The sequence below is a fragment of the Oculina patagonica genome, chromosome 8, assembly GCF_052425735.1.
Source record: "Oculina patagonica isolate OP01 chromosome 8, crgOcupat, whole genome shotgun sequence".
Taxonomy (NCBI): domain Eukaryota; kingdom Metazoa; phylum Cnidaria; class Anthozoa; order Scleractinia; family Oculinidae; genus Oculina; species Oculina patagonica.
Window position 1 is genome coordinate 12,201,391 of NC_135765.1, and position 117,171 is coordinate 12,318,561.

Below are 117,171 nucleotides of genomic sequence, written 5' to 3' on the forward strand. Positions count from 1 at the left end.
GTGAAAACTTACGCCGATTTGGGTGCAAATTCAGTCAATCCGACCAAAGTGAACTCCAGTCATTGCAAGTTAACGCAGATGCACGGAAGCCCTCAGCAGAACCTGCGTCTACTTGCGACTCCGTTTTGCCAGTAGAGAAAGGCTTAACTTATTTGACACGCATTTATAAAAATATATGTTCCATCTTTTTTGTAAATGTTTGATAAAAAAATGTTAAAATGTGTTGATCACGATGACTTATTTCTGCCTGGAATTATCTACTGTACGATGATTTAACATTTTTCGCCTTTCAGTCCACATAAATCTACAAAGAGTTCCTTATAAACTATCGACGGAAGCGATGGATAAAGGATTTCGTATACTTGATATTTCAATTCCTCTGAACCGCAAACACTACTTTCCTTGTCAAAAGCAGGATGTGGTTTGGTAAAATGACAGAATGTGTATGGCTACCACAATTTTTAAGAGCGGGGAAAACAGCACACGAACATAACTCCGCTCGAGGGGAAATAAAATGTATCGGTATTATAACTGACTGTAACCAAATATGGAACACTAATATTAAACAGCAACACCTTTGGTATAATTTACGCAAAACTATGAAATTTCGTTTCTACAAACACTTTGCCTAAAATATATCGATAAAACTATGTTAACTACAAAAATATTTAGTTGGAGTCAATTTCTAAGTTAATGCACGATGTAATTTGTCAAAAACACGCCAAAATATCTTGCATCTAGTTCTAGATGATTTATACGTCTAATATCAAAGCTTTCTTCTCTTTGCAGTTTCAATAAAAGAGGATGCGCATATTGAAATACCTTAGATAACAGAACTGTCTGAACTGCCCCTTTCAGTAACAGTGTGCCCAGTAAGTGCATCTCAATAACAGGCAAAGAACAGCAAATAAATACCAAGTAAAACATTAAACCACAACTATAAAGATACGGTGTTTAAAACCTATCACCACATTTTTATAAACTCTCCTTTAGTCACTAAGCTAGCTGGAGGATTTTTTAAAGGTTATGAATAAACTTGCTGCAGTGGTTTTATATCAGGACAAAACAATGGACTCTCTCTAACTTGCGTTTTAAACTGAACCATAAGCTACTGTCCGACAATTTACGAAGTTCTCATCACGCTAAAGTACCAACCACAAGTAAAACGAATACCAATCGCGTCCTTTTCACAGAAGGTCAGCTAGTACTGGATACCCACTTTTGCACAACAAGTCGTACAGCTCGCCAACAGTTACTAAGCGCTGCTTGGCAATGAAAGCCAGCGCAGCATCAATTGGGTTCAGGGTTCTCTTGTCAAGGAAACGAATCTCTCGTGGGGACAAGCCCAGTCCCTCGGCAACCACCTTCCACTCGTCACCACCTAAGACAAATCGTCCTTTTTAGTGCAGAATATATTGCACTATTGTGATGGTTTGTTGGGGCTTTCGGGCGCCCCGCCCTAACGCGCTAAGGTGTAAACTTTAATAGTCAATTAATTAATTATTCCTTGTGGAGGGGGTAGGGGGTGGAGAGCACCTGACCGTACGCCCCAGAACAATCACGCCCCAGGTAAAACGTGGAACGTATCTACGTAACTTTTATATGAAGATTTCAAAGGTATATATTTGTTTCAGAAAACCCTTTGCTCTCCTTGTGGTACTGTTCTTTCTAGAGCACTTTGTGCCAAACGCATGCGCAGATTAGTCTACGTTAAATTCCCAGCAACATTGCGTGTATTGCGTATTTTGCGGTAGGTTTTATGCAGGCTCCGTGGAGCCAAGTAAAAATCGCAAGCTAAGTAAAGCCTAACGTGGAATGCTTTTCGCCGAGAGTTTCGCACGAGTGATCTTGAAGTTTAGCCGACGATCAGTTACGTACATCCGTCACTTGCTTTCCATTGATTTGTTCTTCATCGGTTGAACTAACTGCCGTATTATTTTGTAAAACCTCTGCCTGAGAGTGACTTTGTGTGGAAAAAGCGAATAAAAACTATTTAGTGTTCAAACATGCTTTCGTGACAGTTCCGACATTTCTTGAAAGAAATCTTCACACTACGTCCTTCTTGGCTTCATGCTTTTTAGACAAAAACAAAAGAATCATGTTACATGTTTTTGACATCTCGTTTGCTGTTTCAATATCAAACTGAAATTCAAAGTAATGAAAATTAAAAAAACAGGGACGTGTTTAGAAATTTTGTATAAAAGCCTAACGTGGTGTGCTTTTCAATGCGGTAGAATTCTTGTAGAATCCGTGGCGTTAATTTCATTAGACTTTACCACCGTTTGCAATGATACGCGATTTTTCAAATCAAATCGCCCGCGGAGACGTTTCCAAAATTTCCGTCAATCAAAGTTTAAAATGACGCCGTGAGTTTCGCACGAGTGATCTTGAAGTTTAACCGACGATCAGTAAATTTTATGCCTACAGAAGACTACAGAAATTTGGTCAAATTCAACTTTATAACACAGCAAAGAAATTTTTTCGAGACTTGACCTTCAATTTCAAGGCTTTTGAGTTTGGGAACCGAAATTAAGTAAACGGTTCACAGATCTTTACGAAAAATTAATCTTATACGAAGTCGACGGTTGAGACAGTGGCAGACAGAATGTCGCGATACGTTCACGGCTTGCTGAACATGAAAGTTCTGTGCCTTTTATGTTTATTCCGATGGTTAAGCAAGAAAAAGCCCTTTTTGACAACTTAGCTACTGAAATGGTTTAATCTGCACCTGTTTAAAACAGTTTAAAGAGGTTTTCGCCGCGGGAGAAAATTTATTTATCGCCAGTTCGTGATCGCTCGCGAGAAATGTTGTCAGAAACCCTTTTAAACTTTGATTGACGAAAATTTTGGAAAACGTTTCCGCGGGCGATTCGATTTGAAAAATCGCGTATCAATGCAAACGGTGGTAAAGGCATCACAGCGATCTAAGAGAAAAACAAGAATATCATGTTACATCCGACACTTCCTTTCCTTTGATTTGTTCTTCATCAGTTGACTAACTTCCGTATTATTTTGTAAAACCTCTGCCTAAGGGACTGGTCAATAAGTACAGGGGGGGGGGGGGGGGGCCGGAGCAGAAAGGGGGTGGGTCATCAGTTTTTGAGCCCTCAAAAAGGGGTGGGTTATATAATTTTGATCTACACGTAGGGGGTGGGTCATCTTATTTATTCACTTACTTTTAACTGTTATAGTTCCAAGAAAAGTTGTATTCATCAGTATATAAAATTGATAAATTTCTCCATGTATAAAGCAGTTTTAAATGAATTTCTAGCGATTTCAAAAGGCCCAAATATAAAATTTTCCCGGGGGAGCATACCCCCTGACCCCCTAGATGGCTTGTAATCATATCATTAGTTTTACCTGACTCTCTTCAACCTGCATAGATTCACGCTGGGCTTTAGGCCTTTAAATACCAGTAAACTCTTTTATTACACAACTAAGGTGGTCCGAGGGCTAATAACTAAATCAGTCAATCAGATTACTTAATTTCCGGTCCCGCGAGGGCCGATATTTTCCAAGTATCAGACCGGGTTTTGTCCCGGATGATCCCGCGCTAATTCCCTCGCGATTTAGCGCAAGATTTTTGCTAGATTTTTTTGCAATATTTTTTCGGAGTTTTTATTGCTTTGAAAATGAAATGACCTTAAACACAGAAATAAATAGCGAGCGTAAAAGTTCTGCCGCACATTGTTTTCCACGACATCTACCGGGTAGCAATTCCCACTACACAAAGTTTCTAGTCGTGTAATAAATCTCTTATTAACCAAGCTTGCTTGGGACCGTACTGTCAAGACCTCGGGCTAATATTCGCCCAGTACGGCCCTCGCGCATGGTTAATAAGATATATTTCTCAAACAATTTGCAAATATGAATGATGGACAGTGGTTGTATTTTATTTATGTTATTAATTTCTGTATAAAAATATGAACTCTTCAATATATAATTGATTATGAATTAATATCATATACTGATTCAGTTTTTTTGCATATGTTTGTGTCTAAATTTGCCCATGGACTTTACACACAAATATGTGGAAAACTTACAAAAGGCTAGTATGAGAAGTGATAAATTCATCCTTCTTTGGTGTGTCAAGAAACGGAAAAAAGACGTACATGGAACAGCAGTGTTCATCAGGGAAAATGTCTATGTAGGGAATTTTACTTAAAAAGCTGAAGTCAAATAAAAAATCTCCAACCCCTAACAGATGATAAAGAAATGATAGGTCCCTTGATTTTTTTTCAGCAAAGGGGGTGGGTCATGTAATTTTCAACCCCCTGTCAGGGGTGGGTTAGTCGGTTTTGAGCCAGACGGAAGGGGTGGGTCACAAATTTTTGAGCCACCACTTTTCCAATTGCTCCGGCCCACCCCCCCTGATACTTATTGACCAGTCCCTAAGAGGGGCTTCGGGTGGAAGCGAAACTCTTTAGTGTACGAACATGCTTTAAAGAAAGAAATCTTCACACTACGTGCTTCTCGGCTTCATGCTTGAGTGAGCGTGTGACGTGTCCACCAGACCGTGGCAAGAGCATGACCTGGAAAAAGCCAGCTTCCTTGACTAAACATCTGCATTTTAACGTCGATTGATCGGCCATGTGTGTGACCTTTTATTAAAGGAAATCCTCCTGTATATGGGATGTCACATGATTTTGTGATTTGCTTCATGTCAAAATCGAAATGTATCACGATCGGTCGTTCAACATCTTACAAGTAAACATTAAACAGCGCTTTAAACTGAAAAGTGAACTCATTGTATGTACTCTCAATCGAAGTTATTATAACAATGTCAATTGATTGGCCATATTGCATTCTGCACTACCCTTTGAGTCTCTGAGTTTTTAGATAGCATTATCAAAAAAATGTGAATGTCAAGCTACATGTATTTTTACCAAAAGTACCAAAAAATATTTAATAATACTATAAGCCATCAAAAGCCCCCACTAAATGGTCTTTTAGTTTTAATTTAATAACTTATGCAATAACTGTCACTGATACTTTGTTTAACCAGCCCCTCATTAAAATAAACTAAGGTGTCGTCGAAATGTCTTGGTATGGGCCAACCAGGATTCAACGAAAGTCAACCACTATTTGTATTTTGGGCCTCGCATTTTTACGATGCGAGATAAACATCTGCAGGATATTTGTACACGTACACCCTGCATGAAAACTTTTAAACTTTTAAATTTAAAAACTTCGCCGTGTTAAAATCAAAATGCGTTTGGAAGCAGGGTGAGATGGCGCTCGCAAAAAAAATTTAAGAAGTACATTAATTTACTAGCAGGAGCTGCCGTCCCTTTGTTACGCAGACGAGGACGTTTTCGTATCGTCGCTTTCATTTTGTAAACATTCCATACATTTGCAATAGCCGATTCCCTCTATAGCGCGCGCCTGCAGGGAATCACGGTAGTTGTATTCATCAAACCATGCGCGAGCCTCAGCAATGATGCACGTTGCTGAGTCTCGCGCATGGTTTGATGAATACAACTACCGTGATTCCCTGCAGGCGCGCGCTATAGAGGGAATCGGCTATTGCTTGGTACATTCAACTTTTCCCGAAAGCCGTTGAGAAAACCGCAAAACCATCTTCACGTAAACAAATTACGCATCGTAAACACGCTATCTGCTCTGCCCTCAGAGAATTATACTTGAAATTTATAAGGGCTTCAGCTAATGCTAACTATAATTATCATGCCCTCCTTCTCCAGGGATGGTGAGTTAGGCGGGAGGGAATGATTGAAGGTTATCGAGTCCACGTGATTCAAAACAAATAATATTGCACAAGTCATTATCAGACACCTGTTATAAACTGGCCTGCGTTGCAGACGAACAAAATCCTGGTATAGTGCATCTGCGAATTAACGCACAAAAGCTTGTTCCGGCCCCCCGCGTGTTACCAGGGACTTCTATAATAACCTCTGATTGGCTCTTGAATAGGGCCGTTCTTTCATGCGCCGTGATTGGTCGAATGGATCTCGTAACATCATAGTTACGCTATTGATGGAAAACAGATACAAAATAAACTTGATGGCAATCACGACAGATCGGCGAGAATAAGCGTTTGAAGCGGTAAAAAAGCAGCCGGTTTGAACTATCTGATAAAAAAAAATAAAACAACAATAACGACAAGAAGCAAACACAACTGACAAGCAAAAAGGTCATGGTAGAAATGTTAAATAATCTACATTTGTCTTGTCAGTGTGTCTTGTGGTGAAAGAATGTCACACAACGAACATCCGTCATCCGTGAAGAGAAGCAACACACCTTGCAACACAATAAACAGCCGAACCCGGCATTACAAATGCAGAATGCAAGTGGCCGACATCTCCACGGAAAATTTAGGACCAGAATGTTTCAAGACTAACCGCAATAGTAATTACATATGACAAATTTAAAAGAGAGGTGTCAAAATATACAAACGGAAAGCCGTGCAGACTATGACCTCTACACATTTGCTATTAAAGCGACAGTCTTATGGCTCTACTCAACTTAAAACGCCTCCAAATAATACAGCTGACAGTATATAGTGTCCTTTCTAAACAAGTTAAAAGCGAAATAAATTGGATGACCAATTCCACAGAACGGCAAATGTACAAATTATATGACAAGAACGTTTTACTGTAATTGGTATCTGGTATTCATCGAACGCGTAACTATGGTTTCACAAGATCCACTCGACCAATTAGCCATGTTCGAAACGAGCAGGGGACTGGGTACGAATATTTAATATCGATTGAATTGAAAAATGAACCCTGTCATCTGAAAGAGCATCCAAAAATTAGTAACTTAGCCAAATTTGAGAGTTATTGGTTTAAACGCAAAGGCATGGTACTCTTTTAAAAATCGAAAAAATAAGAGAGCGTTCATTCGCAGACGCACTATACCGGGTTTTGTTCGTCTGCGGCGCAGGCTAGTTATAAACAAGAAATGAAACATACCACTCAAGTCAATTGTAAGTTCTCTTCCCTTGGAAAAAGGAATATTTCCGACATCAAGGTGTTCAGGCAACAGAGGACCTAAGGAAAAGCAAAAGGTGTGATGCTCGTTAGAGGTATAAATAACAGTCACTGTTTCCAGATGCGCAGATGCAAGACCCTGGTGCAAACCACAACATGCAATCCATCCCAGGAAGGGATGGGAATCAGGAAGGAATAGTTGAAGGCGGTACTGCATACCATGACGAAAACAATGCTGAACAAGCAACCTCTTGATACGTTGTCAGATAACAATGCCATTGGTTATTGGAAAACGTTTAATAAATGTGAATTTCGCCCTTCAGATTCTACTCCATTTAAAATTCTTAAGCACAGTTTATAGAAAATGTATTACTAAAAACGTTCACTCAGATCCCCGTTGCTTAGTGATGAACTGTGCAATCTTGACGTTTGGATAAGTGTTATATTCCTTAGCTAGGTCAATATTAAACAACAACAACAACACTTACATTATTTTCAAATCGAGGCAGAAAAAATTTGGTAATTTTTTTTCTCTATACTTTGCAGACCAATCATTGAAACAAGAAAATGATGCCCATTTCGATGAGCATTTTACATGGAAACCTCCTACATGTATAAGCTTTGTATTTAAAAAAAATATCAAAGTCAGTTCGTATATATAATATTCAGGTCTAGATCGAGATACTATTCACCTTTTAATACAAAGCTAACTTTGTACTACACATTCATGTATATACAGTCAACTCTCTGTTAACGGACACCTCTATAAGACGGACACCTGCATGGTGCTGGTCCCTGCCGTTCTTCAGTCATTTCACTGTAAAAAAAACTCTCTGTAAGACGGACACCTCTCTAAGATGGACAACGGACACTTTGAAATCGCCAACGGACACGCACAAAAAGTTATTTTCTTAGTGAATAATTCTTCAAAACTTGGTATCGACATATGGCATATTAAGTCAACGCCTTTAGAATACCAAACTTATCAAAAACAATCCGCTATAACGTGTTACTTCTCTGCGTAAGTGTATGGGCACCAAAGAGGTAGTTTTGTACTTACAGTATTACCGTTTGTATTGAACAAACGAGTTGAATTTCTGATATTATTTTGTTTCACTTTATAGATTTTGTTAAAGTAAGCGACTAAAACAGACGTGTATTCGTTGTGCATAGCTGTTTAGCTTCATCATCTCAAAATTTCTGGTGTCACATTACCTTGACTCTCTATAAGGCGGACACCTTTCTAAGACGGACAGTTGGGGCCGGTCCCGACGGTGTCCGTCTTAGAGAGAGTTGACTGTATATCCTTATATCACTTACTGTTATTCTGCCTGGTCGTCTACATAATTATGTGACTAACTTAAATAGAATGTTTTATTTACAAAAGAGTGCTGTGAGGGCTATTACCAACTCAGACTATCGAGAACTTTCTGCTCCCTTATTTGCTAAATTGGGCATCTTAGTCCAGGTCAATTCATTGCAAATAGCTAAATTCATATTTTATTGTCATAACCAATTGTTGCCTCCAATGTTGCGCAATTTGTTTCCAGTCAAGTACATAGTTATGACACAAGAATAGCCAGTTGTTACTGTCGACCACATCACTGTCGTACAAATCTTAAGTAGTTTACAATACTCTACCAAGGTCCTAAAATTTGCAATTCTCTTTTAATATCTATCACTTGTTCAACAAGCTTCCCTACTTTTAAGAAAAAGATGATTGATACCGAATTAACCAAGCCGCACATTTGCAGCTTATATTAAATATAAAACATATTGATAACCGAGGGGGTTTCCTGGAGGTCTCCTCGCCCTACCAAACTGTTCAATAAATAATTCGTCTTATGTGGCAAATAAAATAATGATGATGAAAGAAAAAAAAACCTTCACTTTGAATTAACAAACGTCTAAGTAGCAGACACTGCAACTCATGAAATGTTAATTATAAAAGCAATATGTTTATTTACGTTGTGTGAAACTGACGTGGTTGTTTAGTACTTAGTGATAGCTTTCTTTTCTCAATTCAGACTACAAACAATTATAAAAGGAAAAGATGGGCAAATGGCTGACTCACCCGTCGTTCCAGCTGGTGTAATCTCTCTCAAATGTTCGAACACATCAAGCCTGTTTAAATCTTTCGCTTTCCTTGCTAAGCAACGGATCAATGTCTTGGTCTCAGGCTTTGGCTGCTCCAGGGAGACTTGGACTGGCTGCAGACTCTCTTTAAATTGAAGAACAACCTCTTTGGCATCACACGACTGCGATAAAAGGGATTCCACGACCTCGCCAGGAAGAGCAATTTCTTGACGTGCTACGAATAAAGGATAATTCATAAAAGCTACATCAGTACATAATTTTTTTGGGAGAGAACATCCAGAGTTTGTTGTGGCATTATTGTACGCCCGGCGTATCCAATCGAACAAAATCGAACCATAAATCAATCGAACCCAATCGTTCGATTGGGTTCGGTAATCGAACAAAATCGAACATTTATTTTGCTGTGAGTTCGATTTTCGAACCAATCCAACCAATCGAACTTAATCGAACACAATCGAACTCAATCCGATTACATTTTGTTCGGAATCCGTCTCTTGATAAGAAAATCACGCAGGACTAATCAGGGGGACAGTGCACTGTACAAAATGTCCGCAATATAAACAAACAGGAGTTCGGTAATCAAACGCTCGATTGAGTTCGAATGCCGACTGTTCGGTAATCGAACGTTCGATTTTGTTCGATTGTCGACTGTTCGGTAACTTGAATGGAACGTCCGATTTTGTTCGATTGACTAAATTTTATTGTGAGTTTGATTATGTTCGATTACCGAACCCAATCGAACGATTAGTGTTCGATTGGGTTCGATTTCCGAACGTTCGATTGGATACGCCGGGTGTACGTATTTTTTTCTTTTCTCACAATCTTCAAGCTTACTAAACGAAAAAGAAAAGAGCCTTGCTCCTCTTTCTTTCGACAACATCTGATTTGCAGGGTTGCTAGGCTACAAAATACTGTACTAAGAAAATAATAAACAAATATTACAAAACAGGTGAATGAGTACATAAGAAAAAGTTCTTGCTAGGCAGGAGAAAAAATCTACGTTTTCAGTGTTTGCTTGGTTCACTGGAAGTGCACACGACACGTTTTCACTTGTATCACAACGGATCACGGATGCTTTTACTGTTCTGGAGAGAAAAAGTGGTGCATGACTTCGTCTTTATATTAGCCATTAAGAAATTTAAGGGTTTGTATGAATTGTTGCTCATTTAACTAGCTAGGCACAAAATACTATCGAACTATGTTACCTTCCACATTAGCCAAAAATCTTCCATTATGTTCATCAGCTGTTAGCTATAGAAGCAATATAAATAACAAAGGATTGTATCTCTCATCACAGGCACAGAGGAGTCAAGTTTGTCCGCGATTTAAAATCTCTACTGTGCAAAACGACCTTCAAAGCGATCGTGTAAGCGTACGTGATACAAACACCGTCATGCGATACTTGTTTGCAGATCGTCTGGTGATATCGTATTCTGACAATGGTCGCCTGGGGCGAAAAAATCGGCGACGATTTTTTTTCGATGAGGCACGAAGTGCCGAGAAGAAAAAAAGACAAGGGACGAAACATTATACCACGTGATCGGCTCGATGTCACCCGAAGCATACTGGTGGCGGAAACGGAAGTCGTGTGTAGATCCATGCTGTGACAGATGAAATCAACCGTTACTTATCCGAAATTCAAAACAACAGCTGATCCTTCGACCGGCGGTAAGATTCAAAATATGAATAGTGCTCTCCGGGAAAAGCGAAATTTACCAGACGAGGAACAACGCAATCCGAAGAAATTGAAAGTGGAAAACAAGGTTTTCTCTTCAAAGTGCTAAGTTACTTGTGAAACACATTACGGTATTGCAACATCACATGTCTCGTGACGCATTTCCGCCACCAGAAAATACAGCTTAAACGACTTGTTTGAAGATTTTCTTACAGCGTATGGGGAGAGAATACTAGTCTTAAACCACATGTCAAAAATGAGATCGTTTCGTTTGATTTTGAGCGAGGAACGTGGGATCGGAATTTCGCCTCAAATCGCTTTCGTCCCTTGCTCTCTTTCTTACAGCTGGTCTGTCTGGTAACGCCCACAAACATTGCTGTCTGCGGATGTCGCATGAGGGTACGAATACGATATCACCAGACCAGACCATCTGTAAACAAGTCTCGCATGACGGCGCTGTATCACATACGGCTTACACGATCGCTTTGAAAGGCATTTGAAGGTCGTTTTGCACGGTAGAGATTTTGAACTGCGGACAAACTTGACTCCTCTGTGCCCTGTGCTCTCATTAGAATCAATTATAACAAACAAATACCGGATAAAGAGCCAATCACTTATTCACAAATCTTTGAGGGATAAAATTGTTTGGCAGGTAACGACAACATAAAACTCAATGCACAAGTTAAAAGTTACATGTGCCTAGAGCAGTCTATAAATTAACACAGACACTGGATGTATTATGTATAGAAAGAGAAATCATTTATTCAAAAATCGACACTTGGCAGTCTTTGTGACTGTTCACCACAATAAAAACATTACATATAAACGTTGAACATTAAGGTTACAGATAACCTTTTCGGGGTGGAATTTTAAAAAATTGTAAAAAGATACCAGAAGATGGCCCACTCTACTGGCTTTCTTCTAGGAAAAAAAATTAAAACGTATTTTTCTTTCAGAGTTATTGCAAATTCTCTGTTTTGCCACAGGTAGCCCAAGCTCCTAAAGGAGCCGTCAACATATAGACCACATATGACATTGCGTAATAACGTTATTATAAGGGTTTGTATGGGAATTTACCGATCGTGAAAAATAATTCAAAATAGAGGAAAAATATCCAATAAAATCGACTTACCTATCCTCTTCTATGCATATGTTGTGTTTCTATGCCGTTTGGGGGCGATTTGAAGCCATTTCAGCGGGTTTTAGGTTCGCTGGTTTCCTCTCTATATACTAGTTGTACCTATCGGTAAGTGCCAACGAGCGAAATACTCATGTTTGTTCATAAGAACAGATATTGAATGGTTTTTGATAGAACTATATTTGAAATGTCCAAAATATGGTAAATTGTATTTTAGGTAATATGCGAAAAAAGTGCTATTTCTCTGGTGTTCATAAACGACACAGGCTTGATAGCCTGCGTAGCAGGCGCCGTAGTTTCCAGCGCGTGTATTCTAGCGATCGCGCACTCTTTTAAACACACTAAAAAACGTACACATATGTCTGCTACGCAGGCTACGGGTTTGACAGATTGATAACTCTTGACAAATCTTTAAATTCTTTTCAACATTAAAATGTCACAAAATGAAGGCAATAATTAACTATTAAATGAGGTTCACTGTTTGTTAAATACAACACGCGATGGTTAAAATGTTTCCGTCCACAATATTGATAGTTGCATTTCAAGAACTTCTTATAAATCAAATCCCAAAATCAAAACTGCTAAGATGCTTTTTTAAAAATAATTTTCAGTAATCAGAGACAGTAATGCACGGGTCAGATTTCAGTCTCGCATGCGAAGTGTCATGTTCAGTTACGCAAAACTTGAAAAATTTGAACAGAAAACAAAACTTGAACGGTCAGGATTATTTGGAGACAAAATTTTTATTCAAGTTAACATTACATTTGCCGTTAGAAGCAAAAAACTTTTGACTTTCTTGTGTGTATGACATGCAGTAATTTTAGTGAGCGTCGCTTTGTATTGATGTTATTCCTACGCGGAGCGAAAATGCGTGCCAAATAAAATATAAACGGTATTTGATTTGGAATGAATCATCGGTCAAACAATTACTATAAACACAACCAACACTAAAAGGAAGCATTTACCCGACTTCAGCATTCTCATAAGTCAAGAAAACTCTATTTGAAGTCAACAGTCCGCTTTTGATTTTCATGTCTCTCTTCGATCGTAAATCAAAGGACTCCAAAGTCGAAAGATTATTTCATCGCTTTGAAGACCTTGATGTTCATTTTTCGGCGGTCGAATATTCTGTAGGGTATTCTCTTTCGATTTATAATTCCCTAAAGGTGTATTTATCGGTAAAGGGATGACTGACCACATTGAAAATTTTAACAGCGAGCCGCGTGGACGCCATTTTGGTCATTTGCTCTCTAGCAAGGAGTGAGAGACTGGGAACCAGTTGGGAAGAACAATACAACCCAAATATGGGGTTTACTTACACCCAAATATGGTCAAAAAAAAAGTCCCTTACGCAGAACTTAAGATTTTTTCTGCCTATACACTCATACGCACACGGCTCTATGATTCTGCCGCCTCGACAGCCTCGCCTCTTGGCTCGGCTGTCTCGTTGGCAATAATATATAGAGAGGAAACCAGCGAACCTAAAACCCGCTGAAATGGCTTCAAATCGCCCCCAAACGGCATAGAAACACAACATATGCATAGAAGAGGATAGGTAAGTCGATTTTATTGGATATTTTTCCTCTATTTTGAATTATTTTTCACGATCGGTAAATTCCCATACAAACCCTTATAATAACGTTATTACGCAATGTCATATGTGGTCTATATGTTGACGGCTCCTTTAGGAGCTTGGGCTACCTGTGGTTTTGCGTGACTACAAAGTTAATCACCAAAGGCGTTATAAGATGTCAACACTTCGGAACGCCTGTGCGGTTTGACGGTGAAATACATGCAGGAATGCTCACATTACGTAATTTATTCACGAAGAGTTTGCGTTTTATTTGTGGTCCATGCGAGAAGATATGCGAGGCAAAATTTCTTAGAAAACGACCATCAAACGAGCAGAGAAGTCTGTAATCAGTCGATAGTAATCCTATCCGTGTGAATTCATAGCATTGATAAACATGCGCTTCAAGTTTTCTACAGTAGAAAACGCTCAGGCTAGTTGTGGTTTCCTGTCTTTACCCCTTTGCCTCACGCACGACTTTGTTTTTCCCATTAAAACCAGGTAAACAAATGCGATGGCTGCAGATCGAGCGGCGATCGCGAATATCTTTTCCAGTGAATTTGAGACTGTTTTGTAACAAGCAGCTTCAGGGGGCTGTATGTTAAATTTTTATTGGTCGGCAGCATAGCCGCACTCACAACCGCATTGACAAGGTGTGAAAACTTGTAAAAAATTTTCGGCCCGAAAACTTGGGTTTTATTTTCCACGAATAACCTCTCTTCAAATGAATTAATAGGGTATGTAGATTTGTGGGATTTTTACTTTTTACGAAATTGGCCAAAATGATCGTAGGATATTGGTACACAAAAGGGTGTCGGCCTTTAAAAATATGTAAAATATTTTTACTGTGACACCTTTTTGCGTGACGCAAAATGAAAAATTTCCTATTGGCCAACTTCAGAGCCTTTTTTTTCCGAAACCAATAGAAAGATCCTTAATGCCCGACACACTTTGATAGCCTATCAAGTGCTGATTGATATAGTGCAGTTTGTTTTGATGTAAGAGATAACGCGGATGCGGCCGGTAATTTAGACTGTCCACAGCCCTCTATTTTTTCGTGTTTTTTTTTTTTTTTGATCGATGAGCGCGCGGTGAGAACTGCAAGAGAACTGGACGCTCCTCCCCCCGCACGATCGCGCTCCCTTCGTTTGCTTTTTTGCGTTGAAAAAACGAGAGGCTGTGGACAGTCCACCGGTAATTCAGCTTTAGAAGTGAACATCGACAGTTTCAATGTTGAAGGCTCGCGCGCCCAAACCGAAGCTAAAAAATTCCAAGGTTTTTATATATTTGACTTCAACATTTCATAACCCTTTCAATATATATATCTTATTAACCACGCGCGAGGGCCGTACTGGGCGAATATTGGCCCGAGGTCTTGACAGTACGGATCGAGCGCAGCGAGGTCCGTACAAAAAAGACCGAGGGCCAATATTCGCCCACTACGGTCCCGAGCAAGCTTGGTTAATAAGAGATTTATTACACGACTGGAAACTTTGTGTAGTGAGAATTGCTACCCGGTAGATGTCCTGTAAAACAATGTTCGGCAAAACATTTCCGCGCGCTATTAAAAAGAAGTTATAATTATTTCTGTGTTTAAGGTCATTTCATTTTCAAAGCAATAAAAACTCCAAAAAACTCTTGCAAAAAACTTGCGCTAAATCGCGCTGGAATTAGCGCGGGATCATTCGGGACAAAACCCGGTCCGATACTTGGAAAATATCGGCCCTCGGGGGACCGGAAATTAAGTAATCTGATTGGCTGATTCAGTTATTGGCCCTCGGACCGCCTTAGTCGTGTAATAAATATATAGTTAGCCATGGTTTCACCGAAAATGACGCGCGTACGAAACATTTTCCGAGAGGCACCCGAAAAGGTTATCAGTCACCTTAAAAGTTTTGAACTTTGAATTAATTTCTCATTAAACAAACTCAGTGTAGTTTATTATATGTGCAAGTTATGTCATTGAGATATAAAGATGAAAATAGGTCCTTACAAACGTTGTTCAGCAGAAGATAATGTTTTAAGTTTCGATAAGGCCATATACTATCGCTATGCGCATGTCTTAATTATTGTTCGCACTTTCACATATACAATTGTTATACACTTGATAACTTCCAAATCTGCTAAAGAAGCAGGTATGGCCGACATGGGACCACCACATCCTGAAAAGATGCCAATTTCTATTTTCTTTCTTGCATGTCGCCAATAGGAACTAGCCTGGGACCCGGCTTTTTGAATGAAATTACGTTATTCTTTAAATCGAAACAAGAAACAAAACACCAAAAAACTGTCTATAAAATACTCATTTAATACAAATTTTCCTGCATTTTGTCCTTAGATGGAGTGAAAAACGTTTCGAGTCATTTACCTGATTTCCTAGAGGTGCAAACCATGGTGCAAACTGCTTGATCTGAACTTTGCTGCTCTGTGCAATACCAGGCTCGGTGCAAGAGGGAATCTTCTTGACATTGCAGAATTGAGACTCAGACCAGAAGTGCAGGCATTCCTCTTGCTTGCAACCTTGTGCCATATGTGTGCTACACCTGTTAACTCCACCTCCTTGACAACAGACAGGGCAGAGGAAACTTACTTCATACTTCATGTTCTTTAGCCAGCAGAACTCCTTGCGCATGGACTCAAGTATCAATTCCAGGCACCTACGCACTGCACGAGCACAGGTCACATCAAAGTTGACTTCTGAAGACAAAGTCATTCTTTCTGATTGTAACCTTTCTGCCAATTCATTAATGGAATTCCCGCTATGCACAACAACTTCAATGGACGATGAATGGCACAGAAGTATCACAGAGCAGTCTTCCTCTTCATGGCTGTGAAATCTGGCGAAATTGTGATAAAACTGAGGTTTCCCGAGTCTCCAAAATTCTTCTTTGCTCCACTGAAAGAACTGCAGCACCAGTCGGGGAAACAAGCCAGCCGGAACCTGACCAGATTCAAATTTAAGAAACAGAGGGGGAATTCGTGCAGATGTAACCAAGTTCATTAAGTCCTCTGGTGGAAAAGACATCAACATGGATGGCACCAGGTACTGTATACCACATGAAGCATCAGATGATGGCCAAGGACAAAGCAAGCTAAATTTCTCCATGATTGCAATAAGACTGTCTGAAGTTTCTTTGTCATCGAAGAAAGGAGCCCAAACATGTTTCAAAAGTTTCTCATCCAGGATCCCTTCTTTCTGAAGCTTACCCCACAGATTTTTAAATTCCTTTTCTTCACGACGGTAAGGCTTAATTGTTATCACCGCCTTGAACACGTCAATCAACCACTGAAGATTCAAGACCACCAATTTACTCAGCTCTGGGGTGTCATCAAAATGAATCAAAATTCTTTGGTCGTGCAAAAAGTCCAGTACTGTTTGGAATTCTTTATCCTCGACAATACCACATACCTCAGATGCGATTTTTTGTGCTCTCTCAAGGGTGATCCTCTTGTGACCATCTTCCTTCATGACTTGAAGGGCTTTCTCATATTTCAACCACTTGATCGGAATGGGCTGTTTCATCTGTGGTAGTTCCTTGCTAACAGCAAGCACTTCCTCACGTAAGCGCTTAACTTCTGAACACTCAGGTTTATGACCTGACTTTGTGTTATCCACCACAAAAACATCTCCATATAAATGGATCTCATATGGCTTGGTCTGTAGAAAGCCAAATACCTCTTGGGCTAGTGAAGTAGGATCACGTCCACCATAAGGCACGTCAGCATGAGTGCACACCAAAAAAACTGCGGGAAGTTTCTCTGGGAACACTTCAGATTTCCGAAGAGATTTCCAATACTCTTGTTGACGTTCATCTTGAATGGTTTGGGAAGCAACAGATGACATCCAGAAATCTAGATAATCCAAATTGGTTTTGAAACCAATGAAGTCTTCAAATTTACCGAACATCCCTTGCTTCACAACAGATTTTGCTCTTTCAAGTGGATTTTGGCTGAGGTCATAAATCAAAAGATAGCTCGCTCTTGAAGTAAGAAAAAGTGGGTGTGTCGTATTGTAAACCCATTGCCCAGCAAAATCCCACAAAATTGAGTATATGTCTTCTTCGTCTTCCATTTCATCAACTCCTTTTAGTCTCATTTCAATCAAAGTTGCTATATCTTCTGGCATGTCGGGTATGATGCCACCAGGTTGTGGATCTCTGGTAAAATCTTTAGTGACAACTTGAGATAAATCATGGTTACTTGCATTAGTCACATCTGAAGCAGAAGATGCTGAAATGGAATCACTGCTTACACTTCCAGGGACTGTCTCAACCAGAGGAATGTTGCCAGATTGTATAGACTCTTGGGAAACTCGCTCCTTGGGAATGCTTTTTTCTTGCCTCAGATTTTCGACAGTCAATCGTGCTGCATGGTGCTCATAGGAAATAGCTGTTTCAGAATTTGTTTCTTGGTCCTTCTCCCTTATCTTCCAAAACTCAGTTGTCACTTTGAAATGAGAAGGATCAACATCTATCCCTACAGTGCTGCCTTCGTTTCGGTTGAAAGGTTCTCCCCTGAGTGACTTCTTTACACTGGTCTTTCCTGATCGCTCCTGGCCAATCAACATGACTGGAACCCTCTTGTGACAAGTCATCCCTTCAGCAAGGGCCTTGTTGTAAGCTTGCAAAGCCAAAGGCCCTCGTGCAAGAATCTCTGGAGGTACTAAGGTGAAAGAAAACGCATCATGTAAATGAACCTACCAAAAAGGAAACGATTGTCGAATACGTAATTGAGAATATCCAAATGAAATATATTGTCTTCCACGGACTGACACGCATGTTTTAGAGTTTAAGGTTTTTTGTGTCAGCACCGCTTCCAACGGATGCGTTGTCAAATCATGTCTGCTACGTTTCAGACATGGGGCTTGACTCAAAGCTACAGGCATTCTGTTCAAGCTAAAGTCTAAAGGAATCCATTTTCATTGATTTAAGTTTTACTGATTTCGAGCTTTTCTGTTTATGATTGTCATGGCAATATCGATTTCCCTAACAAATACCTTATACGAAACTTCAGTCTAAGAGTAACAACTGATGTAATTTTCATACCATTCCGATTAAGGGGAGATTACTAAAAAGCTGATTGCAAATTTTAGCTATGGTCGGGAAAAACTGTTACTTTAGCATCATGAAAATAAAGTAATGTAAAGTCTGCATACGAGCCTAGTGGCCCATTAGGTCGGTGCTTATCTTGGTTTCGGTAGCATGAAGTGACTAGGAAAATTTCTAGTGCCCTCTGGATGGGATGCTAGTCCATTGCAGAGTTACCCCCAGCATTAAATTCGCAGGTACCCAATTTTAAACATGGGTGAAGAGATTAGCACTATGGGAGTAAAGTGCCTTGCCCAAGAACACAATGCACTGTGCCCCAGCCAGGGCTCGACTCCCGGACCGCTCAATCTGGAGTCCGGCACACTAACTATAAGGCCACCACACCTCATAATGAAAATAAAATTGATTGTATTTTATTGTATCATCCAGTCGATTGATCGATCGATCGATTCAAACATATATTATACCTGCATTTATTGTAATGAGATTGAGATCATGTTGCGATTCCTGCAAGAAAAGCAAGCATAATGGTTTTCAGTAATAGCCAGTGGCTGGTGATGTTTGCCGTCTACTTATGAAAATTTACACGAGTCTGTCGCCTGTTGTCTTTTTTAAAAAAATGATAAAAAGTATTTAGCTTCATAAGCAAAAGAATATTAGCCAAACATCTTGGATATAACGAACATCATTAACAAAAGGGAGTATTGTATAATGCATTCCCGGAGTTCTGATTGGCATACCAGAGTACTCCATTATACCGTGACCAACGTGGTCGACAAAAATCGTCTGCTTGTCATATTGTTAATACAATTAGCAGGATAACACGCATCTTTGGCTAACTTCATGTACCATCTCATACCCAATACGCGCTTCTTGAATAATTATTATCTAAGTTACCCGTAAAACACAAATGACAACGAAGCATACGGGGTTGCACTGTATATGTATAAATATAACTACTTGCCTGTTGGTTGGTAGTAAATACGTCAGGAACTGTTGACCTTACAGGCATGTTTAACAGTTTGCTTAAAGTTAGTGTCATTATTGCAAAGTTTCTCTGGGGATCTTATCACAGAGTTTTCAGTGTTTTGGCCTGAATACAGAATCCGCCGAATAACATTTAAGACAATCTCGTACCTCGAGTCTTCGTTTCTTACTGCACAACGTGACGAATTGAGTGACTCTCGAAAGTTCCGTTGCAGAATCAATTTTGATTGGTTTTGAAAACAATAAAAATGGCCGGAAGTAAAAAAACCAAGAAGTTCGTTGAATCATGCTTTTGAAAGCTAGGCGTGCACAATTCAACTAGGAATCGGATATTGTAGGCAGCCTGGTTCCTTTGTTTCCCTTGACCAGCGGTCAGGAAACGAGCGACCTGCTGGAAAGTTCTGATTGGAAGTCTGAAAATATCGTTCTATAAGAGTTTGTATGGATTTAAAATTGAGCGTACTATTGAGCGAACTAATATCTCCTTTTTCCTTTGAAAAGCTACAACAAAGCTTGAAATCTTACCCAGTTTCCTTATTAATTTTTGTCTTTTCCAGTGCTTCGGAAAGCCATACACGCAATTTTCGTTTCAACGGTCCATCATAATCCTGCGCATGGCTTTCCAGAGCACTAAAAAGACAAAATAAGAGGACCAGGTAAGGTTTCAATTTATTTTCAAATCCATGCACGTTCAATTTTAAATCCATACAAACTCTCATAGTACGCTTTAGTCACCTGTGACGAAATTTGCTGCAGAAATTGGCCTTGATGACATTATCCAAAAGCCATTTTTGTTTTGTTTTCTTTTACTTTAAAAGTTCTAGGGGTGGTCCCATACGGAGTTTCCAGTTCATAGAAAATTGAAGGGTTAAGTTATGCCGTGATTTAAGTATAAAGTCTCTTTCCTTTTATATGTGCAGATTAGTCAGAGGGTTCTGAGCTGGCAGTGTGAGGCCTGGCATTAAAATTGGCCAAAATTTGATGAGAAACCACTGCCCAAAATTGCCAAAATTTTAGATGTTAACTGCTTAACTGGCTAAAATTGATACTTATAACAAAAGTCATCCCACTGTTAGTAGAATGAAAATCAATTTAGAAAAAAATGGCCCATGCTAGTTTTTGATGCTTCAATGACCCAGTATGAAGAACACCCTAACAAAATTTGCATATTGTCAAAACCAATACCTACGGGGCGATATAATGAACAAACCATTTCAGTGCTACTGGTTAAAAAAGAAAAAAAAAAGGAAAAAAAAAAATTGTCTCCTCTGGGATTCGAACTCGGGACCTATAGCGACCTCTCGTTCCCCAGTCAGAAGCCTACCCAAGTGTGCTACTCAGACAAACTTAATAATGTGAGGCGAAAATATCTTATATCAATGTAATAGAAAGTTTATTTTACAACAAAACAATGAATAATAATAAAACGTAAAGATTTACCAAAGCAGAATTTTAACTTTTCATTTAAAATTTCTTTAAAATACTAACAAAAACTCGGTCTTCGGGGAAGTCTCTTTGTAGTACTTAGTCAATTTCAATAATAACCAAAGTACTCCCCTTGTACTCTTCAGTATTTTTTTGAAGGGGGGTGGAGGTGGGCGCTTATTCGAGGCTGGGCGCCTATTAACTTTTCCTACCTTCAGGGTGGGCGCTTATTCGAGGTTGGGCAGTTAATCGAATAAATACAGTAAATTTAAAGGGAGCCAGTCATGTAAGTCATTTTAAGGCAGTCTTTTGCGTAAGAGAATTTGAAGAATGGATATTTTGGCAGTTTGTTATTTACAAAGTGGCTAGCCCTAATCTAATAGTTTGACACGTCTTAGTTTGGTTGATTAACTATTCTGCTTTATGGTACGCATTGCTAAAAACTACTACAAAGATTAATTTTATATAGACAACTGAATGAATTCCCTTCATTTCTGATAAGTAGGAAAAGTCTGAACTTCGCTCCCCGCCTCCCACCCCCTTGCTTCTTCCGTTTTGCGCTGGCGTCCAGTTCTCTCGTCATTCTCACCGCGCGCTCATCGATCGAAAAAACACAAAAATTAGAGGGCTGTGAACAGTCTAGAACTCAGATAACTCGTAAGGAAACAGGCGTTAATGGTCGTTTACGAATCTAAATTCACGCGTACCAGATTTCAACACACTCACTGATAAAAAAATTTCAAGCGAGTAAAATGAGCACTTGGATAGTAAATTGCTTACAACATATTTTGAAGTGCATTATCTCTTTTTGCTTTGACTTGTCTGGGGGATTTTTTTGCAGGCGTAACTTCGTTTTTGATCTGTGTAGCTGAATAATTTAAAATTCTTTTTATCAAACGTTAAAAATCATTTGCTCGTCAAAATCAAACAAAATGTCAAAATAAACTCCACTAACTAAAACACAAAGTTTGAAAAGAAACATTTAATAGAATTTAATGACTGCATGTATAAAACGAACAACAAATGAAAGCGATAAAAGCCAAGAGCTTATAGTTGAAAGCAGCATTAATGGCATTCACAGGAAGAGTTGAAAACCAACATAACAATGACAACTTTGAATTCGTTCATAGAGTATAAACAGATTATCCCAATAAAATTAAACTTAAGTTTGGTGTACTCAGTTATGTTTGTTACCTCATATTTGGAGAACGCTTTGCAATTCGGCAGGGCAAAGCTTATACAAACCAGTTCAATAAATATCGGAGACGAAACAGCAATTTCGTTACAAGCATACTCCAACACCACCAACATAATTATGACTTATCAGCGAAGATCAACTCCTTGGTGTAGCTTTTGACAGTCTTTTGTCCTTCACTTCAGTGAACTTGATAAGCTTTGAGCTTACTTTCTTTCCAGCTCAAATCATTTCAGATCTTTCCATGAACATAAATCATTTGACATAAGTTTCCATGATGTACAAAAAAAACTTTAGATGAGAAAAATCAACGAAGAAATATTTTCTCCTGCTCCCTTTCTTTTCGTCTTACAATCAGCTTATAGAACAACGCACCAACTTTTCCGTGGGCACGTACGGGTGTACGTACCAACGTATGGAGCAACCAAAAATTTAATGTTTTCAGCTTGACAGGCTTACCAATTAATTTTCTGTTAGGTATGGTGCTCCGCTTGCGAGCGCCAAAAAATTGAATCATTTGCGATTGCACTGTAATGCAGGAGGGTCGAACTTACATATCTGAATTCATGATGTGTTTTCCTCACCTTTGCTGTCCTAGCTATGGCCGTAAATTGCCCAGATTCATTCTTGAAACTCGTCTGGCTGGAATCCACAAAGAAACATGCCAAAGCACACAGATATGAACACACAATGTAGAGTCAAATCTAGCTGTATCCATAAATTATATAACTGTTATCATTTTACGGCATAATTGTGGCCCCGGTTGTTTATAGGGGAGATAACGCTATCTACCTGATAAATCACTACCCAGTGCATAAGTGTTAACAAAACAATCCGCGCTATCCACTGGACAGTATTTATCCAGTGGATAGCATTATTCATAGACTACGAGCAGTCCCTATTTTTTCGCAGCGTCTGTCGAGCTTGAAGCGGAATTTTTTCGAAGAGTTTGTCGGTTGTTAGTAATCAGCGTAACGGCGGAACGCGGAACGGCGTAACGGCGGAACGAGAAACGGCGGAACGAGATTTTTTTTTATTTTTCTTCTTTTTTTTTTTAACAAGAAACCAACCAACAAGCAGTAAATATATCTCACAAAATAAAGGGCATGTACAGTCGAAGCTCTCTTAACGGACACTCTCATAAGCGGACAGCTCTACTTACGGCCGCCTTGTTTCCCGGGCTTGTTTTAAACCCCGTTTTAACTCCCATACAAACTCTGTATTTTTACATTCTCGTAAGCGGACATTCCCGTAAGCAGCCGCGGACACTTTCAGAGATTACGACTTAGACATTTTCTTTGTTTTTAAGCTCCCGTAAGCGGACATCCCAAGGAAATCTTTTTACGACCTCTGTATCGAGTTTTTATCAATCAACTTCACATCGCCGTTCGTCGCAATGATTTTACAGTAATTACAGTACCATATTTCAGTGTTTGTTTTGTCGTCATCCACGTCCGGTTACATTTCGAAACACTACTTACACGCATAATAGCATTATGTTAATCCCGTAAGCGGCCATCTATCCCCTACGCCTCTAGTGGCCGCTTACGAGAACTATTCTCGTATTAAAGCGACCACAGGCTTCCCAAGCTCAAAAGTCGTCTTTTTGATGTGTTTTTAGAGCCCTTCGGGCGGCCGACTCTACATACGTGGTGTATGCGACAGCTTGTGTATATAGAGAAATGTATGGGAAAATCACGGATTCTCTAAAATCGGGTAAATAACTATCTATTTTGAAATAAAGTTTACCTACCTCAAATGCTGAAAGAAATATCGGAGGAAATCTATATCAAATCTTTCGCGAGCCTAGTAGCACCTATAGATGATCATAGATGCGTATTGCTGGATTCATAAAGGCGATATTTTACGGCGGAACAACTCATATTTTGGATTCGAAACATCGCGGTTCGTCGACTATTGGAAATATTATTCGATTCTAGCACGTTTGTGATCGAAGTAAACGGGCTAAAATTGAACTTATCTTTGGCGCTTTGCTTTTCAGAAATGTTGAGTAATGAATGAAGTACGTCGATGTACTGCTGGCCAACGCAGTTCGCCCTATCGTGGTTTTTGATGGATTTTCGCTGAGTTGTTTTACTTGGAGGGCCCAACGGCCGTTTTGATATATATGCCGAGTATCGGCCAAACAAAATGATGATATAAACACTTAATATTCGTCTTCTTGAATAGATAGGTGGAACAAATGCATATTTCTAGTTCTTCGAGCGAGTTGCGCGAAGGATAAGTGGAAAACATGTATATTTATCGTTCTATTAAAGCGGGCTGCGCGAAGGATAAGTGGAGTACAGTGTACAAGCATATTTTTCATTGTTTATGTTGCGCGAAGGATAAGTGGAATACGTGTATATTTTTCGTTCTTAATTAAAGCGGGTGCGCGAAGTATAAGTGGAGTACATGCAAATTTCTCGTTCTTACTAAAGCGTGTTGCGCGAAGCCGATAAGTGTAATACATGTGTAAAGCATGTTGAACGAAGGATAATTATTCGTCGACTGCGGGACTGCGGGAGCATTATAGTTCAACTGCCTGTGGCTGGGCAATCGCTCCGACATGCGGAATATCGGCCAAACAAAAGGATGATATAAACACTACAATAACAAAAAATGCAAGTGAACATTAAAATATAAATACACATGAACGCGAGTACCAAATTAAGCCCTTGTCCTGTAAGAACATCGACAGAAATCACACCATCAACTCCCGCAGAATGCCGCGAAATGGAAGAGAACTGAGTGACATATCATGGAAAAAACCCCAACTTCAAGTCCAAATTTGACCGTTAAAACGGCGGGGCCCGCCCAGGCCCACCGTACTTTTCTTAAAGTTCAAATATCGAACTTAAGTTCTATGCAAAAATAATCTACAGTACTGATCCTTGTTTGTCAAGAAATGAGCAAATGTTCATCGACGTCGAACGCTTGCGCCAAACAACCCTTTACCATATAGCATGATTTCAATCGACTAGTTTTGAGAGAAAAATCGCTTCCCTTAATTCAGAACTTGACAGATGACTGGCCAAGGTATTATTCTTCCAGCTCCAATAAAATAATTCGTAACAACCGTTAAAGTTTCGCCGGAATCGCACGAAAAAGATGAGACCTTCTTAAAATCCCGCGACAAAATTGTCCGCCATTGCTTCCACCAAGGTGACAAATGATTGGTCGAAAAATGTCACGTGAACCGTGTCCAACACCGCCTGACCGTGAAAGGTCAAACACTGTGGCTTTGCGGGTAGTCCCTATTTTTTTCGCTTCTCGCCTCGCCCCGCCTCCTCCCCCCGCGCGTAATTTTTTTTTCGCTTCAAGCTCGACGGACTCTGCGAAAAAATAGGGACTGCTCGTAGTCTACATTATTCACCCTTTGAACCACTGGGCCCTGTTATTGCAGTTGTTGCCGTCGTCACTGAACAAATATTGGTATCATTAACAAAATTCTCGATATTGATTGGCTTTGCGTGCGCCAATTTGTCGCATAATTGGTGCGAGATCACGCGGATGTCCAATTTACAAGTGTCAAATTTGAACATCTTCAAATTAGATACCTGTCATTGGACACCTACACCATTCGCGCGTCAATCATATGCACTTTGATGGAATTTCTCTTGCTGTTTTGACCTACCGTTTGACGTTGGTGTGATATCCGTATGGACTTTTTACCAACATATTAAATGTAGATGAAAACTTCATACCATTAATTAGTAATTGGACCTTGTGTCGTACAACTGGTATTGGAAAACAGTCTGTTCGAGAAACAATTAGGAATTAATTGTTCGAGTGAACAGATCAGACTTTTTTTTTAATTTCCACGAGTGGCACAGCCACGAGTGAAAATTATAAAAAAGTTCAATCTGTTCACTAGTGCAATAAATCTCTAATTATTTCGAGAAAAAAGACAGATTACCTTTTAATAATAATGCAATCATAAATATGATCTTCTGTCAAATCGAGCAAGTTTTTTTGGATTTAAAATCAGTAAAGGCTAGCTTCTTATTGAAAAGACTACTTAAAATCTTACGTTGATGCTTTCTTGTTCCTTCATTTCTGTTCCAGGTTAAATTTGTTGATAAGGACCGTCGACGGTCGACGATCATCTTTTTCAGATCGATTTTTGCCAATTTCTCAGAAGCAGACTGGAAACGAGTTGTAACAGTGGTGCTGCCGTGTTTTTTCGGCGCAAAACTCTGAGCGATACAATTAATTTTTAATTGTTCAGCTCGCGATGCAATTTGAGATAAATTGTTCTGCTCTCAACCAATCAGATGTGAGTATTTAATTACGGGAGTAGTATTATTAAGAGAGTACCTGTATAATCATGCTTGAAATTTCAAATCTGCCTCGCACTGCACGCTCAGCCAATTTTGAAATTACTCGCCCAATACTCCCTCTACTGTACTCCACTCAGTCCAATTTTTTTATTACTATAACATACTCCCATCTGGTCTCGTGAATTCGAATCCCACCAAGGTCAAAGAAGTTTTCTTTGCTTCGGGTGGACATTCCCGGGTTATTGTCGTTTTTTTAAATTCTTTTACTTTCAGTTTGATTTATAATAATAGTGCTGCGACATTGCATACAATTGTAGCCCATTTCTGTTCTTACCTCGAAAAGCCGTCATCCTCTGCAGGCGCTTGTGGTTTTCTTGGCAAACTGCTTGTTTGGTGGACCTGTGGTGGGGGGTTTAATACTACCGTTGGTTTCTCATCCTTAGGAGGAGATGGTGGGGGAGGTGGACCTGCCATGAAATGTACATGTACATTGGTCATTTGTAATTCTTGTCCACATTACTGTTTACAAAGCTTAGTTGCAGACCACACATTCTATAATTGGATAGCTACATGTATGATGTCAAGTTACCTTTCTAGCGTTATATTTTATATAACAAATAGACAACTGCTCATTTATTTCAACACAAACTCAAAAAAAAAACACCCAGAGTGAGTTTAAGAAAACTTAAAATCTCTTGTATAAATCAGACTTGCATCTGCACAAATTGTCTATTTCTTAAACATGTGATTCTTTCACTCCCAAGATTGCAATATTATTTCTCCTTACTGTCTGTACATTTCTTATAGTGTTAGTTCTGAGAATTCAGTTGTTACAATAACTGTACTTGCTTTTAACAGATTTCCAGGACTTTCCAGGACCAGGAAGTCCTGGAAAGTGCCACAATAAAATTCCAGGACTTTCCAGGTTTTCCAGTACCCGTACTAACCCTGTGTATAACTTTCATTACACATGTTTCAAAATCACTGTTTAACCAGTTTAATAATGCAGTGCCCGTTGCAGGTAACCATAAAGCAAGATTATGACTGTAACTGAAGATTCTTGCTACCACAATCTAACCTCCTGTAAACTGACAACCTTTGGAACAATCTTTGTACATAGTTGTATGGGACCATGACAAAAAGTGTTTGCTTATGGGAGGCGAGTGTTGGCGAATGTTCAACTGTATGGCCGTACATTGGTGTAACACTTACTGGACTTGACTGCTTCTTGATATAGAAGAGGAGGTGTCCCTGAGTCAGCATACATCATACCCACTCTGGTTACGATGATCACTACTTCATTCTCAGTTTTCTTTATAGTGGCAAAAGCATCTTCAAGGGTGACACCTTCTAATGATGTATCATTAACCTGCAGTGAATTGGAGAAACTAATGATTAAGTCTGTTTCAAACGTAGTGATAGAGGAAGTAATGAGATGGTGAATCTGTAACACGTCCAATTTCTGTACAATGAAGCGACTAGGAGTACTTTTCTCCCTTCTGGATGGGATGCTAGTCCATCGCAAGTTACTCCCCAACATTCTGTCAGGTTGTCCTAACAATTAATGCCACTGTGAGTAACCATTTATACACCTGGGTGGAGAGAGGCACTGTGAGAGTAAAGCTTCTTGCCCTAGAACACGACGCAGTGACCCTGGCCATGTTTTAATCGCAGACCCCTGAGTCCGAAATGGAGTGTGTTAGCCATTAGGCTTACGCCTCCCACTATAGAAAACACAAATACATTGTAATTTTTCTTCTGAGAAACTGACAGTAAACTAGCAAATCTTTGTACCAGAAAGTCTCATAGAGCTTGTCACTGTAATTGTTCCAAAAAATGACAGTAGAAATCTCAAAGGAAATAGAATGAACCACTCACCCTGATGATCTTATCACCCACTTGTAACCTGCCGTCCTGCTGAGCTACTCCATCATATATCTCGGTGATGTAAATGCTGTCATCATTGGGCACATGATGATTTTTCTTGCCGCCGGCAATAAGAAAACCAAGGCCTACAAAAAGATAAACATGCAGCACAGTACTCTGATACACTAAAATTAACAAACCTAGTAGCCTGTTCAAGGCGTTCAGTTCGTTTGGGAGTGGCAAAAAGAGCGGTGAGTGAAAAAAAGACAAGGTTTTTCCATTGTCATTCTTTGCACTAATCCTGTCTTTCGCACTGTGCCCCAATTAACCAAATGCTTGGAACAGGCTATTAGCCCAGATGTTGGTGGAAATTCCTCGTTTTCATCGAATTCGCCACTTTTGCGGTACCCTCCTCTCCAGCTAAGTCTCTCAAATGTTTGACTTTGGCGAAATTTCGCCAAATTTGTCATTTTCGTCAAATTCATCATTTTCATTAAATTCGCTGTTCTTGCGGTACCCTCCTCTCGAACTTGGTCCCTCAAATGTTCAACTTTGGTGAAATGTCGCCAAATTCGTCAATTTCATCGTTTTCATCTAATTCCCCACTGTCGTGGTACCCTCCTCTCGAGCTAAGTCTCTCAAATGTTTGATTTTGGCGAAATTTTGCCAAATTTGTCATTTTCATTGTTGCAAGCATTCCTGGGCATTTCTCACACACTGGAGAAAAAGTTTAAATCAAGCATTATTGCAAGCTATTAACTGAACTGTATTTATAACTCTAATTTTCAATTCCTTTCACTGCACGAAAAAACGGATTTACAACCATAGCAAAATCGTAGCAAATATGAAGTAAATACCATATTTGAACGTCACTGCTCATATTTGCTCAGATACAAATACCATGATTGCATTATATTTGCACACAAGGCAAAGAAGGTAAATACCGCATTTACTCTATGTTTTCATACCGGTAGCAAATGTAAAGATAAATTAAACATTTGCGACAGCTTTTCTGTTGTAGTAAAGGTGAAGTAAATAGTTAAATTTACTAGACGAGAAGTTGGATTTACACGTGTAGCAAATATGTTGCAAAATATCACATTTGCTTTGCTTTGATCATATTTGCACGCAAGTCAAACTTTGTGTTTACTGTAATATTACAAGTAAAGCAAATATCCAGTAAATATCGTCTTTGCTCCGCATTTACATTGATAGCAAATTCTTACAAAAATGATGTTTACTTCGCTTTGATGATATTTGGACATGAAATAAACTTGATGTTTGCACACATTTACCATAGCGTGACAAATACGAACAAAATTCAATTTTACTTTCGCAGTAAATAGCAGGCAAATATATAAATTTGCCTCATATTTGCTTTCGTTTGGTTATGTTTGCTATATAGTCAAATGCCATATTTGGCCAGTATTTGCAAGAAAAGAAGGGAGGACAAAATAGTAAATTTGCCTAGTCTTTACATGCTCTTTACAAAAAAAAGTGCCAGTGAACATTCACTGATCATGAAAGCCTTTGTTTGAACAAGCATTTAAAACGTTGTGCCAAACAAGCAAATTTCCCCTCTTCCCAATTACTTGTATAATGAAAAATGAAAATGGAAAACAGAGGAGGAATAAAATAAACAAAACAAAATGCATGCACACATTTCAAGCTCTATGTAATTATTTATTTCAACATTGTCCCATGGCACCATGTAATCAAAAGAAATATAATAAATATCTTGAAATAGAAGTAAAAGAAAAAAAAAAAAAACAGCTAAGCACTTTGAAAGTCTTAAAAAGGGCATATAAAATGCTTTCTATTTCTTTACAGGTCATCACTAACTTAAAATCAATAACTATTCTCACATGGTAAGCAGCTTAAAACTTTTTTAGAACAGTAAGCATGAGTATGCCTACCATACTGAATGTTCTTGATTGACTGTTCATAACTGTCAAATGAATAAAATATTGTACTTGTACATGTGAGTATCTTTAAATCTTGTCAGAAGGCAAACAACTAAACATTTAAAGCAATAACTATAAAACTACCGCAAACATCTACATAAGAAATATTATAATTATGATCAGTAAACTGTTTTAGTGTATGTCCGGAACATTTGGTTAACATAAATCAGCCAATGTCACAGACAGTTCAATGCACATTTGAAAGATCAATGACAGCATGAAGAGCCTAACTTACAGTAGCTTGTTCACAAAAATGAGGTTTTTGCATAAAAAGACAACTAAACATTAAAAAAAGAAAGCATTCTGAAATCAAGTACATGCAGCTTTTAGGAATACATTACTGTAATAATCACCACTCAATAGTTGAAATTTCCATTTCAAACAAATTAAAGTTCTCCAAAAGCTTAAAACAAAATAGTATGAGATTTTATTTTTTTTCCTTTAGAAATGCAGTGATGCACCCCATTATTAAACAAAAGGAGGGCATAAGGCACCAGTCATGAATTTCTGGTAGTGATCTTTTTCCTTTACTGTTACAATGTGGACTGCTCTAAATCCTTTACTCTTTGCCTCTTTTTCTGTGTATGAAAAATAAAGAAAAAATTATTTATCATTGACATCACTTAAATTGAGTCACAAATTGGCAATAAAATGTGTGCTTAAAAGAATAGTTATACAGTACCAAAGTAAACACCACTACTACTCAAAGGACCATATTCAGCCACAACTTTTTTTTTTTGTTTACATACGGGAGTTTCGGAATTACATGTATATCTTACATGGAGCACGACTATATAAAAAATATCACTCTGAAACTGCCCAGATAATTAAAAAGACTTCAAGCAACACAAAATACAGTCTGTAATACAATAAACAACAATTCCCCATATAGTTTTCATAATTTGATTGCATCGAAAATGGCAGAGGCTGACTAGGGTCCTTTTAAGTCTATTTATAAACAGAAATGTTTAAGAATCTATTTAGAGACAGTAAACATGTGAATGCACACAAAATATTATGCATGCTGTTGTTGTAGCAGCTAGAATTTGAACAGCTACAATGTATTTTTATAAATAACGTAACCAAAATACATGTACATTGTACATGCACACAGTGTTGTGTGTAATCTTCTTGTTGATTTTTTTTGTGTTTTCATGTAAGAACCTTCTGCCTGCATCCATATCTAAATAGACTCTGAATATTAAAATTACATTTTGTATTCACATACACTAATTGCATTTAATAATACAAAATTCTAGAAAACTGTTGAATGGTAAAAAAAAAAAAAACATTTACCATATTAAGACGGCTTCGGACCCTCTGCTACTTTGAGAGATTTTGACTGCATTTCCTGAGTTAATGACACTTTGCCTATACTTTGTATGGAAATTGTCACCCATGATAGCAGCTACAAAATAATAATAATCAAAAAATATTAAGTCTTGTTCAAACATTGCAAAGAGACATATTCTTAGATTAAATTAACACTATATACTATTCAAAAGATGTATGAGTGTTTGTAATAAACTATTCTAAACAAAAATTGGAAGGAGAAAGACTTAGGAAGAAGGTTACGGAAAAAGTACATGTACAGTTGTGCACAACATTTATGTCAAAAAATAAATAGCAGGTGAGGGTTATCTACGGAGACATCTGTGGTTGGAGTTCTCAAGAGCTTAATCCATGTTCATAAAACTTTTAGGATGTCACTGAATAAACACCACAAACTGTTGTTTCAGATTTCAAATTTATCAGTGTGTTCAGTAATCATGCCTACTCAACAAAGGCAATTAAAATTATACTGGTTAAATTAAAATTTTTAAACCAAAGAATTAGACTATGTTCTGCAACTACTTTTTGAATACTTCAAACCAAACAATTGATAATGTACATTATTTTGTGAGTAAGAAGAAAGAATTAGGGGTTTACCTTTTACATGTGTATGGTGCTAACTGGCATTTCCTTCGTCGGTTCTTTGTACACCAGCTGAAATTTGCTGGTTGAAAATCTTGTTTTCAGGTTCCTTGAATCTAGCAGAATAAATATATTAAATGTTTAAGCATATTGATTTGTGTACCTGCCCAGGCAAAAAAAGCAATAGTCTTTGTATTGCAAAAGGAATACCGGTAAATGAGCTTTCAGGATTATTTAGGTTAAGAGTGACCAAAAAACCTGTTTTCTCTCCTCTGAAAAGCCTCAGTATGCAATTTGTGGTTCCAGCAATATCCATACCCTCCCCTCTAAGGGATTCTTGACAGATATGACCCCCCTCCCATAGCCTGCGTTGCAGACAAATAAAACCCTGGTAGAGTCCATCTGCGAAACGCAGCCGAAAAGCTTGCTCCGATATACCCCAGGTTTGCAAGGATCTGTGTATTCACTTCTGATTGGCTAGTTTCATATTACTTTCAAACATGCTTTTTCATTGGACAAAATCAAACTTACAACTGGTCTCGCAAGACTTTCTAAGCAAAAAAAAAAAATTATTTCAAAAGACGGGATGAAAACAGTTCAACGTACTCGCCTAAATCAAGAGTCTGAGATGGACAGTAGACAGTATTAAAAGACGTTATTGTAATTATCAATCGGAAAAAGTGGAAAATCAATGATTTGCCATAGCCTGTTGGCAATTCAAGAATGCATTGTGACCTCCAAAAAATTCCTGCAGCAAGCTTCTTGTTTATTTCGAAGATGATTAATTTCAAACCGCTTCTTTTACAGCTTTGACTGAAGTCTTCCTAGCAGTCAAGGTGCACACCTTCGCTAGCAGTCTCCTTAGCTTGCTTTGTGCGCTTGGAGAGAAATTGTCTGTTACGTCAATCAGAAATGAATACACAGATCCTTGCACACCTGCGGGATATCGAAACAAGCTTTTCAGTTGCGTTTAATCACAAACAGACTATACTGAGGTTTTGTGACACGTCCTGCAGGCTTCCCTCCCAGGGTTTTCATCAAAAATTGTTTAATAGCAGGTGAACAGTGTAAAGTAACTGGAAAATGATTTTTTAAAGGCTCTGCATTTGAATAAAAAAAATAAGTACAGGCCTTTGAAATTTAGCTGGAGAATTCTCTGATCTGCGATGCCTTTGAACACCTTTGCCCTCCTGAAAGTTTCATTGCTGTAATCCATTACCCGCTGATAGTTTTACATGTACGAAATAGAGGATAAATGTAAAACCAAGCAAACACATTGTGTCTACAATAGAGGAATAAAATGCAATAAATGGTTGATGTTATAAAAATATTTTGAGTTAATTCTATTTCATCTTCTGCCTGAGGTGACAAACAGGCAGCTCAGTTTAGACTTCTGAAGGATGGTACATTTGCACATGAAAATAACCAAAAAACAAAGATGAAACTGTCATGGGAGTAGGCATAGATCCCTGCTAGCTTTCAGGCAGTCTTTCAAAGATGGTGCTAAACACTTGATAAGTTAGGCTTCTTTGCAAACTAATAGATTCCAATGGCCGATCTCTCTATGATGCGCGCCTGCAGGGAATCACAGTAGATGTATTCATTGTTGCTATAAAGTCACGTGTTTCGATGAATACAGGTACAATGATTCCCTGCAGGCGTGTGCCATAGAGGGAATTGGGCATTGTCATGATTGCTGTTCATTATATTTGTGTTAGCAGGCCTGGTTTGGGTGAGAAACTCTCCATTCATTGCATTAGCAGGTAGGTTGTTATTATTGATAAAAATGCCCAGTAGATTGTTTAAACTATATTTGTTTTGTATTTTTCATGTGACAGTGCATGTAAATGCTAATGCACCATCCTTCAGTATTAAATTCTTAACTGTTTGTCATCTCAGTCTAAAGATGAAATAGAATTATATTGGAATATTACACCGAAGATACATCGTTATGTATGTAAATTTCTCTTCTGTTCACGTTAGTATTAGTAAATTCTGACTTATTTGTATATACATGTACTAGTTCTAAATTTATAAATGTAAAATTTTTACAAATGTAATTCTTAATTTTTAGTATAGTAGGTCCACATCAGCCCTTTGGCTGTCTTTTACCCAACCTACTTATCAAATAAAGTATGTATGCATGTATGTATCTATGCTTGCTATACTGATAAGCTATATGAAGCGAAAAGCAAACAAGGCTTCTGCTTCATTATACCTGACTTTTGCAATCACATGTCTGAATGATTACAGACCTACAGTCTAAACTCAAGTTTATATTTACCAGGATAAATTACAACCAATTAGCAAAGTTAAAAGCTCTATTTCAGAAGAATGTAAGAATGTTTGTTAGGCAGATTGACCCTACTTACAATTTTATGCCTCGATAACAGCTTATACCAGCCTGTCAGTGAAAGATGGGCTAGCTCTTGTTCGTGACTCACTCGCTATGGCGGTTGGTCTGTTCGCGCTGGAATTAGAGATCGCGAAGCTCGAGGCGTACTTGTTCGACTACCGTTTTCATCCCTCAAGTTCAAAGTCCCGTCTACTCTTCTATTGGCTGTTTGGTTTGATGTTTTTCTAGCCATAATTTTAAGGAGGAACTAGTAAAAAGCGACGAACTGCTGGATAAATTACAGTAACTGGCGTTCCGCTCGAAGTTTGAATGGGTTAATACTCACCAGGTGACAACCATTGACACTTTCATTGGCTTAAACAGCATAATGACGTAGCAAAACGGGAGAACCTGGTGACGAACTGGTACATCTCGTGTTCTATAAGTGAAGTAGTCAATTATCGTGAAGCCGTACCACTGACTCGATTTTGCCGGGAAGACTTGGATGCATCGATGCGCGGGAATTTTTAACGCTAGTCAACGCGAAAAATTATTTCGGCATCCAGCGGAAAAAAATCGGAATAAACGTGAATCTTTTTGGAGAAAGAATACACCCGAGGAAAGGGTGAGGATGTAAGACGAAAGGAGAAAACGAAAAGAGAGGCTAGGTCTTCGAAAAAAGAAGAAAAGCACTTGATGACGATCAAGCGACGACCTCGGAAGATTTGACAGCAAAAACCGGATGATTGCTCTATCTTGTGAGAAAGTACTACGCAAAATGGCTAACTTAACATCGTCATGAACAGGCAAGTCTTATAGAAATCATCTAAATGTTTTTTTATGACGCCTTTTATACAATCTCTTCAGAATGTGCACCGGTTGCAAAGGTTGACAACAATTGGCTCATGATTGACTTACCACTGGCTATTTCAGTGCCGTACCTAGAACTTTGTGTCTGCGGGAGCAAATTCCGCTTAACTCCGTTGCGGGGGCAAACTCCAACATAGCTTAAAAATAGCCCAGCAAAATCATACACTATGTTAGAAATTTAGTTTCCTGTCGGGGGGGGGGGAACTGCCCCCTCCTCCCAAGTGCCTCCCCTCTAGGTACGACCCTGTATTTTGCAAAAAAAATCGACCTATAGTCAAAACCAGCTTAAGCTTATGGGCCTGTTTACATGAAGTGTGGGTGCCTAGGCTAACGTCATTACATGGTTATTAAACTTAGCTACACTTCATACATTTCTTAAAAGACATCGAAGTGCTTACATGATAAGCGGGAAACCTGCCTTGCTAAGGCACTTGGTCTACTCGTACATCCGGGGTACCCTTCTAGGTGGGATATTGTGTTGCCATGTAAACGGTTATGCACAAGCTATCCTGGCTTGCCAAGAAAGGTCTTCACACATGTTATTAAATTAAATTTGAAGTTAATGGCATAAAATGTATAAATATTGGACCCAAACAGTGCTTTTAAATTTTGATCAAATTATATCAAATTAGTTTTATTTTCTAAGTGGAAATAATTTCTTTGAGCAACAGCTTTTTTCATTGGAAAAATTATTCTTATCCACAAAACAACAAATTTGATTTCAATTTGGTGACTTAAGACTGTCGAATTACGATTAGATTCCCCAAAAATGGAGGCTGTAAATTTCTAAGAGCTTGTACATCAAAGTAAAAACAGGTTTGAAGATGGCCTTATTATTCATTAAAAAGTCATTTTTTACATCAATCATTTGGAGCTACAGCTGTACATGGTTTTCCCATGCATGTGACTGGGCACATTTCAATTACCCTGTCTCAACTTGGATAGAAGGGCTGTGAATTCTGCATGTTAAGGCATCTATGTTCATCCCTTCTTAGCCGGAGCACCCTCGCTCTGTGTAAACAGGCCATAAGACTCAATGCAGGAGTCAATTTAACCCCCACCCCCCTCTCTCACCCGATGACAAGGTGGGGATTTGTTAGAACCTGAAAGCTTTTTGTTAAATAGTTTGGCTTTTGAGGCCTTTCCCCCCCCCCCCCCCCCCCCTTAAGAATTTTAAATGACTATGGATATTTTCTAGAACTGCACAATTTAAGGACATTGACACTTATTGTTTATGCAAATCCTTACTGCGCACGTAATTCATGTCGCATGCCACGTCAGGCATCGCGATACCGGGATCTCGGCTAACCGGCTGGCCCGGTTGTCATGTAATCGCAAAGTTGATTTTTGTTGCGTTTAACAGGCGTGCCGAGATCTCCGCAAACGGAGCCAGCCCGGCTCAGGTAATCCCAATCCCATAGTCTTTTAGTGAGGAATTTAATGCTGGCCCGTTTAGCCGGGCTGGCCCAGTGAACGCGATTACGTGGAAAATTTTCAGCCTGGCTAGCTGGGATCCCAGCATCGTGATACCGGGATCTTGGCTAACTGGGTTGTCATGTAATCGCGAAGTTGATTTTTGTTGCGTTTAACAGACGTGACGAGGTTTCGACAAACCGAGCCAGCCCCGCTGACCGGGCCAGTCTGGCTCATGTAATCAGGCCCATAGTCTTTTAGTGAGGCAAAAAAATCTCAGAAAAAAGAAAAACAGTCACAGAAAATAATAAGAATCCAATTTCTTTTCCTTTAATTTTTGTCCTGCAGTAGATGATAATTTGTCTAGCAGTGGTCAATACTGAATATGTTGGATTTAATATGTGGTTCATTAGACAAAGTCCATTACCAGATAACATGCCAAATAAGGCTATCATTACCAGTCCTTTGCATTTTTGGCTAGGTTTTCAAAATGAACAGAATCTTTTCAGTTGTTTTTGTATTTGTCTAGCAGTACATGCTTGACATTTAATAAACAAGAGATCTAAAAAACGGCTTTAACTTGATATCAAGTGTCTTATTGTTATTTTATTCAGCCTTGGCAACAGATGAAACACAATCATTTGATGAATGAAAATGAACAGGCACCAAGTATCCAGCTCAGCCATAATAAAGATGCTAGGGTTTCTGCTGACAAACCGATTACAGATATAAACAGAAGTCACCTTAGCGGTCATGTCAAAGAACCAAAAAGTCAGTCTATCTGAATGGCCAACCATTGCTACTGGGATGTGAGGTCAATGCTACATGTTTATACAGCCAGGCATGTCATTTGCTGCGAGCAATTCAACAAATATCTATCGTTGAAGTTTTTAACAAACCCTGTTTTCCCCCATGGTTACATCAGTAAACAAGATTCCTTTTTCACAGGTTAATGATAGAACCTTCCATTCCGGCTCTTTGTGGATGCTTGAATAACATTTAGTCACAATTTCAAAAGAATTTCACTAAAGGAAAGACCAGTCATCTTTGTTATATAGTTTTCACTTTTGGGTTTTCAAAATGTGGTCGTTTTTAGGAAGCCCACTGTCAAGATGTGGTCGTCTTTCGGCAGTCAGTGAAAACTATATGACAATGTAAATATATCAATCATGTTTAACAAATAAGCAAGCAATTATCAATGTTCATTATTTTCTTGAAGGACAAAACATCCAGAACCCTTTTTTGTTTATAGAAGACATAAACAAAAGCCAGTTGAGGATTTACTGATGTAACCATGTTTTTTAGCCCAAAGGTGTCAACCAAGAATAAGAATAATCAAGAATTTCTTATTATTTCTTGAAATGATCAAATCTATCAGTTAAAATAATGAAAACGAATTGTTGAACAATTTAAAGGTTATTGTTGTATTCAGCTTTCCACTTTCTTCATGAGTGTTATAAATGACTGTAATCAGAAGCTCATCACCTTGAGTAGATGATATGCTTCTGCCGTAATAGAACCTTTTTTGAAATCCCTTTTTCCACTTTCAAGCAGTGGTTACTTTATGGAGGTGAAATATAACTGAGCTAACTGCTGGGCCTTTGTCTAGCAGTTTTGTTGTTGTCCTGTTTGAATCTAGTATTCAGGGGCACCTGGCATTATCAGGGGTAGTATTTTTGCGTTCGACGAAGGAGAACGCGTTTCTAATTCCGTGTTGTGCTTTGTACACATTTTGGGTGTCCTGCGTATAACATGAGGAATTTTGGAGTTAGCATAAATGCCTTGCTTTTAAGTTATCGACCTCAATTTAATGGCAATACACACATGAACTGATTGTTTGCATTCAGCTGTTGCGCCATTCCATCATGTGTGAATTAAATTTTTGATACATTTAACACAAAATTGACTCGAAAGCACTCCGCTTATCTATGATAACTACTAGAATATAGATCAAAGAGCGCCCTACCCAAAATAAGATCCAAAGAAACAAGTGAGATTAGCTTGATGGTGATGGCCAGGGGTGGAGAAAAGCACCCAACGATCAATTTTCTGTCTAAATAATGAAAATGGCTGTAAGCTGTCAACCATCAAAGCTCCTGTAAATGGCCAACCATGAGACACACAAAAGTATTCAAAACCATAACAGCCTGCTTACAGAAATGATTTTTTTCAAAAACTAACATTTCAAAAACAGGTACGGTTATGCCATTGTAGCCATAACTAAAGATGCATGACCACCTATTATAGGGTCTGCTTGAAGAGCTTTCACTGTAGTAATTGCGTTCGATGAAGGAGAGCGCAAGCCTAATTTTGTTTTTGTGTTCTGTGTCTTTTGAGTTGGTATGCCTGTGTACTGTTATGCGGAATGAATCAAACCTTAATGCGCGCGCAGATGAATGGACACACGATTAGCCTTCCCCGCTTAATTTTTGCAGGGGCAAATCTCGGCCGGGAAAAGCGAACATTGAACGTTTTACATTGAATGTTGCAATTTTGAGTGTAGTGGGCTACTGTGCGAATTTTGTCTGTATTTTTTAAGTACTTTGTGGAATTTTAAATCGAAGTGAAACTATTTCCACGGTTTTGTGGAAGTTTAAATCTCTTTTAGTGACAAACGATAACAAATCAAGTGAAATAAATAATTATTTTTGTGTACATAATATTTCATTCACTCTATGTTTTTTTGGCTTGTCGCACAATCTTTCTCACACTTATCCTCCTCGCGTTTAGTGAGGTATATGCATATTAACAAACTTTGGTATAAGGCATACTATTTGTAGACCGACCATATCGTTTTTTTGTCACTGCCTGCCTTCCTAGGGTCTATTTAACCTCTTGGTCGAACGCACTCCTCTAATCTCTGATTACTACTAGTATACTGTATATCGCTCTCCCGCCGCGGATAGTGGGATATGAGCCATAACTCAAGCGTGTTATTTCGTCACGTTTTCATGGTTGGGGAATGATGATTTCAAGACTATAGGCATATCCTTGTTTGTGGTCGGAGTGTTATCTACGCGTGATGAATAATTGAAAATGTTAAAGCCAACCTGTGAATATAGCCGCCACTCATCGCTGCCCGTACTTTGCTTTTCGCAGGCTAGCTTGGGAAGTGGAAATACGAATTATTGAAACAGACTGTTCTTCCAAAGAGAGCAAATTTTTAGGAAAGTTGAAGTGAACTGAATTTGAATTTTTGCCTCAGTAGAAAAAATTTGGTAAATTCACATATTCGCTCTCTGGAAAATGTGAGCGCAATTGAGGCAAAACTATTCCTTTGACACAGGCGCACACCTATAACAAATCTAAACGTTTGCGTCTATGGCAAATCCGAGAAAATTGACAGTAAAGGTGCTTATTTGTATCTCGCGCAAATGTGATGTAAACCTAGTGCGAACAATTTAATTTGCACAGTGTTTACTTGAATTTGTATTAAGAAGTAAACATGTAATTTATACACAGAAGGCAAATATTTAACAAATGAATATGGAAGTTAAAAATTTGCCTTGCGAGCAATTGTACGGTAAATAAGGAGCAAATGTCATCTTTGCGTCACATTTGCACAAAAAATCATCAGGTGCAAATATTTGTGTTTACATGGACTTTACAGCTTGAGCAAATTTAGTGCAAAGATAGATGCCCAAATTTGCATCATATTTGCTCAACTTTCAAACTTGAGTAAATCCATTTTTTCGTCCAGTGTAATTTCTTCTGTTAGTTAATCTGTCCATATACTTTATTTTCCACCTTTTTACACTAAATTTCTTAAGTAAACTTAGATTTTGTTTGTGTGTTGTTGTATTTGTTATCTAAATCTTTAGTACACCTGACCCTTTTAAAAATTATTGTAATAAACACTGAGGATGGCTGCCCAATCTTATTTGGCAATAGTGGTTATTTTGGGCAGCCATGCACTTTATTTTATTTTTATTCTTGTCTGTATTGCAAATTTAATTTAATTAAGGGTGTGAATAAAGTTGTTGTAGTTGTTCTTAATATTTGACACTTATCTTAGTTGACACTGCAGCCTCCCCACCCCCCCCTCCCCCCCCCCCCCTTTGGCTTTTCTTTTTGCTCAATTGGTTGAAAATCAGTTTTCTGTTTGGGACATTTTTGCGATAATTCAGAGATTAAAAAAACACTCGCTGGTAGCTGGTGTTTTCCAAAAAATAATTATTTTCATGATGTGCTGACATATAATATTTCATGGTTTCTAGCCTTGTCTTTTGAGGCCTTTTTAGGGGGTTTACATTATCCCTTATACCAATAATTTTGAAGGCAGTTATTCCTTATCACCATAATTACCAAAGCTCTTATCCCTATTTATCTGATCATGAATTTCATTATCCCTAAAGTTGAGTTGTTATCCCTATAATTTTTGAAACATTTATGCCTTATCCTTGAAATAATTTTGTGAGTTATCCCTTAACCCTAAAACCCCTAATTTCTTCTCAAGTGAATAAACAAAACAAAGCAAAATTATCGGAAAAATTCTGAAAGATTAATGATCAGGTAAATTTAATTTAGCAAACAGGCTCCTAAGTGGAACAGGGTGAAAAATAAATCGGCAAGCGAAGCAAGCTGAGAAACAAAGCGAGCTGGGAGCAGGCCACACTCCCTGGTTTCTTTTTCTTGCCTGTCATTAGGCGCGAATGAAAGCTGCGAAAAAACTTTGCGGTTACATGTTGCTGTCAAACGGAGCATCGTGATTGGCTCTTGTACCTTGGGCATCAAAACACCATTGCAACTTACCACGGTAAATGTCACGGGCGCTTTGTGTGATCTTTTTGACGTATCCATGGATATTAAACACGGGAAATTTACCTCGGGAAACGTCGGTTACACTACCAAATACAGTTTCCCGTGGTAACAGGGCAATTTCCCACGGTAAAAGTGCCACGTGTAACCGCACCTTATCTCTAGCGTGAAGATAACTGATAAACGTGTCTTGGCTACTGTAAACTTTTGAATAACTCAGCATTTTAAAATTGCTCTTTTATGTTCTTATTTTTAAAGAAAAGGCATGATTTATACCAATAAAACAGCCGTAAACAGCAACTTCCTGTTTATAGCCTCGTTTGCATGTTGCAGCAGAAAGCGAGTTAGACGTTGATCGTATTTGGAGGTGTTCCCACGCTTGAATCTTTAGAGACTTTTAGTATGTTATTGTATAGGTTATTTCTAACTAGTTTACGTTGAGAAAGCTTCTGTTGCAATTAGTAGCACGTCTGATTACAAAATGCCTGGACTATTGTAATTGGACAGTTTTGCAATACTATGGCCTATGCTCTTGCAGTAAATTTGGAAAATAAAAGAAACACTGTAAACAACTTCAAGGCAAAGCAGTTGCATGTACAGCTATAATCTTAAACTCGCGTAAAACCAACAAAACGTTAATGTATCTGAGATACAATTTAGAGTTATCACATTTTGTGTTATTACATAATGCGTTAAAAAGTTATTACATTTTGCGTTGACAACTTTATTACATTTTGCGTCAATTTTATTACATTTTGCGTTATTATTACATTTTGTGGCGATTATTATTACATTTTGCATTAGTATTACATTTTGCGGCCTAACAAATGCCTCAACATTGCGGACATTACGTAATGTCCGCAACAGAAATTCAAAAGCTTTTTCCTTGAAAGAAGCAACTGGTTGGTAAATTTTTTATAGCCTCATGCTTGTTTATGGTAAAGGGATTGCACTAATGACTTTAATGGTTATATAAATCATTTTTTTTAATTAGTGTTTTTGATACACTGTAGATCTTAAAGTTCCTCTCCAAACTTTTCGAAACAAGAGGAATAAAAAAGCCCCAAATTCCATAGCCTCCTACTGAGTGAGTATGGTCAAGATTTATAAACAAAAGCTTGGAAATTTCAAACAGTACATTGTATTAGCTTTCTGCTAAATCAGAAAAAGTAAATGGTTTGAACCCAGAAATATCAGTAGGTCGTACATGTATAGTGTGATCATCTGGGTGAGAGAAGTTCTGAGAAGAACTGTTGTTGGTGACTGACGTTTCGACAACCTGAGCAGAAGTCATCCTTGACTCTGCAGATGGCTTCTGCTCAGGTTGTCGAAACGTCAGTCACCAAGAACAGTTCTTCTCAGAACTACCGGTACTCTCACCCGGACGATCACACTATACGACCTTATCATACACTATATACAGTGTAGAATATTTAGTGCGACTGTTTTTTGTTAGACATGCTCATCCGCTTAAAGATCCGAACTGCGAAAATTATCTAGCGTAATGACAGGCGACAGTACCATCAGAAACGGCACTTTTAAGCTTACAGTGTAACTTGTTTATGGCCAACTCAAACATTCATTATCAACCTTATTGCCATCATATAAAATATTCCTATTAAATAGTTATCATGCACAACCCCTGGAGACTGTGGCATCAAAAACAGAGGTCAAAACAAGAATGACAGTCCAGTCTGTCCTTGTTGTTGTACTTGGCTCAAAGTGAGGCTCAACCAATGCGGAGTGCATCCTGGTCCACTGAAAGCGAGGCTCTACCACATCGTAGAGCATTATGGTCCACTGAAAGCGAGGCTCTACCACAGCGCAAAGCATTCTGGTCTGCTGAAAATGAGGCTCTACCATGGGCGCCCAGTGCAAAGCATTGTGGTCTGCTTAAAGCAAGGCTAACAACGATTTTGTCTCCATTTATTATATATTCTGATTATAAATTGCTGCTCAGTTCGCTGTGCTTGCTCCACAGCAACTAGAATATCCTCACTCATGATCCATTCATCTTATTCAACATTGACCAATCACCGTACAGTTATTTATCACATCTCCCGATACCCACTCGCGGGCATTCTGCACAACTCCCGATACCACTTTGAGCGCCCACTTTGGGCAAATTTGAGAAATTTCTGTACCGAGTACGGATTTTAATTGCATGTGGGGACTTCAAGTATGCCTCGTCGGTTTTGGCCTCTGGGCCAAAACCATGTGGGGGCAATAATAGAAAGAGGAAGCATCAATGGCAGTTGTTCTGAAAACTGGAAACTATCACCATAGGCAAGGGAATTCCACTGATTGACAGGCAGAATAACAACTGCCTCTACTGTTCTTAGGTGAGATTATTAACAACCTCTGTCACATGCACATGCTAAACACTTTTCACAACAAAGTCACATTTTGGATTCAAAGAAGAAACTAAAATTAAGTTTTTTGTTAGTACACAAAGCATCGGCCAAGTATGGTTGGAAAAAATTAATTGTAGTTTTTGTCTTACCCTCTCTTCCTTTTGTCAATATTACACGTATTTCTTCGGTGTGCTGTTTTCCAGTGACTGGTTTAGGTTTCTCTCTCTTTAATGTCTAATGGTTCAAAAAAATCAAACAGTTACATTTAACATAAGTAAATGGTTTGAACCCAGGAGTATCAGTAGTTCATGCAGTGTGATCAGCCAGGTGAGAGTAGTTCTGAAAAGAACTGTTGTTAGTGACTGATGTTTCAACAACCTGTGAGCAGAAGTCATCTTCAGAGTCAGGTGAAAATTGTTGTCAGTTGATCATGTTATAAGTCTGGTCTGCAAGAAGCTGATTGGTCAGTTTTGTCGTGATGTTATTTGCCGCAAGGCTTGTGTAAAGTTTGTCAATAGTAATTGGTCAATTTCGATCTGTAACAATGTCAAGTAAGTTAGTCGGTACCAGTTGTTAAAGTTTGTCAAGTTGTTGTAGTTGTTGTAGTAGTTGAGTCTTCTGTGACAGTCGTTTTATCTGCACAGGTGGATTCGACAATCTGGATGGCCTCTTGTGTGTTCAAAGGGCAACTTAGTTAAGGAGGCTCAAAACAGTTTTCAGTACTTTCCAGCTCTTATATACTTTGATGGGTCAGTGCTACAAACATTTATCAGTTATCCCAACAAAAATGGTATCAAACGAATGCCCAATCATTGCTGAATAAGTTTTGGTCATTTTCATGATGTCACTGTTACCATAGCAACAGTATAACCTGTTAAAAATACCCTTAATTTTCTCTTTTAAGTGCTTATAATTCAAAAAAGAGTCCGCTGACCACCTTTTTTTATTTTGGAATAATGATCAGCGTGTTAAGATGCTACTTTTTGCAAAGTTACAAAAACTTTCTCTTCTAGAGCGGTTTGAGAAGCACCTTAAATTTTCAAAAAATTAAAAGTGGCTCTGTCCGCAAGTCGTTCAATTCGCTCTTTTGTTACATTGTACATCTAGTTAAAACTGTACAATGCAGTTGACGTCCTCTGTTGACATAGTTCTAATTCACTGCACACAGTGTTGCATCATGTTCGAAAGATTTTTAAATTTACACATTTCTAAAATACAACTGCAATATTCTATTTAAACAGTCTTAAACTGTGCATTTCATAAAAAGTATGCTTTGTTGATTATTAATTACTTGAGATCAAGTTTGTAAACATAACATACACCTTCAAACATGAACAGGGTTTCAATAAGAATCAGAGTAGGCGGCGAAAGTTTAGGAGAAGGCAGAGAAGGGAGTATCGGCCTTCTAGGGGGGTTCGGGGGCATGCTCCCCGAGAAAATTTTAAAATTTGGGCCTCTGAGAATGCATTTCCTTCACTCTGGAGGAAGAATTAGGTTATCTCAAGAGAGCCATACATTGTCATTTTATTCACTAGAATATGTAAATACTCTTAAAAGTTTTTAAATATTTTATTCCTAAATCAACAACAACCCTTTTACAACTGATAGTCATTTTTCCAACAAAACGAACTCTCCTCCTTTGGGAAAAACTGGGCACTACTTTCCATATTTGGAAAACTAATTTATGCAAGTGAAAGCACATGCTTTGAAAACAAAATGGCGGTCTGTTTCCACAAGAAGAATGAAGAAAGCAATTGTAAAACGAAAACCTGCATGTAACATAAGTAGTGTGAACTAGCTCCTTAAATTTAATTAATGAAAGTAGATACATGTATTTACCAGTGTGACAACCATGCTAGCAGCTTTGAAGGCTTCCACAGCCTGCTGAAGAGAGACATTCACTGTTGATACACCATTCACTGCCACAATGCAGTCTCCCACACTGCAAAAAATCCGCAACAAATACAATTAATCCTTTCCAACATTTTAAATCACTTGGACTCTTGTCTAAGGATTAATGTACATGTACCCCTGTTGCAAGAGGTGTAATATATAATGCCTGGAGTGCATGAGGGAAGATTTCTCAGTTCTACTCATTCTCTGTGGCTTGCTGTTCTTTCCTTAGTCTTTGGCCAACCAGTCAAAACAAAAAATTAAAAACAAAAACAAAAAAATCACCCAGGGCTAAGCGATTTCTCTTACACAAAGAGTGAGCTCACATTATTTCCCAATAAAATGGAAAACACTTTCATTTTCCTCTCTGTTGTCTCTTGAAATGACGATGTACTGTAATGTGTGGTGACATTATGCAAAGATGACATTACTATTATAAACACTGACTTTATAAGAAGAAGCAGAATATTAAGCAAATACTTTTTGAAGATGAGTGTAAATTAGCAGCTCACTTACCAAAGCCTGCCATCCTCAGCCGCAGCACCTCCTTTGAAAATGTGTGTGATGTAAATTCCAAAGTCATTATCAATATGAGGGTTGTCGGTTCCACCACAAATACTAATACCAAGGCCTGTTTTATACTGACAAAACATACAAACACATATTAAGTCATTGAAATAATTAAATTTTGCAAAGCTCTCATGTAGATGTACAAACACACCAGTCCTACACTACAACCTCTCAGAAGTCTGTACCACTATTAAATAGATTTAGCCAAGCCAAAAAGCAGAGCTCCTCGGTTATTTACTTTGCCTTTATTTAAATCTGAATTTACTGACCATAAGACAGGAAAAAAAAAGGACTTGAGCCTGTAACTGGCCAGCATTCCAATTAAAAAAAAAAACGCGACCTCAACAAGTTTTACATGTGAGCCTGTGATATGGTCATGTGATACTGGTCAGTAGATACCTTGTTTTGGCAGCTGTCAATTGACCATAACATGGATGTCCAACATTAAAGGTGTAGGCTGACGCTAACCTTAATGTATGGCTGCCATGTTGCGCAACGCCGTTGTACATACATACATACCAACCTAGAGCACACATACCCACCATGGAGGCCTTCCAAGGGGGGTAGCTGTGTTGCAGTCGCATGTTTCTGAGAACCCATGTCGCCTAGCTAACAGCGGTAAATGTCGCTGTCATTTTTTACCCCATTGTTTTGCTGTCGCTTCGTGTCGCTGTCGCATTTCAGTGCTGTAATGATGTCGCTTGTCGCTTTTAAAATGTTCCATGTCGCCAGTTTTCAGGGTCATGTCGCTTGTCACTTTTACCCCTTGGAAGGCCTTACCATGCCACTAGCCATGATGACCGTGAAAAATCGAATGTGTGCCTGGTTCATTCTGTGCAGACATGATTCTCCTATTTCTATGGTTTTGGGGCTCCACTCTGCGGCCCTTCAGGCCAATGGAGAGTTCTGCCACAAAACATTTGAAACAGGACTTGAAATATTTTCAAAAAATGTACATCATTTGTGACCCTCCACGGGAAAACAGTGAAAAAGGTGAACGCACGGGCACGCCAAAATGGCACGCTAAACAATAGGCAGTGTGCAAAATGACACGCCGGCTTCCGAGCAGCGTGTCAGAAGGCACGCCTAATTAAAAATTTTCTTTTGTTAGTATCGCACGATAAAAACAAAGGCGCGTGTCTTATCGAACAATGTTCCGTGTCGAGCACTGTACTGTGCGAAATGGCACGCCAGCGTGTCAAATAGCACGCAAAGTGTGCAAAATGACACGCTAGCCGTGTCCAAGAGAAAAGTTTAACTTACCGTTCTCTCGTCTTGTAAAACTATCACACGTACAACTTTTGCAAGGTCGGTGCTCAATAAGCATAGTTGTAGCGGCAGCCATATAAGCCGACTTTCGAAACAAACTTGTAAACATTGAATCGCAGATTTTCGACGAACCGAGCTTTTTAATTGAGTATCAATTTCAAAGTAAACGACAGAAAATCGGAGATAAAACCAGCGAAGGCTTACGTTAGAAACTAAAGCCAAATTTATTGTCACAAACGTTGTCGCTACGTTTCACCCGCCGACTGACCCGTCATGTTGACAAAATAGTCCTTGGTCCCAGTGTTTCGCGGCCGCGCATGGGCTGGTCAGGAAACGGGAAAATGACTACTCTTCCCGCCCAAGGCAGATAATCGGGAAGGGATTAATGGACTGCAAGCATTCTCTCTTTATTCTTTTAAATCCGTGGAACGAACACAAAAAAAAGCGATCGATCGAGCGTGTAGTTCGGGCGGCGAGCTACTAGAAATAGCTAGCGATCGAGCGCGAAGATTAAGCAGCGAGCTTCGCGATCGATTGTTCTTTAATTTTGCGTGGGTTTACAAATCGCTTGCGAAGTTTACTTGCAATCAACAGATTTCGATGAACTGAATTCTTGCGAGCAATCTATATTTTTAAAGCACAATTAAATATCGTGGTTTCAATCAAAGTTTTATTTTCTTCTTATGCATAAGCCTCGTACGATCTGGAATTAGCTAACTGTTATGCACGTTCATCGGGTAAGTACGTAAGTTATGCGAGCTTGTTTGTCTTAGTATGATAACAAAAATTGAAAAGCATGTTTTTCTTTAGATAGCTTCGACCCGTTGGTGCCATAAGAAGTTAAACGGATGTAAAAGTTACAAACGAAGGCTGGTTTGGGAAGCGTGTCTTATCGCACGCGTGCGTGCCATATCGCACACGTGTCCTTTCGCACGCGTGTCATATCGCTCGTTAAGCGTGCCAAATAGCACACTTCTCTTAGATAAAAGCTTTAGCATGCGAAACAATATCAACCGTGCCATTCTTTGTTTTACCTATTAAATATGCGCATATCCGTGCGATGTGTGAGACGCTTAGCGTGCCGTGCCATGTCACGCGTGCCCGTGCGTTCACCTTTTTCACTGTTTTCCCGTGGAGGGTCACATTTGCTGCACAGCAACATGTAGCTCTTATTGTTACATATTTTCGCGGGAACTTAATTTCGCGAAAATGGAACGGGAATATTTCGCGGGACTTAATTTTCGCGATTATGTCAAAAATACGTAATTAACATAAAAAGTACAATAGAAATCGCTTGAAATAAATTTTCGCGGGTCTTTGATTTCACAATTTTTCGAAAATCGCGAAAAATCGCAAAAATTAAGTTCCGCGAAAATAAGTAACAATAAGGTATCTAGCTTATTTGTGTACAGACAAGCTTAGCCCCACTTATGTGCAGAGCCAAGGTAATAAATGAAGTACATCAGAAAAACAGCATCAGTTTAGTTTGGCATGATATTACCAAGCATGAAGCTTCACCATGAAGAAAACAAATATAGCAATGACCTGTTGACATGGCTTAAATAAAGTGTCATCAGACAACCGGGATAAGTCAATTTTCCTGCCAGGTAAGTGACTTTTTAAGTTCAGTTGCCCAGTGGACAATCATACTCAGAGAAAACTAAGACAAGCACGCAACCCCGGGGGGTAGTCCCTATAATGGCCTATACCGGGAGGCTCCGCCCGAAAGTGGTACCTTTTTCAGGCTTCAGGTATATAAAAGGGTAGGGATTTCACAAGTTTAGGTATACAAAAGGGTATAGAAATCTGTCATTTAGGTTTTTGAAAGGGCTTTTAATCAAAATATTTCGAAACAGATGCAATTTATGGCTGTATTATTTCAATCTATTAAGCGCTACTTGAAAATGACAAGAAAACATCATGTTTTAAGTCTATACCATGACTTTCAGGTATATGAAAGGGGTACCTTTTTTCATTAATAAGTATATGAAAGGGGTACAATTTCTGGCAAAATGGTATATAAAAGGGTAAGGGGTAAGAGCTCGGGGCGGAGCCTCCCCGTACAAAACCTTTTTTAATCCCCCCCCCCCCGGGCACGCAACTGACCCAGGCAATTGCATGCAGTTGAGAGAGAGAGGTGCAGTATTGCGTATTATCATTATATCAGGACTAATAATCAATAATGATATATCACGTTTTTTTCTATATGTTTCTTCTAAGGGATAGTGCTATTATCATGATATATCTTTGGTGATATAAGGGGTTGATTTTTTGATATTCCGCAATGGGGTTTTCTCTGATTATAAAGATATGTTATCATGATATTATCAGAATACTTAAATAAGTAACTATTTCTCTTTTCCCTGTGATACAGTGATTTATCATGATATTATCAGAATATATAATTAAGTGGTTTTTTTTCTCCTCCCAGTGATAGAGTGATAAATCATGATATTATCAGAATATTTAATTAAGTAGTATTTCTTCTCCTCCCAGTGATATAGTGATAAATCATGATATTATCAGAATATTTAATTAAGTAGTATTTCTTCTCCTCCCAGTGATATAGTGATAAATCATGATATTATCAGAATATTTAATTAAGTAGTATTTCTTCTGCTCCCAGTGATATAGTGATAAATCATGATATTATCAGAATATTTAATTAACTAACTTTATTTCTCCTCCCAGTGATATAGTGATAAATCATGATATTATCAGAATATTTAATTAGGTAGTATTTCTTCTCCTCCCAGTGATATAGTGATAAATCATGATATTATCAGAATATTTAATTAAGTAGTATTTCTTCTACTCCCAGTGATATAGTGATAAATCATGATATTATCAGAATATTTAATTAAGTGGTTTTTCTTCTCCTCCCAGTGATAGAGTGATAAATCATGATATTATCAGAATATTTAATTAACTAACTTTATTTCTCCTCCCAGTGATATAGTGATAAATCATGATATTATCAGAATATTTAATTAGGTAGTATTTCTTCTCCTCCCAGTGATATAGTGATAAATCATGATATTATCAGAATATTTAATTAAGTAGTATTTCTTCTCCTCCCAGTGATATAGTGATAAATCATGATATTATCAGAATATTTAATTAGGTAGTATTTCTTCTCCTCCCAGTGATATAGTGATAAATCATGATATTATCAGAATATTTAATAAAGTAGTATTTCTTCTACTCCCAGTGATATAGTGATAAATCATGATATTATCAGAATATTTAATAAAGTAGTATTTCTTCTCCTCCCAGTGATAGAGTGATCTATCATGATATTATCAGAATATTTAATAAAGTAGACTGTATTTCTTCTACTCCCAGTGATATAGTGATAAATCATGATATTATCAGAATATTTAATTAAGTAGTATTTCTTCTACTCCCAGTGATATAGTGATAAATCATGATATTATCAGAATATTTAATTAGGTAGTATTTCTTCTCCTCCCAGTGATATAGTGATAAATCATGATATTATCAGAATATTTAATAAAGTAGTATTTCTTCTACTCCCAGTGATATAGTGATAAATCATGATATTATCAGAATATTTAATAAAGTAGTATTTCTTCTCCTCCCAGTGATAGAGTGATCTATCATGATATTATCAGAATATTTAATAAAGTAGACTGTATTTCTTCTACTCCCAGTGATATAGTGATAAATCATGATATTATCAGAATATTTAATTAAGTAGTATTTCTTCTACTCCCAGTGATATAGTGATAAATCATGATATTATCAGAATATTTAATTAAGTGGTTTTTCTTCTCCTCCCAGTGATAGAGTGATAAATCATGATATTATCAGAATATTTAATTAACTAACTTTATTTCTCCTCCCAGTGATATAGTGATAAATCATGATATTATCAGAATATTTAATTAGGTAGTATTTCTTCTCCTCCCAGTGATATAGTGATAAATCATGATATTATCAGAATATTTAATTAGGTAGTATTTCTTCTCCTCCCAGTGATATAGTGATAAATCATGATATTATCAGAATATTTAATAAAGTAGTATTTCTTCTACTCCCAGTGATATAGTGATAAATCATGATATTATCAGAATATTTAATAAAGTAGTATTTCTTCTCCTCCCAGTGATAGAGTGATCTATCATGATATTATCAGAATATTTAATTAAGTAGTATTTCGTCTCCTCCTAGTGATAGAGTGATAAATCATGATATTATCAGAATATTTAATTAACTAACTTTACTTCTCCTCCCAGTGATAGAGTGATTTATCATGATATTATCAGAATATTTAATGAAGTAGTATTTCTTCTCCTCCTAGTGATAGAGTGATAAATCATATTATCAGAATACTTAATTAACTAACTTTACTTCTCCTCCCAGTGATAGAGTGATTTATCATGATATTATCAGAATATTTAATTAACTAACTTTTCTTCTCCTCTCAGTGATAAAATGATAAATCATGATTTTATCAGAATACTGCACTTACCCTAAACCCTAACCCTAACCCTAACCTAACCTAGCCTAGCCTAGCCTAACCTAACCCTAACCTAACCTAACCCTATTCCTAACTCTAACCTAACCTAACCTAACCTAACCTAACCCTATTCCTAACCCTAACCTAACCCTAACCTAACCCTAACCTAACCTTAACCCTAACTTCCCTAACCTAACCCTAACCCTTACTCAAACGCTAACCCTGAATAACATTGCGTCTGAACTCTAACCCTAATTTTAAACGATAACTTACATTAACCCCAGACAATCCCAATACGTAAATCTTACCCGCATCTTACTAAATACGTATTTGAAAGTTGCAAGAAAAATGACGCAGTACAAACTAAATATTTTCTGGTTTGTGAATGACAGTCATTAAAAGGCCAAAGAATGAGTTAAAAAAAGCCAAAATCGGGTGTTACGAAAGTTAATCTTGCCGTGTCTAAAAGGAGTAAATAGCAATGTGATTATGTAGTTTTGTGGACAATTTTGATATTATCACGATATATCATAATATCATTGTGTCTGTTATTGCTTGAGTGAGATTTGAAAATGATAGTGATACTGATATGATTCTAACTTGATAGTGATACCTTGATAATGATAATTTAAAAATTTGATAACAAAAAGTATTCTAGCAACTATCATGTAAATACGATATGATAATGATATTTTTGATATTTAAAACGGAAAAATATTTTTTGATATTATCATGCAGTTATCACCAAAATATCACTGAGATATCAAAATATCAGTTATCAAACTAATGATATTCTATCATGAGATTTTGATAAACCGCAATCCTGCACCTTAGTGAGTTGAGAGCTGCTTGTCTGAAGAGCAAGCTGGAATTCAAGTTATGTTCAAGCCCAGTGTTTATTCAAAGTTGCTTCAAAATTGAACTTTATATTGCCCAGAAACCTTGTTAAGCAAGTAACAACTTATAGCTGAGCTAATTACTTGGTGGATTTCAATTATCATACTCACCCTTTTCAAAGTGATATCCACATATTGATAATCGCCAGAATCAACAAACCCATTTTCCTGTCAAAGAAAGCACCAACAGTTTGTAAGATATTCACAAAAAGAAATCAATAAACTCGACCTCATGGAGCAACTGCAGAATACCTCAGATGAGATTAACCGACGTGTAGTTCTTTTAAATTTAGGTTGTCAAGATGTTGTTTTAATACTTACTGGAAAATCCCGAATGCTCATCTTCGTGTCTTTCTTCCCAGTTCGAACCTTACATAAGGGGTGAACAAGTTTCTTTGATTCACAACGCCTAATTTCTGGGGGGAAATGGTGCTTCACACCTGGCTTCAATGTGTCATTCTGTAACTAACAAATCGCTAGCGCTGCGAACATTAACACTGACCCAGTGTGGATCGGCGCGGCGGCCATCTTCAAATGCATTTGACCGGAAGCATTTAGTTGCGAAGGGACTGGTAGCTTTTGAACAGCCTCGTTCCTAGGGTCTATCTCTCTCCCCGATCCCCGCTCCCTTGAACGAAAGAAGTGGGGGCGGCAAGAGAGTAGCCTGCGAGAGCAGACGCATTTCCGGCCGTCGCTTCTCTCCGCCGAAAAATAGACGGCCGGAAATGCGTCTGCTCTCGCAGGCTAGCAAGAGAGAGACCCTGGGAATTCGAATGAAAGACCAATCTGGCCCGTCTGACCAATCGATGAAATCAATAATCGATGATAATTAATCGATATCAATTGGAAATCAGTGACAAATCAATGACTTTTAACATGATCGATTTTCATCAATTTTCATCGATTTTCATCGATTGTCTTTTTGGTTTCGATTCTGTACGAATCTTATTTAATTATATCGACGCGTAACTCTTATTAAAAGCGCGCGATCACTACCTCGTTTGTTCATTTATGTCATGCAGCAAAAACAATATTTATATTGAGATGAGGCGCAAGGTTCACACTAGCCAATGACTGTTGACCATGCCATCTTCTGTCAGTAAGGTAGGTAAGCGCTTCCTACATAGATCATGGATGGGTGGAATATTTTATTTAAACACGGAATTTTATCAAATTAAAACATACAAGTTAATAATTATGTTAACATAACAAGGAGAGGACTATAATAATACATGATTAAGACTCAATTAATTAAAAGGCTAAATGAATACAAGTGTATTGAACGAGTTAAAGTGGACATGTCAAATTCTTAAACAGTTAAGTACAATCTAGTTTTCAAGTATTGTTGTTTTGTAGAGGACAGCGGGGGAACTTAAAGAGACATGCGCAGAGTCACTGGCGCGGTTGGGGTCTGCTAAATTCATTAATGCTTTGACAATTCTTCTATTCTTAGCTGCGCAACTTTTAAAATCCAGATGTATCTAGGCCCGAGCATGCATATGTTTCTAGAGGACCTTGTCTTCGAGGTCTATAAACACTATAAAGTTTGTTTAAAACTTTGTAATTTTGAATTTATCGTCGTTATTATCGCAAGCCAAACTTGCTGCGGTAGTGTTTGGATCAGGACTCTCTGACTCATGTTCCTCACGATACTGCAGATGCATCATAGTACGGTTGATCTTCATCTAGCTGGCCCAAGTCTAAATAAGGAACGTCTCGCTTCATCCGTTCCTCCAGATCTTGACAAAGCTCGGTGAAAGTTGGACGTGCATCAGGATTGCCGGCCCAGCAACGCATCATCAATTAATAGCTGTGTTGGAGGAAAAACGAGAAATGAGCTCCTTAATGACATGCTGTGAACATTTGAAGTTAACTCCCCCGCCCACACACACACCAAAGTGTCCCCTAGATCTTAGATCCTTAAATTTCGCCCACAGTTAGCCCTATGCCACATTCAAAGCCGAAAAATACTCCACTAATCGGAAACTTCAGTCGACCACAATATGTGTCTGCCTAACTGAAGTTAAAAATGAAGTGTTTGTATTTGGCAAGGGCCATGACTAAGTGTCCGTTTACGTGAGGTAACATGTCCGTTAGCGAGGAATCGACTGTATTTTGATCTGTCGTTTTAAAGAGTATAATCAGTTTTTTCCACATTTTGGATTGTTTCGATGAATTAAACTTTATTGGTTAATTTACCACATGATTCATCTCCAAGTTGTTTTAGACCCTCCTTACCAACAACTTATTGACGAACAGGCTACCCCTGCTTCCACCTCACCAAATGATAACAAATGTTACTCACAACTCATCTGAGCATGTATCTGGTTTTTCCATTCGATATCCTCTTTTTAGAAGTCTCATAATTTCCGTGTTTCTGATTCCAGGGTAAGGAAAACCACCTAATAATGAAATTTATACAATGTTAACCACCTTTCCTGCACCTTTGATTAGCTAAAACGAACGGTATTTTCCCATGCGAACACTAGAGCACTGAAAAGGGTCAGCGTCTCGCTCTGAGACGACTAAAATCTTTAGTTCCATTGAGTCTTAATGGTATTTTGTTTAATAACTCTTCTTTAAACTCCAACCGAATGAAGGCTTGGAGTTAAACATCAACATTTCCAAGCTAAACCATAACGTCTTTGTTTAGCCTTTGTTTAGCTAGTTTTGTTTGTGTACCTACTTGTCATAGATGTTTTGCTGGCAGTGCTATATTCTGTCAAGTGATGAACAATAGCCAAAAACGTCTCTGAGGGATATACTCTGTAAGTACACTAAGCAACTTACCAAGAGTCGCAATCTCCCAGAGCACAACGCCATATGACCACCTTTATGATAAAACAAAATATTTCCAATAAAATCCTGTTTTCTCATTAATCCTTTGAATTTAATGAGTTTCCTTTCCGTTGCCCTCTATCCTCAATCCCCCTACTTCCTCCTCTCTCAAATTGATTTCAGTTAAACTATCGACCCTTAGTGAATGACATACCTGACACGTACTGCTTCACTAGTTCCCTTTAACCATAACTGAGACGTATGGAGAAAGGATCTTCAGATTAACATGGAAAGATAGTACATAACCTTCCCTGACTACTCATCAGCATTAAGTATTGGGTAGTGACCCCTGACGAGCAAAGCTGGAGAGGGTGGCTGGTCGGTGGGTGGGTGGGGCGCTTCATTCTTCCGTGCCCAAAGTTCGCAACAACTGACACTGTTAATTAATTCATTCTGCTCTATTTAATGCCAGGTAGGCATAAATAGATTGTGCTCGGCAACTTTTGAGCAACTTTTAGCGTTTTGAGCAACTTTTTGTCGTACCAGCAACCTAGGGCAACTTTTGCCTTCCTTGGCAACTTTTCAGCAACAAATTGATATAAAACCGATCCAAACCATATAAGGTCGTTTCATTTCTAAGGATTTCATTAAAACTGCTTTTATCAAAAAACTCATTTTATTAAAACTAAGGATATGCAATAAAATGACAATAAAATAGCACTTGCTTTACGCCCACGAAATCTGGATAGCGGCTATCTATCTAATAGGCAGCGGTTATTCGCTGCAACATAGAGCCAGTCACCTAGTCACCAAGTGCGAGTCACCTATGGCATTGCAATCAGATGAAATTTCAGAATTCTAAAACAAAACGACTCTAGAGAGCAAGCAACTTTTCTAAATTTTGGTGGCAACTTTTTGATATTTGAGCAACTTTAGAGCAACTTTTGGGTATATTGTGACGCAACTTTTCTTGAATTTACTAGCACAATCTATTCATGCCTAATGCCAGGTGACATCACTAGGGATGCTAATGATTTATGAATAGTAACTAAATGCAAGCCAACTGTAAAACTTAATTCACTTACACATCACTTTTCGTGGTGAAAACACCGTCATTTATGGCTTCAGGTGACATCCACTTCACAGGAAGTTTATTGTGTTGACCTGTCACGTGATATACATTCTCTCCCAGTGAACTTCGGGCCAAACCAAAATCAGCGACTTTGACAAGTTTGTTGTCATAGATTAACACATTGCGGGCGGCGAGATCTCGATGAATGATGCCCTTTCCTGATAAGAATTGCTAACAGAAGAAATATAGTTAATCAATCCCTGTGGTTGCTTTCTATTTACAAAAAAACTGGTTGGATTAAAGTACATCAGGTTAACCGTCGGACGTACAAGCAAATTGATACACCCATCGTGAGGGCGCAGGGGTGTTGTTGATAGAACCCCTCCCCAGGGTTTTCGTTTTATTAAGTCATAGCGAAATTATTTTGCACTATGTAAAACCCATTAGCTTACTCTACAAGATGACATAATTTTTGTTGGTTGAGACGTCATATGACGCCACGTGACACCATTAAAGCCGCAATCTTGGATCCGCCATCTTGGATTTCACCATTTTCTTAAAATAACGGAAGTTGTTGCAAAGTCAAGCCAGAATGCTTATGGAATGTAAAAATAAACAAATCATACATTTTGATTCAAGAAACTGGAAACAATACAGAAAAGTGTTAAAACTGACGATTTTTGACCAAACCTGCTTGTAATTTTGACGTTGATGGCAACGTCAAATACCTTCGACACACGGTTGACATATCAAAATTTTTGCAAGGGATAAATGAAGCTTCAGCATTGTAGAGTAAATACCCTTTTCAACATTTCAAAAAAAAAAAAACTCATGTGGGGGGGTTGGGGGGGGGGGTGGGTGGTAAGGCAACCACCCACCCCCCCCCCCTCCTGCTTCTTTGTACGTACGAGGGTTAATGTATGAACATACGGATATCTATATCATCACTGACCAGTCAAAAGAGTAAGCACTTACCATAATCTTCTTTATCAAAAGCTGCGCATTTGTTTTGAAAGTAGGATGACTTGAAGCAGGCGAAGAATGCAAATTGCGCGGAAATTTTCCGGGGCTCTGTTCTTACCGGGGAAAGACGAGACTTAAAATTCCTATTTTGTTAAGTAAAAAATACGAGATTTCACTAGGGTAAAGAGTAAAGGAGTATAAGGGTTAGAGAAGGAAAGTGCGATCGCAGAGTATCGATGGTTCACTCTTCACTTCACCAATACACTTTCATCTAATCTCGTACCCAGATGTTTACTCACTTCTGGGTACGAGATTACACTTTCATCTTATAAAAACTGTAAACAAAACATTTCTCACTTACAATTCCCGTTGATATTTGCCAGGAAAAGGACATCATGTCCTGTGGTGTCAAAGAATCGTCTTGAACTTGTTGTTCCTCCTTCAAAGACTGAGCCCTTTTAATTTTTATGTCGATGCTGCTATCCGCCTTCGAGAAAAGCACGTCGACTTCTTCAATGTTGTCAATATCAGGCTTAAGGTGCTGTTTAAATAAATGGGATAACCTATAAGAATTTATATTGTGATGTTTTATTGTAATGCAGCATGTTATTGAAATAAAGATTTAAAAAAAGGTTAACCGTCGTAGCGAATTTGGAAAAGCTGACGTTTCGAGCGCTAGGCCTTCGTCGGAGCAAGATCCAATTGAAGGTCAAAGTGAAACATAACTTACACTGCCTGTATTTTTCTGGTTCAGTGATCTTGGTGGGGTCGGCGATGGCGGGCTTTCTCGTACGTCGACATATGCCACTTTGATGTCTTTTATCTGGAAATCATAAATAGCAAATCTTATAAAACGAAGAAAAAAAATTAAGAATTCGTCTGTGTAATGAAACTTTAGGAAGAATGGATGATCGTCTTTCGCATCTTGCCATTTTCGCAAAAGAGACGACTGAGGACGATTCAGATTCTTATGTATATCTTTTACAAAGTTCTCAGATTGCTAATCTCAGGCCCGGGCCAAACGTCGAACTTTACATGTGTCGAACCTAATGCAAATGAGCAAAACCTATTGTTTTTGGTCATTTGCATTAGGTTCGACTTATGTGAAGTTCGACGTTTCGCCCGGGCCTTAGAGTCTAGATAGGCTAGTGCCATGTATGATTAAATATCTAAATATATTTGGACTGTTTTTATGTTCAAGAGCGTTCTAGAAATCACCGTCTCTAACTTTGGAGTCGGAGTACGCACAAGTGCCAGTTTCTGAAACTCCATGGCACAACCCGCACAGCTTCCGTTTTTGTTGTCCAATCAAAATAGAGAAAGAACACTACGACATGTTGCTTAACAACGTACTGTTTTAATAGAGAAGGCTGGCAAGTTATCAATAACTGCGTGAAAGCATTTTTGATGAAAAAAGGCCCTTTCCTTTTTAAGCAGACTCAGGCTATGCTAAAGCTTTTACCTTTTTCCTTCGTGCTCTCATATAAGAGAGCAAGTCTCCTTGTGATGCAAACTCCACTATGAGGAAATTTGGAGTGGACTTGATACAACAGGCAATCAAACTCACGATGTTCTTGTGTGAACCAACCGCTTTCATCAGATTAATCTCATCTAAGAAATCGTTCTTCTGATCAGGAGTGGCGTTCTCTGAAAATTTTATAGATAGAAATATAATGACTACTTTTTACGTCCTGGCAAGCGGCCCGCAGCCAGATCTCATACTAGGTTTTCATGTACTATGTAGCGAAAAGTATTGCTCCCCCCCCCCCCCCCCCGGATGGGATAGTAGACCATCTTAGGATACGTTCTAACAGCTTTCTATTAACCTTTTGCATCTCTGTCTTATCCGGCATGATCACATTTCAATCATCCCGGGGCTCGAACTCGGACTGCAGAAGAGTCTGGATGGGGTTGCTAGATGCCATATTAGTTATTATACTAGCTATGGTATATTGATATTCTTGAGTTTTGATTGGTTTACAGGCCATGATATATGTAAGGGTTATTTTTCACATGGGCGAGGTATCAACAGTGGCTTAAAACAATAAGAATACGCTGAAGAAAAACAAATGTTTTTTCCCGACACACACTTAACAACAGGAGAAAGGTTCCGAAAAGACGCACTGGGGTTTCCACATTGTTAAATTTTATAATAAACAGGTTATTTTTCGTTTTTGATACGCCGACCAAAACAATTAATATGCGTGCCAAACTAGCTTTACAAAAGATTAAAGATTCCGAAAGTACGCATTGGGATTTTGTAATTGCCTAATAGTACCGACAACTTTGTAACCACCTTTTTTCACCACTTTACTGCAAAGTTGGTAGAAGTGAGTGAGTCCGCGAAGGAAAGTTCTAATTTTTCGACAAATCCAGGCAATGACTTGGAGAAATTGCTATTCTCTAAGAATCGGGAAGAGGACTACGAAAACGCTCAGTTTAATTAGCATTGAGGAGGCGACAAAAGGGTTGTTTAGCTTCAACCAGGTGGAAACAAATGGGAAAAAAACGTCGAAGAGGCTAGAATATCATCGTTAAAGATGAAAAATTAAAGAGCTGCTGGCCAGGAACAGTGAAGGATCCCGAAGAACACTAAAAAAGATAACCCTTTGGTGTTTGAATGTTTGGAGTGTGTTAGCAACCGAACGGAATGAACTGCTTCGGAATTCTGAAAAAGCAAACGTCGAGGCTAGAGTTCCGGAACGTATTTCTCATGTTTTCAATTGAGCATTTGCTCTTTGCTCAGTAGTATTTAAAATGTAACAACAGTCAAGGTAAAATAAATGTAACGTTATTTAAGTAAAGTTGTTGTTTTGTTTGTAATGCGAGGCTTGTTTCTGTTCTACGAGGGGAATATTACCGTAATAATCCCCTAGGGGATTATCAACTCTAATATTCCCCTAGGTGAACATTAGAATATCAGCCCCGCTCTCCCCTGTTACAATCAAAGCCGCTCCCAGCTTTTCAGATAGTTGTTAATTAGCGGGGTTTATTCAATATAATCAGCCTGGAAGAACAAAGGAAAACGAGCCATGTGAAAAATAAGAGCTCATATACCATGGACCAGAAATATGGTAGATGTACGCGTCAGTGAGAGCAGTTGGGGAGCTTAAACATTGCAATTCTTTGGGTGTTTTTAATTCCACTCGCACTGGCCATGGTTGGATATGAGATAGTTATAATCAATAAAAGAATGCCCATCTAATTTACACTACATGAATGGAATCTTCGGTCAAGTTCCATAAAATGTTTAAATATAGATAATATATTTTCTAAATTAATATTCCCCCACTATGCTCCCAGCCCCACCCTATTTCATAAGCTTAAGTTACTCTACTCTGACTTAGCTAACTAGCCCAAAAGGGGTGTTTCTGTGTTACCTTTAAACCTAATTATTATTCATTCAAAATATTTCTTCGCTTCTGATTGGCTTTCAATCCCCGGCTAATTCCAACTAACCGGCTAGCACCGACCAAATTTGGAAGACGCTTCTATTATTGGACGAATGACGTAATAATTATTGGACGATTGACGTCAATCGTACAATAATAGAAAAATTATTGGACGATTGACGTCACGCAACAACGGCTTTGTACAGAGCTCAGCCCAAGGCGAAAATGGTCGCTAAATTTCAACATTGCGACGAAAAAATGGCCAAAATATTAGATGATAAAGATAGCAAAAACATCAAAAAAGCTTCGAAGGGAAGTCACTTGATTTTTCGCCAAAGTTAGTAGCCATTTTAATTCATTTTGTGTTTTTAGAGCTCTTGGAAATATTTTGAATGAATAATAAAACAATTATTGAGTTCGGCTTTCGTATGATATGAAGAATTATGCAGATCGAGGAGGGTGTTATCCGCCGAAGCCGAAGGCTGAGGCGGATAACACCCTCCTCGATCTGCATAATTCTTCATATCATACTTAGCCTCATCCAATAATTGCTTAGTACAACCCCAAGTAGGAATATTGCACTTTAAACTTGAACGCAACTTCGAGGAAAAGTTTCCCTTGCCCTCAAACCCAAAACCAACCCAAGTAGAATTTTTGCCCAACTAATCCCCTAGAAGGGCTTTCTCTCCAGCCCTCAACTTAATTAACCTAAGGAGAAATTTTAACATACCCTTTAACTTAAAATTAGACAAATTATTCAGTTCCCAATGCAGTACCAATTTAAAATTTGCAGTAATAATGATGTGGAAATACACACACACACGGTCACCATAGCTGATTTTAAGAGGCGAAGTCTAAAACAATTGCGTCCGATTAAGCTGACCCTATTTATTACAACAAAGTTTGTGTTTAACGCTTGTTGTGTAGCTCGTGGTCTGTAATTATTAAACGGACGCTTGAAATATGGCTGCAAATTAATTGTTCCGATTGTAACATACCTCGTAGCACCTTCACCGCTACAGTCATTTTTGCTTTCTTCTTTAATGAAGGGACTTTCATGATTCCTTTGAACACTTTTCCAAATGCTCCATGACCGAGTTCTTCACATAAAGTGACGTCATCGCGCTTCATTTCCCATTTATTACTCCGTTGATTTTTTCTTGGTAATTTGTTGTTGCTTTTTTTCCTGCAACATCAATTTGCAAAAGTACAAAAACAAGCTCAAAAGCAGAGGGAGGGGGGCTCATATAATCGGAGCTAGAAATAATACATGTATGGTTCTTTAAGAGCCAAGTCTATAGCGGAGGGCATTTTGTGTGTTAAAACTGATTGGTGGGGTGGTGCGGTTTTTTTTTCAGAAGTTCATTTATTATGTAAAATTCAGTGGTATATCGAGTTGTAGTAAATCGATAAAAACGCTATCCCGCCAGTGGCGATATCATTTTTATCCACACGTGTGATATCATTTCTGACCAAACAGCTCCCCAGTTCTCAGCTTACATCTTTGATATTGGACCTCAATGTTATCGTCAATTAACAGCTGACAAAAAGAGGTATCTGCTGGTCAGTAACACATGACCATGTCGCGGGCTCAGGTGTAAAAAACATAGATTTCATTTGTTTTTTGGAAGTTGACCTCTGACCAAGTAATGATTATCCATTGGATCGCTGGCTCAAGTTCTACTTATGACTTATATAATAAACAGAACATAACATGGCCGTTTGGCCGCGCGGCCATGACTCTATGTATGGCATATACGGATGGCAATGACTTTCTGATTACGTTTGGGTATCGTGATTTTATCAGCGCACGCGATAACAAAGAAGTGGTATTATGGCAGATTATTTCACTAGTCTGCTAACAGATCAGATCTGAGCTGAGTGAATAATATATTTGCTACGTTCGCGCGGAATGCATGATTTCCGAGTACACGCGTGGTGCCGAGGCTTCTTGGGAAAATGCACACAGTGAATTCAAAATATTTCTACTGCGTTCATCTTAACACAAAAATGTATGATAGAACGATTATTAGATTCGTGATATCGGGAATAATCAAGGTTATACAGACTTTTTTCCCCTGGAAGCCAAAGACTACTGTTGACAGCACGTATCCCAACCTTGGTTATTTCATATATCACAAAACCACATCCCACAATTATTTGATAGATAATTACTTTGGCTCACAGCATTATTAAGTATATTGCAGGCAGCTGAGGCCGAAATCTTTTATAATAACTGACCCTCCTAAAACCCTGTTTTTCTCTCTCTGCATTACATCGACGACTTCAGTCGCTTCTACACTGATATTTTGGTTCACGGCTGCAATCGTCGATATATTGTAGAGAGAGAGAACAATAGGATTTTAGATATAAAATGTCAAATTATATATAGGCTACCTCCACGTCAAATAAATACAATTCAAATACTAAAAACTAAAAAAAAAAATAAAAAACCTTTTATTTCTCCGTTTCCTCCAGATGTAAAAAGAAACAGCCACCCCAATGATCACAGCCGTCACACTACCACTAGCAACTATCACCACGATTACTAACGCAGATAACCTATTCGTATCCGTGTTGTTAGGATCACTTGTAGGTGACGCTCTTGAGGAACCTGTAAAATTTTGTGATCCCGCTGTAGAAGAAAATGTTGTTGTTGTTTGCGTGGTTGCTGGTGAGTACTTCATGACCATTGTTGTCGAATCGATCGAGTTGGTAGGAGAATTTGTCATTCTTTGTACCAAAGAAGAAACGGATGTTTGGAGGTCTGTACTTGGTGTGTTGTGGGGAATTTGGGGGTCAGGCTCTAATTCAAATAAACAGAACTTTTTTTCAGTGACAGGCTATTTTATGATTCTGCACAATATTCTTTAGATCGATTCAAGTATAAACAAAAACGTTAAGAGTATACGTGCTGTGGTTTAGTCTAGCTGCCTATAGCTTACATTTATATTTTCGTTCAGTCTTTTGCTAAGCAAATAACAAAAAAGTTAGATCTTTACCAAAATGATCATTAGTCCTCCCAGCCTTTTTATTGCTACTCATCGATCGTCTGTTAATAGATTACGCTAAATGCTGGTTCTCATATGATCGCCCCGATCGTTTCTATCGCCTCTGTCGCTTCAAAAAAATTGCTTGCGATCGGGGCGATTATATGAGAACATTACAGAGACGATCGCTAACGTCTGCGACGATCGAGACGATCGCGATCGCTTCGATCGCTTGTGTTCTATCCGGGCGCTCGGTCGCAGACCGCGGCGATCGCGAACGATTATATGAGAACTACTTTCGCAGAGGGAGACGATCGAAGCGATCCAAACTGTCCCATGGTGCATCAGTATTACCCATAACTACTTTGGCCTCCCTTTTGCTTCTTCGCTGTAAAACTGCAATAACGTGAAGATAGGAGGCCATGAGGTTTGCCTTTGCATCGAAGGCTGCATTAGCGATATCGGAGTTTTGAAAAACACACGTGCGTCGATCGGAAAAAAATCGAATATTCATATGCAGGAACAAAGAAAAGATCATGAATAATTATTTTGTTTGAATAACCCTATTTTGCATATACAAGACGAACGAGGCGATCATATGAGAACTCCCTGATCGCTCCCAATCGCTTCGATCGCCTACGATCGCCTCAGAATTTGCAAACGACAGAAGCGACAGAGACGATCGGGGCGATCATATGAGAACCAGCCTTAAGATCGTCTCAGTATTTGCAAACGATCGATGCGATAGAAACGATCGGGGCACTTGTCAAACGGCACTTGTCAAACAGCATGGACGGACACCTGGTGTTGGTCCCGTCCATGCCGTTTTCAGTCATTTTACTGTAACTAAACTTCCTAGAGACAGCCACTTCTCTAAGACAGTTGGAGCCGGTCCCGAAGGTGTCCGTTTTGGAGAGAGTTGACCTTATTTTGGACTTAAATAGTATTGTTCAAGATTTTTTCTTACCCTTAGTCCGCCGGCAGAAGATTCTCTTTCTTGGAGAAACATATCCGATCCACTTGGCATCTGGTGCTATGAAATAAGTGTAAGTAGTCACAGCATGGGCTCTGGGCCACGAGGTGGGGTTGTAACTAGGAAGAAACCAGCCGTCGCGGTAAACATCTGTACAACTCCATGATTTGTCGGTTCTAAAGCCATTGCTGGACGAGGCTATAAAGACAACATAGTCTCTTGAACTGTCTTCCACCTGTACAGCTTGAAGTTCGTGCTGATCTTTTAGGAGTGCCAAGCTGCCCTTTGTTATTGCTGTGAAGACTCCATCAAGATATAGCCTGATAATGTTGGTTTTGTAACTGGCACGGATGGTTATCAAAGCTATATTGAATAAAAGATTGGTTACAGTTTACAGTGGACTCTTCGTGCCTTATCTACGTGATCAATGAGAGGACATAGAAATATACTTGATTGCGTAATACTCTTGAAGAATCTTCCTGATTGACCACGTAGGTAATCATCAGCTAAGAGACTACTCACAGCGCTGGAAATGGGCAATTTGGGTAGGTTAGTGACAGAAGAGGAGTACGCCGGTGGATTTTTCCATCGCTTCGCCTTTACACACTCACCAGAGAAGAATAAGGAAAAGAAAAACGAGCTTCGAAACTAACTTCGCAAGTGTAGTTGATAGTGCAAATTATGAAGGCAAATGAGAATGAATCTAGAAGAATCCGACTAAATGGCTTAACAGTGAGACAATGTAGATATGAAAATCAGGTGAAGGTCTCGAAGAATAAACTAAGTTGACATAGATTGAATTACTGAAAATGAATGTGTCTCAATGGTACTTACTTTTGTTACTAGATTTCTCCTCCGTACTAAAGCGACGTCTACAGATCAACCTGTTTGCGTAATGATTTGCCGGACTTATCCAATGAACATTTGCAGGAATTCCAAGCACTCGAGTCGAACCACTCAGACCACTGTTATTTTTCCTATTATAAGCGTATGGCCACGCATCGTCGACAAAATTAGTCTGCTCCCATCCATTTTCTGGATTATCGGTCTCTTTGCATTTCCAGCTACTGTCCGTGACCACACCGTTACTGAACACACCAAGGAATCCACTGACCCCTGGTCCGTTGTAAACGGACACGGCAATGACTTTCGTATTGCTAGAGAAAGAAAACCACCTTGCGGCATACCAAACGCCGCCGTTGTGACCGACAAGACTGCCGTCTGCGTAAACGGTGAGGTTATCGTCACCAGTTAAAACGCCAACAAAATCTGTAATAAATTAATAAATAACTGTCAAAAAGTAATTAAAAGCAAGTTTGCTTGTTCACATAACTGCTCAAATTCTACTCTTGTTGACTCCGGCCTTGAAACATCAATACTCAGGGATCAATACATAAGTGGTGAAGCTTGTTCAGTTCATCCTTGTTTCACACCATGATTACATGCAACTGCCAAACACTTCTAAATTACCAGACTGTACTTTAGCAGTGTTTTTTAGAAGTGACAAATGCTTTACGCACTAAAACTTGCACCTCCAAACTGAGTCAGTAAGTAGTCGTATAATGCACATAAATGTAAGAATGGCAAAATATCGAACAGAAATCAAACTGAAATTTATTCTTAGACTCTTATTTCATTTACCTTTTGCTTGGATTGACATAGCTAATGGAGTACACAGCCATAAGGTGCTGAGGAACACTAGGAACATTCTGCTTTCAGTGACGTGCTGGTATACCGTTGCCATTAACTGAAATTACAGTAGATAAAGAAAGTTATTTGAGGAATAAATCCTGAAAATAGCTCGGGCCACCTAAGACGTATTGGCCTTCTGAAAACGGCAAACGCAAAGAGATACAGCAAGCTGTGTACCAAATCTATTTGGCGTTGTCTGTGGTGTTGTTCTTTATGCCAGCTACATCCAAGTTATGTGCACGCATTGTCTTCTAAGTAGACTAATTTAAAATATATTGATACTATTTCACCAAGGTCAGGGGATAGCTACTAGCTAGCCATCATGTTTGGTGTGTAAGCTTGTTTCTAACTTCTCGAGTGCGTTGGGTCAAGAATAGGCTTATGAAATTAGTTCAGACGTTTCTTATCCTTTATTGCAAATCCAATGGCTTACTTATAAGATAAAGCCCTTTTCATTTTTGGGAGTATGTCTGCAGCTAAACGCGCTTTGATTTCAAGTTGAAACCAACTGTTACTATAGTTAAAGTTAATGTTGTTCTCCTTGGTGCAAAACTCAAGGGCCATCGCCTTCCCGTCAATGGTCATTTTTTTATCCTCATATGCATGCAGCAAAGCAACAGACGAGAGTCGTTCTGTTCTCATTGTTGCACATAGATAGGTCTTGACTCTGCGCATCGTGCTGAAAGAGTGTTTGACGGTTAAAGTTGAAACGAGTATTGTGAGGAGGATCGTGAGAATTACATTCACGTTTGGATAAAGACGCATTAGTGCACTCGCGTGTTTCAGCCAGAGTCGCGGGGCGTTCTCGGATAAATGCAACCATTTTCTTTGCCACGTTAAAATCTCATTGTTGTACACTATCTTCTCGGAAAGATCGTTAGGCCACATGTGTCGCATCGTCATACACACATACATACAAATTTTATTAATCCATCCCTGATGAGGCTTTTCAGAGTTAAATAAATACATATACTTAAACCTATAAATACATATTGTAAATAAACTATGAATATAATAAAAATCAAAATTAATTAACCTAAGAATTCCGTTAAAAGTAGACGCTTTAAGAATTGTTTAAATTCTCTGTGGGATTGGCAAAGTTTAAGTTCGGGTGTCAGAGAGTTCCAAAGACTAACAACCTGATAGTAAAAGGTTTTCTGTCCACTAGCAGATCTGAATAGTGGGATATCAAGAGCTTGTGCGTTTCATGCCGGTAGCCCACACATGTCTTGTGTCCTGGATGTCGGTGCTTGACGCATTGAACTTTTTTTGAACTAGATACTGTTCTAGCGTGTCCTAGGAACCGATAATTCTTTGACAGAAGCCTATCATTCATTTCCTGAATGAGATGATCGACCAGAGGAAGATATAAGCAGGGCTGTAACTAGCAAGAGGCAAGACGGGGCACTTGCCTCGTCTTTATTTAACCAAAAATTAAAGAAAAAAAACGTTTAGTTGGGAAAATAATTCACATTTGAAAAAGATTGACTTTTCTGAAATACCTTGTAAAATCGGTGATCCATCGGTGATCGCCTATTTTACTTGGATATGCCAAGCAAAATGTTTACGGCCCTAATTAGGCTCTTTGCCAGTAGGACTCACGCTATGTTGCTGCCTTCTACAGTTTTGTTCGTGGCATGTTTGGTTCAATGTGAAACTCGTTAGCATTTTTTCTCCTTCTCATATTGTCATATACTTCCTTCCAAAATAGCGGATCGCATCTCTGAGTTTTCCTGACATTTACAATCAAACCTGTTCCTCTGGCTTCCTCGATACGATCTGCATTCTTTCCATGCAACACGGTTATCAAGGCGACAGTGTTTATAACAAGAAAACTTGTTGTGCAGCGCAAAGAACAATAATAAAATCATACTGCTTGATAATGAGTAGCTTCTTACCTTTCTATCACGTGCACTATTCTGTGACAGTTTCTGGAGCGCTTGTACTACGCCTGAAAAAGTTTCGATGGAAGCACTTCAATGGCTTCCATTGTTTTTAAACGGCTCTGATCCGCTGCACAATTGAATTGAAAAAGGAAGTACTGAAACAAAACTATTTAGTTTTACCTGAAAGATGCTAACTGTTCGTATCTGATAGCAGTTGATTTCGCTTTTCCAGCTTCAGCAACGCTGAGTTAATGCGCTGAAGCGACTCTAGTATAAATGCGAGTATCCACCTAATTGCAAAAACGTTGTCATATGAAAAATAAAAATGAAGAAAAGCCAAAAAGGAGTTAATTAGCATAATCTTTATTCAGTAGCTTGCATCAATTACAGAGCCTGTCCACTTTACATGTGTGGAATTATGTTATGAGAAAGAAAAAGAAAAGCCTGCTTTTATACGGTATTGCTAACTGTTTTCCGAATTATTACAACCCCAGCATGTAGTAATTGTTTGCCTAAAAAATTCCTGTTTGCCTTTTTTTCATTTGACGTTTCTTGTTTCCGTGACAACGTTGTTGCAATTAGGTGTACATAAAGTGTATTTATGAATTTTTTAAGCCTTAGACACCTGTCGTAGGAAAGGAGCATGGAAACTGTAAATGAATTTCTCTCACACATGGGGCATGCAGTATTAACCTAATTAAATAAAGTTACGTATATTTTCTTTGGCCTGAAATAACCAGCTTGTTTACTAAAAACTCTAAAATTGGGAAAGTAAAAGGGAAGACTTTTTCTTCTTTGATGCCTAGAAGAAAGCAGCTGCAATCTGTTTGTAACATCCTAATCTTCTTGAAACTCATACCTTTCCAGAAGCCGATATGTCGGCTATTGAGACACGTGAAGATTATTTTGGGAATAAATGACGCAATTGTTTGCCAGAGGAGGTGAGAAACAATTGGAGTCTGGTAAATCCCCTTTTTTTAAGTAAAGAAGCTTGAATGACAGTGTTCAGCGAGGATAATTACTTTTTTAATTTTGAATTTTTTGACAAATTTCTTTAAAATTGTTAAAGACCCCTTTGAAAAACATCATCGCTTCTGCATGCATTAAAGGGAAACCTCAAGCCATGCGGCCCATACTGCAGGAGCTTATCCCGGTTTCCGTAGTATTCAGCTGCTAGAAATATTATTATCCCCCCCCCCCTCCCTGAATGGGATGCTAGTCCATCGCAGGGTACCCCCTGTGAGAGTAAACTGACTTGCCCAAGAACACAACACCGTGCCCCCGACCAGGGCTCGAACGGAGACCGCTCGATCCGGAGTCCGGCGCACTAACAATTTGGCCACTGCGCCTTCCACTTTTGCATGTATTGCGTGCCGTTTATTACTTTTATTAGGTACCGTTTTTAAGGTCGCGGGGGATACCTACAGCATGAATAAATTCATGAAGGGAAATTTTGCTTGACCTGCATCTTTTAAAACACTTATTTCTCAGCTGTTATGGGTGCGATTTAGCTCAAATTTTACAGAGACATAAAGAAATAATGAAAAATTGTGAATGTCATCTTCTATTTGGTAGATTGCATTTAACGGCGATGTTATAGCCTCGTTAGTGCCAAAATGGGAAAAACATGATTTTGTGGCAGAGTTTGCGGAACGGGTAAGAGACAGCACACTGTGATCTTGTCAAAAACTAATCAGTCAATACCTCTAGAGTGTCATAACAGAAGCGGATTTTTTAATTAAAAGTTTGCCAGCAAGTTATGGCGGTTTAAGTGCGCAAATTTGAATTTAATGTCTTCTACCTCTTTCTAAAAGCGCTCTTTTAAAATTCCGCTTCTGTTATGACACACTACAGTATTCATAGTTTACCTATCTGCAGTGGCAAGCCATGAAGTTCTGTATCCGTGCTGTATTCTCTGCCACAAAATTGTCGGAAAAGTCCAAACTTTGAGATTTCCGAAGGTGTCCCGACCTAAAAACGATCATTTTGCCAAGGAGAGATGTAATTATGGTAATTATATTCCACGCTTTTATGGTAAGAACAATGCGTTTTAAAAAGGACACGATTGTTTATGCCGAATATTTTATGATTACTCTGAGTTGCAGAAATATTCAAATTTAAATGAAAATAAGCTCAAAGACTTCCTACAATCTATATGAACGTATATCGCTAAGTGTTGTTTTAAATTGGTTAAAATATCAAAGAAACAGGGATTTTTTACAAATCACGCGCACGCGCCCATATTTTTTTCCAGTAAAAGTTGTCGATGTCAGTCGTTGTACTTCGTGCATACGCTTTAAATAAATACATAATGATGAGCCTAAGGTGTCCCCCGCGACCTTAAATCATAAGACAACACTTACACAACAGAGTTTTCATTTCCTTATTTACAATACATTGTATAATTTACATCAAAATTTTTAGACTACCCTTTTTACAGTACATTGTTAATACAATAACAAACACATGCGTATAAAATATCAGTTTTAGGCATTTGAAATGAAGCCATTAACAATAACAAATAAAGTTAGACAGAAACATAATTATTCAACTACATTGCGTAAAACTAAGCTTTTCTTATGTTTAATTAAAAAAAACTGACGGCAAGCTATTTAATGTTGATCAAAAGAGGGGTAGAGCCATGAAAAAAAATTAGAAATCGCTAAAGGAGGAAAAAAATACGAGAAATGTTCTAATCTCCTTATCTCGCGTTTGTCAATTTATCCCAATGAACTTTGTTGTAATTTCAAATTAGGGACGGATCTGTTTCAATGTTTACTGTTTCATTGTTTACGGTTAGATCAGTGTCGGTGGTCAGTGATAGATATTTACCTAGCTGCTTCAATCATCAAGGCTCGGTAAATATCCATCACTAGCCACCTCCACTTCGGTGCAGTAAATATATACTAAACGGGAAACTACTAATTATACGCTATTTTACGCTGTTTTTGAAAGTCTTAAAGCTTAAGTTGACAGCGACAAAAGATTAGCTTGTTTTAACTACCACTTAGAGGATGGGTTTAAGATTAGTACCACCATATGATTGATTTATTTTGTCTCTATTAAACCAAGGTTTCGATAAAATCAGGAAGCGAAATAAATGCGCTTTCGACGATGTTATCTTTATGTTCAGAGTGCAGACCTGTGAGTCCACAATGACGTCGATAAAATTTACAGCTGATTTACTTTACAGCGACAATTAGGAAAAACCGAGCAAAATCTTGATTACGTGGCAAGAGTTGAAAAATCTATTTCTTTGTGTTTTGTCCATAAAGAGCTAATAGTGAACCTTTATTATTTGAATAGGGTAACTCTTCAGCTTTTTAAAATGCATTTAAATTCAGAAACCTGATGTACCTTATTCTCACTAGTATTGATTAATTTTGCAATTATGGCGATTTTTTTAAAAAAGAAACGCGAAATATAGGACACACGAAGATTGAAATCGCTAAATTTAATACCGTATAATTTATGAGATCAATAAAATAATGATATTCAATGTGCTTTATTGCAAATAGCCAAACATGTCTCATATTCATGTTAAGGAGTTTTGTGTTTACTTTTATCCATCAGTTATCTTTCACTGCATCACTCTCACTGTCCGAACTGTCCTCTGCAGCCCAGCTCATCAAATTCTCACTTTTGCATTCGTAGATGCACCTCTCGGGTGTTTAACTGTGGAACACCTATGCTTTGTTGTGTTTAGTTTGTTTTGTTTCCTGTTTTTTATGATGACTATCATAATTATTACGCTTTTACAGTCTGAGGTCAAAGCTTCATATTGAAGAATAGAAAAATCGTGAATTTTAATAGATTCCAATTCTACCTTGCTCTCGAAATCGCGAAATTTAATACTAGCAAAATATGGTTCTTAATTTTCGCGAAATTTACTACTCGCGATATTTAGTGAGAATGAGGTAGTTGTTTCCGCCAAACCCCATTTACTTAAAACCTGCACGGAGAAGTTTGGACACTCTATCAACAGAAAAACTCATGCATTCTAACTTTTTTTAATAGAAGATAATTTCAGGGTTTCTTATCTGCCTAAAAGCCATCAATGAGCAAAAAAAGAGGAATAAATCCATTTTGCAACTTGTGTTTCTCAATGCTCGGTTTTTCCTGATAGACCATCTTAAAAAAATAAATCGCTATTATTATCCGTATATAAAGGATCTCCTACTTACCACATACTCTGTTTAGGATGAAGCTCAACACGGACAAGCAAAGAAGGTGTGTAATAACCACGTAACCCAGGACTTCTGAACTTAGTTCTTACGATGCGGGGTAAGACGATATCAGTCAATAATTAATGCTGTAAATAATAAATAATTATTATTTATGGAGGTGCTTAGCCGATTGGTATAAGGCCGGCTGCTGGTGTTGTAATCCGGAGGTTTCGGGTTCAATTCCTTCACCCTACCACTAGGTGGATTTGTTTTCGGTCGTTCCGGGTTCAAATCATCGGACATACTTTGTATACATATAAGCAACTGGTCTGTCTCCTGCCAGTTGGGATTTGTACATGACCACTATAAATAGCTTTTACATCATGTACATCAAACAGTTATTGGATGAGGTTTTTGTGATATCCGGAATAATTGATTATTACGGATATCACAAAAACCTAATTAAATAATTGTTGTATTATACATTGTTTTCCTGGAAACAATAACGGCAAAACGATTACAACCATTCTACTTATTCCTACTTGTCGTCTTGCTTCGGAATGCTTTTCAAGGTATTCGTGGAACAGTTCCTTCGCAATATTTGTCGGTCATTTTGTATTTTCCGAGAATTTATTGTCCAGCAATTTTTCCAGCAAATTTTTTTTTAAGTTCAATTTTTTGCTCGGTCGAAGAAGCAAATCGACAAACTATGAAATTCCTTTGCTGTCAGATGTCTCCCACACTGCTCTCGGAAATTATGCATTGCGCGCAGATTATTCACTAATCTGTAGGGTGGGCTGATTCTTAGGTTGCGCTGGCTCAACATTGATAACAATAGGTTTTGTTATACAGGCGCAAAAGACCCCATATGGCCATTTTTGAACATTGGCGCGGGAAATTTAAACGCTCGGATAGACTAAAGAAAAGACAAATTATCCCCGGGGAGGGTGATACTAATAGGATTCATTCGGTGCAAACAGCAACGGTGCGGAGAACGGGTAGGGGCGACGGTTGCATAAAAGTGAAGACTGTAGCTCGCAACTTTAATATCGCTACTGTTTGCTTTTATATTGCTTGAAATTGGCCAAAGATATAATGAACTATTTATCCAGAGACGTACTACGCTAGACGCATATCGGATGTTTCACCTACAAGCAAGTTGATTCGCCTACACGATCTGAAATGTTTCGCTTACCTTGAAGCTTACTTGTAAGATAGAACAGAGAAATAGAACAATAAATATTAGTCTCCACTTTTGACAGCGTTTTCAAAACGATGCAATTTCAATATCGACCGGCGCCGTGTAAAAGAAAGGGCGTAACCGCGTCGAACAAATGATATAATAATAATAACAATCTCTTATTAGGAAGCTCTATCAATTAAAGTGGTTTACATAGAGGTCCTTATAGCACAACTAAGGTAAAGCGCGCGCTCTGATTGGTTAATTTAACATCTACTATTATTATGGGTGTATGCTGACGTACGGTCTTCAACCTGAGCGCACGCGCTGATCTGATGCAACATGGCACAAGAAAGTGCTGCTACCTCATGATCACGAGTTTAATATACATATTTTCTCGATTTTTCTGTGAATTTAAAAAGCTAAACATAACAACATCCATCTCTCCATAATGCTGAAAGACTTTTAGGCATAAGGCACGCCTGAAATCAAAAATTCAAAACGTTTGTTTGTTTTATCTTTTAGGTTTTCGTCAGCGTTTAAGCGAGCACTACACGCATTTGTTAATTGTTTAAATAAGCGCGCGCACTTTTACCTCAAAAAACTGTAATAAATCGCCTAAAAGTTGTGCTATAAAACAAATGGTAAACGCCATAGCGTACACTATTGAGTTATGAATGTACTTGGGAGGCTTGTTTAGCACTCAAGAAGCTAGTGTACGCTATGGCGTTTACCATTTGTTAAACAGTGTACGTCCAAACAGTGCCTAAGTTCTAGCTTGTCACGCACCAAAATTTTGCTTTGTTATATCACACACGCTTTTAGCTTTGAACGCATTTTATATAAACAAGGTTTTATCTGGATGTGTTTAATGATTAAGGTTTAAAAATATGTCAACAAAACTGACTTTAATTTCTAAGTGAGTTATTTTCACAAACCACGTTTATGAATAACATGCATATGCAAGAAGGTCCTTTTACAATCCATGTGCATAAATGCTTTCCCATTCTACCTAGGATGTCTACTCATAAAATGTTTAGTTTCAAATGAATCCGCCGTACTTGCAATTGGCAAACCCCATTTAAATCAGATTTTGATTTCAACAATTTTGCGCAACAGGGCAACTTTTTTTTCAGCCTGATTGTTTTCGGCCGTGTTTTCTGGAAACAAAAAATACTGTTTTTAGAGTTTTCTTTCACAATATGAACTGACCTGTTTAAGAGGCGAAGATCAATGAAACATGTTTGTTTTTACTTTACTATTAAAAGTTCAAGATAGGTTTCAATTTGAATTTAATGAGAAAGGGAGTGTATTAATTGACATTTCCAACTTCTAGCTTTTTGAGGCAGCTTTTCTTTTAGTATTGTAAATTCGCAATTAAAATGCACGCTTATAATCTGATTTTGTTTCAACAGAAAACTATGTATAATAAAAGACACAACAACGAGGAGTATTTAGCCTTCGAAAAAAGTTGAACGTAAAAACAAAAAAGAATCGGAACTGGGCGTCCTTCGTCTCCGTAATAATCAAGAAGAATCAAAATTCAAACTGCAAAAAGAGATATGCATAAAGGTTTTCAAATCTGAATATTTGATATGAAAGGCAACTTATTAAAACTTCTAAAATAAAACGCTTAAAAAAGCCATTTTTGTCGCAAAAATTTTCCAACAGGGGAGGAACACAAGTGTTAATAATCGAAAAAATGCTTAAATATTTGTCAACTTGAATTTCGACAAGATAGCCTGATAAGATCTATATTTTAAAAAACAATATATTTACTGACTTCTGTCCATGTGAAAGGAAAAGTCTTGTTTTGATCGACACATTTTTGGTGTAACTTCTACAGTTAAAGTTTTCTGGTAAAATTTGCGATCAAGTGAACTCTTACCCAGTTCGATATAAAAAAAAATACATTTAGTCTCATAAGTGCTAGTACCATTCGCACAAGATCTGCCACAGCTAAGTTTGAAATTTGCATTTTTTTTTTCAGTTTAAAAAACGTCGTTCTCTATATTAAAACATGAAAAACAGGAAGCTTCTTTACTTCAGCAGTCAAACAACGGTGTTAACTAATCTCCTCACAGATAACCCACATTGTCTGTAAAAAGACTCTTCACATGTGTAGCATGAACATCCGAGAAATTAAGAAAATTGAGGGCATTTTACCGCTATTCGAGAAGATTTTCCAACCATTCGATATGACTCAAGTAAACGCCCCGAGTAGAAATAAATGTTGTTCATTGTTAAAATTCGAAACACCACATCGAATTTACTTTTCGCAATCGCCGCTACCTAAATGATAAAAAAAGGATATTTAAAATTTCTGACCAGTTGTTACTAAGTTCTTTAACTTAACTTACCTTACGGAATGGAAGAATAAATTGTGGGTTATCAATAGGTCTTGATAATGGGGAGGACAAACCGTCTGGAGAACAAAATTATCGGATGTTTAAATTATCTGAACGTTATAACAACTTTTATTATACATTGGAATTACTTTGAAAGATGCGATTGGTCGAGAGCATTCAGTCAATATACAGTAGCATGTGAACTTGACATGATAACCCAATATCTGCAGCAGATATTGGGTTATCATGTCGAGTTCAAAGTCCGCCTAGTTTCCAAGCCCCTCGTCCGTGTAGTGCTGCCAAACTTTTGAAAATATGGCTGAGTGATTTGCCTCCGTTTCCGAAGAGGAATTGGAAGTTTTGATCGAAAATAAAGATTCTAAAAACACCAAGAGAACAGCAAAAACAAGTGTAAAAAAACTGAATGATTATTTGAGGGAGAAGAACCTGGAGGAACCACAACATAAAACCGCTTTGGCCAATGTTCTGACGAAGTTTTACGCCGGCGCTAGAGAAAGTGGTGGTAAATTGTTTAAAAACTTGTAATAAAACAATTATTGAATTCGGTTTTCACATGATATCGTAAAATTATCAAAACCTCGTGTCTGTGTTATCCGCCTCAGCCTTCGGCTTCGGCAGTTAACACAGACCTCAGTTTTGATAATTAACGATATCATGCTAAACCTCATCCAATAATTGCTTAATGTTGAATAAATTTGGTCTGACAATATGTTAATAAAATTGATTCTGCTCTTATCTCTATTTTATTCATAAACCGGCCGGCGAATGCATGGACGAATTGGACATATTTTTGCAATTAATTATTAACCGTTGTCCAAACAAGCTCTCCTATAAATGCACAAAGTCACTGGACACGAAAACGGCGAATTGAAAACTGTGTCCGTCCAAACAGTGCCTAAAGGTGGATTTCCACTGACACGTAATTTTTTACGTGCGTAAAAAAAATTAGAGACAATGTATGAACGGCTTGCGTACACGTTTACGCAGGCCGTTCATACATTGTCTCTAATTTTTTTTCACGCACGTAAAAATTTACGCGTCAGTGGAAATCCACCATAAGTTCTACTTTGTCACGCACCAGAATTTTGCTTCATTTTATCACACACGCTTTTAGCTTTGACCACATTTTCTATCAACAACGTTTTATCTGGATGTGTTTAATGATTAAGGTTTAAAAATATGTCAACAAAACTGACTTTAATTTCTAAGTGAGTTATTTTCACAAACCACGTTTACGAATGACATGCATATGCAAGAAGGTCCTTTTACAATCCATGTGTATAAATGCTTTCCCATTCTACCTAGGATGTCTACTCATAAAATGTTTAGTTTCAAATGAATCCGCCGTACTTGCAATTGGCAAACCCCATTTAAATCAGATTTTGATTTCAACAATTTTGCGCAACAGGGCAACTTTTTTTTCAGCCTGATTGTTTTCGGCCGTGTTTTCTGGAAACAAAAAATACTGTTTTTAGAGTTTTCTTTCACAATATGAACTGACCTGTTTAAGCGGCGAAAGTCTATGAAACAGTTTTGTTTTTACTTTACTATCAAAAATTCAAGATAGGTTTGAATTTAAATTTAATGAGAAAGGGAGGGTATTAATTGATATTTACAACTTCTAGCTCTTTGAGGCAGCTTTTCTATGAGTATGGTAAATTCGCAGTTAAAATGCACGCTTATAATCTGATTTTCTTACAACAGAAAACTATGTATAATAAAAGACACTAAAACGAGGAGTATTTCGCCTTTGAAAAACTGAAGTTGAACGTGAAAACAAAAAGAATCGGAGCTGGGCGTCCTTCATCTCCAATTTTAATCGAAAAGAATCAAGGTTTCCCTTCAAAATTCAAAATTCACATTGCAAAAAGAAATATGCATTAACGTTTTAGAATCTGAATTTATTATGAAAGGCAACTTATTAAAACTCCTAGCTTCAGAGTATTTGAGGACAATGGTATGGTAATGTCTTTTTTTCAAATGTAACAGAGTTCGTTTACAACGATATCCCGATTTTTTGAATACCTTGATAAACGCGAGCGTTAATTCCCTATAATAAGGTAGTTTTTGTTACTCGTATTTCATTTCAGTTTTAACCACGCTTAATTACTGTTCGCTCATCTTGTGATGTATCGCGTTTATTTGGTTTGGATTGTAAGAGATTAAAATTAAATGTTACTTGCCTGAGAGTTGCAGTCGTATTTAGCAGTTACAGCAGTTGAGGAGTGGTCTGTGCTCCTATGATATCGTCTGATAAGTAAACAATTTCCTTTTCATTTATATTTCATTTGTCGTTGAAAAAAAGTTGAAACAAGACTTGATCTCATTAGCAGCCTTTTCTTTATTTCCAACTATACTCTACACAATCAGCACTCATAGAATGACTAATTCAAGTTGTGTCGGGTTCAATGGCTCTTGATATAAAACTACCACAACATGCAACATCCTTTAATTAAACACGTATCATATTCAAAAAACAATCAAAGACCAATTTTTCTCCAGAAAGACATTAAAGGAAATTGAAAAACACTGGAATTGGTTTTTGCTTATATTTTGATTTAATTACAATTGAGTTGCCCTGAGGAAGGTTTTTGTAATAAACCGAATTATTGGCAAAAGCCAATTCAAGTGTTTTTTAATTTCCTTTATTTTCATGCACACGATATAGGTTAAAGCTATAGGCTTGCTGATATGGTTACTTGTCTGGACACACCTGCAAAAGGAAAATCAGTAATCAATTTTTAGCCACTGCGTCACATAGAAAGTCAAATTGTTAAATGTGTCTCTTTTTTTAAGCAATAACTGTTTGCTTGTCGCTTTTATAACAGGAACTTAACAAAGTCCGTTAAGGGACGGACCATTAGAAAAGTGATGGGGGCGGGGGTGGGGAAAAAGTAAAAAAAAGAAAATCATGCAAGACGAAATGCCAAGAAAAAAAAATCGTGCAAAGGGGCAGGCAAAAGGAAAAAAATTCGTGCAGAAGGAAAGTTCCTATTAAGCAATAAAATACCTGTAATTTTACACTTGATGAGATCGACTTTTCGACGAAATATACTGTATCAGGGAGAATGCTAAAAATAGCATTTCCGAGCCTAGAAATTTCAAAGTTTTCTGGGGGAGCATGCCCCAAAACCCCCATACAGACAAGCGTCTCCAGCACTCAACTTCTAGTTTCATTAAAGCAAATTACATTAAGCCTGGCTCCCCGACAAGCAAAACAGTTCTTCCCGTATATACGCCGATGGTTATAGAAAATCCACCAACATTTGTAAGACATTCTGTATAAATTCCCGTTAATAAGTGCATAGGGTGAAGAAAACAATCAGTATAAAATAACAGTACATGGCATTTTATTTAAGCCATTCATAATATGTGACCTCTCACGCGAAAACGTTCCTTAGGACTTGCCGTTTTGACACGGATAGCCGCGCGTTTGCCGTTCAGTAGCCGTGTGCACGGAAAGGGATGCCGTTTGAGCCGTGTAAGCTATCCGTGTTACATAAATTAAGGGCCGTTTGTGCCGTGTGGCCGTTCCGTGTAAAAAAAATTGTCAGCCGTTCGAGCCGTGTGACCGTTCCGTGTGAAGAAATTGACTAGCCGTTCGAGCCGTGCAGCCGTTCCGTGTGAAGAAATTTACTAGCCGTTCGAGCCGTGTAGCCGTTCCGTGTGAAGAAATTTACTAGCCGTTCGAGCCGTGTAGCCGTTCCGTGTGAAGAAATTTACAAGCCGTTCGCGCCGTGTAGCCGTTCCGTGTGAAGAAATTTACTAGCCGTTCAACCGTTCCATACAAAGAAAACTTTTAGCCGCTCGAGCAGCAAAAGCTATCCGTTTAAAGTTTCGTCAGCCCTTGAAGCGGCTGAAGCTACACGCTACAAATACAAGAAAGTTGACAGACGTTCATATGGCATGAGCTAAAAACTGCACCTTAGTAAATGTGATGTTTTTTTTTCTCTGCTCTTGAAATATCTTCGCTTTTATAACATTCGATCATCGAAAAAAAAATTATCTAAGACTAAAAACTAAGTTCAATTCAACGAGTTACGAGAAAATGTTCCGTTGCTTGACGGAATGCAAATTTCGAGCGCTTCTGATTTGAGATCTAAGAAAAATATTACCTCGTGTTACGTTGGAATACACTGTCGACCCGTTGCTGCGAACACGCTCTCTCGCTGAAAGGATAAAAACGAAAAACTTTGAGAAAAAATTCTGCTTGAATGCTTTGACTTTGAAATGATTTCGCAGCGCGGGACAGTTAAACAATGGCGGCCTTCTTTTACTAAATTTTGTGACGCGCGTAAAAGGATAAAAACGAAAAACTTTGAGAAAAAATTCTGCTTGAATGCTTTGACTTTGAAATGATTTCGCAGCGCGGGACAGTTAAACAATGGCGGCCTTCTTTTACTAAATTTTGTGACGCGCGTAAAAGGATAAAAACGAAAAACTTTGAGAAAAAATTCGGCTTGAATGCTTTGACTTTGAAATGATTTCGCAGCGCGGGACAGTTAAACAATGGCGGCCTTCTTTTACTAAATTTTGTGACGCGCGTAAAAGGATAAAAACGAAAAACTTTGAGAAAAATTCTGCTTGAATGCTTTGACTTTGAAATGATTTCGCAGCGCGGGACAGTTAAACAATGGCGGCCGTCTTTTACTAAATTTTGTGACGCGCGTAAAAGGATAAAAACGAAAAACTTTGAGAAAAAATTCTGCTTGAATGCTTTGACTTTGAAATGATTTCGCAGCGCGGGACAGTTAAACAATGGCGGCCTTCTTTTACTAAATTTTGTGACGCGCGTAAAAGGATAAAAACGAAAAACTTTGAGAAAAAATTCTGCTTGAATGCTTTGACTTTGAAATGATTTCGCAGCGCGGGACAGTTAAACAATGGCGGCCTTCTTTTACTAGATTTTGTGACGCGCGTAGAAGCAAGAAAAAAAAAAACTTTAAGAAAAAAATCTGCTTGAATGCTTTGACTTTTTACTGTTGCCGTGAACCCGCGGAAATATGCCATGATGTTGGTAATGCTCCAGAAGCCTCTGAAACCGGGACTTGCTAATGCCATAGAAATTGAGAAACATTTCTTTGCACATAGTTTGTGAGTGATAAAGGAAACTAAAAGGTGGATTTCGTTTCCTTTTTTCCCCGATCACTTCAGGACCTGCAGCCGCCGAGAAAGCCTGGATGTTCGCCAGTACAATCAAGTCCTCTCAAAAGACTGAGATATTCGATACAGTTTAAGTTTAATTCAAAGTTTTGATTCAAAATGCAGATTAGAAGAACAATTCGATTTTATGTAATCAGTGTTACTGTATTACGACTGTTTTGCGATAATATTATTCGGAGCAGTTCGAAAGAGGAGTTTTGCTATTTTGTTATGAATGAAGCCGTTTAAACTTTTTTCATCCGCGCGGCCGTTCGACATCATCCGTGTGAAGAAAATTTACATCCGTGTAGCCGTTCGACTTCATCCGTGTGAAGAAAATTTACATCCGTGCAGCCGTTCGACTTCATCCGTGTGAAGAAAATTTACATCCGTGTAGCCGTTCGACTTCATCCGTGCGAAAAAAAATTACATCCGTGTAGCCGTTTAACTTCATCCGTGTAACAAAAATTTACATCCGTGTAGCCGTTCGACTTCATTACAAATATAATTATCAAAGACGGCCTTAAAGGGACTGGTCAATAAGTGTGTGTGTGGGGGGGGGGGGGGGGGGGGGGGGGGGAGTAAAAACGGGGTGGGTCATGTTGTTTTGGTCTTTAACATAGGGGGTGAGTCATTTTAGTGACTTAAAACTGCTATAGTTACAAGAAAATCCCCAGTTGTATTCAACAGTATTAATTGATAAATTTCTTGACGTGAGCAGCTTTAGATGTATTTCTAGCGATTTCAGAAGGCCCAAATATAAAAATTTCGCGGTGGAGCATGCCCCCTCCCTAGATGGTTTGTGATCATAGCATCGCTTTTGGTGGGCTCTCTCAAGCTGCCGCTTTTCCAATTGCTCCGACCCACCCCCCCAGTACTTTAATATTGACCAGTCCCTAAAGGATTAAATCAATGAATAGCTACATCTTTTTAGGGAAATATTTAAACTACTTAGCGAATGATCAACAAAGCAACATTTGCCAAAAGTATGTTATAAAGCAACAATACATGCAATCCGGTCTAAACAAACTATTTGTCTAAAAAAAACGTTTGTCTAAAAAAAATTGGAGCAAAGGGTTACACCCGCAAAAAAAAATTCCTGCACAAGCAATGGGCGTAAAAAATTCGTGCAAGCCCAACATCCCCCCCCCCCCCATCACTTTTCTAATGGTCCGTCCCTAAGCAATCATGACTTGCTCAGGTTAGGGCTCTCCATAAGTTGCTCGAGATTTCCCAAAAAGTTGCCCGTAATTTCTCAAAAAGTTGCTCAAAAGTTGCTCCAAAAGTCCCAAAAAGTTGCTTTTGATAATAAAACTTGCTCGAAGGTTGCTTCAAAAAATCCAAAACGCTGCTTCTAATCAAGAAAATTTCTCTAAATATATGCATATTTCCCTTTGAGGGTAAGATTTCAAAGCAGTTTTATGCAATTTTACAGCAAAAGAAGTATCTAAATAACATATTAAGGGGAAAATTTGTTAAATAACAAGGAGTTTTTTAACTGAGAGAAATCGTGAAGATATCGATGACGTCATGTTTGATGACAAGTTCTGTAATGTTTTAATGCAGAATGATCCGAAAGTTGAAACGTCGTCAGATGTTCCTGAAAAATCTACGGCAAACATCATAAATCTTCGGAAACGTTCGTATTGCCTTTGAACAACACTCGGATAATCTTCAGAAATCTTCGGTCTGGAAATTGTTCAAAATGCAACAAGTTGCTCGAGAGGGAAAAAAAGTTGCTCGAAACATGAAAAAATGCCAAAAAGTTGCCTAGAAACTTGTGGAAAGCTCTAGCTCAGGCTACCGAGTGTCTATGACTAGCAAGTATAACAACAAATTACAGACACTGGTCGTACCTTACTGGCTCTAATATATTTGAATAATTTTTAGGGAGTGTCTCGTAGCTAAAAAAATGCTTTTTATGAAGTTTCTAACTATCGCATTATAGAAACCAGACCTAATACCTAGGTCTTCAAGCTGGCTAGGTATTCCCTCATCGAAACCAGCCATTTCATAGTCAGACGATTCTTTACAACAAAAAGGACAATCTTCACAAAATAAGTTCCAATCATAGGACTGGCAAAGAAGCATGTCAGGCTCTTCTGCTTTTGTAGGCAATCCTTCCCTTGCCTATATTTTTTTTTCAGGATGCCCGTAGTAATTTATACGCCTGGGTGGAGAGAGGCACTGAGAGAAAAACGAGTCTTGCCTGAGAACACAACACAATGACCCGACCATACCACTGCCCCGGCGTGAACGTTTACTATCGATATGAAACTATTATATCATACCCTTTTGAAGCATGTTTACAGAATATGGACGTAGAAGAAATTTGTATTTGAATGGTTTTTGGATCATTATAGAGATAAAATTCTTTACTGTCTGGCCGAAACATAGCCTGCGTTGCAGACGAACAAAACCCCGGTTATTTCCAGGGTTTTGTTCGTCTGCAACGCAGGCTAGCCGAAACATGACACACTGGATTCGCTGAATTCGAAAGATTTTTTTCCAAAGGACAGGACCTGAAGTATTCAGTTATACCTATCAGCTTTCTAAACCGCGAACAAGTTCTGCTGCTTAGTATCCAAGTAAAGGTCATAAAACACAGATATATACTGGATCTTACCTGCTTGGCGATGAGATCGTGGTCTTGCAGAACGTGAGGTTGCAGACACAACGAGCAGTGCCATAATAACAAACCAAATTCCCTTCCTGATGAAACGATGAAATAACAAAGAAGATGATCGACAAGAAACTAGGGAAAGATAAAAACACAAAAATGAAATATAAGTTAGCGACGGGTTATTGTTTGGAGCTCCTCGCATGGCAATATCTATTTCACGATTCAACAAATAGTGTCCAAGTGTCATTCAAGGATCCACCCTCTAGAAAACTTCCTGCAACGTATAAAATAGAATGTATATATGCCTGAATTTATCAAAACCGGGTCAAAGAAAAGTGACGTCTGTCCGGAGTTTTCGTTATATTAAGGCGTAGCGAAATTATTTTGCTCTGAGAAGAAGGCCCTTCGCTTACTCTACAAGATGACATAATTTTAATTGGCTGTGACGTCATATGACGTCACGTGACGTCATAAGAGCCGCCATCTTGGATCCGTCATCTTGGATTTCAACATTTTCTTAGAAAGTCACAAAATAACGGAAATTGATGCAAAATCAAGCTAGAATGCTTATGGAATGTAAAAATAAACAAATCTTGCACTTCTGTTTTAAAAAAATGGAAAAAATCAAGAAAAATGTTAAAAATGACGATTTTTGGCAAGACTTGCTTGTATTTATAACGTTGCCATGGCAACGTCATAAACCATGGACACATGGTTGACATATCAACATTTTCGCAAAGGATGTATGAACAGCTACCGAAAGTTTCAGCATTGTAGGGTAAATGCTTTTATCAAAATTTGGAAACCCCCCCCCCCCCCCCCCCTTGTACGTCCGAGGGTTAAAACGCAACACGAAAGGGAAAAAAATACAGCGCCGAAAGGTAGAGAAAAGAGAGGGGAAGAGAAAAAAAGACTGACATTCCCTTTAGTATTTATATCGTCGAGTTTGGAGATAGTTTCTGGCGAGAAAAAAAAACGAGTTTACAGCGATTAGCACTTAAAACGGTGAAAATTTCCTTGACCTGGTTTTGATAAATCCAGACATATATATATATATATTTAAATAACAATTGCGCATCGTTTTTCGCATTTCGTCAGGCTTCGATTCAAGTATTTATAGTTGCGTCGGCCCTGATACGAGAGTCCTCGAGAGCTGTCAAAAACCACGAAATCTGGACCACGCAGTGTGCAGGCGAAAATTATCCTTGACTTCCTTAAAAATTTGAACATGTGGAATTTCATAAGAGTAGCTGAGAGTTGTTAAATAACTTAGTAAATCCAAAATAACTTAATAAATCTTCAGAATACCGGTAATGTATCGCACTTTGAACAATGAAAATCAAAACCTTATCTTTGAAGTATTTGTCTTGTTTCTTTTTTTATAGCAAATTTCTGTCATTTTACCGCGGTCGACACCGAGTCTCGTGTTTACGCTTTCTCTACAGAATGTGTCTGCAATAGTTAGTCCATTGCCTTTTCTCAACGTACGTAACTGCAGACATTTTTTCTATTCAACTTGAAAGAAACGAATTTGAAAAATAAATTTTCCTCTGACAAACATACAGCGTACTGGGGTAAGTGATTCTATCTTGAGGACGGTCATTTATATCAAGTGATTGTGGGAGAAATGCTGAAATCTTGTCTTTATTTATTGATAACATCTCAATTGTTATTGCTACCTAGGGGGCTCGGGTAGCAGCCACTGCTTTTATGAATGGCTCCCGGAGCGGGGCGCACTGTCTTACCTTTTGAGAGAGCAATAAAACAAGCTAAGTAACAGGAACAATGCCCCAGGCCCTAGCCCCCAAAATTAACAATTTAACAATAGCAACTGCTACCGGCTAGAGAACCAGTAGAATTTTAAAAGCTTCTAAGAACTGCTACATTACCTTTCATTCCTTGTATTTTGTGGCAATACCGCCAAAAAAAATTTATCTTGTATTTATATCCTCTTTACTGATAATCGATCTTCACTGATCACTATTAAGCGGCTACACCCTTTAAAACGGCCAGTTGTCAAATTCACGCAAGTATTGTCAGTATAACACTGTAAATAAAACCCTTATTTAGCGACCATCGCTATAAAGTGACCGCGGCCACCTTTCGGCCGTCACTATGAGTATTCGTCCATTGTTTTTCCCTTTTTTAAGCCAACACGAAGAACTAATACACGCAGTTTGGTCTTGTTAAAACAATTTTATGACAGAGATAAAAATCGGAAGTAGGATATGCATGTAACGTACTGAAAGGGATGCAACAGAGACTGGTAGGTGGGGTGCTTCTTTGACGCTTGCCTAGTTGAAGTTCCTGAGGGCTACATAAGTGTTAAGATTTGTCAATCCGAGACTTGGCGATACGGCGAGACCCTTGTTTTAAGATTCGAGACAGAGACTTCACGAGACTCGTGTCAAATAACCTTAGCTAACTCAAAACGCTTCAGTCATATTTTCAAGACCGAGAAACGTCTTCATTTTGCATTTTCGTCACTTTTTATGTTCAAGATAATCCACTTTCTATTTTTCCAAGACTTGCTTGATGTGTCTTTCATAATAGATTGGCTTAGTTTGATTATAATATAAGCAAAGAGCTTTTTTATTCAGTAAGTGAGTTCAGCCTCTAGTGAGACGTTTCCTCGTTGCCTAATAACAAACGCTTGCTAAACTAAGGTTTTCAAAATTCGATATTCCGAGACCCTTATAATTCCAATCAATTCGAGATTTCGAGACTTCGTTTTCAAAATTGGAAAATTTTCGACTTGGCCAAGGATTGCTGAATTTCAATTCAAGCTAATTTAGGTTGCCATCGAATACCTCTTACATAGGTGTTTTTTTTTTCGTCTGTTGAGTGTCACTTGTATGTAATTAATCATAACCATTACAATTTCCTTGAATGTGATTGGTGAAAAAACTGCTTTATTTTTCAATAATTATTCTGTAGAGTTGTAATCGGACAGTGTAATCGGACAGTTGGCTGTAATCGGACACCTGTAATCGGACAGTTACAACAGCCAATCATAATAAGCAAAGTAAATTAAATACACCAATCACAGGACTGATGACAGTATCCATAGCAACTACAACTTACCCTCTAAAACTGGGGATTTCCAAAATGGAGGAATTTCTTACTTTAGACAATGTCTCCACTGGAGATATTTTCCCCAATGTCAGTTTTGAGTTATTTCCACAGTCATTTTGGGAAAGTGAAGCTAGTTTGTTTGGAGAATTGTCAACAACATTACAAGAAACACAGTCCGTAGTGACCGCCGCACCGTCTATGTCCGCAGAAATGCAACGAACGGAAGAATTGCAACAGCAAAAGTCCACTCCAGCTGAAAACATTTCAGAGACGTTAAACTTGGTTCCACAAATTGAAGAAGAAGACCAGTCCCGTTTTCCTGTAGTGTCAAACGAAGAAATAACAGAGATAAACGAGTCGGCTGCAAGCAAGAACACGAAGCGAACAACCCAAACATGGCTGACAGTGTGGCAAAAATGGTGTCTCGCTCGTAACGTCGATAATAAAATGGAGAGCTTCAGTCCACAAGATTTGGATGTAATTCTGACAAAATTCTACGCAGAAGTCAGAAAAAAGGACGGGTCAGAATACGAGCCTGATTCGCTTCGCGTAATGCAAGCATCACTCGACCGGTATCTTCGTCAAAAAGATTACTCCGCATCCATCATCAGCGGGCGAGAGTTCAAAAAGTCTCAAGAGACTCTAAATTCGAAAGCAAAGTCCCTCCGCCACCAAGGCAAAGGGAAACGGCCCAACAGGGCTCAACCCTACAGTCGAGATGAAGAAGAAATCTTTTGAAGGGAAGGTCAACTTGGAAGCCACAGTGGTCTTGCCCTGACAAACGTAAATTTCAAGAATCTCGCAGAGCACTTGGGTTTTAGAGGTCGCCAGGACCACTATAACGCCTACGTTGAAGATTTCTCCATCGTGGAAATGGCAGATGGTGACAAATGTGTCCAGTTTGAAGAAAATCCAACCAAAACGAGACAAGGCGGATTGAGAAACAAAACCCGAAGCTCTCCGCAGCAAATGTGGTCAACCGACGGCGGTGATAGAGATCCAGTGCGACTTTTTGAAGAATGGCTTGAACGTCGACCCCAACAACTTAAGAATTCCGGTCCACTGTACCTCGCGATCATCCCTAGGCCAAATTCAAATGTTTGGTACGCAAAGTCAAGAATGGGGGAGCATCGAATCAGCCAAATTATGAAGTCCGTGGCTAGCTGTTTGCCAGAGGGTTGTACGAAGAAAATTACAAACCATTCCACAAGAAAGACGGTCGTAGCGAAATTAAAGGAAGCAGGTCAACCACGTCACAAAATCATCCAAGTCACCGGGCATGCCAGAGAGTCATCTTTAGATGATTACGACCAAACCAGCGAAAGCGAACGAAGGCAGTTATCACACATTACAAGCGGGTATACAGCACCGTCGTCGACTTCGTCAGCTCCTGTCCAAGCGTCAACATCAGCAGTTCGTTCTTTCAATCGTCCAGAGCCGTGCCAAGAAGCATTGAACGCGAAAGAAAACATCCCCGCTAATCCTTTCACGGCATCATCGTATTCCGTCACAATGGCCACAAACCATCTTCAACAGGCGCCGTTTCAAGTCTTCAACCAGTGTGTGTTCAACACAAACAACGTGTCTTCTTCAGATCGTTCCTTGCAAAGCCAAAAACGTCGGAAGAGGCATGTAATCATCGACTCTGACTCGGACTAACCAACTGATTACGTTTAAAGTTTCTTGAGAGAGTTGTTGTATAAATTTTAGCTCCTTGAGACAGCTGTACTTTGAAAAAATACTGTACTTTTGTAATCTGTGAACTTCACATGGCGCCGTTTTACCAAGATTTTTCGTTCCTTGGTGGTTGCGCTTGGTTGATTTTTGATTGAATGACATTTGACGGAATGCATGACGTAAATTTCAAATTCTCTTTTTGTTGCTAAGTAACCGATTCGACTGAGTGGTTTTTGTCTTTATTCGATCTCAGGTGAACTTTTCATCGTTTTTTCATCGAGGTCTGTAATTGTTATGCTTTTGAATAGTTGAAATTAAAATCTCTTACTCAAATAAACGTGTTTGTTTTTCTCGGAAATTGTAATGGTTATGATTAATTGGTAACAGGACTGAGTGTCGTCCAATTCAGTCTGTAATCATACTCGTGATAACAAATCGGACTCCCGCTACGCGGTCGTCCGATTTTGTTAATCACTCGTATGATTACAGACCGAATTGGACTCCACTCAGTCCTATTACCATTATTAATCCAAATGGAGAAAGCGCGGCTTCAGTCGAGTACAGCAGTGTCTCATGTGAACCTCTAACTTCAGAGGCCTTCTAAAACAGTATCATTTCTTGTCTTTAGGGATAGCGGGCATGCATGGCCAATCATGTGACTGAGAGACGCTCATTAAGGTATCTGGCACTGGCCGCAAGTTTACATTTGATTAGTAAACAATTTTCCTTCCCTATATTATGTCGTTGGAAAATTTAAAACAAGATTTGATCCGAGTAACCAGCCTTATCTTTATTTGCTACTTTACTCTACACGCTCAGCACTCAAAGACTGACTAATTTTATTTGTGTCGGCTTTAACAGCTCTTGATAACTACAACAACAACATCCTTTATTTAAACGCGATGCATGTTAAATGAAAAGGCTTGCTTGAGCTCTTGATATGATTACTTCTTGGAACAAATCTGCAAAAGGATAAACACAAATCAATCTTTAACCACTGTGTCACCTAGAAAGTCGAATTGATAAATGGGTCTCTTTTTCTTCGCAGTCTGTTTGCTTGCCGCTTTTATAAAAAGAAAACAAATCACGATCATGACTTGCTTAGGATACCGAGTGTCTATGACTAGCAAGTAACAACCAATTTCTGACACGGTTCGTAGCTCACTGGCGCTAGTATATTTGAACTACTTTAAAAGGGTGCCTCGTGACCAAAAATTTGTTGCTTAGGAAATTTCTTACCTCAAACTTTAGAAACTAGACCTCATTCGCACGGATAGTATTTTTGAACAGGTTTGTTCTCTTGAAGCGTATCTCAAATGTTAGCACGGCCATCATGGGCTAGTTGGCGAAAATCCATCGATACCGCTGAAATGTGCGCACTGGCTTCAGTAAACTTGCCAAGTTTAAGAGCGATTTTCTGAAAACTTAAGAAGATATGGGTCCGCAAAGTCGCGAAATGTTACAGACGTATGTGTGGTGGAGGGCAAGTTTGTGCCCTACAATACAAACGTCTGTAAAATTTTGCGACTTTGCAAAGCTATATCTTCACTCGATTCTTTTAAAAATCTCAAACTTGGCAGGTTTCCTAATTGTAAGGCGCCCTTTTCAGCACTGTTTATAGAGTTTTTGCTGACTGGTCCGTGCCAAAAGTTGAATAAACTCTGAAAGGATCTATTTGACTTGTAAATGATTAGTTTGCTTCGAAACTTTTCTTGTTTTACTTTAATTTCTTACTCACTTCTGGGCAATTTTGCACGCACCAATTGGGGCAAGGCTCATTCACACACAACTCTTGACATCCAGCCAAGGTATGATGCCAAATTTTGGGATCTTCAAGCTGGCTAGGCATTCCCCCATCTTGAACGACATCGAAACCAATCATTCCATAGTCAGTGGATTCTTATAACAAAAAAAACAATTAAAACAAAGTAAATACATTAAGGAGGCTCGATGTAGTTTTTTTAGCCGAAGGGTGCTTGTTTTGAAAATTAAAATTTTCTGGGAAGCCATTGTTCGATTTTTACCAAAATACACGATAATGATCAAATATGACCAAATTTTAATTTTTTACCCGTCACTTAATCACAAAGGTTACCATAGCAACCATTGGCGTTTTCTTTTGTTCTCAAACAAGCTTGATTTTCTCGAAATCTAGATTGACTCTTGGTATTCATTTTTTGATATGTGCAAGTATAGTAGATTTGCAGAGTTATCCGCTGGTCATACCGGTACCAGGGCTCCTCTTGAGTACACCCGCTGACCGGGGACTCGCGTGCTCGGCCGAACGAGTCGGCCATGTTTTTGTTACGAAACACTGCGGACAATTTAAAAGACTAAACGAGCTATTTCTCGCCTTATGGACTTCTTGTAAGTGCTTTTCGCTTCGTTAGATTAATCTACTTGTATTGTATTGTCATTTTTCTGTTCTTGTTCGATTGTAGAATGATTCCTTCATCGCTGACATTAAAGTGAATTTTGTACATCGAGAATAGGCATGAATAGATTGTGCTAGTAAATGCAGGAAAAGTTGCTTCACAATATACCCAAAAGTTGCTCTAAAGTTGCTCAAATAGCAAAAAGTTGCCACAAAATTAAGAAAAGTTGCTTGCTCTAGAGTCGTTTTGTTTTCGATAAATACTCAAAACGTGTTTGTTTGTTTGTTGCCATTTAAACATTTTTATTAAATATACTTACAATCATTAAAAGAGGCCAAAAGCAATTGTTATATATATGAGAAATATAAGTACTTTGTTGTAATCAATATACTCTTTAAACTCAACATAACTTCAATAATAGATAAAAAATAAAAAAATAAAAAAATTAAAATAAAAAATAAAAAAAGGTAAAAAAGATAAAAATCCTTCGAAATGAAACAACCTTTTATGGTTTGAATCGGTTTTATATCAATTTGTTGCTCAAAAGTTGCCAAGGAAGGCACAAGTTGCCCTAAGTTGCTGGTACTACAAAAAGTTGCTCAAAACGCTAAAAGTTGCTCAAAAGTTGCCGAGCACAATCTATTTATGCCTAATCGAGAAGGCTATTTTTTCAAGATTGACAACCTGTACATAAAATTTTAGGAAAATCTGTAAGAGCGTTTTTTAGTAAATCAAGAATGAAGTTTTTGTTATTTTCTTATAATTTCCTACAATTGGCAGTCGATATATTTTTAACAAATTAAAGCAAAAACTCTTTCGCCTTTAGTTAATGGTTTTAGATGGTGTAAGTATTTATATTTCAGTAAGAGTAACTGCGCTCAAATAATACAAAACAATTTAAAAGCGCCTATTTTATATTAAAACAGGGTTTTTCTGAAAATTTCATTCTTGATTTACTTGAAAACGCTCTTACAGATTTTTCTAAAATTTCGTCAACAGTTAGTCAATCTACTAAACTTTAAGACGGGAGAGCCATAAATCTCAACCGGGGACCTACATTAGCATAAATTCGAAAAATTTGAAAAAAATTCACAGCATAGCCCTAGGTGAACTATAACTATAAATATATATTTTACTTCGATTCCGTGAATATTTTAGGCGTACGGAAGTGATCTTGATTTTGCATCTCACGGAAGCGGTTTCAGGGGTCTAATACCGCACACTTCAAACACCTCAATTTCAAAATCAAAACGATCTCTTTCGGAACAACAAATACATCATCAAAAATAATAGATTATTATACACATTTTGAATGGTTATTTTCTTAGTTTGAATCAATATTAAATATTTGGGATATTTTTAATTATTCGCATCATTTTGATACATTTCACGCAAGGCAAAATTGCTAAAATTCAGCGCCTAAAATCATTGCCTGGTACATGAGCTAAGGTGTAGAAACTTATACCACGTGAAAGAGCATTGTTTCTTCTTTGAAAGTCCGTTTTCAAAACCACGGGCTACTAAAAAGACGATTTTTAACGGCTTGAAATGCAAGTAGTTCTTTCGTGAAATTTGAGCTTCGCCGTAACGGCTTCGCGATGTTTAAAACTGCCATAAACAAAACATATAAACATATTTGAACAACCCGGCTTCAAAAATACTTGTGATCTGGTTCCAGAACATATTTACCAGACTATTTTGCGGGATTTGGTGTCATTTGTAAGAAATAACAGGACAACTCGGATTAATATTAATCCGTGGATTATAATAATAATAGATAATAATAGGATTATTATAATCCAGTAATAGATTATTATAATCCGGTAATAGATTATTATAATCCAGTAATATATTATTATAATCCAGTAATAGATTAAGGCACGGCAAAAAATTGGAAGGATTAGATTATTATTAATATTATAATCCGGATTAATATTAATCTCTATTATAATCCCGATAAAATTCCGTGAATGTTCGGATAACAGATATGTCTATTTGACTATCTGACAGATAGTATATGACAAATGTATATGACAAACACACTGCAGACTTACAACACAGGTCTGACGAACATAAGTCACTAATCACATCCGTCACATGACGATCACTTTTGCATATGCTAAAGCTACGGATTAGACGATGTTGTTGACCCTAGAAGTAAAGTCAGCGAATCCGTGTCGTGGGCATGTTCTTTTACAAAAAAGGAGACCTAACGACAGGGAATCGTTACCAGCTGCGAAGAAATAGCGACAATCCCAAACACACCAACTGTTTCGAGGTTCGGAGTCGGCATATCACAATGGCAACTATGAACAAGAATTTCTCCCCTCTCTTGGCGCCTTTTGTTGATGAAAATATTATCTGTGAACTGACATGGTAAGCATATTGTATATGATGTCAAGTTCACGACAAAACTATTTCAGCTGTTTCAAACAATAAAGTATGTTTACATCAAGCTTCGTTTCTATTCCTAGCTTAGTGCTTGAAGATGCAAAGTGGAGTAGGGGAGATTCCGGTCGACTTGCAAGGGCGCACAAAGTACGCGTGGGTCCAATCTTCGGAAGTTTTGGACTAGGATTGAGTTGTTGAGATTTATTATTAAGATTAATATTAATCCGATTAATATTAATCTTACATAAGATTAATATTAATCCTAATGGATTAAGGCACGGCTCAAACCTCAGTAATAGATTATAATAATCTATTATTGGATTATAATAATCTATTACTGGATTATAATAATCTATTACTGGATTATAATAATCATTAGGATTAATATTAATCCGATTAATATTAATCCGAGTTGTCCTGAAATAAGAAACCATTTAAGCAGTTTTATTTGACCTCAAGTTCCAAAGTGAACACGGGTCACGTAGCAATTGTCAAAATCAAAGCACTCTTTATCAGATCAAATCAAAATCAAAATATTCAGAATTTGTTTAAAAACACACATAACAAGCGATAAAAATGAAGTTTTGTTCGTACCTTTTCGTGAGCTTTCTGTATATTAGATGAATCCAAGGAAATCGGACTAAAACAATTCCAACATTCGGTCAACAGCGGCCATTGCGTTACACTACACAGGAAGACCGCTTGTCAAAGGTATTGTCTCAACCTTGGTTTCAACTTTCAACCTCGGTCAGTCAATCCGTTTAAAAGATATTAAAATAAGACAAATGCCGGGAAAATGAGAAAATGTCAAACAAAAATAAAACATAAACGCTAGCCTCAGTTATGTTTTCCTTGTGGCTTCCAATAAAATAAGTTTGCTTGATCTAGCGAAAAGGAAACATAAATAAACATGACCTAACACCAAGTAGTTTCCCAATGCAGGTCATGTTTATTTTAAGCAAACCTCTCCTTAACTTGTTACACAATCATTATTCTTGCACCTTTCTACAGTCAGTGCCTCTCAGTCGTGTATCCAGGTTAAGTTTGCATTTATATCACAACAAGTTGTCGTTCGTATTATCTTGGAAAAGTGCGAATTTCCAGCTGAATTTTCCGTGATTCATCTCGATCGGAAATGGCATTTTGTGAGTATGCTGAGAAAGTTGGGGGACAATGCGGATCCAGTGCTGAACATCCGGCAAATTCCCAATGTATCGCAATCGAAAAATGTGACAAAGACATCAGTGGTCATTTGAAAACTTTTGCTGGTGGCTTTGCCGATTCTACCCTAAAAAGTGAGGCGGAACTTCTTTTAGCTAGAGCAGGTATGTATAAACAGAAATATTTCAACATTGTCACGTACGCTTGACACGTTGGCCGGCTGACGGGGTAGGGGAAGGGAACGAGTAGGTTGTAAGGGTTGGCATGCCTGATTTACTTAAAAAATACTTAAAAATACGTTCTAAATTATTAAAGGGACGCAAGTCTTCTAACTAGATATCGAAAAACGCTAACTCCCCTCCGACCCCTCCCCACTTTTGTATATCGTATACCCAAAGGGGTAAGTTTGCTCCGGATAGCTGTAAATATTACGTTATCAGGCGAGACCTACTGGCGAGTTAAATACCTCTGAATGGAAAAAATGTGCACGAGAAAAAAATGCAAAGTTCTTTATCCGTCTGTTTACCAATGAGACACGGGTAACTAATATTATGTATAAATAACGATTACTGATACTGAAATTAAAAGAAGACCCAACGGCCCGTAGCGAGTTCGCACGCGTTCTTTAATTTACTGAAAAGGAAGGGCTGCTGGTTCGACAATCTGTGTGCAAGTCTTTTTCAGTTGGAGTGAAGTGAGTGGTGGCGTTTCGTCTGTGTATGTAACAAGTTATTTATAGGTCATGTCAGTTTATGTCATGCAGTATATACACGCCGCTTAACTGGAAAACACTCAATTTGGAAACCTAGGTTTTGATTCATAACGTAGTATTCAGGTGCTAAACAAAACTTTCTAGCCTATGCTAATGGCTTACTACCTTGTGTATCATTTTTTCAGGTATTTTCGAGATCACCAGCAGCCACCTAAGCATGACAATTTGCCCAAAACATAGGGATAAATTTGGCCTCAGATGGCGCTGCCAAAAGCGATTCTGCGCCGTTCCACCAAGTTGGGCACCACATAAGACTACGCAGATGAAGGGTGATCGTAGTGTCACGTTCGTGCAGTCTAAACTCATCTACAAGATGACCTCCACACTAGTCTCTATTGGATCTCGTAAGTCCTTATGAGTTGTAGCTAAAGCAATCTTGTAAAGTACGAAAACTGCTTACCTGTGACTGAAATCGATCAGTATTTTAGTTATTTTTTACTTGGTTTGATTCTGAATGTTATGGATATGTAAATCATTGTTGTTTCTATTGGTTTCAGCAATATGTAAGCTGTGTCGCATTTTGCTGAGTAGACCAGACCCAACGCCCCCGGCTCAACAAACAGAGACTTTAACTGATCAGCAATTAGTTAAAGTCGAGAAAAAGGACAAAGAAACAACCTCCCCATCAGATGAGTCCGCCGAAAATGAACCAGTAAGTCGAAGGGAAAAAATGTCCAACATGTTTTCTGAAATACGTAAATCATTTATAGTTGCATAAAACCATGGGTTGAACTTGGCGCGTGAGGAGAGATTCCTTATAAAAATAATGCAGTACATGCGCATGCTCAGAATGAGCCAATAAGAAACGAGGAGTGCGGCATAAGGGTTAGAATTGCTCGCTCAAATGACGAATGCAACTTCGCGCAAATGCAAAGAAAGACCGCTAAATTGCATCCAAAGCCACTTCAATGAGTAGGTACAAAATACCAGGAATAGTTGACGGATAACCATTTGTCTTTTGACCGTTAGCTTTTAATATATAATCTGGCAAGCCTAGGTTTGTAAAGTTATTCCCGTTGACCTTGCCTTACATGGTCGCGTAGATGAACTCGTCATCTGTGTGCGCGTGTTTTCAAAAGTGCTACCAAGAAATGTTTTTCTTGTTAAAAAAGTGCTAAAATGTTTTCTCTTTTAGCGAGACGTTTCGGGAATAACACGAGAAAACATTTTAGCACTTTTTTTTAACAAGAAAAACATTTCAAAGTACATAAACAAAGTGCTACACAGCAACTTATTATTTTTATCTACCAAATATATATGTTTTTCGCCACTTTTCTTTTGGAAAAAAAAAAACTGGCGCATGCACATGCAAGTAGCAGGAGGGCATTTTGCGGGCGCATGCGTGCAACCGCTGTACAAAGACCGCGTGATCTTGGGAATAAAAATGGCGCGGAAGATTCAAGCTTTGTTTTTTGCACTGTTTATCGTCACATAATTAAATATAGACGTAAATTTCGCTAAGAAAAGGTGTTTTGTGTGTAGCAAGTCTCTTATAAAGCAGATTTTCTGGCCTGGTTCGGGATCGTTGTTGAAAATAATGGGAAAATATGTGGGACAGGTAGGAAAGCCTTCACCGACAAAAATCAAACAGGCCGTAAAAAGAGGAAAACATTTATTCGTGTGCTGGAGTGTGATATATTAGGATCAAAACTTCACATCAAATCAATTGCTGTAATAAAAGCAGAGTGCGAGCAATATTATAGCTTGTCGGGAGATTTTTTGCCTAAAGGGACGGTCACCAAAGAAAAGAGTTTTCCCTGAGGGGAAAGACATGTTTGGGTGTTCTGCACATGATAATGCAGCTCACTGATGACTCACTTGCCCTCGACTGGCAAACAGGGTTTCCTGGAACAAGAACTGCAGATCTTTAAATCACATTTAGGCGACACAGAAATAAAACGAGTCGTTATAACAGAACGAACATCAATCTTAAAGAAACAAACGTTGAAATGAAAATTTGAAAATAACATTGTTTATAGTTAAAAATAATTTCTTAAGACATTTTATGCAGCAGTTATTAGAACGTTTCTGAAAAATATATATATCGCTTGTTCGTTTCATGCTATTTTTTGACTGGTGATCAAGGCTAGATTTTGATAAAGGAGCCAAAAATGTATTAATTAACATAGTAAAATGTAAACAAATAGTCTACCAGCAAAGAATTACCATAACACTTTAAAATTAAGACCGATCTCAGTAATTCTTTTCTTGTTCAACGGAATAATTGTGGTACATCGAAATGTGAAGTTATTTTGACCAATGCTTAAGTTTAAGGAAATAATCACAAACGATAGTTTCTCTGTTAGAATAAACCAGCGAGAACGTACGTTGAAGAAAGCTAAAAATTACCACAATAGACCATTTTTTAACGCTACCTTCGCAGCATTAGACGATAGTTCAAGTACTTCAGGCTCCATATATCATCGGTAGACGCTGGAGATCAAGGTTAGATTTTGAGATTTTTGCATCGTGAGAACGATGAAATTGCAGTTTTATGAAAAATCTGAACAAAATCATGACCACTCGCTCAAACCCGGGATACTTGATTATAACATCGTATAGTTAAAACTGCTGTTTTATATTTAAGTACTAAGTAGCCGTAGCACTTTGACCGTTTAGATCTCCCAGCTATTAAAAACATGGGCAAGGTATTACGGTTCTCGACATTCGGTCGCCATTTTGTCCACGCGCAATGTTTAATACACATAGCCAAAGTCTATCAGATAAACGGCACGCCGACACCAAAGTATGCTTGTTGTTGTCAGAAGATAAAGCAAGGACTCTTAGTATCGTATACAGCAAATAAAACTTAAAACACCTTTTATTTTGAGCTGAAAATTAGGCCATAAATTGTGAAAAATATGTAAACAATCGATAGCAGAACTTCTCTGTCGTGCGCACTAGCCCATATCGACGCATGCGCACGCAAAATGCCCTCCTGCTCATGCAAGTAATCCTGGACTATTTCTTCTCGCGCCTCACGGCGCCTCGACCCCTATATTTCAAGTGCGCACGGAAGGGAGAGGAGAACTAATCTAACTATGAAGCGCATTGAGCTTTGTAAATACCCTATACAATTGCCATTACCAATCGAAATTCTTCATTTTTTTCTTCCTTTATAGGATATTGAGGCTTTGAGCAGTAGTGATTCGCTATGTCAGGCGATGGAAAGTGTCGCTATTGTGTCGGACGAAACAAGTCTATACGTTCCTGATCAAACAGAACAAAGCAGCAGTGAGCTATCAGGTGAAAGCAGAGCCAGCGCGACGCTGAGTTTTTGCCGAACAAAGCTAAACGAGTTCTTGGCAGCCAGTGGAATGTCTCCCTTAACACAGCAGCGGAAACCTTGGGCTCAGCAGTTAGATTCCCGGACCAAGTATTCATACGTTGCTAAAGCAAGGGATGCAGTCGTGGCAGCCCTGGAAGTCATTATTCCAGATGACGCAGGTGGCCTTTGGGAAGCATTGAAAAAGTCAGGTGAAGTTGAGAGTGCTTTGGGTGTTTTGTCTGAGCCTAACTCAGCTGATGACAAATATCTGAAATCCCTGGCAGAAACATACCAAAATGCCGCAAGCTGGGACACGCGGCGACAAGTCCTCTCCATCATGGCAGACCTTGTGCCATATAGTCTTCTCCAGCGATACATACCTGGCATCACGGAATATCGAGTAAAGACCGCACGACAACACGCAGTAAAATACGGGCGAGGTTCGCCTGTGCTCGTGTCCAAGAGTCCCCGTATGCGTGTGGACTATGCTCAATTGGACCATTTCCTGGACTTCATCACCAGTCCACATGTAATACTAGATCTACCCTTTGGCCAAAGACTACTGCCCCTGTCGGATGGAAGTGTCCTGGAAACACCTAATCTTATTAGAACTATGATACCAGAACGAATCGTGGCACAGTATACTCAGTATTGTAAGGAAGTCAGCTTCACGCCGTTCAGCAGATCTACTATGCTTCGCGTCTTGTCCTCCTGTGCTGCCTCGGTCCGAAAGTCACTTCAAGGGCTCGATTACATCGCGGCAGACGGTGGTAAGGCTTTCGACGACCTGATTGAAATGTTGCCAAAGCTGCGCAGAGACGACAGAACGTGGATAAGTCGTTTGCAGAAGGTACTGAAGGAGGCAAAGCAGTACATTAAGGGTGACTATAAGGTATGTTCGATTTGATACAGTAAAAACATAACGGATCAGAAAGGACGTATAGGCAAAGACAGTTATCTATCACACATTTTAAAGAAATACAGACTAGTACCCAGTCGCTCCAGGGACTTGCATAATTCGAAGGCCAAGTACAAATATTTTCTTCCGAAGCCCGTTTTCGCGCGTCAGTTGCCTTTTTCAGACTGATCAGATATAAGACGAAGACTTTGTACGAATTTAAAGTAATTACACGAAACCATTTAATTAATAGCACCTGAAAACGCGCGCGTATGACGCGTGACTGGTTTTTGCTTTACCGAGTCTTATTCGTTAAGAATGTGGCGCGATTTGTTTTAAGCCAGACAGTGTAAGAAAATGCACTAATGAATATTAGGAATTAATGTGAATACCGCCTACGCTTAGAAAGGTTTAACTATTTAATCGAAGGAATAGTTAGAACGTATGCGTATTTAGTTTAGCTTTCCTTATTATAGGAGATTGACGCTTCATGTCCTTCATTTTGAAATGCTACACCCTCTTTTGCGGTAATCTTTTTAATTGGGAGGTAATTTTTCCTTCAATCTTCGTAATCTTAAGTCGCGTTAATTTCAAATACCTTAATTAACACTGTCACAAGCGTCAATTTCTTATAATAAAATGGGCAAAACTTGATTTAGTAAACCCAAGTCGCTCTTACGAGGACTATGCGTCCATGAACGATTTAGACAAAACAGGAAAGAACAAAAATTCTTAAGTAAAGAAGATGATGTGTTCACATGATTATCTGCAGTATACGTACCCTTCTTGCTTTTGCAAAGTTTGTGCTTTTCACTGCTATATGGTTGTAGGATATGATACGATGTAATGGTACGATGTTAACAAAATACTGTTAAAGTAAAATATTACAACATCTTACTACAGGTCCATGTTTCGAGTCATTCAGCCACCCCCGATCACTGCAGCAGTTACGCTTTAAGCGACCCTAAGGACCAACATTTTTGCGCCGACTGCGATCAAAGTCATGAGGAGAGCTGCACTCAATGTGAGGTGCTTAAAGCTGCAATGAAAGAGGTTGAAGATGCCATCACTGAAGCCCCGCTGTCAGAATTTGAACGAGACGACTTGCAGTATATGTTTCACCAAGCCCTCCATGCCATAGAATCATGGAAAGCACATCAGCTGCGGTCCCTACAACAAGACAAGGCACGTACAACAGTTCTAGAAAGTCTTGACGAGACATCAGTGCTCACAACCCAGGACTGGGCAATGAAGTGGCTGCCCCAAAAATATCGGGAGACCCAAGCTGACTGGTTCGGCAAGAGGGGTATTTCCTGGCATGTCAACGTAGCAGTGCGCAGGTGTGCTAGTCAGCTTGAGCAGCAGACCTTTGTCCACATAATAGAAGATTCCAGCCAGGACGCAAATGCCGTTGTTCAAGTTCTACAACACACACTGGACGCACTGAAGGCAGAGCATCTTGAAATTACAAGTGCAGCACTAAGGCAAGATAACGCTGGGTGCTATCACAGTGAGCCATGCTGTCAGCATGCCGTCTGATGGGAGAGGCGACGGGGATTGATGTAAAAAGAGTCGACTTCAGTGACCCTCAGGGAGGTAAAGGGCCTTGTGACAGAAAAGCCGCTTCCATCAAGGCTCATGTACGACGATACATCAACCAGGGCCACGACGTGGTAACGGTGCGCGACTTCAAAGAAGCCATGTTGTCTCACGGGGACATGAGTGCTGTGCGGATCGTCCTAGTTACCGATGCTACCAACAAGCAACAGCAAGAGGTTCCAGGCCGCTGGGAGGGTATCAGCAGCTTAAACAATTTCCTCTACCAAAAGGACTGTGTCACAGTATGGAAGGCATACAACATTGGAGAGGGAAAGAATATACCATGGTCTCAATTACAAGGTTATAGTTACAGCAACAACATACATGCATATCTTATATTAGTTATATACCTCTATTCTGATATTTTCACTACTGTGTTAAGAAAAAGTCAAGGGAAAAAGTAAATCGGAAAAAAAACTATTTAATGATGGGCAATCCGATTTCTTGTTTTTTTTTTTTTTTTCAACATCTTATTCTTATTGGAATGAAACTCCCATCTTACCAGTAAAATATTAAATAAAAAAATAATAAAAAAGATAAGATAAGACTGAAATATATAAACAAATAAATAATTTAGAAGAGTCTTCCCTACTATTTTGTTTCATTTGTACATTACTTTGTTACTCCTTTTACTTTTTTCTTATGTTTTTTTCTGGCCATTATTCAGTTCCTGTAAGGTTACCAGATGTGTGTAAGGCTGAGGTGTCTAAAGGAGACTTTGTGGCATGCTCTAAAGAAAGGCGCGTACCTGCCGAACGAGCCATGACTGAACACTTGGATGAAGAAGAAGACGAGGACGGAGATGAAGAAGAGGAAGGTGCAAGCAGTGGGCTGTTGTCGTGTCCTGTGGATGGGTGCATCTGCACCTATCAAAAGTACTACAACCTTGAGCGCCATTTGCTGTTCGGAAAGTGCAAACTCGTTTCTGAGAAGCACACCCTTTTTGACCAGGCAGTTTTGGCGTACGCTAAGAAGATTCAAGAGGGTTGTTCCCTTCAGCCAACACTAGCTGTCCCGACGACAACTGATCATCAAGAGTGCCCAGAGGCCCCCCTAGAGCAAGGCTGGGCTCTAAAAGTTTCAAAGAAGGCCAGCCGTTTTAACGACAATCAGCGCCAGTACCTGAATGCTAAGTTCCAGATCGGGCAGGAGACTGGCCACAAATCCGACCCTGAAAAAGTATCTCGAGACATGCGATACGCAAGGAAGGAAAATGGTCAGCGGCTCTTTCAGGTTGACGAGTTCCTAACTGCGCAGCAGATTCAGGGATACTTCTCGCGTACCGCTGCAAAATTGAAACACGCGACATCTCAGTCAGCTCATGTAACCGATGATAACGACCTTCTGGCGGCCCAAGAGGAAGAAGCCTTCTCCTCTGCTCGTGCATCCATCCTAGACCAGTGCCAACTGGTTCATCCCATCGTGTATGACACACTTAATATATGTTCCTTGTATACTAGTAACAAGCTTACCAAACTCAGTGTTGCACAACTGCGGTCAATCTGCGATTTCTACAACATGGACATCGAGGCCCAATCATCAAAGCGAAAAGCGCCTTACATTAGTTTCATTTCAGATCTTGTTGGGTCGTGTTCTTGCACGAGGGTTTAAGACTTAAATGTTGACTATTGCAACTGATTGGAGAGCTGCTTTAAGGTTACACAATACCTTTAGAGGGCTACTTTTGTCGAAAAAACGTTTTTCGGACTTAACTCAATATTTACTATAAATATAGCAAAAGCTAATTGATAAATTGCTTAATAATAACTTGACCCATTTAGTTCATCTTGAAGTTATAGAGTAAAGGATATATTTTCAAATAAAGGAATAGCCAATAACAATGAATATTACAGAAAGATAGTCAAACCAAATGACGCAACAGGAGATGTATTTAGATAAGAGAGCTAAAAACCATCATTTTTTGAGAAGGTGGGAGACGGGAGGGGTAATTTTTTCTGAGCTAGATATTTATTTTTCACATGTTTCATTTTCATTTAACGAATTTTTTTTTTTGGCTTTCTTGCACGATTATTTCAGCCGGTTTTACTCTGCAGCAATTTATTTGGCTAATGTCCACCCCTCCCCCCCCCCCCCAAGAAAATAAAGGTTCGTTCCTAAGTGTCATCTGTTGAAAGTCACCCGAGTTAAGGTCACGCTTTAGTTTACTTAACAAACATTTAGGGTAGAAGGGGTCACTAACAACAATAATAAAATATTTAATAGACTGTAAGGGACGGATAAACGTCCTTCTGTAGAATCAAGCCCGCAAAATATAACAGCTTGTCAGCGGTCTATCCATTATGTAACGCAAGCTAACGATAAAACCAGCGAAGAATAGATGTTGTTTTCGATGTGCTTCGATTGGATTTTTTAAAGTTTCCAGGGTGCTTTGACTACTTATTATAAGGTATGAACATTATTTGATTGTAGCTCTTGTTATCTGTGTGACAAATGAAATTCATTGATTACAATTTGATCTGATAAAGGGTGCTTTGACCTTAACAAACGCTACGTGACCTGTGTTTGCTTTCTGTTACTTTGGAACTCGAGGTCAAATAAAACGGCTAAAATGGTTTCTTATTTCTTAGAAATGATACAACACCACGCCAAATAGTCTCGCGAGTATGTTCTGGTACCTGTTGACAAGTATTATTAAAGCTGTATTGTCTTAATATGTTCATTTGTTATTCTTTTGTGAGTTTCAAGCATCGCGAAGCCGTTACGGCGAAGCTCAAATTTCACGAAAGTACTACTTGCATTTCGGGCCGTTAAAAATCGTCTTTTTAGTTTCCCATGGTTTTGAAAACGGATTTTCAAAGAAGAAACAATGCTCTTTCACGTGGTATAAGTTTCTACACCTTAGCTCATGTACCAGGCAATGATTTTAGGCGCTGAATTTTGTCAATTTTGCCTTGCGTGAAATGTATCAAAATTATGTAAAGAATTAAAAATCTCCCAAATATTTAATATTGATTCACACTTAGAAAATAACCATTCAAAATGTGTATAATTATTTATTCTTTTTGATGATGTATTTGTTGTTTCGAAAGAGATCGTTTTGATTTTGAAATTGAGGTGTTTGAAGTGTGCGGTATCAGACCCCTGAAACCGCTTCCGAGAGATGCAAAATCAAGATCACTTCCGTACGCCTAAAATATTTATCGAATCGAAGTAAAATATATATTTATAGTTATAGTTCACCTAGGGCTATGCTGTGAATTTTTTTCAAATTTTTCGAATTTATACTAATGTGGGCCCGCGGTTGAAATTTATGGCTCTCCCGTCTTAACATATCAAAAAATAAACACCAAGAGTCAATCTAGATTTCGAGAAAATCAAGCTTATTTGAGAACAAAAGAAAACGTCAACGTTGCTATGGTAACCCTTGTGGCTAAGTGACGGGTAAAAAATTAAAATTTGGTCATATTTGATCGTTATGGTGTATTTTGGCAAAAATCGAGCATTGACTTCCTAGATAATTTTAATTTTCAAAACAACCACCCTTCGGCTAACAAAACTACATCGAGCCTCCTTAACTTCACCAGGACAATTGCAGGCTACCCCTACCTAACCCTCCCCCATATTTTTTCAATGTGCCCGTAGTCAATTATACAACTGGTTGGAGAGAGGCAGTGCGAGAAAAACGAGTCTTCCTTGAGAACACGGCACAATGGCCCGGCCACACCAATGCACCGGCTTTGTTACGTTTCATTTTCGTTCGCCACGGCGCTGTTAATGTTAGCTATCGGTATGGAGTTTTAAGTTCATACCCTTTTAAAAAAAATGATCACAGAGTATGCACGTAGAAGAAAGTATTATTTGAATGGTTTTTGAAACATATGTCGTGTCCAAGATGAAATTCTTTTTTTATAGTGGTCATGCATGCACTTAGCTTCGAGATAGCTAGTTTACAGGCATGCCACTGAAACAGAAAAAAATAATATTTAAATGAACACAACGTGGTTTAATAACCCAACTGGCAAATAACCAATGGGAGGCGCGGTGGCCTAATGATTAGTGCGCCGGACTCCGGATCGAGCGGTGTGGGTTCGAGCCTGGCCGGGGTCATTGTGTTGTGTTCTTGGACAAGACACTTTACTCTCATAGTGCCTCTCTTCACCCAGGGCCGGTAGGTGTATAAATGGGTACCGGCGAGCAAATGCTGGGGGGTAACCCTGCGGTGGACTAGCATCCCATCCAGGGGGGAGTAGAAATACTCCTAGTCGCTACAGATGCTACAGATACCGGCATAAGCTCCTTTCTGTATGGGCCACTAGGCTCGACGCAGACTTTACTTTTTATTTTAAGAGGCAAACCAGTTGGCTATATACATTACTAAAGGAATCATTGTCTGGCCGAACATGAAACACTGTTTTCGCATCTACAAGATTTTAACGGACCGGACCTGAAGACTATACCTTTGTGTCGTAAAACACAGATATAAAGATGTTACATACCTGTTCGGCGATGAGATCGTGGTCTTGCCGAACGTGATGTTGCAGACACAACGAGCAGAGCCATAATAACAAAACAAATTCCCTTCATGATGAAACGATTAACAACTTAGCTGGTCTACAAGAAACTAGAGAAAGGTGAAAAGGCAAAAATAAAAAAAAAATAATAGTTTAGAGATGTGTTACTGGTTGAAGTACCTCGCACGGCGAATATCTTAAATATTTAGTTACTTCGAATTCCATTCAAAACTTATATGTTTGCAAGTGTCATTAAAAAAAAACTGAAATTAGAACCCAGCCTGCTCGCGTGTTTATAAAAATTAAAAAAAAAAGATTAAGTAGTATGAACAGTAAGTGATTTTTTTTTTAAGCGGAGTTTGTAACTCAAATAAAACCTTGAGTTTCGATAGCGATCTCTTTAAAGCAAGCAGGGCTTGTTTTTGAAAAGTAGATAAACACAATCAGTCAAAAACTTCCTTTGCTTTCTCCAACCCACTAGTATTTTCAGTTGTTATATAGATTACAAGGTGATAAATCCTTCTTCGTTATCGTTGTGTTTGATCACGAAGTCAACACGAGTCGAAAGAACTTAAAAGGAATTAAAGTGATTTACACGAATCAGTGACACTTAATTCATGCTTATATAAGAAACGTAAAATAAGTTACATTTTATCTATACCTGCAGCAAGAGCGGCAATATAGCGCACTACATTCTGATAAAGCATGGCAAAGCGCAGATGTCATTCCATGCAGCCGAGGGAGATGTTAACCCACCTTTGAAAAATAGACAATGAATGCTTGAAACAGAGAGAGCAGCAGTCCAAAAATAATGGCCCGTCGAGATAAACTTTAGTATCACCATACCGGTAAGAAATGTCGATCAGTCTAGATTTCCAATCGGTGGAGAAATATATATATATATATTTTAAACTGCGGACTATTTGCAGTCCCATGTAGATTCAAAGAGCAGCTTTTACGTTTGTAAACGACGTTTGCAAAATTAGCATTATTTAAAAAAAAACACGCACTCTGTTAAACGGCCGCGCACTACCTAATATGGTACAATACCTAATATGGGGGGGGGGGGGTCTGAACCTCCCGCCTCCCGTACCTTTTACTCCCGCTTCCCGCACCTTTTACTCCCCCCTCCCGCCCCTTTCCATAGCTGTTTTCCCCTGTTCGTTCTATATCCCTTGCGAAATATTATGAAATGTTACGAAATTTCACTCGTTTTCTCCCGGTTTCCGCCACCTTAAAAATCCCGCTTCCCGCCCTCTCTTCTCCCGCTTCCTGCCCCTTTTTCTCCCGGGCTTCCGCCCCCCTGTCCCCCTCCACTAATATGGTACAATATGGTACAACTTTAATACTATGCCATACCATATGCATAAGCTGCGCATTACAAAATAAGCGCTTTTTGTTGAAAAGCATGTCTCAACAGGACTTTCCTGCAACATGCTAAGTTTGCGAGGATTTTAAAGTTCAAAAATGTATCAACGAGCGGCAGTCCGTGTATTATTTATTAAGACAACTGTGATCTCACCGACCTTGGATATTGTGCTTATGTTAGTTCTTATCTCGAGTAATAAAAACCTGAAGAATATAGATGAATGGTCCGTTTCTAGTTGTACAGTACAGCAAAATCTAATTTCAAAAACTACACTTATTCTCAATCTTATCCTACTGCCCGATGCGATCGTCGAGATGAGTACGTCAATTACAGTAAAAACCCGAGATTAAATATAAGAACTTAATTTTTAAGCACCTGTTATATATAGAAAAAAACCTCTTTAGCCTAAAATTTGTAATCAGGTTCATAGTTTTTTAAAATGCATTAAAAATGTTTACTTTTACGGAAATATGATAAGTCGGCATTCTGGATCCTTTTGGATACCGGCTTAGAGCCTTATCACTCCAGTTGCAATGAAAATGCCTATGTTAAAGAGGCATAAGATATTATCATTATTATTGATACATTCCCAAAACTAAACAGATGGTATGAAAATTTCATATAAGGGAAAGGTTGAATAGCACGGTTTTTAGAAAGTAAAAACCAATTAAGAACCTAGCCAAATAGCTTAAATTTGTGCTTATTACTATTTATGTAAGTACCTGTTAAAGCTAACTTGGGAAAATTGAGGCTCTTACTCGCGGGTTTGCACTGTATGTCTGGTTATGTAACAAAACAAAAAAAACGATCGAGTGTGGGAGCCTGAAAATGTGGTCCTTCTTACTCTTCGAAAGTAGCGACAAGAAAAGGCCGAAAAATACGACTAAAGTCGGTTAAGGTTTGTCGTTTTAATTTTATCCAGCATTTTACTGACCTAAACTGAGTAAAAAAAACTCTGTACATTATCGCTGCATTTTCTCAAGCAAATCATCAGCAGCAGGCTGCAACGGGTCTAAATGGTCCCGCTTTCTTGACCTATCGTTAGTATCGTTCGATGGCGTTCTATACAACAGTACAGAATTTGTCTGCAATTATACTGAGTTCAGGCAAGCTTTGACCTTGAATCCTCAAGGGAGGAGAAAGAGAGGTGGCCCACGGAACACCGGAGCAGGGTCGTTACTAGAACTTTGCCACAGACGAGGCAAGATCCTCCTAAGGGGTTTTGGGGCATACCACCAGAAATGTTGAAATCTAGACGCACTGAAACTCTTTCAGAGACATTTTTCCTGACGTATTTCTTGTTCAACTGGGGATTATTTTCCCAACAAAATATATTTTGCTTAGTTACGGTCCTGCCTGAAGACGTTCGCAAGAAGCAGAGATCAAGTCCGCGGGCAAGAGTTGGTACCAGCTAGAGAGGGATGCAGAGAACAGGAGGCTTTCGAGAGAAACTTTTGATGGCATATGCTCTTGAGAAGGACTTCTTTCTACGTAATTGTAGACAATGTTCCTATTTAAGTTCAAAGAAACAAATTTGAAACTAACTTACAAGTAAGGTTCTCAAACTAATCCTACCTGATATTTCTCTGGCAAACATACAGTGTGCTGGCGTAAGTGAGATTCCTTTTTTAGGACGGTTGTTTAAATCAAATGATAGTGTGGGATATGCCAAAATGTAGTGTTTCAAATACTTATTGATAACATCTCGAGTTAATGGCTGCCTAGGGGGATGGGTAGACTAAGTAGCTCCCGCACATCAGTGATATTTGCAAGAAAACGAGTTGTAAGGTTGGGGTCTTATTGAGACTTTGTAATCTAACTCCAAGGTCTGCAAAGTTACAGCTGTACAAATCTACTATTTTACCTCACCTTTCATATTGTGATATTGTATAGCACTTTTGCAGATCATCCGATAAGGAGAAAATTGAGAGAGTTCAAGAGCGCGCACTCAGGGCAGTCCTTAAATCCCATTCGGAGACCTACAGTGAGCTACTGAAAAGAGCAGGTCTACCAAGTCTGTACCAAAAACGGCTACAAAACATCGCCATCTTCATCTCTAAAGTAAAACACGGACTTGTGCCCACTTATATAACATAAATATTTAATACAGCCCAAACCGATATACGTTTTCGCACAGTACATTGTGGAAAACATTCTTTACGATATTTATGGCCTTATCTATGGAACAAACTAGATTACAGTGACAGAGAGAAACCAAATGTCACGAGTTTTAAAAACAGTATTGGGAGAAAATACCTCACACGTCTTATACAAACAGAGTGTAAATGTGACATATGCAGCTTGGCCGCTATAAATTCTTAAATTTTAAATTTTAAACTTTTAATTCTTGACTGCAATTTTTATCTCACATGCATCCACTTTTATTATAAATTTTATATTCTATTCTCATTAATTTATTTATTCATTCATCTATCTATTCATCTATGTAGTACGGTACATTTTTCTTAGAATTTAAATGTAAATGTTTTTAATTTTATATAGCTTAGATATATTTTAATGTATATTTTAGTGTCCGCAATTGTTTTTTTTTTTTATGCTAAATACCTCATTCGTCCATTCATTCATTTCTTCGTTCACGTTCTCACATGAATGGCTCGCTACCCCTCGAGAGAACAATAAAAAAACCAGGAACGATGCTCCTTGCCCCAAAAACTAACATTGTACAATTCATTAATTATTCATGAAGGTGCAACCCAATCCCAGCACAGTATTCAGACCACATGTACACAACTGAAACCCCAATACAAATCAAACAATAGAATTAACTTTTGATACTGTAAACTCCTGCTCAGCTAATTAGTATTCATTAACTTTTGATACAGGTCTCTACTGATTCGCATAACAATACTTTGCATTCTTTTATTGTTTTCATTTCACAAGTAGAATAAAATATTCGCGTCCGATCTGTATGGGCATTTACAATGGCTCGCCTATCGGCTCGCCATTAAACGCCCATACAGATCTCCCGCTCATATTTTATCTACTACATAACAACTGCTACACTAGAGGGCCAGTACATTTAAGCTTTCGAGAGCTGCTACACTACGTTTCATTCCTTGTTTCTGGGACAATACCGCAAACATTTTTTTATCTTGTATCAATGTCCTTTATGTACGATAGCTTTAAAAGCTGTTATCATTATCATTATTTCTTTCTCCGCGTTCAACGAAAAAGAGTCTTAACTTCCTGACATGAAGAGTCCGGAACTCGGGCCAAAACGTTTAGCTAATCCGTGATCCGCTGTTTTTTCGAAACCGGGAATCGGCCCAATGAATCGCAAAAAACCGTGTAGTACCTTAGTGTTAACTGATTTTCAGTTGCGTAGAAAAATAAAATTCAAAAGTATTTTAGGTTTTTGTTTTTCTTGCGCGCTGTAAAAATGGAATAATTTATTAAAGTCCCATCTCCAAATGCAAAATTCATTTTTTCCCTTCACGAAAAACGTCATCCAGCTTTCATTTCGTTTTTTTTTTTTTAATTTTCCTCGCCGGGAGGGAAACGAAATTTAAATTTACTGGAAGCTTTTTGTTTTTCGTTCTCTTTTATAGACTAAAAATGGATTTGAATTTTCTTTTTTGTTTTCGTATGAAAATTGGAAAACGAATTTAAAATTCGTATCTCGTTATTCCTTTTCTGTCAAAAGTATTGAAACTGACAAACTTTGTTTAGCTGAAATATTAAACAAACAAAAATGGTGGCGTTAGAAAATGTTCTTGATAAAGACTTTGTCTGCCGGTTTCTTCTCGAACCGAAATTTAACGTACTTATGAAGAGCTTGTCACTTAAATCAAGACTCAATATCAGATTCTAAAGGGTTATAGTTTACGAAGCGTTAAAAGGTTTTGTAATCACAAAGGAATCAGGAAAAGAATGTCCTTTTCTGATAGAGTGCTCGATATCGCAATACTACCGTTGTATCAGAGGTAAGGATATGTTTCAAATTAATATAACAGTCATGAAAATGATGTTTCTGACGAATGAGCTTGCGAAGAAGGCTGAAACAACTATTTTGCCGGCACGGGATACAACACGGCCTGTGCCCCAGGCCGGTGCATTATGGGGGTTAGCCAGGGGTATATAAAGGGAGTTTAACACGTGATAGTCATCTAGGTCTCTGAACCAACCCTGTTCAGTGCTCCGTTAATTTTCTGTTTTTAGTTTTTTTCATATTTTCTTCCGCCTCGTTGCTGACCAGCCTTGATTTTACTTGATAAGCCTCCGTAGGACGGGCTACCAATCGTTGGACATGAGCCATGGTTCCTACCCAGATTTCCGGCCTCTTTATGGCAGGTTTTTTCTGGCCTCCGTGCTATCAGTCTATTGCTCCTGTAGTTTTTTAGCCTACCTGGTACTAATTGTTTTGTACTTTTTGTTTTGTATGAGTAGGTTCTTCTTTTTGGTCCAAAGTTGTGGATTACTCAGCCCATCTGGCAGTTTACGCTAATTAGAGTTTGTTTAACTTGCAACTATATTTGCCTTACTGGCTCTACAAGTTTGTATATAGGGGATTAAGGTCCAAAGAAGTGGGCCCCTCAGACTAACTGGCAGTTGAACACTAAGCTTGTTTTCCTTGCACTTTATTTTCCTTACTGGCTCAATTATTTGTATTTAGGGGGTCTTAGTCTAATGTAGTGTACTCCCCAGTTCGTTTGCCTTGCAAGTTTGGCATGTCGCTTTTGTATGTGGGGTATTTTGGTCCAAAGTTGTGGACTCCCCAGCTTAACTGGCAGTTTGAGATGTAAAGCTTGTTTAGTTACCGTTTGGTCGTGCACTTACCAGTTTATGTAAACTTAGAAATAGCTCCGCACTTTCATATTCATTTTTTCGTAAGTCATTCACAGTGTGATGTCATTCTACTTCAGTATACGTATGAGTTGTTACGTATCTGCTTTTGTTTATACTCGCTGTGTAGCCCTTGCAGCTGTTTGTAGAGAATTAGGTTTGTAGCTACTGTAGTTTATTAACTGGTACTATATGTTATTTCTGACGAATGAGCTCGCGAAGGAGGCTGAAATAACTATTTTGTCGGCACGAGATACAACTAGAATTGGGCTCCAGGCTGTGAGGTCACGGGTAATGACGTAGGGCTATACAGGACAAAGGACATGTAGGACAAAGAGAACTGAAAGCTTTTTTAACATTTCGCTACATTTCGTAACTAATATTATGCGTAGTCCTTTCTTGATAGATTTTGAATTGTAAATAGTTGACTTATCATTTCATGTAAGTGTTACTCGATAATTCAGTTCCGTTTAACTGCAAAAGAGTTTAAATTAACTATAAGAAGGGTATAGCACGTGGCTGTCAAGGCCTCAGAGCCAACTGCTTTCTTGGTCTGCAGTTTACGTTTATTTTTATTTCATTTTGTAAAGCCACGTAGGATTGGCTTGGAGCTTGAGCCTTGGTTCCTACCCAGGTTTCCTGGCATGCATTTTTTCCCCACTGGGGTTTTTTGTGCAAGGTTTTTCTGGCCTCCGTCTAACCGTATGCGTTTTGTAAGCGGTTGCTCAGCTCTGTACGCTTTAGGGCTTTTTCATTCGTTTTTCATTTTCAATGTTTTAACGGTACGTCCACGTCGTTAGAACATATGAGATTTGTAACACATCCTAGATTCTTGTCTTATCGGAGTTTTTGGTTCTCCGGCCTAACTAGCTAAGCCTGTGTTTTAGAGTAGCTCCCTAGCCTAACTGGCACTAAGCCTGAGAGCTCACTGGGAAATGTAGGTCAATGCGTGGGTTTTCGTCCACGTCGTTAAAACATATGAGATTTGTGACATATCCTAGATTCCTGTCTTATCGGAGTTGCGGTTCTCCAGCCTAACTGGCTCTTAGCTTGTGATTTACAGTTGCTCCCTAGCCTAACTGGCAGCCTAACTGGCACTAAGCCTGAGAGCTTACTGGGAGATGCAGGTCTAGGCGTGGGTTTTCTTTGTAAATTTCGCCTAACTGGCGTCCTATCGCCTTGTCCAGTTGATGTCGTAGCTACTATTTGTAATGACAGTCATTTAATTAAGTTTAATATGGATAAGGATATTTTACTATAGATGTGTCCTGTAACTAGAGTTTTGAATGTGTTCTACTTGTATGTAAACATTGTAAAATAGTGTAAGGAAATGTATGGGATTTGGGTTGGTTCGTGTCAGGCCGCCCTCCTAAATAAACTTATTTGTCCTATAGCTGTGTGCTTGTTTGTTGTGTAGTGGAGGCAAAATTTAACCTATGTGGGTATATAACTACAATTTTCTTCTTCTTATGACATTTTTGTTTCGAGTTGCAAACATTTTTCTTTGCTCTGTGAACAGCTTGTCGCTTTTTATACCTACATAAGTATTCATGACTGTTGTTCTAAATTTGGAACACATCCTTTCCTCTGATGTGGTACGCGGTTCGTACTGCGATATCGAGCACTCCAAAAACCGAAACCAGCATACTTTTCCTGATTCCTAGGTGATTACAAAACCTTTTAACGCTTCGTACAATAAAACTCTTTAGATTCGGATATTGAGTCCTGATTTCAGCGACAAGCTCTTCATAAGTATGTTTCTGTTCGATAAGTAACCGGAGGGCAACGTCTTCTAACGCCGCCATTTTGTTTGTTTAATATTCCCGCCAAAACGGAGATTATCAGTTCCAATGCTTCTCGCCGAAAATGAAAAGCGACAAACTTATGTTGATTTCTTTTCAAATTTCATACGAAAAAGCAAAATGAAAATTCAAATCCGTTTTATTAATGTACAGGCTAGCTATAGAAAAACGAAAAACAAAAAGCATAATTAAAGTGAATTCGAATTCCATTTTCCTCCAGCCCAAAAAAAAAAAAATGAAAAATGAACATGAAGGTCAGTTGTCATTTTTCACGTGAAAAAAAAAAACGGATTTTGGGAATAGGTCTTTAATTCCATTTTACTGCACTAAAGAAAAACGTGATACGAAAATAATTTTGAATTTCATTCCATATATGTGTATAAATTTTGACTGATTCGTGCATCCCCAGGCTAAAACAAACGGAAATTAGACATCCAATTAAAAAGAAGGCTCACATTTAATTTCATTTCAGATCAATCGAGTTTCTACATATAAATCAGGCAAAATCGACGTTCTCATTATAGTCGCTTCGGGCTGTAGGATAAGTTTGAAATTTTGAATTTTTTTTTTATAAATTAGTTTTGTTGCCCTAAGAAAGGAAATAAAGCAACAAACAGACGACACATTTATATTCTGCTGGTTTTCATTACTCGAGATAACACTTCATTAATAGTCCAAGGTAGACCCGCCCGTTCGTCAAGGTCGGCCAGGGGTTTTAGGAATACGGTAATAGGGGGATTTTAAACTAAGTATACAGTGCCTTAGACTAAAATTGAGCCTTTTATGGGTATAAAGTATGCTATGTTATTGAAATGTAGGCATTTTGCTTGATTTTGAGTGGAAACTTTGTGAGTTCTGGGTATGTGTATTTCAAAGATGCGCCACATGTTTAGCTCTAGCTACATTAAAAAAAGGGATTTCTGTTGACCCCTTTTTGAAATCTACCTGTATTTAACACGATACTTGGTTGTTCCAATTTTAGTCATTTTCTTTTCTTACTCGATAATATAAATATTACATTTTACCACATGTAATTAATACCATATGCATGTCAGGCTCAGTATTTGTAAAATCATCACTGTTTCCAAAGACACCAAATTCCGTGCCAGTAATCTGTTTGCTGCGAGGAATAATTTCGCTCGCATTAAGTTATCTAACAATACATTTCTGTGTGAAAATCCATAGTTTTCATTCGCTCCCGCTACTACGTGCGAAACGCGAATGAGAGGCGGCTGTATTCGCAGGCTAGTGTAACAATTTTTTGTCAAGTTATTGAAATTTTGCAAAAAAGGCAATATATCGCAATTGCAATAACACTCCTGACACTCTTTTCCTTTTGTAAGAATATATTATATAAGAATATTGAGGCTGAAATTGGCGACATTTTAAGAATATCATTTTGTTTGGTGAAAATTTGTAAATACAATTCAATTACACGGGCCTCTTTTTATGAGAGTTTTCCTCCCGGGATGGCTTTCGTCCCGGGATGAATTCATCTCGGTTTCTGGTCATTTTCTTGTTGCTTTTTACATGATGATACATGATTTCGTCCCGGGATGAAACACCGGGTTGAAATGTCATCCCGGGATGAATCGTGACGAAACACCCCATGTAAACAGTCCTTCCCGGGATGAAATGTAATGTTATGTAAGGTCTGTAAGCACGGCCGAGATGAATTCAACTCGGGGGAGGGGGGGGGGGGGGGACGATTTATCCCGGGATGAACACGCTCATGTAAAATGAAATTTTTCACCCCGAGACGAAATTCATCCCGGGATGAAACTCATCTCGGCTCTCATGTAAAGAGGCCCTAATAAACCGTCTAAAATTCTACCTTTCTCTTATCGGCAAAACTAACAGAATAGACGATACAAACCTGCACTGGCCAAATGCTCGATGCTAATGACAGTTCATTGAACGGTACGTGTAATACATATGTATGGTGTGAAGCACAAACGGAAATGCCATACGCTTCAATCTGATAATATCCGCAAGAATATTTTCAGCCTAACATCAGCAGAAAAATAAGAACATTCAGCCTTGTCCCCAAAACAATATTCTTCTATAAAAAAAAAAAGAGTGTAGCGGAACAAATAGCAGAGAACGTAGCCAATGCATTAGGTATCCTCGATCTCTTTAAAAAATGTGGCAAAACCAACCGCTGTTGTCTGTAGCTGATATTTGCAAACAATGTAATTATAAAATGAATAAAACAGTAAGTACAATGACTTACCACATCAGTATTGCATACTCTGAAAATGCGTGCACGCCGAAGGGCGAGTCATCAAAAGGGCGAATATTATTGAAAACAAGAGAATAATAAATTTGTAATAGTAGCTAATAGTTTTAAAGCAATAAACGGTAAAACTTGGCGCTTTTTGGATTGAAATTTCTTCTACTCTAGGACGAATTTCGAAGGTTTTCGTATTTTCATAGAGGAGGTTGCGAGAGACGTAGGTCGACTGAGGCCCTGTTAGGGAAGGTATTCATGTCTGAATTTTAAAGCTTTTCACGTCGCAATTTTGAATTACCCTGAGTCGCTAGATCGAGGGTTTCTTAGGCTTTTTTCGGCCGGATAAGGGTGGGCGGGCTCTGGGACGAGATTGACACGTACAGAGCAAAAGTTACTCATGAATTTCGTCAATGTAATTTACGACGTGACTAACTTTCTCCCGCTTTAAGTATAACGTGTATAGTGGCTTTCTATCGACATCCATCTTAACGTACTTAACAATCAAGACGGATCGAAATCCGCCAATCACAGTCCACCGGCTGACCAAGACCTTCTGAGCTTGTGGGCGTATTTGCATGAACCAACACCGGTATGCATCGGTTGTGATTGGCTCATCTCAAACAGAACGTCGAAAGACAATATCGAAAGATGGATGTGGAAAGTTAGCTATGCACGTAACACTGAAAGCAGTTGTAAGTACACAAGGGCAGGAATTTCTCAGGCATTTCATTACACGTTTATTCCGACAAGTTCACTAGTTTTAAAAATAAAATATTACGAACTGCTAAAATATTTCTCCACCGATTGGAAATTTCGACTTAAGGGGGCCATTATTTTTGATCTGCTGCTCTCTGTTTTAAGCTCAGTATTCATAGTCTATTTTTCAAAGGTGGGTTAACAACTCCCTCGGCTGCATGCAATGACATTTGCACTTTACCATGCTTTATCATAATGCATTGGGTTAGTTGGTTGTTAAATAAGAGCAGCTATTCTGCCGCTCTTACTGTAGCCGAGTATAGATAAAATGTATTATTTTACTTTTCTTATAAACGCATGAATGAAGTGTTACTGATTCGTGTAAATCACTTTCGTTTTAC

At 38.4% G+C, this 117,171-nt stretch overlaps 2 protein-coding genes, 2 long non-coding RNA genes and 1 pseudogene across 7 annotated transcripts; 1 reads left to right on the forward strand and 4 right to left on the reverse strand.

The window, feature by feature from the left end:
* Positions 1 to 701: 701 nt before the first annotated feature.
* Positions 702 to 53,445, reverse strand: LOC144664339 (uncharacterized). Of its 2 annotated transcripts, XM_078525436.1 has the most exons (15): positions 53,275 to 53,445; positions 53,065 to 53,121; positions 46,252 to 46,376; positions 45,682 to 45,784; positions 43,992 to 44,076; positions 28,247 to 28,380; positions 27,581 to 27,737; positions 26,703 to 26,835; positions 22,670 to 22,727; positions 18,946 to 18,985; positions 15,799 to 18,092; positions 10,253 to 10,298; positions 9,025 to 9,261; positions 6,933 to 7,010; positions 702 to 1,381 (listed from the first exon to the last, which is right to left on the reverse strand). In XM_078525436.1, the coding sequence occupies exons 1-15, from the start codon at positions 53,293 to 53,295 to the stop codon at positions 1,188 to 1,190; spliced, it is 3,762 nt and encodes a 1,253-aa protein (XP_078381562.1). In that variant the 5' UTR covers positions 53,296 to 53,445; the 3' UTR covers positions 702 to 1,187. The 2 variants fall into 2 exon arrangements, with proteins under 2 accessions (XP_078381562.1, XP_078381563.1); XM_078525437.1 differs by lacking the exons at positions 28,247 to 28,380; positions 43,992 to 44,076; positions 45,682 to 45,784; ... (1 more) ...; positions 53,065 to 53,121; positions 53,275 to 53,445 and adding an exon at positions 27,837 to 27,880.
* LOC144664385 (uncharacterized) lies at positions 29,893 to 34,942 on the reverse strand. The gene is made up of 4 exons (XR_013572795.1): positions 34,485 to 34,942; positions 32,128 to 32,228; positions 31,495 to 31,606; positions 29,893 to 30,776 (listed from the first exon to the last, which is right to left on the reverse strand). It is a non-coding gene; the product is annotated as an uncharacterized LOC144664385 (long non-coding RNA).
* A 1,162-nt stretch (positions 53,446 to 54,607) lies between the features above and the next one.
* LOC144664343 (uncharacterized) lies at positions 54,608 to 76,484 on the reverse strand. Its single transcript, XM_078525446.1, has 14 exons — positions 76,406 to 76,484; positions 72,884 to 73,011; positions 66,763 to 66,868; positions 65,956 to 66,390; positions 65,116 to 65,484; positions 63,613 to 63,964; positions 62,157 to 62,344; positions 59,229 to 59,413; positions 58,497 to 58,589; positions 58,128 to 58,307; positions 56,817 to 57,034; positions 55,744 to 55,784; positions 55,259 to 55,355; positions 54,608 to 54,763 (listed from the first exon to the last, which is right to left on the reverse strand). The coding sequence occupies exons 3-14, from the start codon at positions 66,863 to 66,865 to the stop codon at positions 54,757 to 54,759; spliced, it is 2,268 nt and encodes a 755-aa protein (XP_078381572.1). The 5' UTR covers positions 66,866 to 66,868; positions 72,884 to 73,011; positions 76,406 to 76,484; the 3' UTR covers positions 54,608 to 54,756.
* A 10,754-nt stretch (positions 76,485 to 87,238) lies between these two features.
* Positions 87,239 to 88,913, forward strand: LOC144664155 (uncharacterized protein KIAA1958-like; annotated as a pseudogene).
* A 793-nt stretch (positions 88,914 to 89,706) lies between these two features.
* On the reverse strand, positions 89,707 to 115,746 carry LOC144664380 (uncharacterized). Of its 3 annotated transcripts, none has more exons than XR_013572777.1 (4): positions 115,718 to 115,746; positions 105,853 to 105,977; positions 90,670 to 90,830; positions 89,707 to 89,893 (listed from the first exon to the last, which is right to left on the reverse strand). It is a non-coding gene; the product is annotated as an uncharacterized LOC144664380 (long non-coding RNA). The 3 variants fall into 3 exon arrangements; XR_013572778.1 differs by lacking the exon at positions 115,718 to 115,746 and adding an exon at positions 108,812 to 108,855; XR_013572776.1 differs by lacking the exon at positions 115,718 to 115,746 and having other exon boundaries at positions 105,853 to 106,060.
* Between the last annotated feature and the right edge of the window lie 1,425 nt (positions 115,747 to 117,171).

What these genes read in the sequence shown, in the direction of transcription:
- LOC144664339 (XM_078525436.1), bottom strand. Translation starts at nt 53,295, where the DNA reads ATGAGCATTCGGGATTTTCCA. An exon ending in TTGCACCTCTAGGAAATCAG is followed by an intron (nt 10,299 to 15,798) that starts GTAAATGACTCG and finishes TTGCTTCTATAG; the next exon opens with CTAACAGCTGATGAACATAA. An exon ending in ACTTACAATTGACTTGAGTG is followed by an intron (nt 1,382 to 6,932) that starts GTATGTTTCATT and finishes GATTTGTCTTAG; the next exon opens with GTGGTGACGAGTGGAAGGTG.
- LOC144664343 (XM_078525446.1), bottom strand. Translation starts at nt 66,865, where the DNA reads ATGGCAACGGTATACCAGCACGTCACTGAAAGCAGAATGTTCCTAGTG. An exon ending in AGCGGTGAAGGTGCTACGAG is followed by an intron (nt 59,414 to 62,156) that starts GTATGTTACAAT and finishes TAAAATTTTCAG; the next exon opens with AGAACGCCACTCCTGATCAG. An exon ending in CTGGGAGATTGCGACTCTTG is followed by an intron (nt 55,356 to 55,743) that starts GTAAGTTGCTTA and finishes TTTCATTATTAG; the next exon opens with GTGGTTTTCCTTACCCTGGA.